Raw genomic sequence first — 144,179 nt, forward strand, 5'->3', positions numbered from 1 at the left:
ATAAAACATTAATAAGCAACACCTTAACATAAAGTGTTACCTTTGAAAAGGTGTTTAATATTTATTATGTTTTCATTAATTTATGTGATTGCTGCAATTCAGCAGGGACTTTGAGCTTTTAGTAGTGCAACACTAAATGGTTCTTTCTTATCTGGACAAAGTAAATAAGTCAAATGTTCTATTGTAGCAGCTACTGAGATTTACGTTGTTATTAACCTCATTTGAAAAATAAAAAAATCTACTGAATTTCAAGTATTGATTAATTTCACTGCTCTGCCAGGATCTTTCCCGGATCGATTTCTAGCCAATGCTAATGTAAAAATAGCAAGAGACTGGCTAGCTGTTATTAAATCTGGAACCAGTATCTTTGCGAGACATTAAAAGACACCTGTAAGAATGTTTAGTACATAACCTTTACATCTGTTGGGAACAAAAATCAGTGAAGAAAAGTTGTGAAATGGCTCCAGGTTTTCTTTGAAGGTAAACAATAATTTATTTTTATTTTCACAATAACCACATATTTACCTGACTACATGATCTGTTCTACTACACATTATTGAAAAATATCCACCTACACTTGACTGGGACTAATACAGTTTCAATTTACAGTTGTAATGTACAATATGTCATGGGGGACGCTATTAGAAAAAGTGTATGAAACAGTTTATACTCTTAGAAGAGAACACTTCAAGTACCATTTTGCTGAATGTTTGTATATAGGACAGTATGCAAAGTATTGTTTTGGCATTATATTTAAAAACATAGGACTGTATTTATAAAGGTTTTTTGCATCATGGAGTTTTTAACTTATCTGTGGTACATAAACCTGTCTTGTTTCAGCAGTGGCCACTGTAAGAAACTGAGAATAAATAATAAAGAGCAATATGGAGGTTTATTATAGAACAGCTTGCTTCATTAGCATATATAACGTGAGGTCAAATTGAGGTATATACCGTGTAGGCATGCATGCATCTCTCTGTCATTTTTGAAAGTTGGAATTTGGGGTTTAAGGGATTGGTTGCTACTTTGTCAATGAGGGCTTGGATATCATCCTCAGTTATAGATATAATCCTCTGTTGGATTGCTATATTGTGCAAAACACAGCAAGCCACACATATTTTGAACACATTTTCAAGGGGATGTTGTTGTACACCTCCAGATCTGTCCAAACACCTGAAACGCATTTTAAGAGTCATCCAAATGTCGCAACATATTTCAGGGTTTAAATATTGTTGACAGGAATCTTGGCCACACAAGCCCTCATTATTAGCTGCTGGGAGAGAATAGCCGACTCATTCAGTCATGTAAGCCTAAAATACAAATAATAATAAAAAACAAACAAAAACAAAGAAAAAAACCTCTGATCTGGAAGTAACAAACAACAATAGTTAAAAGTAATAAACCACAAAACATCCCTGGTGTTACACCACCATGGAGGAAGCGTAAATTATTTGGCTAGATATGAAGAAGATATGAAAAGATTTATACATCCAACACAAGACACGAGCAAGGGCTGTGTAAAGATGGAACCTCAGGAATTATAATAGGAGAGAAAAGCTTTGTAACTTAGAAAAGAGGACAAGCTTTCTCCTTGGCTCGCGAAACACCACCTTCGCTGAGGTGAGACCGAACCGACTGGTCTCTAAGGTTGGAAAGCAAGCAATATTTCCCCAAGGGAAATTTAGAGTAGGCAGAGAACTGGAAAACAAAATAGTTAGTGAGGATAGATTTGGCCGGGGGTCTCCTCTGGCGGAGGATGAGGCCAGCGCTTGGGCCTCTAAGGTTGGGAAGTGAGCTTCACTTGACTCCAGAGGGAGACTGTTGTAGAGGTAGAGCAGTATAGTTGAGAAGGAAGGGAGGATAGAAGAAATGAAGAAGTAAGACAGAGAATAAGGGTGTGACTTGGCGGTTTAAATTAGGAGATTGACGATATTTTGGGGGGACTGAATGGGGGAAGAGCACTAGCTCCTGTCCCCTGAACCACACCCAAGATTAATTGAAGAATTGACGAACACGAAAGTATAACTGTTGCTGACTGAGCATACACAATGACAAAGACAATACGAAACAGTAAACATAATTTATACATCTCCTAAATGAAACATGTAAGTACCACGAAAAAAGATATTTACAAACAAAAACTTTTATACATACAGCCCATACAATACAAAGGAACCTCCTTTGAATTGATTACAAAATATAAAGAAACAATGAGTTATATTACATACAATCCAGCAGGAAACTGTTGCAGAATATTTATACATATGGATGTTTAAAGATTGACAAAATTATGTGTTTTTTTTATTTCAGTATTTCAAACAAACCCCACAACTGAATTCAAATTTTAATTTATTGAGGCATATAATATGCATAAACATGATAGGCTGAGACACTATTGCCCGACCAGTGGATAGACGTTTTTAAATATTAAGGTCCTAAGGCAAATATAAGGAAATGTAATCGTCTAGAAGATTTATTTAGCGTTACTGATTAGTTAAGATTAACTTTCCTGAACTAGCCTCAAACTTCCATTAAATTATATTATCTCTTGTGCTTGGCTTATTGTTATAGCTTTGTTTTAAAGCTCATTTGTTCAATTGTTTACATATTTATATTTGAATATATCGTTGATCCTAAATTGGTCCAGAACTAACTAATAATCCTGTTTGGAGCTGCCTCGAATTATCTAGTGGATATAGTGGTGATATACTGTAAAGCTCCACCTTTAAACTGAGGCAGTCACGTTACATTATTTTAAGAACAGTGATATCATGTTATATTTTATAAGTAGAAAATGGAATGAAAACTAAACCAAAAACAAAACAAAACTAAGTTTTAAATATAGAAATAAGGAAAGAAATTAAGCAGAAGGAAAAAGAAACATGCAAATGAAGTTAAAAAAATTGTTTACAAAAAGTATTCAGGTTACAAACTGTGAAAAACTTTTTAAAAAATGCCACATTGAACGAGGCAATTAAATTCTACCGAATTTGGTAGTGTCCATATTATACAGTGGTAACAGACAAGGCATTGTGTACTTGTGGGTCCTCGGGAGACTTGGCCCCATGGGTCATCAGTTCTTGGATTGTCATCCAATTGTCCAAGATTTTCTTATTCCGTTTTTTCATCATCTTTTTGTGGCTCAGTTCAATAATGTTTATTTCCTTTTTCCCTTCGCTGCCACTTTGAGGGCTTTCCTTGAGGCAGTCCAGTCTGCTGCGCATCATGAACTCCCGTCGTCTCCTCTGCTCTTTGGCCCTCATCAAGTGCTGCTTCCTCTCCTCCTTGCTCCAGTACCTTCCCATCTTCATCTCACTCATTGTGTCGTCATCTGTCGTCATTCCGCTGCGCTCCTCTTTGATCTTCAAGGCACGCTCTTTAAGAATTTTGTCCCTCACTGGCCTCTTTGTGATGTATCTTGTCCCGTCACTACGGACTTTGACCTTCCACTCCATTTTAGGCTCTGCAAACTTCTGAAAGTCTTTGCACATGCTCACAATGCTAAGTTGGCTCTGGGCGTACTCCACTGCTGACTTCTGCTGGATGAGATGCATGTAGCTCTGGTAGTGCCTGGCATGAGTGGGTATATTGGTATGCCTGTACTGGGAACTGTGGCATGGTGAAAGATACGGGATCTGTGGAACACTGGACCTCTCATGCTCAGTAAGTTTATTGCTTTCAGGTGCATTATCCCACTGCTCTGCTGAATTGTCCGGACTTTTAGTTTTAGCCAGACATGCCTCTTTGATGTCTTGTCTGGCAGTCATTTGGTGTGCTGCAATGGTACTCCTCAGATTCTTCTTGTTCGTAATGTTGATCATTCGCTGCAAGGAGTTATCCGATGAGCGGCCCACTGTCAGTGGCGTACTGCGACAGCTCTCTGCCGTGTTGTACGCACTGGAGCTGTCCTTGTCCGATTTTTCTGGATGCTCTATGATATCTGCTAGCTTAGCTCTCTGCAAGTCATCACTGGTGTTATAATCTCGATAGCCTTCCTCTTCGATTGACCAGACATCAGCATATTGATCCCTTGCATTCTGACGCTTGTGAGCCTGCATGATATTCTGGCACTCCAGCTCAATGTTACGAAGCTCTTCGTTGAGCAGCTGTAGCTCCCGTTCTACCCCATTTGGTTCCTTGAGGCTGCATTCAATGGTACTGCTGCGGCTGTAGTAAAGGTCATACTCGCCGCTGTTTCTTATCTTACATTTGAGCTCCAGCAGCTGGCGGAACCTCTCGCAGTCCTCGTCCTGGGCTGCAGTGCAGTCCAAGTCGATGTATTCACCAGACACAAAGATCTCGTTACACGGCATCTCATTGCTCACCAGTGTGTCCTGACTCTGGCCCAGCTCTCGTTTGTCCTGCAGCGAAACTTGCTTTTGGCTGTCCCCCAGGTTCTCCTGCTCAGAGCTCTCATCATTGCGCACACTGTCATCGGTGCGGCCCACCCCGCTGTCCTTCTCCTGGGTGTTGGATGAGGTGGTGGCTGTGTCTGTCGTTCCACCATCTTCCTCACTTTTCTTTGGCTGTGAAAAAGGAAATTGAAATATGTTAGAAATTATATTTACCCCCAGACTACTTTTGGCCTTCAAACAACAGTTGGTTCAAAAAGGAGGTAAAACATGAATACATGCATCCTGGAACATTTATTTTCTCCACTAAATGTATTTTTTTTCTGTTTCATGAGTTTGTGAAGGGGTACGGCTACAAATAGCATGTTTAAACAGCATATCTTGTGCAATTAGATTAGGGGGCATAGGTGGAGCTTCAAGCAGGGTATATTATCCATACATAATCCACATTAATTTAAGTGAAATACATCCATATTTGTTCAATGCTACTTCCTAATGTTTGACAAGATGGTATTGTAACTAATTAATGACAAAAAAGAGGCCACTGTCTAATATTCTACTACTGTTCAATTCAGTCACATTTTGAGCTTGTCTGAACATCCTTATATTGGATTCAATATCAGCGTTTCATATAAATGAGGTCATATTACTGATTTATTTCATTTGTTGTAGTGGTGATGTGGTTTCCTCAGGCTTTATCATTCTGCATTGGGTTACCATTTTTACATAATTTAGATGAGAAAGCAAAACATGACAACCCATCAATATTTCACATTGAGGGGGGTATCAAGTTTTTAATGGTAACTTGCAACTAAACATATTACTACCTATTACTGTATATGTCAAAACAACCTTGCTCAGAATAAGGTATGCAATTACATTTTCTCTTGAAGTTAAATACAGTTTACAGTTTCAAGCAACTGATATGTCAGACATGTCAACCCCAAAGTGTTCATACCAATGAGACCCCTGCTGAAAAACCTTGGGATTGTTGAAAAATCTTAACCTAGACCACTAAATTTTGATGGGGGTTGGGGTCAAGATTTTTGCACATGGCACATGGCTGTGCCACTGACCTCGACTTAAGGGCTATGCACACCGGAAGCGAAGCAAAGACACGAATTTAGCATTAAAAAAACAAACAAACCAAAAAAAAAAACACAGCTGTCGCTAGTCATGAAAAAAAAAAAAAAAACACTGTCTGTCTTTGTCTCCTTTTGTGGAGATAGAATAAAATAAATAAAACAAAGAAAGTCTGGATACACCACACACAAAAAAATGACATTTAACAGTGAACATAATCTACACATATTTCTTTGTAAATACCGAGAAAATTTGTTTAATATACTTTTTTTTCTATTGATTTTCAGTTTAATAAAATCTTCAGATAGTGTGTGAATGTGAATTATTATTGGTCAACATTATTAAAACAAAGAAGAGTCATTTTACAGAAAAAAAAGAAAACAAGTGTGTGGTGCTCCCCATGAACAAAATTAAGGTGAAATAAAGAGATACCATATGGCATCTTTCTTTTTATTGTTTTTATAACCGCTGACACTGGCATCATAAAGAACATTTTATTTTGTCAACTTTAATAATTAAATTCTCCTTGATGTCCATTTCTCTGTTATTTCTGTGGTAATTTCTGTGTGAACGAGACAGTGACAGTCTGACAGCCTCTCCTTCGACTCTGCCTGAGTAATGAAGTGTTGTGCACAGAAACATAGAAGGCTCACGCAGACAAACCGTCAGTTTGAGTCAACAAGGCAATTCTATTTTTGGAGTAAGAGGGGAGTTTGCATAGCAGCTACAGGACTATAGAATGGTAATGTACACCTCTTCATGGTGATCCCCCCCCCCCAAAAAAAGAGTTAATACACTTGGACAGTTGTATTGGATTTACCGCTATATCATGTATAAAAGGTTTCGCAGTCTCGCAAACAATAATAAACTATTGCACAATCATGAGAATCCACTGCACGTCCGTCAGACTCTCAAAACTGAAAAAACGTGAGTTTCACAGATAAACCTTGAGACTTGACATCCATGCAGAAATGTGTACATATTTAAATAAAATAATAGCTAACAGTGGCATCAATGGCAAAGGGATTTAGTCCAGCCAACCCTAACTGTTAATAATTCTTTGAATATTTGATTAGAATATTAGAGAAACATTTTACAAAATAATTGCATACTTACAAATTTGTCAGTTCTAGCCCATTACCTTCATCTAATTTAAACTGTCACAACAGCATGCAGGCATCTGCCAGCCAATAGGAGTACAGAATTACGTAATGTTCAAAATTGATAAGCATCATTAACACATCTGTACGGAGTGAAAAGCTGCTTTTCATGGATCGGGAGCTGGGCTACTAGTCATGAGTTATGTTTGTGAGCTGCTTGGATGATCCAGAGAATGTATAACTGTAACCGGTGGTGTTGTGAAGAGGCTGGTTCAAATTTGCTACTTTGGGAAGTCAAATGGTGTGGCAATGAGGAAAAAGTAAGAAAAAGATTAACAGTATTTGTTTTTCTTCTTGTTTTATTTGTCACCTGCTCCAGCTCGCTGGCTGTATACTGCATTGCTTCGTGGTGTTGTTCCTCCAACATCTCCATGTTCAGCTCTTCTAAGAATTCATTTCTCTCATCATCCAGCCAGCCTTCGTCCAGCTACAAAGAAACACAACACCATTTTTAAGAGTTGTATACTATGTATCCCTGAACTAGTAATTCCCTCCTCATGTTCTGCAATCAGAAAATATGAGGCCATGCAAGTACAACTTTCTATGTACAGTAACAAGTGTATTTTTGGTTAGAGAAGTTTAAATAGAGGAAAGTACTGTGGAAATGTTGGGTATTGCAATGACAATTCCAATTGCTAGATTTTCAATATTTTTAACTATCTGTGGATCACAAGCATTTTTAGATTAGTGAAAAGAAAACTATGCTTCCAAAAGTTAAACACAAAATATCGTTCTTGTTATACACCATATTGGATGAGCAAAACGCAAGTTAATAAGGACAGGGGAATTGGGTCAAGCAAGACAGCCTGCCTGCTCAAAAGTTATAATTTGCATTCTCAGATATTGTCTAACCCCACAAAGGGCCTGCTGCATTACTCTCTGCAAAGGACAAACACTGGTTCATTTGGTTGGTCTCATATCTCTAAAATGTTCTCGAATACTAAACTTTGAATACTTCTTCACACAAAAGCCAATCTTCTATCACCTGCTCTGACAGCAATCAAGGAACACAAAATATTGATTCTCACTCACAAGGCTCTCCACCTTAAACCAGCCCTATATATATGACAGGTATTATTTAATCATAAGCCCTGGCAGTACATACAGGTTGCCCTTTGTTTCTGCTCCACTGATGTCTTCCACAATGAAATCCTTATGGTCATGGGCACATTCTTCTGGGGTCTTTGTGTGGAGGCATTTTTCTACATTTTGCCACAATTTGCAATTCTGTTTTCAATCCTCTGTATCTTAACTGTAATACAGCTTTAAATCCTGCGAACAAGCCCTCATTCCTATTTGTAATCCCGTTTTAAATCTCGCAATCGGAGTATCCAATAGCAATGTTCATACATGCTGTAATGACTTATTTTAAAAAGTAATAATAAGTTATATATGCAGCATTAATTTACAGTGTTATAATGTATACAGTACTTGCTCTTTTGTAAGCATTTATATAACTCTAGTATGCCTTCATTTTAATGTTCAATGAATGCCTCTTGCTCTTTTAATGCTTCCTGAAGTCTATTTGCCCTCAGGATCTCCCCTTCACTCTTCAGAGGTCCTTTGGGAGACTAGATGCAGAGTATCCACATTCTTTTGATATTCAGCTTCTGGATCATACAGTGACAATGTCATTTAGAATATTCTACAGCCCTGTTAATTGCGGATTATTGGTATCCCCTGTATACAAGGTACAGTCCAGTGTATAATAGTTAGGTTAGGTGATAATAAAAAGCACAGAGTGCTTTTAAATTAAAGCTCACTCTTTTTGTCCTTAATAATTCCCTTTGGCCTAAGCCAGACATTACATCCACATTATAAAGGTGCCTGTTATTAAACTGTGTCAACCAGAAGACTATTCTAAATTTGACCCCTCAGTGCATTTAATGCAGCTAAATTACAGCAAAAACAGTGTTGAAGCCTGCAAATTGGTTTTCATAAGCAGTCCTATAGTCAGGATAACAGTGTACGATACTATAAATCAACTTCTATGTTTAATATGAAACTAAAAAAACATAAACAAAGAAAAAAGTAATTTCTAACCTGTATTTCTGGTCTGGCAACCAGCAGCACAATATTTCGGCAGTCTTCACTTGAGAGTAATGCCACTGCTTCCTCGCGATTCTGGACGTCATGACCATTTATCTTGGAAACAAATGGAAGGGAAGCGTTAGTCCCCCTTGCACGCATCAACACACAATAAAAAGGCAAATTTCAGCTTGTTTATGGTAAAATGCACGCACAATGGGAGTTGCACAAATGTGTTCATTCAGTCCCATTGGTGGTAAGTGCCTTCACTCAATTATGTGTTTACTGTAAGGGGTTACATTGATTGTTGAAGGATGGTGGACATCAGTGAAAGCAGTTATGTTCATAAATGTCCAACCTTCTTCCTAGCAACATACATCTAGCAACACAATTAACTGGCTGCTGACAGGTGACGTTCATCTTTTTCTGTTCAGAGTAATGGAAGTGTCACTCTGAGATAATAGTGCTGGTGGATGCTGGACCAGGAACCTTTCAGCTGAAATCGGTCATACTGCACACGTGGCATGAGCCAATTAGAGAGCTCTAGCATTATCTCTCACCAAACAGTGCTTACAGGGCAATGTTGATTGCTCTTTCATTTAATCACGTTGTGCTCTTTGTATGGTTTATAGTTCAAAGGGGCCAGAAAATTCCCATTTGGTGTAATCTGAGCTGTTGGGTGCCAGTCCTGAATAATTGCTCGTAAGTAATAATGCCAAGAAAGATTTCCTTCTGCCCAGGAGAGACATATGCACAAAATATGATACAAAGAAAAAAAGACTACTAAAAAACCCTCACGGCAACATTACTTGAATTTGTGTGTGAACAGCTGGAAGGTAGGCAGCTTTGCTTACTGGCACAAATCAACACGCCAATGATTTTTTATTAATTTTTAATTAGTGTAATTAAAGCAAATGCATTGTATGCAGTTTTGAGAAAGTAACACAAGACTCTGGTTTTGCTGTGATTAAAAAGTTAAAGTGTAATACCTGTAAAATTCGATCCCCTTCTTTGATACGACCATCTCTGGCAGCAATGCTGTTTGGCCCAACCTGTTTGTTAAGAAAATCAAATAAGTTTTAAAATACTGCGTACTGGGCATATGATACAACATACTGCACAATATATTGTGTTAAAAATTTAAAACATGAACTATTATCATAACTAGTATTTTTTTTGGTGAAGCCTTCCTTACAATATATACCAGTTGTATTATTACAGACAAAACATTCACGTTTGTATTTACACTGTTAAAAAAAATATTCTGCCATGAAATAAAACCTTAGTCTAACTTCAAACCCTACAATATGTATTGGAAAAAAGGTGTGTTTAAATTAGTCAAACCAAGATACTTTTGCAGTGTTCTGAGAAAAATATACAATTATCTATGATTTACAGTATACAGTTTGTGGTGGAAACTACTGTTGGAAGAAGATTAAGTAAATATTAGTTATTGCATCATAATTGAACGAAAGCCTAAATCATTATTGTCCATGTGCTTTACCTTCATTACAGGCTCCTTATGCAATAAGGAACATGTCTTCTTTGTTCTCTCACAGCTTATAGGCTTTGTGGCCAGTTCTGTTTTCATGGAATGTAACATGGATGGGTCTCAAGTGAAAATATGAGACACAGTAGTCTCTAACTGCTTTTACACATCTGGAATTTGTTAGGGATTTTTGGCTGTTAACAAAAGTATATGGGTCGATCCAATACTTTATCAGAGTCCCAAATGCTCAACTTTGACTAATGGTCCACTGGACTTGGGGGCAGCACTATCTTTCACCTTGCCCTTCATTGTTATCTTTAACCATTAATTTTGCTCTGTCACATCACCCGCTGCTATCCTTCTCATTAAAAGCGAAGTGATGTTTCTCATCTCATCAAGTTATTCAATTAGGTTACTTTGGAGACGAGTCGGTTTAAAGATGAAGGCTTCTTCTCTAACTACAGCTACAGAAGGATATAGTCATTTATTATTACACAATGAACATAGCAATGATGCCACAATGGACTAGTCACAGTCCACTTTTATGAATAAGGGACACTGTATCTACAGTTTAAGCATTATACAGGGCTTTGTTCTGGAAACCTGCTTCATGTACTTTTTGTATTACAATTCCAGCCTAATAACGGTGTAGCTACATTACTATCCCATTTGTGTACTCATAAAGGTAATAAAAATAAGCAACACCACAATGTAATCTCATACGCCCAAATCATGGAAAATACTGGAAACAATAACTACTTTAAAAATGCTAAAAGCTAAATGCACGAGCTTACAAGCCCTGTGCTGTCTAAAATATAGGCAGAATAATTCTGTTATGTCTATCTGTTTTTTTTTTTAATGTGTGCCGTACCACATAAAGGTGTGTTTATCATTCAGATTACATTTATCTCTGATTCTGCAAACAGGTTTTCTACAGTCCTTTTAATGCAAGAATTATGGTCAAAAAAATATATTTCTACTTACAATCTTAAACAGCAAATCAGATAACAGAAGTACTGGTTTAACTGAGTTTGCCTGTGGAGTGTGTAACGACTAATGGAAAATATTCTATTTTCCACTCTACAGGAGACAAGAATTGTGACACACAAAACTAATTAAAAACTACAATTAAAAAATAAAAGGGGGAAGAAATCACATTACAAACTTGGCTTATTGTTCATGCACGGTCAGTTCTGAAAAAAGGTACAAATATTTGCATAGAAACAATTTAACTGTAAAACTAATTGATGTTGTTTAAAACTATTTGGATACTTAGAATCACATTTGACTTATTTTTTTAATTTGTTTTGCTCAAAATAATAATTATTATTATTGTTATTTTCTACTTGCCCTTGTGCAGTGTTCTGTAATTAATACCCAATATTAAAGCATTTGCCTAAAATAATTGGGCAGTATAATTATATTGCTTGGGCAACTTAATTTTGTATGGTAATTCGAACTGTCAGCTTTGGCTCCCAGCCAGCCTTTGTCATTTCCCATGTTCCTTACCTCACTGACATAGATGATCATATCCTCTTCATCATCAGTCCTATAGCACAAGGTAAGTCCAAGCTTCTCCTTGCTGTTTACACGGCACAGTTCAACTTCCTAGAAAACAAAGCAAACTAGGGGTCTTTTTTCTTTCTTTTAGATTTTATTTTATTTTCTGGAAAGGGCTTGGCTTTGTCTCATAAATAAATGAAAGCAGGTGAATGGCACTTATCCTGTGTAACTTGGAAAGAACACAAGCTACTTTAACTCCATTTGCAATTCATTATCAGAATCACTTAGCAGACAGTGTGTTGTAGTTCTGATGCCATTCTCCCTATAGGCATTCCATAAACCTTTTGAATATTAATGGTATTTTTGAGAAATCTGTTACATACGGTAATATCCACTGATTGTTTCAGCCAATGGGTTTTGAGTACAAGTTCTCTAAAGAAAAGTTGCTATGCAAAATTTGTGCTAATTATTTAGTCCTGATGCGGTAGCATATGCAGTCTCCTTGCATTGGTGCAGTGTGTAACAGAGTGCTACTTCAACACCTCTCCATGTGCAGTGTTAGTGACACTTCCATATAGCCACCAACTGTGAGCAATTAGCAAATCAACCAGCATTTAGATTTTTGAAAGCTCTAACAAACCTGCAACCCCAGTTTTGACAACCTCTTGCTGTTGCACAGAATCAGATCAAAGTGCTGTAGACTGCACAGCTAATTGGTATCAGAAACGTTGGAATTCTTACATTCGCTCTCTTTTTCATAAAGCTTATGGAAACTGTTAACTGTTAGACTAGATGTATCCAGCAAACTCTGTATTTCATAAACCCAAAATGTATTTAAATTTTAGACAAAGGCATTGTGAGATAAACTTCTGCTTCAGTGTGCACCGCAGTCTCGATAGCACTCCAATGGCTGTTTTCTGAACATCCCTTTACCAAGAGTGACTGAAAGGGTAATTAAGTGAAGGTACTGCCCCTTAATGACTTCCATTATCTGGTACTGCATTTCTAAAAAAAAACAAAAAAAAAATAAAGGGGAGTACTCTTCATCCCTGACATGAAGTTTACTGTGTTTCTTTAGTTTCTGGAGGTTAGTTTTCTGATCTTAGTAATCATAGTTAAGTGGGTGAACTACATAAATTCCAGATGTCTTCTTAAAAACAGTCTATTAATGCCATGTTGGTCTCAGCCAGTGATCTGTAAAAGGTGATACATTTATCGTAACTGACTTGGTTTAAAAAAAAAAAAGAAAAAAAGAAGAAAATCCCATGCACCAAGTTAATGGAACAGATTATTATTTTAGCCAGAACACATTTCAGTTTAATACCCCTAGCTTGTACTGTATTAATAGGATACATGGCTTAAAAGCAATAATCCACCATGGCAGGCCTGCTTTACACACTCTTCCCACATGTAGGTTATATTAATGAACATTTTGAAGAGGATTAAAGTATTTGTCATAATCACTGCTTCCTAACATGTAACTAATACTTTTTTTTAGAGATATATAATATAATTTGCAGAAAAATGAGGCAGGCATCATGCCGTAGACATCTGTGATCACTGTTGCCTGCTGTTATTTTCTTTTCTTTAGGAAACTGTAATACTATTAATGCATCACTATTAAAAGTAAGTTAATATGCATGCAAGCCATGGAACCATGGATTCCTTCTACAGAAAATAAATGAGAAAAGACAAAACAATTTTTCTTAAAGTGGAAAATGAGCAAGCCAGGGGAATGATGCGTTTTCTGATTAAAAAGGACAAAATAATAATAATAATAATAATAATAATAATAATAATAATAATAATAATAATAATAATAATAATAATAATAACAACAACAACAACAACAACAACAACATAGCCACATCTTCCCTTTTCTATGTATATTTTCTGCTATGTACTTATTCTGTGATATGGGGGGAGGGGGCTTTTGTCCTCTGTTTATGTTCTGGGTAGGAACATGATTGGCTGTGGGTGCAAAGCAGTTCTGCTGATTGGGAATGAACAGCTATAGCTGGGGACTATCACAAGTGTTCGGCATGTTAGCATTTTTGGAGACAGATTAAAATAAAAATTCAGATCAGATAATGCTTCCAATACCAAACACCTGGTCTTCTTTACCCCAAGCTCATACTATTCATGTTCAGCTACGTTTGTGACATTGTTGCCACCTATCCAAACCTATGATCATAATCTGACAAATCATCTAACGCGTGTCTATGTGAGCTGTAACACTTATTGCAGCAAAAAAGTAGAAGTGAAATAAAATGGTCAGATTCATTATTAAATATATTTTAACAAGGTTGCTCTCTCAACCCCCACAACCATGCCCCCATGATTTTATATTACAGTAGATTGGATGGAGAATTGAAACGCAAACGATTGCTGATAGTGGACTATGCTGATTTCAGGCTGCAGGTCAGCAAGTGATACATTATTAACTTAGATTGATAAATTGTACAACTGGGTAAATTGGCTATGATATATCTAGGTGTGGCATTAATTGGATCCCCATTGTTTTGCAATCAATGTTATTCCTATAAGCATCAGCTACTTGTAATGTTATATTTTATAATGCAATATTTTGTACTGTGATAATTTGTAATAATTGTAAGTCACCTTGGATAAGGGCGTCTGCTAAGAAGAAGAAGAAGAAGAAGAAGAAGAAGAAGAAGAAGAAGAAGAAGAAGAATCATCAGCATCAGCAAACATCTTTGTGGCAAAAGTAGTGTTCTGAAAATGCAAACACTACTTGGCCTCATTTGGCGTCTATGCTAAGTACTCCTGTGATAGAGTAAGAACCCTTTTAAAAGTATACTGCATTATACCATGATAAGAAGACAGTAAACGTATCAGAAACAACAAGAACCACCCATCATTTAAGCAGCTGCACATTACAGAAACAATCTCTCCAATGTCTGTCTACTGCATGAATGTTTCTGGCCATGACGAGATCCTGTACTGGGGGAGGCAGGTGTGGGATTGAAGCATTAGATGAGGTTTAGGATTAGAGTATGCTGGCCTTTTTTTCCAGTGGGAAACAATAACACTTCAGAGATAAAACACTCACAGGCTTAATTGGTCTGTTTTTCAAGGGTGAGGTTTATCGTTCCTTTTTTTCCTAAAAAAGCACTCCTTTGGCATGGTAAAGGATGTTTAAAATTGGCAGGTAGCATACTGTTATACAGTAAGAGGCTGATGCACAATGAGATAGGGTGTGTGTTGTGGGATATCATCACTCCTCAAGTGTGTTGTGAGGTACGAGGCAAAACCTTGAACCAACCCACACATCCCACGACACCCCTATGGCGATTATACAATGGCTTTGAGGGAATTTTAAATGAAACTGACAGCTGACAAAAATAGGTTTAATGAGAACCATGGCAATTGCCCCAGACATGACATCGCATAGCCCACAGGGATTCTGAACTTTTTTGAACTCTCGCCCCACCATAGCTATTATTGGGGTTTTTAGACGATGATGCACCTGCACAACTTGTAATTAATTACTCTTGAGTATTAGAAGTTGATAAATTAGTAGGTACATCACTGTAGATCGTCACTAAAATAAGCAATTACAAGCACTGCAGAGTGTAATTATTTTCTCCAAGGTTTGTAATTAAAGTGGATCATGTTAATTGAAGTCTAAATTTATTTTAGAGGCCAAGTGACTGAGATTTTATAATGAACAGTCAGAACTAGTACATTTGTTTACACTCTTCCCATTGGGTAAAGGGACTTAATTGCTAACTTGTCTTATTTGAATGATTTTAATAAAAGTTAATACACTTCTGCTTATAATGTGTGTCAAACGTGATGAAGCTGTACTGGGATAGCCATAATAATTCCGTCTCAATGGAAAGCAAGCCTTTCATAAATCATAGTTTCTTGATTGGTAGGGTTGAAAGTACTAACTCTGTTCACATGGATATCATACCCATGACTGGTACATGATTGGCATTTACAATTTCTCGACTGAATTATACCGTTGATTTTGAATGGTTGGTTTTGTTTGGACGGACTAAACTGTTTTCAGTTATGGTGTGCGCAATGTTTTCAACTGTTTTTACTGTTTTTTTTTGGTTTTGTTTTTTTTTTTATTCTAGTTTGGGTACCCACATTTTGCAATCCTTCTTTTTTTTTTGTAATCCTTTTCTGTAATGTTTTCAGTTGACAACTGTATGCCATGAATACACCACACCTCACCTAACTAAATAGGGAAGTGCTTGATATTTAAATAAGTTACTATTACAAGTATTACACTGAGCTGAACAAGCTGTTTTAGCACCTTTTTTGCAGTTTATTTTCTTTCCTAACAAGAATATTCACAGACATAAACAAACAATTAAAGCTGAAATAGCATTTTATATCACATGACTTATGCAGACTTGTAAAGGATTCCTGTTGTCCTTGTGTGTGGCTGTGAGTTCCTGCAGCTGGGTCTCTGCTCCTGATGCGAGTGCAGCTCCTCCTGCTACTTAAATTGCACAGCAAACTCTTTATTTCAGGCAGGAGGTCTGCCTTTGGCAGTAAATTAATGACTATGATTGTGTGATTAGTGGCGATTACAGTTTAACGCGAGTGTGCATTTACTGCTGTCATAATAAGTCTGCCTTTCATTATCTCGGATTATTACTAGTCGTAAAGTGGACACTGCTAAAATGTGGTCCCACTGTAATCGAAGACCCCTCAGTATTTTTGATCTCATTAAATTAAATGATGTTACAGTAACCAGCTATAAAGATTTGAGATAATTTGTTTCCCCTGACATACCATATGATGTTTTATTGCAAATTGTGACATGTTGATATGCTCGGCGACAGCCCTGCTTGCTAAATATAGATGTATTTTTCCAAAGCAAACAGTTGATTTGCAATCAGACCCCACATAATAGTGTTATTTAAAGGAAAACTGTCATTAAAAAGGTCACATGTACTTTACGAAGGATTACAAATCAGTTTGAGCTCACAGGCATTTAACAATTTTGAACGTAACTATTGTTATAAGCCATTGGTACAGTGTTCAAAATAATGTTATAAAGCAGAACCAGTTGAAAGGCAGTTTGGCTGTGACTCACAATGTCCCTGTAGTGTCGCTTTACTTAAAAGTCGTTCTGAAGGTGAAACGCATATAAAACAGTCTAAAATATTTCTTCTAATTAAGATTTTACATGTTTTCACAGGTTGCTTTTCTGTAGGTTATCCTGTCGTTTGAAAATGAACAATTCCAAACACATTTTCCGTCAGAAAAAGGGAACGCAATGAAGAGAGACGTCTAACAGTGACATTCCATCATACGAGGAGCCACACTCTGCCTGTTCCTCAATGGCTTGGAAATGCAATGTATTAAAATGAAAGGACATAATGACATATGTAGACATGCCAAGCATCAAAAGCAACAATAAATTAGCCATCAGAGTCTAATTAACACATTGCAACTGAAATTAAATGCCATCAAGAGGATACAAGACCTGTCAATCCCCAACAAAATGTATTAGCCCTGTTTTTTACAATCATTTGGAATCACTAAATGAAGGTAACAAAATGCAAAGCACATATGCTTTTAAATGTTAGTTGAAATAAGTCAAGCCAAGTTGACAATCATTTTGACTAATATTGAATCCCTGATGCTGGCATTAGCCAAAAACACTTGTCTGCTTTTGATGTGAAGCACTGTACAGCCGGGTTAGGCAATGCCAGCACTTCAAGTCCAGGTCTTTGTTCCAATCATGCCCTTAGCTGTTAAATTTTACCAGTTAAACCTCTGACCAGATCCTAAAGCATAGTAATCGTACATATTAAACTGGCGATGGAACAGCACTCCAGGACCGGAGGTGGACACAGTGGAGGGGTAAATTCTTGGTAACGAAGACACATATTTTAGTAGATTTTATAGACTACGACAAATTTTTTACTTTCAACTATTTTGACTCACAATCTGTCAACTATTATATCAGAAGCTTTTCAGAAGTGTCAGAAGTTTTGATGATTTTTGTCTACTATTCATTGCTAAGCTAGGTTACCTAGTGTATTGGGCAATGGTAACAGACTAATAGTCAATTTGTCTGCTGTATTTATTATGTATTTTAAAGCTGCCCTCACAATCATGGGTTTTCTAGTGTGTTGGTTTGCAAACTACACCATGGGATGTCATATGTGTCAAGTGTTAAAAGAAACAGATTCCTGACAAACATTTAGACTACAAATCTATCTCAGTGTCTTTATTATCACTCAGTATTCTTAGTTTCTTTTAGTATTACTACATACAGTATACCATCATTGAGTGTTTGTTGTTATGGGTGAAATAAAGCAACACTGTTTGGGTCCTTTTCTTTTTGGTGAGCTGCCCTTTGCACTTAAGTGACATCTCACAGTGTAGCACATTAAACAGCTATGCAGAGTCCCAGTAAATTGTAGTAATTTGTGTGTGTTAGTAAATGTACAACCAATAAATAAAATATCATTCATAAAAAGCTGTCACAAGTCACCCTTATGGTGAGTCAGTAACAACAAGGTGAAATTTCAGGTTAACAGTGGTCACTACTATGGGGTGGCTCTTGGAAATGTTAAAAGTTATAACTAAGGAGAGAAAGCATGAATAAGAATAATAAAAAAAGATCACCTCATACTCAAACTCCTGTGTCCGGTCTGCATCAGCAGGCATGCTCGAGAGAAACTCGTTTCCTTCATAATATTCATGCTCCATTGGATGTAGTGAGTGACAGCTACACGAGGACAGAAAAACAAATTCAGAAGATAGGCTTTTTTTTCAAATAGGAGTATGATATGATCTGTGTTTATATGCAGAGGGATAATCAGCTATCAAAAAACCAAACACTGGAAATGAGAGAACTGTCAAGAATATGCAGTTGTTTAACACAGACAAACAATTGGTCATATTTTTCTAATTACATATTTTGTAATGTCATTTGTTTAGTTTAGTATTTATGTTTATTCTTTTATTGCTAGACAGACAGGTTGGTAACAGGAACAATCAAAAGTGACTATATATTTCTGGTTTCAGTTTTACAGCTGGCTTTAAACATACATTATATATAAAAAAATGTATTAAAGTCTTAGCTTCCAATTTCTGCTTTATATTATGCATGCTGTATATTGAAACATTTTTGGTATTACTCCAACATAAATTACATAGCATTCCAGCTTATATTTTGCCAGTTTTACCAGTAAGATAGGTGCATATTACCAAGAAATGTTCATTTTCACAACTCAACTGCCATCTAAATGCATTACAATTTGTCACTTTTGGGGCAGCCAGTCGTGAGAGTTTTAAAGTATTTTTAGAGCCATTAAGTTGTTGGTCTTTGGGTATTGAAATCAAATCAGAAATTCAAATGAACCTTTGACATAACTTTGCTAATAGATGACTCTTAGCTAATAGATGACACAAATTGATAATTCTGGCATTTAAGCAACTTATTTTCAAAAGTGTTTAACAGCAAAGTGCTAAAGAGATCGAGGGGTTTGTAAATGCTGCTTCCTGTTGCTTTGTTAGAACACTAACCATGAATCACCTACTGTAGTTAACTCTCCATTAAACTACATTAAAATGCAACCCTTTAATAATTACATTCCACTCCTAATTGCCATTTATGGTGTTGAACCAAATTACATAAAAAAATACATAGCCCTCTTCACTATTTCCTGAGGTCTCAATGGGTAGATTTTGTGTGGATTCTATGAATTGATGATGAGTGTTTCATTGCTGATAACACCAGAAACCCAATGGTTAAAACAGAAAAAAACGTCATTATTTAATACTCATCTTGAAACAAATGGGACCTATTCACAAAATATTTAGGACTGTTTTAAGAAATGTTTTTAAAGCCTATTTCAATCACTTTCAATCAAACTCAATCAAATTCAATCAATTTCATGATCCTTGTTGCAATACCTTTAAAGGTGCATCCAAAATAAACCCCAAACACAACTGTGTGCATGTGCTGTCTATCGCTATGCTGAATAACTTCAACAAGTAAATATGTGTGGGTGTGATTTGAAAACTACAACATTGAGAAAGAAGACAAAGAAGTAGCAGTAAGTTATGTATACTGTCATGCATTAAGCATATAAACAAGCAAACAGCATACCTGTCAGAGAGCAGGTAGGGGCAGATGTCAGGTACGGGAGGAGTTGTTGGCCTTAACTTGGAGATAGCCATAATGTGTTCAAACGTAATGTCCGTCTGAGTGCAAACATCCACCAGATGGATTTCCTGAGATGTCCCATGGTTCTTTGTGATGGGAGTTCGTCTTAAAACTTGAACTACAATTGGTTCCTTGGCACTGCGAAAGGCTTCTACTGCTTCCTCGTGCGTGGCCTTCAACAGATCCCTCCCATTGACCTGCAGAGTAAATACACAGATTGTTATACTGACGCTCTGATTATATTTTAATCACTTATTAATTCCTTTATTTCCTATATATTTATTTAAACAGGTACAGTGGACAAATGAAGACAAATTCTTATTTTACAGTGGTGACCTGGGCAACTGGGGAGGGGAAATTGAGACTTGTAGCATTTGTGTATATATTTCTTATAAAAAATGTTTTACAAGGAAATGATCCAAGCTATCTTGTTCCAAGAGTGTCTATTTAAAAATCACAGTTAGAATCACTGTTTAATTGTAAAACAGGACATTCAGTTCCAACTGAAATGATTTATGTAAGGTAATCCAGGAATCTGTCCAACTGAAGTACTATTACAGACATCTTAACTGTGGGGTTCAGTCAGCAGTAAAAAGGGAACCACTCTTTAAATGTGGGTATTAGCGTTTGGAAAACTGATTTATAGCAAAAGGCAATAGATCAACTAGGACCTGCAGAGAGACAGTTAATGTAATAACTGGCACGTATTTAAAAGCAGAAATCATAAAGAAAGTATGTGCCTCTTAAGATAATCCCATCTCATGTTTTATAACAAATTATCTTAACCCTTTCCTCTGAATCGATGGCTTCTGAATTCTGATATAACCAGGATCAATTCAAGCTCCTTTCAACTGTAAAAAAGGCTTGGAATGTGGCTTTTGATGTCTCCTTGCTGTTGTGTAGTACAGTGGCACTATCTATAAAGAGGAGTCTCTTTATTACTGCAATCCATAACAGTGTAAAAGCTATAATGGCTTTATTGCTATCTGAAGCACCTACTTCTTCTAGGCATTCAGAATCACCTTCCATTCCTTGACAGAAAAAAAAATGCAGCAAAAAGTGAAATACTATAGCATGACTCCAACATTATTTCAATTGCCAAAGTTTTTTTTTTTTTTTTTTTAGAAACATTTAGAGAATCCCAAACTATTTCCAGGGCTTGAGATATCTTTTTGTTGTTGTTTATAGAAATAAACCAATACTTCAGCTGTTTCAACAATATTAAGTCTCGCCATGATTAAAAACCCAACTAACACACAAAGTCATGCATTTGTTTAAAAGGCAATATAAAACTCATAGATGGTTCAGTATTGAACAGTCACTATTCCACAGGCATGTACAGCAGATTCCCACTGAAAACTACAGTAACAGAAACTCTTGTAACTCCTGTCATGGCACCTCAATAAGCTCATTTATTTCTTTCACAGATTTTACACTGATCACCAAAGCTGAGGCTCATTTAATTATTTTAGTGTGGTGTGCAAATATTATGTGTTTTTTTTTTATTTATTTTTTTTATGTTTTAGTATTTGCTGCAGCATTTGTGAAGCCCTGATATGTATGGTACAACCGACTGAGGTGCTTGGATTTGCCAACGGAATCAAAGGGCTTCTGAGGTGATCGAATTGAAATTGGCTTTGAATCATAGCTCATACAGAATATGCTCTGGCCCTGCTCCAAATACACATTACTAATTAATAACACAGTGGCTCACTCAGTTTGTTTAAATTCTATCACTTCATGATTTTCTAGTGTAAGTCAAACATTCTGAATTAAACTGCTGGATGTGTTAGAAGCCTAATATAATACTGTATTAATTTATATTGTGCTACTATTGATTACAATGCAGTGTTCACGGTATGTAATACTTTCCACGGTTCTTTTTAAGTTGTAAATGTTTGCAATCACTAACGGGATAAGAAAAGAACCAAAGACTGAATTGACTGAATGGTAGTTATCCATATAGCAGCAAAGAAATAAAGATGAAATTGACGGTTCATTAGGCTCTGTAATGTGAAAGAAATTAGAGGGACAAACTGACTTGAATGCAGATTTGTACATGTTACACTGCAGAAACAAAAAAAAGACAGTCTCCATTCTGGTGTGTGTTTAAATGAAGTGTAAGCAACACCAATCATGATGATGCATGTTGATTGCAGAAATTGTGGTCAGTTGCATTGGTTAGTCTGCTGTGTCTGTGTGTGTGTGTGTGTGTGTAATGATAAAATACAAAGCTGGTAATGATACTGTATGTCTTCTGGGCCAGGTGATCTGCTGGTTTGGAAAGCCATGTGTTTGAAAGTGTTCCACTCGTGAGAACGGTGCCCTTCCCGATGTTAAAAAGGACCCTCGGCTCTTTAGTTTCCAACCAGTGGACTCAGCAAGTAGTCAATGACAACATCTTAAAAATCCATTTATTAAATACACATAGCCACAACATGGGGTAAGCACAACAAATGAAAAAACTGATGTTTTAGCTTGGGATCATAGTGTATGTTTAAGCTTAGAGTAGGCTTTCTATCTTTCCTCTGGCAACTGCGACCTACTGAAAGCACAGCTGGCCTGACAGAACAAATAAACAATGTTATTATTTTAAATAAACTTTCCCTTGTCATCTTCTTTTAAAAGTTGTTTATGCAGCAACATCTTCAGTAAAGCTTTAATTTATTACAGGCTTGTGTTGTAATAATAAATATAGTATTATGCATGTAGTGTATTTCAAAAGAGTGAGAAACCAAGACAATGTAGAACCCTATTATATATACTTACCACATTAAAGCAATACAGAAAGTTTTGTTTTTTATAATATTCCCCTATATGTAAAACTGTAATTTGGTGGATATATACAGTATTTGTTAAAGTTATATAGTAATAGTCTGGGCAGGTGCTGATTTGCTGAGAATTTTTATAGGCTGCTAAAGAGAGCCCGGAACATACCTCTATGATGTCAATGAACAACACTGGATCCCGTATAACGCAACATCTTTCTTTATACATGAATGTGTGCGTGTTATTGAAAAGTGTTTCATTTTCTGGTAGGGCAATAGTGTGAGCCACAGAAATCCTTAACAAAATCAATATCTGTATATTCAGATAACATAACAGATCTGTAGAAAATAAAGAGATTATTATAATACAGTAATCACTTCAAGTGCATTAAATGTAAAATCCCCACAACGCTTAATTAGCTGATTTGCCTTTTCATAACAGATTGTTTTAGTTCAGTATCGCCTATAAATAAGGGAACGGAAGGCGCACATTTGTACATTGCATCATAGGATTCGAAGACAAAGGACTACAGCAGACAAATGAGCATGACAAGAGCTTCTGACAGACTGGGTGAAACAAAATGATGTAATTTCTACTAGCGGTCTCTCTGGTCGTATCTGACCTGTGTCAGTACAGTGCATATAATTGTTAATATGTCATACTGTTAAATTCAAGATTTTGCCTTAAGAAAAATTGGAAAGGAGTTGCTTTTCTAATGTAATGCGTACCAGATGGACTAATTCATTTACAGTAAACCACAGGATATTAAGTAAAGAATACAGCCTTTCATATGCAAGTTTCCATACCTGATGAAGCTTCTGGTTAATGACTGCACCATTAGATTTGCTGGCTAATTTGTGCCAGATGTCAACAGTGGAGCCTGTCCAAAAAAAAGGCAAGCAATAGACATTGCTTGGACCAAGTCCACAATAATCCAAATAATACAAAGGCTATATACTTCTTGCCATTTCTGAAATCAACATAGTGGATTAACGTCAATATGGGGGGGATACGTAAGCATGTGTAAGCAACATGAAAAACCACAACTTGGAAATTTATGATCAGAGAACTGGCTGCCTTCGATTAGGAAAAAAAAAAAACAAAAACAAAAAAAAAAACAAAAAAAAAAACAAGGGTTCTTTGCAACCCCAGACATTAAAATACAGAGCTTGTCTTGGTCACCAGTTCTTAACCACCCAATCCAAACAGCTTTTAATGGTTCCAGAAATGTCAATGGTTTTAAATCGATTCTGGGAAGCTATACAGAACATGTTTTTGTCCCCTGAACAGTAATAAAAGCTGCAGGTGTTTTTTTGTAAGCCTAAGCCATGAGTTGTGCTAAGAAACAATATACAACTACAGTATAGCACAGGTTAGATTCAGTTATTGACAAAGCACAAAAGGAACTGGTGTGACCAATGAACCAATGATGGATTTCCCACTTACTTTGTCTTGGGCACAGGACCCATTCACAATTGGATTGAAAATGTTCAATCAACCTAAAACATTCTGTACTCTTCCTAAAACTCTCCACACATCAACAATATGAATACAAACCGTTTACTAGCAGTACAAAACTGAATCTTTCCCAGAATGAAATGAATGACAAAGGTATATTTTACTTAATCTTCACCATAAACTATAGTTCTAATATTGTTATGTTACACTGTCCATCTCAGACATTATGATCAACACCAGTGATCAAGGTGACTAACCACTAATGACACCCTAAAGGCACCTTACAACCATGAACTATAGATGATGTTTGTGGATGCTTGAAGCTTAACAATGATGAATGGGCAATGGGTAATGTTCTTATTTAAAGAGATTCTAGAAAAAATCTTTATTCTAATAAGATAATATGAATTTCTGATTAGTGTTCCTGCCAGTACAGCACATTATTCACCCTTCATGATAGATTACAAAAATCCAGAAGAGGAGTTTACCCAAAGAGCAAACATTTTGACTAAGATACAATAAACAAACAAATGGTATGAGAGATGGTGTAGGATATTTTGAGGGGCACTTTTTAAACAGAGTACTGTGAACTATAATGACTACAAAAATTAGTACGGAAACAGGAATCTGCACCAGGAGATAAATTGAGGATAGCCAAATAATAAATAATAATAAAAAAAAAATATATATATATATTTTTTTTTTTTTGGTGAAACACTTTGAAAAAGCACATCAATTGCATCTATTATTGCACACTGATAGATATGTTATATAAAAGAATGTGTTAGATGGTGCAATTCATTTGTACCATGTAGAGTCAAACAATTGGTGAGCTTTGTTTTAAAATCCATTGTTCAATATCTAAACTGCTAAATACATGCAGCAGGCATTCTCAATTCATTATACAGCAACAGTAATTTTCAAAGCGAATCGCTGAACTACAACAATTCTTAGGCAATAACCAGTAAAATTAACTGCATCAAATAAACCACATGTTTTACAACAAAAAATATATAATTAAGCAAGGGTTTTTACATTCAGATGTATATAGTTTTTATATACGCCTACTCCCTCATTTCACCTAATTACATTAATTAACTTGTTGAAACAAAACTCAGGTTAGTGAAAGGATGTATGTCCAGAGACGAAGGACTGATCAAGGCATTAGAAATCACCCTTCAGCATATCAACTTCAGATGAGAAGTGTTGTCATTCATCTGTAAAATCCACATGAGCTTGATACTGTAGTTTGCACAGAAGCACAATTGCCCTGGAAAAGCACAACAACGTAAGTTGTTTTCAAATTCACTTTGTTTCAGAAATTCAAAGCCAAAAGATTCAGAAACCCTTGCTTATACTCACTCCTCAAGTGGGGAATGATTATAAAGACTGCTAACAATTCTGGGAAACATCTCAAGGATTGATATTTACTGATTTAAATAATGTACTTTTGATGTGTTCCCCATGCACCCATCAAGCTAAAACTGACCGTTTGATAAATGCCATTAGTACATTTCTATCATATAAACTCATTAAGTATTTGTACTTAACGCTTAATAGTATATAAGTGAAGTTAAAAGTTTTTCGTTAATCATTATATCATATCCACTAGTATTCATTAAACCAAATTGGTTCATGTTGTATCTAGTGCGTTTCAATCATCTTTCATAAACACCTTATTGTTTTGAAACCACAGGCCAATATCAATGTGAAATAGGCCTAAATGTCACATAGTAAACACTTATTTCAAAAGGGCTAGTAAATCCCTAATGACAATGTTCATTTTACCAGAATGGTAAAAGCTGGGACAATCCCAAAATGTGTCAGGCTAAAATACGACCGCCCATTCTGTCTTGGAAGGCAGTTATGAGTATATAAATCACTCAAGATACTCAAAGCCACGATCTGCACTAGTCCTGGTGCTTACTGCTCTTATCCAATGACTGGAACTGCAGTAAAAAGGCCAAACCACCAGGGAAATTTGACAATCCTCCACATTTCAACATGGACCAACTATCATCCAGCCTTTAACCCTCAACTGCATGAACCACACTGAACGTACTATTCACAAAACAATATGTATTCAGTCATTCCCAGTTTGAAGTATTGTGCTTTCTAGCACCCTATTATTCATACCATGCGTTACACCGTCAGCCGTTGTGAATATGAATCTTTCGCTCTATTAGGTGAAATCTTATAGTTTTGGATCATTTAATAATAAACATGATTTTATGCCGGGGCATAAAGGAGTGACCTCAAATATAAGCTTCATTTAAAAGAAAAGCATAATATAAAAAATCAGCAGACTATTAATATTATTGAGACAGTTTTATTCAATGCACATTTAGCTGATCAATATTAATTAAGCATCACTTGGACATCAGCAAAACACTTAAAATCACAGTGCATGTTTCACCTTTAAGGCATGTTTTAATTATAAATACAGATACTAGAGAAAAACCCTCCACAAAGTTCAAGCGTAGGCTTTACACTGCTAGTTATGTGCCAGAAAACCGCTTTATATCAAAGGTAAAACAAAGACTAATGATACAAGTTTTAGTTACTGTACATTACCAATGACCTGTCCCTGTTTAATAGGGCTGGCATTTTTTCTAAAAAGAGAAGCAGGTTGAAATCAGTAATGACAAAAGCTACTATTACCCTTAACTCAATAATGGAACAGGAACATTCTTTAACCTTTAGTTTTGGTCAAATCATTTATTTGCCACTGTAACCCTTATTCATTCAGTGAAATTGTATTCTCTTAGTTCAGGGTTTTCAATCAAATTACTAGCACTTTATAATTAGATGCCACTGATTATTTCAATGGACAATATAAACAGCTGTCAAATTATATTCTGTCTTCATTATCCTTTATGTTAACTGATCCACTGGCCAGATGGCACTGAGTCTGAAATAACATTACTGCTCAGGTCATCTTAATATGTCAGATGACTGGGGCCTCTGCAAACTCCAGCCCCATGTCTATTCTGTGCAAAACAGTGAAGTGAAGGACCCAGCAGGCAAAGCATCTGGAGCCATGCAACTCCAACACACTCAGAGTCACATGAATTTTGATGACTGTGCTTGAAGAGTCTGGCAAGAGCTTTGAAGCAGGATAAACCCCACACCCAATGTAGAATTGTTTGCAAAGTTAGTAAATGGATTAGGACCACTAAATACAACATTATTTCCATTTTCAATCGAGACACTCAATACATTTTTATTGATGTGACATGCATTGCATGTGTTTTCAATTAAAGGTTTGGCATATACTGTAGACCAGTATGGAACTTAAATTCAGTACTACTAGACTGTAGCTCTATTGAATGTAGTAAGGCAGGTCATAAAGCCGTACTCTATCCCTTTTACTCAGCTGATCCTTTATTCTTCAAACAACTAAAAACAACTATCTTTTCACAAGCAAACCAAGCTGTGCAGGCTTTTCCCCTGGTTGAAGTACATGGATGTGGTGGGGTGCTGGGGTCTGGAACAGCTTGTTGTTCTATACTTTTGCTGTCAATCTGGCATCTTTCATGAATTCAGCACAAATATAAAGAAATAAAATGAGATCCCAGTGCTGGAGGGAAATTCTTACTGTTCTGTTCAGCTGGTGACAAGCTAAAGTGAAATTTATGTCAGGATTATGCAGTCTAATTTAATGGAAAAGAAGCAAATGACACTGACTCCAACCCAAGACAGCTCTTCAGCATTGCATGGCCAGTTATTACTTTACACTAATTTAATGACAAGTATGTCCCTTTTGACAGGAGAATGTAGCAAGTTTTTTTTTTTTTTTTCTGGTCATAATGCTATTCACTGGGAGAATAAGGTACTCTCAATGTTTCAAACCGATTGCACCATTTAAATAAACCATTTAAATCTAAAGTACTTATCTTGAATAAAGAAAAAATGTTTTTATTCTGTTACTTCAATGGCAGTTCTGAAAAGATACATTGCTAAGATCAGTACTTTGTGTACAATATATCAATACTGTAAACTAATGACAAGTATTATTCAATGGAATGGCAACGGTAAGCATTGCAATTCCCTTACCTATGCAACATTCCACAATGTTGACAGTCTTTCTGCTTAATGATTTTAAAGCTTAATAGAGTCCAGCCAAGTAACTCTACAGTGTTTGAAAAATAACTAGGGGGTGTTGGCTGCTAGTCAATTGTGAAACGTATTGAAACAGCTGGTTAAATGTACAGCAATACCTGTATTTTTGAAAATCTATCATAAATGAGGCAGTTATTCTCATTTTAAAAACAAACACCTTTCTCCTATATTAACAACATTCAATGTTGCTAGGTAACAAGCCCAATAGTGATTATTGACAACCCCTAGGAATCAAAAATGATGACTCCTGGTATTACATCTGTTTTGTTTATTTTTTTGTCCTTCAAATGACTCCTGCAGTTTCTATGAGAAAAAGCTAAAAGTAGCATATTGTTCACGGTATGTCACTGCATGTCTACTCGCAGACTGTCAAATTGGCACGTGCTAGTTATGACATTACCTGGGACAATAGAAAGCTGTATAAGCATTCTGAGATTTGTTGATCAAATATAATAAGTACAAAGAGTGAGAGAACTGTCAGAGGCACCCCCTCTGGTTTCTATTTATCCTGCTTGTAAGAATTAATTGGGAGCTGCATGGCAAACTTTGGAGGGGTCCTCTGTGTGTGAAGCTCCTACTGATATCTGCACTGTTCAGAAACCATGGTCTCTGTTAAGCAAGCAGATGACCCTTTTGCTGACAGTCAGGGAAATAAAAGATTGTATTTTAAAGCACAATAGGCATCTAATCCTCAAATCCACCTACCGTTAGAGAGATCTTAAATGGAACAGTAGCCATATTTACTTGGGGATTGACAAAAAGTTTAAAAAATATTATTGTAGGCTCTTTAGCTGAGACAAAATACATTTTTGGCTCTCTGTCAAGATTGAAAAATGCTGGCTGTACAAGGGCATGATGGTAGTGACAGCGAACAGCTCTGGTCAATTTGTCGATGATTTGGAAAGATCTGCCAGGATTACTGAAAGGTGTGTACAGGCCCTAGCTGCGAAAGGACATAATACCTTAAATAAATGGCGAATGGCTAAAATGAAAATAGAAAAAAAAGTTGGTGAAGACAGAGGAATAAAAGTATTTAGAACAGAATAAAATTGAGCTTGGCATATTATTTTACTATCCCAGTATAAGATGAAAACAAGTATATGCATAAATTTGATTAAACCTTAATGATAAACTGTTGTTTTGCGGGTGGAGCAGATAAACTTTTTGCATTCCATTTTCTGGGGTACAGCAGCTGTTCAAAATACTGCAGAGGACATGCTCCAAGACAGTGTATCCATATACTCACATTGAAGAATGGTTTGCATAAGGAGTTTCTATATGTGCAAAATCACACGTTACTCTTATTAGTTGAACCCGCAATTTATGCATTTAATCCTCAATGTTACGGCTTGATTTCTCAAGGGTTGGAATACATTATACAAATCGATTACATCTCCAGAAATAAAGGAGAACACACACTTCAAGGTTTAAGAGGTGAAAGGCAAAAGCTTCGGGGGCACAAAACACTGAGCTGTATTAAAAAAAAAAACTGCAAAAAGAAAAAATGTACAGCAGGAAGCTTGTGGAAGAAAATCTATTGTGCTTTAATAGGCATATACCACAAAGAAGTAATGCGCTGTCTGGCACACTTTATTACAGTCTGTTAATGAATGGCTACTGATTGGGATATCCAATTAAAAATAACCCACAAATCTGTCACCGACGTGTTCTGACTGTATAGGCTTTGAAACACAAACCTCTTAATTACAATAAGGTCTAATTACATATCACAATAGTGTATTTTTGTAATTTTTCTAATAGCACCAATAGTCATTACATGGCAGTGTGGTTCATCAATGTTATCTGATGTTTAGAATCAAGATTCCATGCCACTAACCCACTCAGTGCCTGTCTGATCTTAGCAAGTCACACAACCCTGTGAGACATCCACAACCTCAGAAAATGGCTAAAAGCATCTCACATGTGCATTTTTCGTTAACAGTGTATCTCGTATTGCATTTTAATAAATATATATATATATATATATATATATATATATATATATATATATATATATATATATATATATATCATATATTTGACACTTTCAGGTTCCTCTACTTCCTAAGGACGTGAAGCGTGTAAGATCTTTATTGTTTCCGAAAGGGATTTCAATTTACTTGGATCGAGGAAAATCAGACAGCACATAGCACAATTCTCTCCAGATTAATCAAGTCACCATTCTACTAAAACAATCAGAACACCCTTTTTGTGTATACTACATTTAGTCAGACAGGATCGTCATACCACAAGCCTGTGATATGATAAATATAATACTGTTGCTTCACTTAACTCAATGCTCTTGAGCTCACATATAAAGGCTGGCACACTACACACTGGCAAAATTAAACCTTTTTTTGTCCACAAAACAACAACATTGTTTAAAAATCCTTAAACAACCAATAACCATAGCAACTCCAGGACAAGCATGTGTCAATACTGCCTGTAGACAACTTCACCTTATTCTACATACAGATCTTCAAACTAAAACCACAATGAAGCATTATTTATGGTGTGCCTGTTCATTTATTTCCATCCCTGCAAGTTCCTTCTGAGATTGGTGCAGCAATCTCAGCTATTCACAATTTAATTCCAAGTCAAATTTATGGGCAGATTGAATAATGGATGTTACCCTCCTGATGCTGGATACTATTGTCTGAAGTGTCCTCATGGAATCATTATATTTCATTCATCGTTAATCTGCAATTAAACAATCAGGGCAACGTAAAAGATAACTGCAAACATCCCCTATTGAATGTGTACCAGACAATATATCTTAATAAAGAAAAAGGGGATGGCAATTAGGACCCGATTCATCACTGGGTCCAGTTCAACAAAAAGTTACTTGGGGGGGGCGGGCGGGGGATCAGAATTTGGACAGAATGACATCTTTACGCTTATTTAGTTCTTTCCACCTGGCAGGTGGGCAATGGATGATGGGTTCAGAAATTGTGCCATGAAGGTATGGTTTATCTGATAAAACAGCCTTGCACTGCACAAAGAGCAACCTGCTGCGAATCTGCTTTCTCGCCAATTAGGAGCTCCATCTCCGGCTCCAGCAGATGCTTAATTGGAGAGCTATGCTGCCAGGCAGGCACTGGCACCGCAATTATTAACAGGTAGTTTGTGGCCATTAAGGTGCTTATGTCTGTTAATTTCCCTTCGAGCAGCACTGTCACGCACAAGTGGCACCTCACTGCTAAGGGCCAAATGGTCTGGCCAGAAGAATTGTCTATAACAGGCTTCATTTCTGCTGTTTCAGAATGTGATTAGATTAAGTCATAAGGTGCCAGTGCTTTTGGCAAGGAATTGGCTCTCTTGTGTGGTGTTGGAGCCATTTGGTCTAGTTCTAATATTACATACATAATTTGTAAGCAGGTGGGCATCTGCTTTAAATTCAACCCATATTTCATAATTAGACATTAGCCTTTTCCAAGACTGAAGAGTCTGTTCTTGTGTGTATGTTTTATCTAACAGTTCATCACGACGGCCCAGGCAAGAGCCCAACAATCAAGGACATCGGTGAAAACCAGAAAAATGAAAAATCGTATTCATTAACTACTATATGCATTTATATTTCAAGAAAGAGTTGTAACCTACATCGTCACAGTGAGGCAAATATACTGTGGTAAAAAAAAAACAGAATTTGAAAATAGGCTGGTGGAAGACATCATGAGAAAGCTTTGAACTGCAGTGTTCTGAAGACAAATTAAATTAATCATGAAAGCACGGACAATCAAATCATAAATGAAATAAAGTAGCACTGAAGTCAACTCATAGTGGTTCACAGCATATGCACACCAATATTACAACTGGAACACTTAAACACTGGTGCTACAACATACAACATGAGTGAAATATATATGTGTCTCTATATTCTGGTGAAGAAAGATAAACTATTAAGTTGTGAGAAACCAGACTTTTTTCAGAAAATAAAATTGGATGCATACAGAACAGATTAGCTGCTTTATAAGTGGTTCCAACAAATATAAAAGAGAACAATTGCACACATGAATGATGCAAAATCAAAAAATCAAAAAATAAATAAATAACAACAAAAAAAAAAAAAAACTGTAGTTGGAAAGGAAATCCCAGTATAAACAAACATGATCATGTGATTTTTAAAAATGATTCATACATGTACACGTGTACAGTGTAATATGGTGCTGGAAATGTTTAAAGAAAGAAGATAAATCACTTCATGGATAATATTTATGCAAGATGGATCGTTCTCACAAATTACCCTGACCATATTACAAGAAGGAGAAGGTACAGTAGTTTGTATTATTGGGTTACATTTCATATCTTGTCCTGAAAGCGATACATGTACGTAGACCATGAAGAACTTTATATTCAAATGCACTCAGCTATAGATACCGTATAAAACTAGGATTGTCCACAACAGTTTAATAGGACAGTAATAATTACTACATATAGAAAATAAAGGTTTGGGTTGCTTGCATGTGACGGAGACTACAGTAACTCCTTCCCTAAAGCCACTTTAACCTCTAGCAATGAATTGTTTTAGCTGGCAAGGAACACTGTAAAAGTAGACATTTCTCTTTAGTTTAGTTAGAACTATGTATCGATTAAAAATCAACTTAAAAATAACCTTATGGTTGAGAGTTGTGATACATATTATTACATAAAGAATATTAAAGTGTATTGGTTAAGCTTGTTTTAGTATTCCCTGAAGCGTATTGTTCCTTTAACCTCGAGTTTTGTATTGTAAATGCATTTTATAATGAGTTAAAAGGGTCAAAAAATGTGTAAACCTTACCTACCTCTCTCTCTCTCTCTCTCTCTCTCTCTCTCTCTCTCTCTCTACTTGGCTACATTGCAAATGCATCAGTAGCATTATAGTTTGATGGTCTGTATGTGTAATCTGTGATCCTAATGTTTCTTTGTTTCATCTGTGTACTAAAAACTGCATTAGAATACGAAAAAGGTTTTTAGTGCAACTATAGGTAAGACACACTAAACAGTTGTGAAATAAAAAACATTTTAAATCTCCAAGTAATCCCACAATCTGTACAGGATTTGGCAAACACAGAGCTCCAGCTGAGGTACTGTAACCAGGTCTACCTTTGCCCTTCACTGTCATTCTACCGCGAGCAGTGCTGTAATGCAAATGACTGCATTCACCCAGCCAGCTTTGTTGGTTATTCATTGTGTTCCTTATCATTTCTTTCCAAAGCCTTTCTGCATCTGCAACGAGCATGGAGGTGTGTCAACAGCAGCGTCAGACACTGTCAAATGCAGCCTTATCTGGAACAGCAGAGTGCATTGGGAATGACCTGCAGAGTCACACTGAGCCTGCCCCGTCTCCCCGGCCCTTTGTGATGCTGCTGGCTCTTGCTCTTTGTTCCCTTTAATGATCAGTCATTCGCTGGCAGTGCCCTGGGCACAAGACCTTCTCCCACATCTGGAGAGAGAGAGAGAGAGAGACAGAGCAACCTTCCCAAGGGCTTTGCGACTACCTTTCCTATCAGTGTGGAAAATGGGCACGGCAGCTGTAGTCTTCTTTTTAAATGTCACTGCTGAGCTTCAAGGCAGATGTCTAGGTGGCCCATACGACTAACTGTGGCAAATCAATTGCAAAGATAAGCAAAAGTTTAGATTTATTAGACAGGCTATCTGATTAATGCAGTTTTTTGTGGCACAGTGGATGAGTACTCTAGAGACCCAGGTTCAATGCACATGTCTGCTGTCCTACAAGAAGGGTTTGAACCCCACCCCTCAAAGTCTAGCAATATTTCCACTGATTTCCTTTGTGTAAAGCCAAATATAAAGGTCTTTACACCAAAGTGTAATTTCCATCTTTTAATGTTAGAGAACTAGAAACAAACAACTTTTATGAGCCCTTAAAATAAACATGCAATTAGCTGCCATTAACATCCAATATACAATTCTGAGCATCAAATAGACCAAATAACCCATCAAGAGCCAGTAAACACTCTATTACATAAAATAATACTGCCCAGTATTGCAGAAAAAAAATGTTTTGTTGTTTTTTCCATTTTATTTTAATGTCACAACAATGTCGAAAACTACTTCAGTTAAAAGAACATCTTAAATATAATACCGATCATAAAAAACAACCCCCCCACCCCCAACAATTAGCACACAGGCTCTAATGATCTTCAGAAGATAACCTTGAAATTTACAATCAATTCACTAGCAGCTAATGAAGTGGAACTAAGATCACGCACACACTATTGCCGATCTGTAAGATAGACATTAGCACTTTGCCCATCTCAGCTGTGCACAGAAGAAAAGGGTGATTTTTCAACACAAGTAGTCAATTTTAATTGCACAAGAACCCCTTTTTTAAATAATGATGATTTAATGAGCATTCACTCTGCCTTCCTGAATACAGCTAATCGGCTGAGTTGCACAAAGCTACAGAAAAAGAGTCTCGCATATAATTTCAGCAGAATTAGTCACCCATTTTTATTCACAAGGGTGCATGTAGATTGTCAAGATGCATCAAGCTGTTACTAAGAACTTCACAGTGAATGTGTTACAATGCATTGATTATCGGAAGAGTAGTGCTGATAATTTCCTGACGGACTGTTGTAAAATATATTAAATTGGTTATTCCTAGTAAAAGTTTTTAAGAAATAATAATTACCTGAAATTAGTGATTGTCAGTGGCATACTTGATCGTTTACTTGTAGTGTCACAGTGCAGCAGTCAAAAAGGGTTGCCTTCCTTTTACATTTTGCTCCCTATGCAACTTCCTCATGCAAATGTCTAACAGTAAAAGGAAGGGACCATACTGAAACTGCAGCACCCAACACAAGCTGGTAAGCTTGCAAGGACTGTATACAGTGAGCTAATTTGATGAAAAGTGAAGTTAAAATTGAAACAAACATGCAAACGTTGTTTTTAAAGGATTATGTTTTAATATAAAAGGCTATAGCCCTTAAGCATCTAAAAGGATTAACAGGATACACACACACGCACACACACACACACACACACACACACACACACACACACACACACACACACACACACACACACACACACACACACAGTCATTATTCTTTGTTGGCGTTGTGGTGAGAATTTGTCACCGTATGAAAGCCCTGTATCAATAGTATTTGTGGCTCATGCAGTGGCTGTTGGCTAACCTACTTTATTAACTGGCAGACAATCATAACAGTAGAACTAACAGTAAAAAGGGAGGCACTCTCTAATATTAAAAAGGAGGATTGAATACTGTAGAAAAATTCATTTTGAACAGCTCCCACGGGCAAGTCATAGGGGCAAAGGGGATTGTCTTTGCAGCAGAAAAGGTCAGCAATACATTTCTTGGGACAGAAAATTGTAGAACTAGAAAAGGTCAATTCATCAACTACCTCCTAAATCCTCAACTTCCAACCTGCTAAAGATGTAATATAGCCGATAAGAGCTATAGATCTCAGTACAATCACTATTCACACTTATTGCCTTTTCAGAGAAATGCGGCTTCCTTGTTATGTGTGAAATCAACCAGAAAAGCCAAGGGACATTATTATTATTATTATTATTATTATTATTATTATTATTATTATTATTATTATTGGTTGGGTCTGGTACTGCAGTGTCTAAATCAACTTAATATAGTTCATGCAACCTAATATGGGGAAAATGAAATCAGCATTTCAGTTAAAAATATCAGCAGTATTTTCTTGGGCTAGAAAACTGTAACTGTGGAAAAAGATTGAGTCATCAAATACCCCTTACATCCTATACCTCTAGACTGACTCATATGAAACTGACTAGCTGTAAAGGTGTAGAGTAAATGCAGAGATTAAACCTCAACACCCACTCCTATTTATTGTCAGTACATTACAATGCAGCACTGTGAAAGAGTGTGACCCTGATTAAAAAAGAAACAAAGTACTTTTTGAGCAGAATCATCATAATGCAAGAGACTGAGCAATATGCACTCAGATATACAGTACACAGTAAATTTGCTATCATCCTCCAGTCTCAGAAATAGGTCCACAGCCTATGTTATATTTCAGCGTAATCCTGCTGGTGGACACAAAATCAATCAAACAACACATTTTTCTTTTTCTTTGTTCTTTCCTATCCATTTTAATGGGTGAAGAACATCATTCACAAAAATGTAATGGGACAAGAAGATGGATGAGTACATTTGTAACTAACAGTCATGAGATAGAAAAGCTTCTGATGAGGTGACACAGCCAGCTGAAGGTTCAACAACAAAGATTGGGCAATATGACATTCTGAGATGCACAAGAATATGTACAAATGGTTCTAAACAAGTTAATAACCCCAGTAACACTGCAGTGCCATCATTTGATTTTTTCCACAAAGCAATATAAGGATACTGATTGGGTCAAAATCACTAAAAAGAAAAGGCAGCATTGTCCCAAGGCAATATTTATCCTAAAAGTCAACTGTTACAAATAACATATTTACTTCAGAGAATCAATGACTCCCCCCCAATCAGTCAATTACGTCAGTCTTACAATATTTTGGGTAAATTGTGCTGTTTTTTTTTTTCTTCAAACAGACAGAACCAGCCACACAGACAGCACATTACAGTACTTCTGCTTGTCAGTGTTGATGATAAAGGGAATTATTTGAAGCTGACAGTCTGCCCCAAAATGGGACTGTCAACAATACACTGCTGGTTATGTCAAGAGTTTACAGTGATGTTAAGACATGGCACAGTTCAGGAATTCGTTTAATAAACTCTGCACCCATTTGGGATACAATGTACTTTATAGTAGGAGGAAGATTAGATTTATATAGATTATACACATTAAAAACACAAGCTGGAAACTGTCCATACGTCTAAAGCTAATGGAAGTACCAAAACACACAAGTTCTACATCTTTGACAACACAGAGGCATTGTTAGGGCACGTTCTCCAAAGTTAAGAAATGTCATTGAGTAAATCACACTATAACCGGTTAGAAACATTTACACAGAATTATTAAGACTTACTTTATATTCCTTGTCCTACTATTTAATACTTCCAAGGGGGGGGGGGGGGGGGACACGACCACTGAGTGTGTTGTTATTCAAGTTTTAGAGCCAATTTAATATGCTTAAGGGTCCAACACTAATACTCAATGGCTTGCCACTAAGAATTTATTTCTACCATGAGAATACTACTACACCTTCCTCCTTGGAGAATTGACACATATCTGACATTTGACCCACCATTGTGTAAAACAAAAAAAGGCACATTTCTGTCCTGAATAACTACTTGTCCAAACAATATCACCAAAGTTATAAATCCTTCACTGGGTACAGAGGTCAGGCATGCAGGAATTGTGTCAAAATTGATCCTCAGTGTGAAAAAAAAAGAAACCTACATACTGTTTGGATGACCATGTCATGTTTTTTTTCTTCTGGTGTACCGCTACACTGACTATCATTCTGTGTGACTTGAGCCGGTCGCTAATTTACATGAAATTCAGCACATGCAATCCTAATAATACTCTAATCTGGGAATTACAAGACCATAACATTGAAAAAAAAAGAGAGTGGTAAATAGAGTGCTAATGTTTGAGCAGGCTCCTTTCATTTCATTATATCAGATCCAGCCACTCACGCTTACAAATACAACTTAGAAATGCAAACAGGGAGGTTCCCGTCTTCTGATAGCAGCTTCTTCTAACTGCTTTGTACGATACTGTAGTGCTGCCCCTGATCAAACATGTACATTGTCACTGGCACTTCCAGGCTAGGGTGTACATAAACCTGTGAGAGAAACCACTCGTTCTCAGGCTGCTCCTTATGTCAGAAGTCACATTGTTGTTTTCTCTTGATACTGTACCTTATCTCTGCCTTTACCCTAAAAAATAATGGGATGTAGTGTTGGATGCTGATGCTACATTACTTCACTGGAACATTTGAAAGATTCTGTCAGGGATTAAAAACGTTATCTGGCAAATTCCAGGAGTAGAAAGTGTAAGCAGCAGCTATTTCACAAGCTTCTTAACTCTACAACCATAACATACTGTAGAAACGCACTTAATAATAATGCTTCAGAATCTAGAGCAGTAGGTTTCCTCTAATGAATAAGAGAACCAAGAAAATTGTGCATGCAGTTTTTTCTTTGTTTAATAAGCCCCCTATTACCACTTGTCCAACAGCATTTGACGCTAGAGCTAGAGCAAATTAAGGTGCAGTTTGGGCTTTTGAATGTTGTGTTAAGTTGTTATACAGTACCTAATACATTATTTTATAATTTAATCACATGAATATAAAAGGCAATGAACACTTTTATATGTTAAAATCACTACAAAGTGGACCTGGAGACCGGCTATGCAGAAGTGCTCCAACAGTGCCCTGAGTAATGAGAGTGATCATTGGACAGGTATCTGTTAATTTCATATAATTTCACTCTAAGCATCTTCTTAGTTTACAGTCGATAAAATTACTCAAAAAAAGCATTGCCACTGGAGATAATTAACAATGTTAATCTTCTTTTTCCTCTCTGTGGCGATAAAAGAGACACTTTACATTTAATTAATGCACAGAATCATTTTATAAAATAGCTAATGAGCCTGTGATCACATTACCATGAAAATGTTCATTAACGCAGCTTTGGGAAGACGCCGTTTCATGTGTAGTGAATCTACTTGGTAATTAGCCCGCTGTGAAATGAATCGTGTTTGAGGAACTCTAAAGGACGCAAGGGGCACTTAGCTTTTGCTGTGCCAGCAGACCACCAGCAATGGACAAAGTGTTTTGATCATGAATACTGTCATAGAATGTATTCACAGCGTACAATTTCCAATATAGGCATACTGCTGTTGCATTCAGAATACTGTTTCCCAACTTGAAAACTAAGTAGTAGAGAAACACAAGCAACTACACTGTTTTGTTTCCCATCACAAAACACCACTTTACCCTGCTTAATGTGAAACAATGAATGATACAAATCATATCTATGTTTTCATTCTTATTAACAAACAAGTCTGTGATCTGTGAAGAAGCCAAAGGAAGAACACTATGAAGCTTTGAATCACCTATGTCAGTATAATAATACCACACTCTTTGGAGGTTTACAACACTATTTTCATAAAATACACTAATAAATACAAAAAAAGTTTAAAATAAACAATAACTTGAAGAAAGCACTCAGGGACTGAAACCAGCGAACAAGACACTGCACTAACCACAAAAGCAATTTCATCCAGCAAACAATGTTTGAGAAGTGTGAAGCCCCGGGAAACTCCACAAGTCAGCTAAAACTATTTGGACATCTACTGACCTGTGAAACAGCCATTATCTTGTTCTTTTAAAAAAAAAAACTAAAAATCCTAAGAGGCAGCTAAACATTGTCAACAATTTCACCAAGAGCACACTTACCTGAGCTATTTCATAGAGCAGTTTGTAGTGTTCTTCTTTTTTCTGTAAAGAGCACAGATTGCAGCCCATTATAGTGAACGGAGAACAGCAAGGCTTCTGATTTCCCCTGCAACTGATAGGCAATTGAACCGACAGGGAATCACCCTCCAGACTTGACTACTGTTTCTCATCAGTCACTCTGGCACAGGACACACACAGACACACCAGTGTTAGCTGGCCCAGTGTACAGCAGCACGCTCCTCTTTTTCCTCTCGGTATCACACACAGTTTTGACTCAGTTCATGGTAACACTCCCCTTGTCTCAGCTTGAATGCACATGACTACACAGATTCCAACTCATGAATAATAATAAGGGGCTCATTGATTATTCATGACACAGGGTGTTAGCAGGGAGGGGTATCATAGCTCCCTCTGATACCAGCTCAGTATTCACTAATTAAGGATCCTTCCACTGCTAAACAATGCACACTCCTTTGTGTTAGTGACACCTTTGCTTTTATTGCGGAGTACTGATATTGAACTGCCATTTCAAATAATAACTGGGTAAAATTCACAGCTTATCCATGCTATGTTTTTTGGAAAGGGGAAATTATTCCATATTAGAAACAGGGTCTGTGCAGAGGCAGTGAAATGGGATTTCATCACACATAAAGCTGGTTTGATTGCCATCTTTTGAGGATTACAGCAACTGAAAAATGTAGAAAGCTCAAATTTGTATTAACAAAATAAGCACATGCCAAATAAAGTTAGGCTTTTTGAAATGCAGGGAAGTGACTGTAAACCAATTAAATGAAAAATGTATAATTTAATGGAATCAAGCTAAATATATATATATATATATATATATATATATATATATATATATATATATAGGAGAGAGAGAGAGAGAGAGAGAGAGAGAGAGAGAGAGAGAGAGAGAGAGAGAGAGAGAGAGAGAGAGAGAAAATGTGTTGGTCTTTTGTATAATTAATTTTATTGTTTTAATCTCAAATTAAAAAAGGGGGAATTAAAAATTCAAATATTAGGGGGAAAAAAGAAAATGCAACCCGCTTTTCACAGTGGATGTTTGTTTTTGTCTTTTGTCAGCCAATTTTGATGTGCTAACAAATCTATTTTTCAGGACTTAGGCCAATAGCGTCTCTCAAGGCATAGTTTTTATAATTTGTTGAGTGGAACTTTACTATATTCTTCGTTTATGATAATAGGAAGTGAAGCTAACGAGTACTCTTTTAACAAACTGGCTTTCCGTATATAGCACAGGGAGTTGTGAGTAAATCGACAGTCATCAGCTGGCTATCAGCCCTCTCCCCTGGGATACAATAATCTGATTTTCTGGGCCTTAATTTTACTTAACAGGCTGGAGTAGAGCCAAGTCAATACGTACATGAAACAGAATAATTACCATTAATACTGAATGTTATTAAAGATCGCTAAACTCTGGCTTTCAAGTTGCGTAGTAATACCAGGTCCTTGTAATGAAGTGCCACTTTCAACTTACAGAAAGTGAATATTTGGCAAGAGCACTGTGGCAAAGGCCATACTGGAGATATAATTGCATTTACAATTATTTATTTAAGAACTACTTAATTTTTAAAATATTATTATGATTATTAGTAGGTGGAAAATACACACACACACACACACACACACACACACACACACACACACACACACACACACACACACAAACCACTGCTCCCCCACCTGCTACACATTGCTAAAAGAAAATTAATTGTATCTAATCTACCACTTCGCCCTATAATGGACTTGTAACAGCAAACACTGCACTGCCACTGCTATTGTAGTATAGACTCTGTCCCTATAAGAAAGTTTTCACATTTTTAGCAGGGCTTCTGGTACTGTGCAGGTTCCTTATCCCAATACTATAATACAATTAATGTGAAGTAGAATCTTTAACCTGGCCATGTAAAACAACCTTCAGCAAACCTATTTATAAGTTTAATTCTAGAATATTTACCATACCTGCACCAGGTCCTGCCCACTTCAGAAATAGTGCTATAGTTCATGTTATTTACTGAACATGATAAAATCAGTCTTGGTCACAATTAACGTCAAATTAATCTGTAAGTTTTTCAAAACACGACTAACCATTCACTAAATGACAGCATCAGAAAACATATGAAAATACGCTTTCTAAAGTAATTAAAAACATACAATTCAATACACCTAATGTACAATGTATTCTAATTGTAACAGACATATCTTTGCAGAATATTATTTAGATGGTGGGGTACAGGAAGCTGACAATTCAATGTAACAACCAGATGCTGTCCTTGTTCAGTCTGATGAAACAAGAATTCATAAGTTTGGGTTGGTGTTTTCCTTAGATATTTGACCATTTATCCCATTGGATCCCAACTGGACCGAGATGTAATGATTGGGCAGGCCAAGAGTGGTTTGTGAAGTCCTTACTGTGGTCTCGAACTAGTCCCTGAGCCGTGGATAGGAACATCACCATTTTGTTAGTTACCCTCTGTGGGACAGATATAACGCTGGTTCCTTAAAATTCAGGTATGACTGTAAGTAGCCTGGCCTGATAACCGGATCAGAATATAATTGGGTGCCACATCACCCTATAACACTGGATGAATGGTCTAACCAACACCTCTGGGGGCATTCCAAGTTATTGATTGTCTCCTTGGTGTTTTACATTATACATGGGGAGATGTCCCTACAACTTATTTTATGCTTATTATGGGTTAACAGTGCATACAAAAGCAGAAAAATGGTTATTCCATTATATTTACATTCAAATTATTTGAAACATTTCTAATGTTCATTAGTTATCTCTTTTGTAAAGGCAGTGGTACATAGGCTTTAGGATAACTAACGGGTTTTATCGAGTTAATGAAGATATATTCCCCTCTCCCTAACTCCCTTGTGGCATTGACATGTTGGGATTAATTTGACCTTCCTGACAGGATACAGGCAGTATTAAACTTTTGCTTCAAATTAAACACAATCCCCATGGTCCAATGTGGACAGTCATTTTAAAAGGAAGATCATTTCTACAGCTATTACTATATAGTGTAAATATTAAAGAAATACATGTAGTGCTCAGTCAGTGGAACTTATTAAAATGATACTTGAATTCATGGCTGCATGGTTGTGCATCTTTGCTGTCCTAGTTTGCCCAATTTGTTTCTCTCCCAAACAAGAACAGTGATTCTGAAGTAATTCATCAAGAGGCTACCCTTTGCCTGTTTGAACTGGACAGGTCTTTCCTTATGCTTCTGCATTTACTTAATGGGCAAAGGGAGCAAGGCCATGGGAACGTGATTTATTTTATGCTGAAGGGGCCATTCCAGGATTTCTGAATTCAATTTCTACAAAAATGATATTTGGACGCACCTACACCTGCACTGCTAATCTTGGTTCACTGGAGTGTGAAATTCAAAAATAGAACAAAGCATAAAATGATGATGCCTTTAAAACAACAAAAACATGTTTTTTTTTTTTTTTTCTGAAGGGCAAACTTGATCGGGAAATACAGAAATGACCGAGCAGAAACTGAATCAAGAAAGTTTTTTTTAAAAACATATTTGTATTTGAAGAAACAATTTCATAATTTCTAGAATGACACTGACACATTACAGCAGGCGGTATACAAATCCTTTTCAATTAGTGTTTATCACAGGTGTGTGGGGTACTGTGTCTGACCCTTTATGTCTACCTTATAATATTTTTGCATTATCTCTGATTGAAGTTAGAGAGGTTTTCGATTTGCAAGATTATGACATAGAATGTAAAAAAATAAATAAATAAATAAACCAATAAACCTCCCTTGGTAAAATGTAATTTCTGAGTTATTAATAAAAAGCAGTCAGATTTATACAATTATATATATAAAAAAAATGTAGAGTAAAACAATTACATGATTGAATTAAATTTGAACTACACAGACAGATTCTGATTCTGCAATGTTTCCCAGTTATCTGCATATACCAAACTGAAGTATAAAATATAAGCAAAAAACTAAAAAGTTTATTCAGCAGAATTAAATTGCCAGTGTAAATATAGCTAGAGCTAATTGGCGTTGCACCTTGGTTAGTATTCCTTTAAATAATAACCCAATCCAAGTGTGACTGATACCTGATGTTTAGTGTAAGTTAATACTGTAGGTCGTGCATCTCATTGTTTGAGATCTCTGTTGAAGAAACTGACAGACAATGTGTTATTTTTTTATAACAAAAACAGATCTTGAACTCAGAACAGCTGTTAATTTGATTATTTTTTATTTATAATTGTGCTGTATGTTCTATGCACGGGGCTAACTGTACACAACTAGAAACAAAAACTTCTGAGGCATTAATTGAGGCCAATTTCACAAACCACTTTTAGAAAGAACCAGTCCATTAAACCCAGTTTTACTGTACAGTAGAAAATAAAAGTGAAAGAAAACAGTTATCTTCAATTTCTGCAAAATCTATGCAGCTCTGTCTTGAAGCATTGTTTTGTGAAACAGGGAGATAGAGGCTGCTACAGTAAGTGCCTAAAAGTGCTTTGTGACACAGGCCTCTACTTGCTTGTTAATAGTTATGTTACAGTAAGTGTAGTTGGAAAAATAAAAACTGTTAAGGCTGTGGTAAAGCGAAGGTGGTCCAAGATTAGTGCTAAATGAAGGGTCTATAAATCCAATGTGTGTTTTTTTTTTAACTTCACTTATACTAATGTTACTTGTAAGGTCTAGTTTTTGCTGCAATATAGTTTTAAAATAAAAGTGTGTTGGAAAAAATATATTGAGGATCTGCAGCAACAGCTGTAATATATGTTGTTTTCACTGATGATTTCTCCTGTCTGATATCTGACAAGAGGCCACCTGAGTTACCTTGGTGCAGGAAGTACCTTGTTTGTTCTGCTTTTCCTGCATAGACATTCAACAAAAACAGAGAGTTTGAGAGTTTTTTTTTATCATTATAATATTCATTTTTTGAATATTATTATTACAAAATGTAAAAACAACAACAACACGCATAAAACAAATAAGATTACATTGTATGTGTTGAATTCGCATGGAATCAAACACAAGAGTGAATTTGTAATCCCAGACAGGGCAATGCATACATACAACATTGTGCCCCGCAAACCACAATGACCACTGTTTTCTTGCTTGAGGCAATACCAGTTCTATGCCTCATTGAATCAACCTCCACCAATGCAACAGTCTGACCCCAACACAACCCCAAGCAGCAGATAATCCCGCTGGCTGGTTATGCAGTTTACAAAGCAGCGCTGACACGGCTCTCCCTCTGTTATTCTCTCTATGCACAACAGGGGCGCCACATTGAAACAGCACTGGCAATTTAATCCCATTACCTTGATTTAATATTTATCTAGGCTATCAAATGTTTTACATAACAGAAAACAAAAGAAAGAAAAAACGAGAGTATGTACAGTGCACTCTGACATCATGTTTATTGTATTAAATGAATTGCAGGATTGGGTATTTAGATTGAAGGAGCTCATTCTTTATTGCATTCCTTTTTTCCTGTCCTTAAGGTGAGAATGTCAATTGCCAGTGGAAAGTAATTGAATACTCTCATTAACCACATCTCTCATTACAGTTCACCCCAACTTTACTAAACATAAATATTAAGAATATCAGTACATTTTAAATAACTTTAATATGCAAGCATATTGCAGAAGGATTATAGGCACCTTGTTTAAAATGGAAAGCTACATGAGGTACCAAGCTCAGCTTATATTATATCCCCTCTTGTAGTATCAAAACCACAAAAATTAAATTAATAGTAACTTGAAACCTGAACTGTACAGTATATCCTCAAAGGTGGCTTTTCACCTCACTTTGGTTGACACAGCAAGCCTAATACAAATGTTATGTGTAGCAACTGCATTAGCTATAATACTTCTTACATTTGGATTTCCCCCCACATGGTATACTAGTTAATTAAATATGGGGAAACAAATCCCTTTCCATAAGCTGCTTCACTAGAATTATAAAAGGTGCTGAATCATGAAAATCCATCACTTCTCATAGGCCACAATATAAAACAACAGGTTTAAGCTGTCGCCCCTTCTTCATCAGTGCAGTAAGACAGCAGGAGCTAGCGCTACAGAGGACTCATGCTACAATATTCAAACAGCATTCAGATTTGTTTTTGTTTTGTCAAATCTACTAAAAGGTACAGTAATTTTGAACACAACATTTTGAAGCCGAATATTAAATGCTGGATTATTTCAAGCATCATGCATTTTTTCAATTAATAATATGACAACTACATTTAAATACATTTTCATCATTTAGAAAACCCTGTCACGCAAGAAAAGGTTACTATGTGTATCCATACATTATCAAAATCTGCTAAACAGGGTCCCCGAGTGGCTCACCTGGTAGAAGCGCAGCTGCGTGGTGTGCAGAGTGAGTCATACAGCGCAGGTTCGAGTGCTGGCTGTGTGAAGTAGGCCGGTCTTCGCTGGGGAGCATTGGCTCTGGCGCTCCCGTGGGTTAGGGAGGTAAAATCGGCAGGGACTGTAACCCTGCTGGGCAGGAACCCAGTGAGAGCAGACACCTGCAGGGCTGGCCTTTGTCCTCCAGAGGTCGGTAGCTCACCGACATCCACTATCGAGTTCCTGAGTGAAAAAGGAAGCTGGCTTGGGCGTGGGATCGGAGGACGCCCACTGAATCTTAGGGTCTCCTGAGCCATGTGGGGAATTGCTGCAGTGAGGGCAAAAGCAATTGGGCATTCCAAATTGGGAGAAAATCAGGGGAGAAAAACATATTGATACATAATAAATAAAATAAATAAATAAATAATAATAATAAAAAAAATCTGCTAAACAGTAAACAGTCTCCAAAACCTCCAGTCAACTTGTGAAGTTCTTCATTTAAAAACTAATGTGTTTGGTTGTTTATCCAATTGAATTGATTACAATGCTTTTCCGGGATCAAATTCCATGTTTTGGAACCAAAGCGTATATCTAGTGGAAAACCAGACAGATCCTGGGAAGTGTAAAACTAATTCTGAAACTAGTTGTTTCCAGCCTCATCTCAAAACTATATTTTTACATACTAGTACATTATTCAAATAAACAGTAATAATAATAATAATAATAATAATAATAATAATAATAATAATAATAATAATAATAATAATAATAATAATAATAATAATAATAATGAGTACTCCAATCTATGGAGGCATCACATTTCAAAGGAGTTTAAAAATATTGTTTAAGATGGTTCTACGTGATATGCATTCATTTCCCACAGAACATGGAATGCATTATAAAGCATTCTCTGTTTTGGATCCATCCATATCCACAGTAAAATCTCAGTTTGCAACTAATTAACCTTGTTTTGGTTACCTTACGTAAAATGGGGGGGGGGCGTTTGGTTGCGATGTCAGCTATCTAAGAGATGCACCAGCCTGTTTAAGGCCAACCCTACCCAATATCCCGCCACACTACAGACTGGAGCCTATAACAGTTTTGTTATTGTACAGTTACATAAAAAGATTACAGCACACCGAGCCACAAGCCTAGCACTGAATAGTGCCATCTAACCTGAAACCCTCAACCAGCAATTCTCTGATGTGTCGGATGAACTCAGGAGGCCTAAATAAAGCATCACCGTCAAAACTCTATTCTGAGGTGCCCCTCTTTTGTTCAAACTTCCTGGAGGAAATTAGCATAGCAAATCCCAGCTTTATTTTTCTTCAAAAGTATTAAAAAGGATCCTTAATCTGAGATCTGATCACAAAAAAAGACAAGGAAGAGAACATGTGGACTTGCAAGGGGAGATTTGTCACACATCACAGAGTTTTGCGATTTGATCTCTCTTTTTTTAGATGTTTGTCTGCTGGGTTCTTGGTTACAGTTGGAAGCATTTCCTTCTCAGCTGCTCAATGGCACCTTCACTTTTAGTAGATAATGCAGCTTCCATTGTTTCTTCCTAACACCCACTATGGTTTCACTGGGCCCCTGCTAACGCACACATTAAAATGTTTCTGCTGCAGAACTACGGTATGCCTGATGTTAATCAATACAATTTCATTCATTACGGAAAAGTGGGACTCACTAATGTGAAACATGATTCTTAAAATACACTCCAACTTGTTTTCATGAAATACAAGTATTTGCACTGCTTGGAATAAAAAAATATACATAAAAAATGACAGTGGTTTCCACTGAAAAAGGAAAAGAAGAAATGTGTGCAATTAGGTTGCACACCAGTGATGTTAAATTATTTGCTTAAAAGGTAATGTGCATTAGTGAAAAATACTAAATTGGCTCACATCATTTACGCCTAGTTTCCTATATTGCAAGCTATAGTAATATACAGAAGTTAAACCTTTAATGAGGCACCTATGTCAGCGTGTTGATAACCTTTTATCTCCTCAGTTATACAGACAAGAAAGCCAGGCATGTTTTAACTGTAATATTTGATTTCCTTCCACCATGATTTTGGTCAGCTTGGTTTCTTGAATGGGTTTTCATGTTCTTTCATGTTTAATGCAGGCACTGGGCTTTCTGATATTGGAGTATCGCAGGTGATACGAAAATCCTTACAAAATAATCCGATCACGAGGGACTGAATCTGTCAGCATTCATATTGTCAAAACAAACGGCAGTCAGCTTGACATATGCAGCATAAACTTTACATGATAGACCACCTCCATTCCATACACTGTAACTTGATGCTAAGGTTGCTATGGAGAGCATCCTGCTTCAGCAGGAGTGCAGAGATGTATAGAAAATGGCTCCTCGGGAAATGTAGGGCCTGAAAAAACATTATAATACCACTACTGTCACTTAAACAGCATTTCAGGACGTAAGGCAACTCATAAAAATCCTCAAATAAAGCTTTGACAGAAACTTTCTACTGTGGGACTGTCAATACAGGGCTGTTGTTGTGCCAAGGTGTCAGACTCTCACTTTCTGGTACGAGAGCTGTGTGGGCTGTATGTTGTATTGATGGGTACAAGGAGAGACAGACAGCGAGTGACACACGTTTAACTGATTTTAGTCTGTTATCCTGCTGCTGGCAGAGTGGCAGTCAATAAGTCAATACCCTCCAGATTGTAAGTCAGTTTTGTTACATCTTACAACTTAAAACAGATCTATAGGACAATCTGTACAGATGGCAACACACTGTGGTCCCCTAAAAGTAAAAAAAAAAAAAAAAAAAAAGTGTTTATGTAATGTGTGCAGATACAAGCATAAAGCTGTTCTACTAAAAATACCCAACAACTTACTGAAAATCGAAGCCTCCTCAAACTCCTCCAAGTAGTAACTACTGTATGGTACGTAGTAAGAACCTGTTAACCCTTATTACGACTTCAAACACAAGGTGGCAATTATAAGGTAGTGTACTTATACAAATGCCTAGTCAGGGCTTCATGTTCAGTTAGTACTTCTTTATAACTAATGTAAGTATTGACAACTTGTAAATAAGTATTTCACAAAAAAAGCATTTGAAAACATCAAGAATAAATCATTAAATCACCAGAAGAATGCAACCAAAATTAAATTAAGAAAATTGAATCACTCAGTGCTTTCAAGTTAAACACTGAAACAATATTGCTTGTTTGAGAAGGAGTACACGCCCATGACACTGTATCCAGTTTTACCTTAGGTTAGAGGGCAAAAGGGGTCAAATGTCCCTTCTGTTTCATACGTTAATGTATCACCTTACAGACCTTTGATAACTTGTCCCCCTCAAACCCCCTTTTTGAAGCCTATTGCAAAGTGGATGACTCAGGGACATGGCTAAGTATATATATAAAAAAAATGTTATGGTTTAGTTAGGTACCAGTATAATGTTTAAAACAAGTCACAATAAAAAAAAAATAAAAAAAAAATCCTCCAGCGGTAGCCTAATAACAAGCATTACTTTGTTTTCCAAATAACTCCTGAAAAACGATTTGCGTTTTATTGAACAATGTTTAAAATATAACTAATGCTACCGCGCAATACTTTATGACCTGACATCAAGAATATGCCGTAAAAGCGTCTTAATTTTTTTATTTACGTGGGCCCTTATGAAGCTGAGAAGTTACAAAAAACAAACGGTATGTTTACAATCATAAAATTAACATTGCTGTCTCAGTTACTACACAATCTCTCTTAAAATATCTTTCTTTTGATCGTTACAGCTGTACATATAATGCATATTATTCTGCAAATTGCCAACATTGTGTCTGCCCTTCTCAGAGGACAGTCATTGATTTTCTAGTTATTATGAACATGAAATTATTGAATGACAAATGATAGAGTGTTAGGTTCTACAAGCATTTTCCCAAATGGGTTATCTAGCCTAAGTTGTCATAGCAACCATGCTGTTTGACAGAGCTTATGACAAAGAACTCTTTGCCCAGATTCGGCAGCAAAATAGCTCGCCTCTGCTCGCAGTGCATCCATGTAAATAACATAAAAAACATTGTGCTGGCTCTACAGAAAAGAAAATGTGTTTATTCAAATTGAAGTCTACTAAACCAGTACTGATGCAAGGATGACAAAGACCTGGATTTGTGTGTCAATGTTTTGCAATCTGTACCCTATACACATGTATGCAATAAGGTTGGGGAAAAGTGAGTATTGCATTTCATTGCTTTCTAGTTTGTTCAAAAAAAGGTACCTGTCCAAGCATTTTAGCATACTGTAAAAGTGAAATAGGATACTGGCAAATATGACATCAAAGCATTTGTTTGTGTCAATTATATTTTCTGCTGCAAAATTCAACCATCGTTTTTCATCAAAACCGTTACAAACCAACTAAAAATTAAATTGTCTTATGAACTTGAGTGAGAAAGGCAAGTATTATAGGTATAGCAGAGCTCTGTAATGTGACCAAATCAGTGATAGCCAATGGGGAGAGATTTTGATAGTTAAGTATCTGTAATTTCAACATGGCTTCTACGGAACAAGCCAAAAATACAAGAAATGGAGAGGTTGATAACAGAGCAAAACGCTTAAAAATAAAAGGAAACTTGAGATAGGGGCCTATTAACTGCCATGGATACAGGACATTTTACTTTAAATTAGAAGCTATGTTGATGACATCATTTTGTTCTTAAAGTTCAATATCCTGGTCATCGATATTTAAAATTGAATCTCGGGTCAGAAGTTTATTACCAACAAGTAATGATGTGGTATTTGTACAGGAAAATACATATAACACTTCCACAAATCCTTTCTAATATAATAAGATCCGGTACGAGGTCACTAAAGGCCTAGGTGCTTACCACAATATGTCTTTTGTCCAGTCAAATAAACAGCCATATCAACCAATACATTGCTAATCAAATGTTCCAATAAGCAGTCTTCAAAAGCTAAACTCAACGCACCTGATCACAGCAAACTAGGTCACCCTGTGTTCCAACCCTATGGCCATCGATAAACAATAAAAATCAAATATCCTAAGTGTGAATTTCACTCAGACCACCTTTAATGCCGTTCCATTCCAGGGTATTAGGTCACTGCAGGTCAATATATTTTCTAAGATGCCTTTCCCTGCCATGGAAGGCCATACTGTACTATTTTCCAAGACAATGTTAATTCACAGAAGATAAATTAATAGCCCTGACAGTGGCCCATGGGGAATGGAGGTTCCGCATCACAGCGCTCAACTGATTAAACCAAAGGGGAACAACATTCACAAATCAACCTTTGATACTCAGTTACAGGTAACAGTATCTGCAAGTGACACTGCAACGCGATGCTCCCTATGGAATCTCCAGTGACTGGCGACTTCACATAGGTATGACACAAACCTGCACTCCCCGGACTGTGTGACTCACCCTGCACACCACGTGGCTGTGCTTTTACCAGGTGAGCCACTCAGTGATTCCACAAGGTCTTTCTTCTCTGCAACTCACTTTGCTCAGAGAGGCATGAATAATTATGAGGTATTACCACTCTCACTTACATTTTGATTTGAAAGAAAAAAACATCAAAAGATTTTATGGATGTGACTAGAATGAGAGAAATACTTCTTCCCTTCAACTCAACAAAGCTCTATAAATATCTCCCAGATATTAAAATAGAAGTTTGGGGACTTGGGTTTAGCTGCACACTGGCTAGCATCTGAAATGCAAATCACATTTAAGATTTTATTGGTGATTATTCCATATGTTTTTACTGTTTTTGTGAAGAAAGTGTGTGTTTTTCGGTGAAGGGGATCCCAAATCAAATACATGAAAGTAAAGGAAATAAACACAACTGGGTGGCATTAGAAACACAGAAGTCCTTTTAAATCCACCACTCACTTATTCCATGAAACATCTGCCTCTTATAATATATTCAGCTACTTTATAGATATACTATGCATCTTCATATAGATAGATTGTTTCACTTATTTTTTAAACTGAAGATAACATTCTTGTAGTTCCTACTTTCATAAAATGGAAACATTGAGTTTCTGGTATAGGGTTTTTAATGAACATTTCAGTGCAGCGGATCACATTAGGTGAACAGGGCTTTTGTAGTAATCCTCTGAAGCCCTTGAAAAAACTAGGGTGTAAACATTGAAACATGGTTTTGACTAAAAAAAAAAAAAAACTGTGCTTGCAGCAAAGTGATCTCATAGTGACCCACAGTCAGTCAGGCCATTCTTTAGCTGTTCCAGACTGTGCACAACTCACAAAACAAAACTAAACAAAACTAAAACTAAACATTTCAAAATGGTTTTGATAACAGAGATGGCATTATATGTGTGTAAATGTTTCTTTTTATTTCGATCTTCTGTGATCAGCATGAATGCCAGGGTATTATTTTGTTGAGGCAGTTTATTTTCAAGAGACCTAGAACACTTCCAATATGGTCAAAATTATAGCAGAATTATGAGCAGTTAAAAACCATAAAAGTTACATTTTTGTAGTTCCAGTGTTCTTGCTCTAAGTCAGTGCAATGCACCAAAAAAAGACGACTGATCACATCACATCTGAATTCCTCTAAAATGTAACGGCGCCTGACAAGCGTAAAGAGGTAGATTGCTTTATGGGTTTTACAGCAGTAACGACCAAACACAAATCCACCTTTTATAGTCACTTAATTACTCCTAATTACCATTATCGAGCACAATAAAAACACTCCACTTATAGCTCTGCAGCACGTTCTATAAAAAAAATACAAAAATAAAACCTGACAAAGCCATCCTCCAGTGTCTTTCTATGTCACCTGTTGTGATCCATGCATTTATTTAATAGGGTCACTTTGCTAATCACACAGAGCACTTTCCAAAGGCACGTTTTCCACATGATTGAATGCTGTCAATCTGGGATGAAAAGAAAAAAAAAGTCATTAAATGTGAGTGGTGTTAATTTAGACCAAGCAGTATGGGAAACTGGGCTAAATGATTAAACAAGAAAGATAATAAACACAATACACGGTGTAGTTCGGAATTTTCTGTTTTGAGTTTACTCAACATTTATTCAATATCGTGGCCTTGTGGTTACAATTCATCAAGCTTAGCAAATGTTTCTAATGTTAAATTAAATTACAAACAGAAGGCGGCCCTGAGGGAAGGTGTTTAACAATTCCTACCTGAGCAACAAATGCAACCAATACAGGCGTCCCCTCATAAATACAGATATTGATGTATTAAACGACAGCAAGTTGTCGTTTATGCTGTCACTGCAGACTGTGTTATTGAGCCTTTGGAAGCTGCTACTGGCAGCTGATTCCTGTATTGTCAAAATGTTTCTTTTGTGTTACTGGACTAACGTCATGGTCAGCTGAATAAAACAAACTATATATTCAATGAGGATCCAAAAATCCCCTCAAAGCTAATCCTGGTTCCTGATTATCATCCCAGTAGGAGATCAGGGTAAATGGTTGTTCACCCATCTAGAACAATTCTAGCCTGAGAAGAGAAAGGCTATTAGGCTTGTGAAATTATACCTGTGCAAGGGTTCCACCTGCATGGGGAATGGTGTGTCTTGCCTGTTTATAGAGAAATCCCTTCTGACAGCTTTTCATTCGTCAAGCACATCTCATCATGATTTATATTCTAGTATGCCCTTCATACATTCTAAACATTTCCAACATCACAGACTGACTGGCATGTGTCCCTACAACAACTCCTACCTACTGGACCTCAAAAAAGTTCAGCTTTTGATTTTAACCCCCATCCCCATACTTGAAAGCAATTAATATATGGTATGAACTACAAAGACATAATGGTTTTGTGATACCAAACCACATTATTTGTATCTTTTTGCACACTCATATTGCATGCATATGGTTCACTGCTCCTCCTGACTACTAAACACAACATTTTAGCAGTATAATGATATATTTATTTAACACTTTCCAAACCTAATGATGCATATCATAAAAGGGAAACTCTACATTTTGTAACCCCTGTTTTGTAAGCAGCACTCCAGAGTTCCAGTACACAAAGGGCTGGATTCATGCACTTCTCCAAACTTGACTCCTTGCTTCTAAATACTATGTATTTCACTAACATCCTAATGGCAATTTTTTCTTTTTTCCCGTGGCGTTTGATCAGCTGTAATTAATTGGCATTACCATAATATCACACTTTTTTTTTTTACCATGATAGTGGAACTCCTACCTTTCGCCTTCAAATAAATTGACACATGTAATACTTACAGTACAGCAAAAAAAAAGGAAATTTGTTGAAAGTCAGACCAAGACAAAACTGCCCAGACAGGGCACTAATTGTAAACTATACCACATAATTACTTTGTCTCTAAAGTTTACATATTAAAAAATAATTATGAGTTTCTTAATAAATTAAAATGCATCCGGACCAAGACAAAACTGCCAAGATAATAGTTTTTTATACATAGACAAGTAATCGTGTGGTATAGTTTTCAAGACGTTTCACATTGTTTTAGTGTTCTGTCCAGTTTTATCTTGGCCCGGCTTTCAAGCACTCCTGTTCATTGGCTTCTCTCTTGTTTGACCGGGAGCTGCACACTCTGGTGGATTTGACATTTGTACGGCTGGTCCCGGATAGGGACCCAATGCCATCAGGGCCAGAGTACAGAGTTTGCCTGGGAGCACATTGCAAAGGCCTCAGCGAGACAAAAGAGGGGTAATACCTTTGCTGCAAAGACTCTCAAGCAATGGAAAGGGTGGTGCCCAAAGTTCTCCAGCTCCTGGGAGGACCCCTACGAGGTGCGCCACCGCATCACTGATGTGGGGCACTGTTTGGATTTCTCAAAGATAGATTTAGGGACAAATATTCTTAAACCCATACAGTGTATGTCACTACTGCAGTAAGAATAACAGGCAAGCCATGCTGTCTACAACAAGGTTATACAATTCTACTCAATCAATGCTCAGGATGCACAACAGAAATCAAAAGGGTTTTTACTTCCAGTTTTAAAAGGCAATTTAGATTCAGGTTATAAAAGGTATGTTAAAAGTTTGTCGATGTGTGGCCTCCTGTGTTTTAGTGCTCTTCAGGGTGCATTACTGGGGAATGAACCAAATGAACCAGAATTGCCTCTGCTGAGTCAGTACTTCACTGCTTACTTAACTTCACTCTTAGCAATCTTTGTCTACCCTTGGCCTCACAAATCAAAGTCGGATGACCTGTCAGCTGCACAGACCCCCTCCTTAGTCCAGTGCTATGGAGGAGGAACAGTTAAAACACAAAATGAAAGTGCAGGGAAGTTGTAAAAACAATAACTCCATTAAGCTCTGACATTTCTGGTGTTATATATGCTGGCTGAGGGCCCGACCGCCAACTCCTGACTTTTAAGCATGATAGCTTTCACCCAGAAAGGTTATCCTTTTGTCCGATTTTGAGCAGACTTGGTATTTAAGAGGTGAAAAGTTGTTGTCTTTAACAAGGGGGGTCACCATTTTTGCCCTACAATGCACTGGTACACAACAGTTTTTTTTTTTCTTTTAATGTACTGGTACCTTCTTTAGTTACAAAGCTATCACCTTAAAGAGAGTATTTACATAAATAATACTGTATTAATTCTGCGTAAAATTATCTTAGGACAACATGAACAGGGCGCACTATCAGTTGTATAAATTATGGATAAATTGCTGAGACAGAAGCTTTCTGGAGACGCTGTCTCCTCCCTGTGCATTTATATTTACCATTAAATTTTGATTTACTGTGATGGTCTGTTGAAGGAACACAGATACACTGCACTCCTTAACCACTATGGGTATAAAGCCACATTGAGCATTCATTGTTCCACTTCCATGTTTACAAATTGTTCCCGGCCATTGCAAAGTTTACAGAACCCCCCCCCCCCCCCCCCCCAAAAAAAAAAAAACGACTTTACTTTTTCGTATGATTGTGTTTTAAAAACATGTATTGTATGCTTTTTTTAAACAAATACACCTTTTTATATATATATATATATATATATATATATATATATATATATATATATATATATATATATATATATATATATATATATACACACAGTATATGCTGGAATCCATGTAGCATACTGTTAAGATGATGTCTAAGACCAAGATTATTAAAATAAGTGAAATGAAATATTATTAAAAAAGAGTGAAGCTCTTCTGCAGTATGTTGGAAACAACATGAAAGAAGGGTTAAAAGGAGTACCTTTTTTTTCACTTGTTTAATATCCCATGATATGTGTTCTTAATCATCATTCAATATTGTTTCTTCACTCATGGATATTTTAATAGGACCTTTAAATGTTTGCTAAAAATGTTTCAGTTAAACTCCACAACTTAATCACACATTGTGTTTTTTTCTTACCCAGCTCAATGTTATTATTGGTTCTTCTATCATTCAGTGCTCTGTGCCATTTACAGTGTGATAGATCCATGAATATTATTCAGTGCGTCCACTGTCACAGTTTAGAGAATCATCACCAGATGATTAGTCCGAAAACAGACCCTCCCACTAGTCCAGTGTTATTACAGGAATGTATTGGTTTTGTAATATTTATGTGGTGAATATACTTAACAAGTTGAGGGCTCATAATGACCAAATAAATGACAGTGAAATAAACCTCCAGCCCATTAAGGCCCTGCAGCCACATGTCACTTACTGGAACATTTTTCAGTACCTGCTGCATACTGTTACATATTTTATATGCTGGTATTTGGATATCCACTTATATCTACAATTAGCTTTGGACCTTATGAAATCATTTGAGATTAAGTTTGCAATTTAATTCCCTAAACTGTTTTGTTTGTTGTCATGCAAATATCTTTTGCCCCAGGAAAGTAGCGCATTTTGTGTGAAAATGTATTCTAGTATGCATGTGAAAATGTATTCTAGTATGCATTTAGCTAAGGTTGTCAATAAGCCAACAAACAGAAACTCTAGCGGTTAATGAAAGTGGTGGAGTCAGCATTTTATCAACTTATTAAACCCAATGCTATTCCATTCAATCTACTGGTTACCAGTAAAATGTGTCCAAACCAGAAATGAGGGGCATGTCATAATAGATCAAATGGGTTGTAAATAAAATGTTCACTGGAAAAAACACCTATAATAAACTTTATTGAAAGACAGCAGTACGGCAACCATAGCTAAGCATGTGGTTTCTATTATTGACAGGGCCAGGGGTTAAAACAATGTGTCAGTGAAAAGGTTTATTGTAGAAGACATACTTGGGTACTAAACATTATGACAAAACCTCAAAGTGTACTTTCTCTACACAACAGAAACTAAATGTCACAAGCAGCCATACTAGGTCAGAGGTCAATGGCACAGCCACCAACACATTTAGCATGTAGAACACATCTAATCACTACTTCAAATGGTTTCTGAGATTTGAGGCTTTAACACTGTGGCAGCAGCAGTTTTGTAGTTTTTAGGATTGAACTTGACTGTGAGACTCACAGAATACATGTCTACCAAGTATGAAGCCTCCAAGTGTTAGGTCTTAATCCTCCGAAAGCAAAAAGTCACCTGACCCCAGTATGGCAGCTATATTAGGTCACAGGTTAACACTGGAAATATGAATAATTGTATTGTTTAAATATATACATATATATATATATATCTATAGATATATATATAATATAATATATATATATATATATATATATATATATATATATAAAATTTTTCAAAATTTTATGTTCTCACACTCTAATATTACATTTACTGTACTGTACTACAGTGTTTCTACTTGCCATTGAATTTATTAAGTTTCTTTTGGTATTTCTAAATTCATCACTATTTATTTATGGGTGAACTTGTATCCATAAACAAATACAAACCATGTACAGTAAATTAAAATGTACTGATTTTTTTTTTTTTTTTGGATAAAATGTCATCATTGTGGTACTGAAAACACGTGGAAACGTGTATAAAGTTGAATAAAAACTTAAATATAAACACTACAATAAATATTGTTTGAAAAGTAAAGGTTTCAACATTTACAGCCAATAACCAATTCATTTAGGGACTTTATTTTAAGTTAATTATTCATTTTAGAATTGTAATAGTTATTTTTTTCTCCTTTCAGAAAAAAAAGTGTAAATGAGCAATTGCTAACGTAGAACTAGTAGATTAATAGAATTAGTCTACTAATCTTAGATATAGTTAATAAACAATTTTAAAATGCAACACATTTACAACACAATGACTCCTTTCTCAGTGTAGGTTTTTCATCTTGAAAGGGTTTAAAAACAACAGATCTAATCTCTATCAGCGTTTCACATTTATAATTATACGGTACAATTGTTTTATCTGCTCTTCCAACCAGATTTTTTTTTGCAAAGCTCGGGAAGGAAGAAACATGTTATACAGAATAGAAATATTATTGTACATTCCTAACCACTGTGAAACTTAAATCTTGTTTTAAAATAGGTCATCCAATTACACCTTAAAAATGTAATTTGTTCATCACCCGGTACACAATACAGTTTCAAGAAAATTATCAGGAGTCACTCTGCTGCATCAGATCTCAACTTTATATTTAGATGCAGTCATATATTACTTCTGATAATGTGATGTCATGAGTAGATTGAAATTTTTCACTGTCCTTTATAAAGATAAATTGTTCTGTCAATAGCAAATGGCTGGGCAGTATTAATGCTCGGCAAAGTATAGGACTTCTCATTCCAAGCAAAAATTGTATTTAATACCTTTCACAGAATCTATGACCGTAGCTGTTCCCATTATCCATTTAACTACCTTTAAAAGGAGGATTTATTTCTGAAAATTAGGCCCTGTATAACAAGATAGTATCATGGGTCATAAACTTTTAGTCAATACAAGGCAGGACACTGCAGTTAAAAGAAGAAATACCTTGCTCTCATTTACTACTCAAGCAATAGCATTATCAGGCAATGGTGAGAGCAGCTGCTTCAAACAGAACTTTATCATGGCCCTCTTCCATCTACACTGCACAATGTCCCACAGTAGCAATTTGCTCATTGGCCTATTACTTTCAATAGGCATGGCAGTAATTGGCTATTTCACACTTGTAAGGGTTGAACTGGCAGAGGGTAAAGGCCAGGCAACAAGCCTGTCAGAGTCTGGCAATACGGTCATTCATCAACTATTATCAACCTCCGTGAGAGCCACTGAATCTCTGCGCAGCCAGTTTGACAAGCCCCCAGTACAATTTTTGTGTAATCTATTAAAATGTAGGATGTATTTTTTTCATGCGACACACACACACAAATGCGGCTGTGGGGGTGCCCAACCTGTTTGTTCCCTGCCAATCGGAAGAAAGAAGAAAAGCAGGTTTGTGTATTCTCTTGGGGTGTTCACGACTTTTGTTGAATTTCTGTGGACACCAGCTGTCTTTCACACATGAGGTTTTTGTTAGGCATGAAAACCCCAGATACTTACAAAAGATGGATTAAAATTAAAACAGACATTTACTTATCTTTTTTTGGAAGGGGGTTGGCATACTAGTTGGCAGCCTACATCATCTTCTTATTTATTAGGGCTTTGTTCACTTGGAAACGCAACACACAACAGAGAAGCTAAAGCTGCTTTTTTTGTTCTTTCAAATAAACACACATTTTATTTTTTTTATCCGAGTTGTTGCAACACAACTAGTCAGTGTAAAATGTTTTAAAATGCTCAAAATAAAATGATTCTCCAGTTTGTTAAATTTTATATTTTATTGATTAAACAAAGCAGGTGACAACGTTGTTTTATAGCACATAACATAAATTGATTTTGATTGCTAATACCTATAGTACTCCAGGAATATTCCAAATCCAATCTACAATACATCATATAAACTCTACAAAGAATAGAAATGCCAGTATTACTGTGCTATGACTGTACAATTCTGCATTCAAGTTTGGCTAAACATTTTGGCACAAAACCTTCCGTTACTTGAATGGAAAATGGATGACGCCCATCTTTTTGTTTAAAAATGTTCCATGATTTCCTCGCAGCACAGTCATGGCTATTTCATCTTGCTGACCTATTTGGTTCGGTTGATGTGTTAAGCAAGGCAGCCAATTATCACATAAATAAGTGGCCTCAGGGCATAACAGCTGAAACAGTGTAACAGATGTTTAATCTCAGAACCATGACAAAATCTTGTACGGCACTGTTAAACTGTATGGGCAGTCTGATAAAAAAAAAAAAAACAACAAAAAACCCCCCAACAGAATCGGAACAAAACACAGGAGTGGCCAAAAACGAATCCTTTGCAGTTGACTTCAGGGTTATTCACAGCAGTTGAATAAATAAAGTGAAACTGAAGTCTATCTAATAGTAATACATCACAGGCCAATATGTCAAGCTCCAAGTGTGTAGGCCCGGTCACCCTTCCCTCTCCATCATTCATGCACAGCCCTTGTTGTCAATAAGGGATAATTACTTCAGAGAAGACGGGGGATCTATAGGGTTGTAGGGTACTTTTTTCTGTTGCTAGAACCTATAATTTTCTATATATGCCATGTATAATTATAATTTCAGAAATATAATGTCTGTATCGTCAAACATATTCTCAAAACCAACTAACACTTTCAAACACTTACAATAGAAATACCCACACAAAATATGGCTCTATGCGTAACTGGTCATAACATACCATATACTTGGAAGACTACAATCTAAAATGATTTCAGGTTGCAGTGGGGTTTCACATTTTATTTCCGACACAAGACATCCAGAAATAAATGTTAATGCTACCAATGTATAGGTTCCAAGTGTGTCTATTACCATGATAAAGATATAACCTAATGGGCCAGTGCAATACTTGTGTTCCTAAGATGGCAAAGAAGTGTGAAGGACACTTCCATCTAGTACCCAGATTTACATATATTCATGATCCAGAAAGTCTCAGTTCAGCAACTGTCATAACAGCAATCCTTTTCTATTAGAATGCTCCACAGCTGTTTTCTCTATCAACAGTACCTACTGCCTTTTCTTTTTTATTCCCAAGAGAAGTGTGCCTGAGGAAGCACACCATCATCCCTTGGACTGTCCAAAGAGACCCATGGACAAAGCTTTAGCTTATCTGCTACAGTGTAGCGCTCTGCAAAACTAACCGTGTTCATTGGTTACATTTCTATTGGGTATGAAAGCAAGTATCCGAAGATAAAAGGACAGAAGCAGAACAAAGGCGAAGAGATGGATTTAACAACGGTCATCATAAGAGAAGCATATTAACCTGATAATGATTCACTGGCTGTGATTGGATTGTAAAAGATTTTACTTGAAAGTGATTCACGTAACTGGCACAACAGACGCCCTCTTGCGTAATAAACCTAGAATATACAATTGCTATGAGGTGAGGAGATAGGCAACACAACAGTTTTTTTTTTTTTTTTTTTTTTTTTTCCACTTTCAAATCAGTGGAAAAATTGGAAATCAGCTTTACCCTGTTCTTATACAGTTTATTTTGGGTGGAGAAGTGCTGTTGTTCACCACAAAATATATTTAGAATTGCATTTCAAATATGCTGTTAAACTATGTGGTCAGCGGACTCAGCGGGTTTGCTTGTAACACAAGCTCACACGCGCCTATGCGTCTCTTCAAACACAACAGTAATGTACACGAAGTTGAATAATACCATAGTGACAACATTGTGAATTGGAATCCATTCACTTGCATTGATTTTGCTCTTTTGGCTAAACAGTTGTTTTGAATTCACTGTAGTGTTAAAAAAAACAAACAAACAAAAAAAAAAACATGTGGGATTTGTTGGAATGATATGGTGCTATACACATTTACAGTACTGTAATTTATATTGCATTTTGCCTTTGTTCATTAGTCCAGCACCACACAGTCCCTATAATTGCCTCGTGCAACTCTCTGAGATGCTTAGAGGATAGGTGCTATATAAATAGCAAGGTTTTATTAAATTGTATGCAGTGAAGTGTTTTCTTTTTTTTTTTTTACTCTGTGATGTTTAAACTCTTGTCCCATATCATCAACATTTGACATCATACATTAGGATACATTACAGCAATTCTATAATGTATGACTGTTTACTGTATGACTGTATACGTTTTTATTAACTATACAAAGCAAGCGACAAAACAGGTTTTTAACACCTTTTTGCTACTGGTAGCCACAAATAACTACTACAAGGTGGATATTCTTGTCTTGTACAGTAAGAACAAGAAACGGTATTGAGACCAGAAGTACAGTGTAATGCATTGAAAAGTTTCCATTCACAAAACACTTAATAATGGCTAGATCTGAACTGTAGTTGACTGTATTCTTAAATGAAATAACCATGGCACTTAAACACTAAGAGAAAGGGGGTTGTCATGAACTGGGTTTTGCTCAAGCAGTAGATTATAAAATATCAGAGTAATCCACATGGGACGGACATAAATCTTACTGTAGACTATTTAACTATTCTATTGTTTGTCAATTAACTGTTTCAAGATCGGTCCATTGACCCAGAGGCTGTCCTTTATGGCCAGGGTTCAATTTAAAAAAGGCTGTTGAGTACTTTTTTTTTTTTAAGTTCTTTAGCCCCTCCCTCTCTATAACTATAAACTGTGTGGCTTTATTAAAGTTAGCCATAAATAAAGGTGACCATATTATATATTTGCTTGGATAATTCTAAATTGTGTTGGACAAAACAAAAAAAACAAAAAAAAATCCCATAATTTCCATGATGTACAGCAACACACAAATTGTACAAACAGCTATTTGAATATAAGATTGACAAAGGATATTAATTTGCACAAAAGCTGAAAAGTGAATAAAGCATCAGTGAGTTCATCCAGCAGTTTAAAGCAGACTACTGAGTTTTAGAAAGTAAATACTGACAGCATTCAGTAATTAGATATGATACTGCTGAGTTAATCCAGCCTAATGTAAGTAAGCACTGCACTTCACTGAACAGATATTAAATGACAAAGTAGCACTATTCAATTAGAACCTTACATTATATTTGAAAAAAAAAAATACAGAGAAAAATAACTAAAAAATGTATTTAAAATAACGTTTTGTTAACTTTCCATTCTACAGGATGCACACACTAGATGGAAAATCCCTCAGCCTTCAAAAATATTGTAGATGTCTGCTGACAAGCAGTGTGTGTCACAGGATATAATGTTAATGGATAAATGATCAAAACACTGAATGATTGAAATTGAAGGACTCTTGTGTTTTTTTGTGATTTGCCATATGGTTGTGGAGCCCACAATCCTCTCTCTCGATGGGAGGATTAAGCTGGAGATATAATTCGTACTGCAGCCCTCACAGCTGGTTCTAATAATGCCTACGAATGGCTTCATCTATCTGGGTGTCACAAAATAGCTGGTGCGATGAGAATCATCTCCAAATGCAATTAAAATTGACATCATCTGTTAGGAAGGTGAGAAGGTGCCTGACATCAAAGAGTGTCTGGGTTTATTGTGGCTGTGGTTTAACCCTTTCAACCCTTTACAAATCAAAAAAAGATTTTTCCTCCACGGCAGTGTAGTTTTTCACTTTATCTGATGTAGGATTTGGACATAATATCCAGAACCCCCCCCCCCCAAGTTCTGTTTCTGTGAATTTAGGTTTAACAAAGACAGGATTAAAATCACAACATGCAAACCAATCATTTTAAAATGAGTGCTGACAATGCTTTAAAAGATCATCTTAATAGCTTTAGTGCATTACTGATGGCCCCTTTTTTGCTGTGCTCTTGGTTCTTCAATTGTTATTCTATATTAACACAAGTTATGCAGATATTTTTTTGCAGTTACACTATAAATCAAAAAAATGAATAAGTACAACACCACAGATAAACTGCTGTATCCTTTGTTGTAGGTCACTAGTCCATCGGAGTTGTCATAAAATATCTGTACAGTATATCCTTGGTTTGCTCCTTTTTAAATCAGTTTTAATTTTGAAAAATAAATAAATACATAATATAAATTGGCATCATGCAAGACAGTCGGTACACGATAATTCATCATTATTCAAACGTACTATGCGGTTCTAGTCAGCATACTCTTATTTTGTCTGATATTCCTAAAGTTAAGTGGTATCCTGGCGCTACGTGGTCACTTGATCATCTTCAGACTGACACAGCTGGATACCAGTCCCTTACAATGATGGAGCATACCGATCAGCATACTTGCATCTTTGCTAATGTCGTCAACTCTAGCTGCATAGCATAGCACTCCATGTAACCCCTAGTAAAAAATTTTTCCCCTGCAATAGTTTAATGTAGGAAAAGGCAGCATTTATTTGTATTTGATATTTTACCTGTTTATAAGACATCCTTTGTATGTCGGGAATACATGTTACAAGCTATTCTTTATTCTATAACAATGAAATCAATGGAAATGGGTAAATGTATTAGGCAAGTTAATTATATAAGGACAGTTATTTATTTATACACATACCACAATACACATGTATTTACACAGCATGGCCTTTGATGGTAAATAGTTAATTAGCAGTGTGCTAAAAATACTAAGAAAGACTGATAAGTAACTAGATGCAAGCAAACATTAAAGCAGCAGGAATGGAAGGAAAGTGATGAATCTGAGGTCCTGACCCCTAGTGCCCTAATTCAGACCCAGTGACCTTGCCCTGATATTTCCATACACTACAATGGGTGGCTCGATAGTGGATACATAAGCAAATCTTGTGTTATTATATGCAAACAACCCAGGAACAGCAACGAGGCATGATCACTTTAATTATAAATGTAACAGCTGTTTAAATAACATTCAAGGATATTAGGAAGGTGACTTCCTCCATATTTGTAATTAAAAAGTTAAGCCTAATTTACTCCTCTCAGAAAAAAAATACTGCATACCAATCTGATCTACCTACAATAAATTTTTATACTAGTTACAGTACAAATATCTGGGACTAAGATGACACCAATCTGATCACAGCCACACAACCCATACAGAATACAGGTTTAGTTAAATCACAAGTTACTACCTATTGGCTTCAAATCATTTCTTCTATTTTTAAAGCCCCATCTATCAAAATAAACCTTCATCTTCCACCTGTGGCATTGTTGGCTATCACCAAAGCTTCCCAGTCGGTGAGCCTAATTGGGATACTGATAAATCGGGATTTCTGCTTAAACAGGATACAACTCTGGGAGACGGCATCATTGGGACGTCACTTTGTTTAAATGGGATACAGTATTTTTAAATGATGAACGGAGATCGCTTTTCAGAGCAAGACAGGTCGCGTAGCACAGTGCAGTGAGTGCGTGATTACGCTGTGACTTGCGTAAATTGGGTAAACCACGTTGAACTGTTGAAGGAATGTGGTTTCTCGGGCTGCTGTTGCAGAGAAAAGTTGGCATTTCATCATCGCAGGTACCTTGTGATAAGATGCAATTTCATTATTTTTCATTTCATGCAGAAATAAAAAACAGCGATTCATTTTGTTTAGGAATAAAAAAACAAACAAGCACTGTCTTGTATTTTAAATGATATATTTATCATTTAATCATAATGTGATGTGAGTGAGCTCATTCTTTTTCTTTTCCTTAAGAAACAAAAAAGTTTGACTAAGGTCGTCTCAACTGCCTCTCGTTTAATTGGGACAGCCGGTTATTCAGAATATTTTTCCTTCCCGATAAAGCGGCGCCGACTGTAACTATGATGGTAATTACTTTATAACATACAGAAGAACTACAAACAAAGTACATATTTAGGTATGTGTTACTAGCTTGCTGGAATAGGTAAATAGTGTTTGGATACCTAGACTGATGTGGAAGGTTAAAGATCATATCACAATTCAGGCATAACTAGGTTTTGGATGTTAAGGGATGACAGTGGTCATGTCATGTCAAGTCACATCTATGTGTTATCAGGCCATATCCTGGCCTATGATCCTGTATGGGCACACAAAAACATTTTATTATTCTTTTTATTTTCCCCAGACCAATTTGATAGTAAAATGATTCAAGAGCAGCATTCCCTCTAAACTTTTTAGATACTGAGAAACTTGCCATTTTTACTGAGAAAGGGTAAATTATCAGTGAGGAACCTTAGGCCATGCATTAACCCCTTTAACATGTTTTTGTTGCATTATACAATTTTGAAACAATATTCCAACACAAGTAACTCAACAATTTTAAATTAAATTTAAACAAGACATTTATTGTGGCTGTGCTTCTGATTTTGAAAAATCCTTTAATCATATGCAGCCCTGTCGGTTGTTATCATAGATACAGACTGCATGCTTAACTGGTGGCTTGCATAAAATTGCATTATTCTACAGCATAAAACACTGGCGTCTGCACTGTCTTCAATTGTAACCATCTTTAGGGCTAGTAATTGTTCCATTCTTGGGAATACCAAATTCCGTTTTTCAAAAATGGCAAATTCCATTTGTTCCCACTTTATATCAACATATTAATAATTAAATTTGCATTTTTTTGCAATAATTTGCATTTGAACATAAATATAATGTTGCTAGTTAAAATAAGTACATTGTATAAATGTTACCACAATTCTTTTTTTTTTTTTAATCAGACTCTTGTTGCTGTAATAGATAGTAATGCACCTGAAGACTCTTCAAACCTGTGATAATGTTTATAGACATCACTTGGCTCATTGCTGCCATTAAAATAAGCAGGAAAATCTAATTTTATTACAACAATGTCCAGCACTATTATGAGAGAATCATATTTACAGTCTTCCACTGACACTGTAGTTCACGCTACAAATAAATGTGCTTTGAAAAGACCTGTTTAGCTTATTGCTGGCATTTACAGTAACAATAAAAAATACGAAACAATTTAGTAACCTATATACACTACTCCACACATTAAGTTTAGCATTTTACTGGCATTATAATAATAATCAGGATAAAATATGAAACACTGATAAAGGCGTGTTGACTCACTCATTGCTCTAAAACAGGTTCACTGCTGTGTATTACCCGATTGTAATTTAAATATCGCCCCTTTTAATGTAAACTCATAATTAATCCTCTCTATTGTTTCTTTCCTAATTCTGCAGTGTTATTTGCAAGATTTAAAAAGAAGCATGCCTCCAGACAGAATGTCTTTATGAAACCAGCGGTGTGTAGTGAATACATCCTTTACACAGTAAAGTGATCAATTTCCTTTAAGGATTGTAGAACTAGAAAAATAGTTTTGAGTTCATTTCTTTGTTGTCAGAAAACAATTAAATTAAGAAATGGCTATGGTTTAAAATTGATAATTATATCTTCATTAAAGGCAGGTAGTGTGGAAAGAAATAAACTAAACAATAATGAAATACAATTAAGTTAGCTTACTTATGTCGGGAAAGCGCCGCCTTGAGCACAGTAACTTAGCCTAGGTCTTAGTTTTTCAGCAAAGAAGAATGCAATGCTTTGCCATGGTTGCCGTCTTACTTGCTTTCTTATTCTTTACGTGTTTACAACTGGCATTCAAAGGCACTGGAACTAGGTGTGCTGGGGGTGTGATAGCACCCCCTTGGCTTTGCATGGCTTCCATCCTATACATGGGTTACAGTTTTGTTTAATGCCACTGCTGGCATTATGTTAATAGTATTGACGATCACGCGAATTACAGCAAAACTAAGAATACTATCGCATCATCCTCATATTGATAATTTGATTTCTTTTAGCTCTGTCTTACTGAAACATTTTTTCTTCATTGGTGCAGCCAACATGTTGAGTTTCAGCACAAGGAGTGAAGTCACATGATGAATAAACTTGCAAAAAAAATAAAATAATAATGGACATGTTATGTCTTCTTCAATTACTATACACTTAAATGCGTATTTTCGACTAATGTACTGATTACATTTTTTACCAGTTTAAAAACACTTTTCTGTAATGGTCTGTAATGGTCTGTAATGGAAATAAAACAACACCCGTCAGTGTGAGTATTGTGATTTTTATTTATGTTTACCAGAGTACTTCTACTTCTACATAATGCAGGAATATTGTGCTTCACTGATTTTAGTGTTCAATTATACATTGAATTAAAAACTATAAAGTTCATGATCAGTACCTTCTATAGAGGCAGAAATGCCAAATGCCTTGCCCACCCTATACCAGTAGACAGTAGATTCGCTGGTGCCCGAGCGAGCTCAGCAGTAATGTGACGTGCATTTTACAGAGGGAAATCAGAGAATCAGCTGCAAGACAGACACAAATATGCATATGTTAATGCATTGTAATAAGTATACGCTGAGAGGCTGGAGTCTCGATTGAGGTTGATATTTATGATAACTTGCGGAAGTTAGTAAACTGAGTGCGAAGGTTGTTGCCAGTTACTGTGAAAAAATGCGTGCATTTGAGCCTTTTAGGGAATGCTGGTCAACAGTGGTTAAAATAATATCACCATAAAAAAAGGAGGAAGTAAAAAATTAAGTTGGGGGCGGGGCAATAAAAAGATCATTTGTCAATGAAGTGTGCTGATCTATGACTATAGCCCTGTGATACACGGTTTGGTCTCATCGACTCTACTGTATTCTGTCCCTTTCTTTAACAAGAGCCCTGCTCTTAATGACTCAATTCATTCCAAATGAAGGCTATTAGCAGTATTAACCAACCCGGGTGGCTATGCTAGGCTCATGGAGTGGGGGTGGAACATGAATCTGTAAAGACTTATTTGTCTAATGTGCAGGAACAAAGGAAAGGGGGTCCGCGCTTTGCATCAATACCACATCAATCAAAGACTAACAGTCCTGGTGGATCTAAAGGGAATATTCCATGCCCAGCCCTATAGTCTGCACAGACAGCTGGTTAGAATAACACAAATGGACCTTCAATTCTATGAAACTTCTATCAATTTTGATGATTTGATGCCAACAATATCTGTTTTTTGTAATGTCAGGAACTAATCATTACAAACACAAGTCACGCTCAATGGCCATTTTTATCTGCTGTCCCCGAAGTTTTATGGAGGCCGACAATGAAATTCATAAACGAGACGAACATGCAAATTGGAAGGGGGATTAGTAATCCCTGAGAGTGGAATACAAAAATAAAAAGTATCAATCTTTGATGATTTGATGACAATTTTTTTTTTTTTAAGTCAGGATCATTACAAACACAAGTCACGTCAATGGCTTTATTCTGCTGGAAGTTTTTGGAGGCGAAAGAAATTCATTAAACAGATTTGCAGGGGGGATTAGTAATCCCTTTGTACAGAAATCTAATTGAAAGTGCATGCATTTCATTTTTTACATACAAATGTGATTTGTTCTGTTGCTTATGAATAGTGTGTATGGTGCCATTTATGTAAAAAGATTTAAATCCTAATACAGTGTATGACGTTTTCCAGAATTGTATAATGTGAATACGCTCTTCAGAAACATATTGTTCAAAGTGAATTTGTTTGCCAACCTATGCATGTATGTGTGTAAGCAGACTATGTGTAGCAGGCAGTTAATAAATTCTGTATACCACACCTGCAATGATTCCCTGTGCTATAAATTAGTTTACATTTAAACAGTGCAATGTCTGAAGAACTGAATGAGTATATTTCTAAAACGCTCATTATAAAAAAATTCAATTGGTAAAAGATATTTGTTATGCCTTTACAAACATGTCCTTAAGATCCTTTCTTTCATGTCAAGGACAGGTTCTAACAATATACCCTGCACGTTTATATAGAAAGGTCTAGGACTTGATTAAATAAAGAGATAAGCAGGGATATATCCATTGGTCTGCCTGGTAGTAGGCTAGGAGACAGTGTTCAGTGTGGATTGTTAGGACTTCACATGAGTGTGGATTGTTAGCACCTCAGTCTTTTCAATAGGCACATCAAAACAAAAAACAAACAAACAAACAAAAAAAAAAATTAAGCCATTTCTGTTAGAAACACACACATGTCTCTCTGGTGAAAATTCATTTTCTCATTAAAACTTGCCTTCTTTTTTAACAGTCTGTTGCAAATCAGGATTAAACTTCTAAATCATTATGATCAATAGTTTATCTGTTAGATTTTTCGGCCTTTAGGAACAGCCTGTCGCTTTTCCAGTTATCTCGGGAGAACAAGGCTAAAGCCATTCATTAAAGCAGTAGTGTGAGTGAAGGGATGATTGGCGCTGGATGCTGGGTAATGTGGCGATAAGGCCCTGAGTTCTGGCAGAGGGTGCTACGTGGCACTGACCTGTATTGTTTCAGCCATCACTTCTGGCAGTGGATTGATCTCCAGATAAATAAATTGACTGTGCTGTGGGTTTTAAACCGTAAACAGCACAGCCAAGGAAAAAAAACCAAAAAAAAAAAAAAAACCACTGTCTCTGTATTTATTGGTTCATAAATCAATAGAACTTTTCTTTTTTAAAAAGGTCTTTCCATTCCGGGGAACGAATATCTATCACTTACACCTGGAGTCAGTGTTAGACCAAGGTCAGCACAGACGTCTGAGTCACTTGGGAAACATCTTTAATGTCAAGGATGCAATACAGGTAAAACATTATCCTCCCTATCCTGAAAACATTGCAAAAACCAAAGGAAAATTAAGACTTGCAATAAATTCACTGCTCCTTCCTGCAAATAATTGTTTCTTGCTAGTTTTATACTGTTGTATACAGTTGCTTAATTGCTCTCCTACTGTACCCTTGCACTTGCTTCAGAAAAGACCCCTGGCTAATATTAACATTCATTAGGACAATATCTGTCACTCAAACACACAAATCATACAGTGCATATGTCGGTACATTGTGCAACATAAGTCTGTTTAATACATATACCTTATTAGTAAATATGCAATACTGTACAGCTATTTTATTTATCTTTGGAATGTACTGTGATATATCCCTATTTATTGGACCCTGTATAACACCTGATCAATAAGCTAACTGATTATACTGTATACATACATACACACATACACTACATATATATGTGTAGCATGTCAGCATGGCTAATTAAAAGTTTTAAAGGTGTTCTACATTAACAAACCACACTCCACCCTTGTTACAGGGCTGTCTCCTATAGTACTTTCTCTGAGTAACTTCAATTACTTTTGCAGAATAAAGGCTGCTTCTTTTTCACGCAAATGCTGTTGAGTAATAAATTGGATTATTTTTAACATGATACAGGGGAGATGCAGTTTACATTAAAGAAACATATTACTGAAATTATTTTACAAGAGGCTCAAGAATGTTTTGCTGAAGCTGCAATACACCATGCCTTAGCTTTGACCATTTGTTTTTGCATTCCTTTTTCTACTGCTTTCCAATGCCTTTTTCAAAATTCCAGTTTTATCAAGCTGGTGTAGATACCCAATAGGACCAATATTTACAGTTTAGAGACATGCTTTTGCACTGGTTTACAAATAGTAAGGGCATTATCAAAAGCAACCCCAGTCATGACAAACAGAAATGTTAAAAACAACCTTGATAATCTTTCTATATTTTAAAAACTTCAGTTCTGTTTTGTGGGACACATGTTTTGTCAAGGGGTTGAGATTTTCCAAGTGTGCTGTGTATGCATACTCAACATATGCTTTCTTATCCCCTTAAATAATCACACAAACTGCAAACCTCTGCCGATTCTGTCTGTAAACGACTTCCAACAGACTAATCCCATTAAAATGTCTCATCTTTGATTTCAATTGACTTCCAAATATCTAGAGGGCCAAGGTCAGGCGTAGGTTGCCTGCTTTGTGTATTATGTTCCCCTTAGGTACTGTACCCTGTAGTGCTAATATTACTCCTAAGCTTAACCTAATTAGTTAAAGTCACAATGTCAATGTCACACCAGATGATGCCAGATATAAGCTGCCCATAGCCTGGGGATTGTGGGATGAAGGATGGAATTATACTATATACAGTCACTTGGATCTATAATATACCAATCAGGTTTGCATTCTTTGAAAAATCTCAGGAACTGTGCCTATTTTTTGTTCTTTGAAAATTATTCAGAAAAGAATATCCCTCTGATATTCACATGTATTGGGATTCCAAACCCTGTTGTGCTGTGATAACATCACAAAGTACAGTTTGGATAAACAAACATAATAAAGGGACGCATTGACAACATAGGGACAGAAGCATCATGCTGAGCAATGAATATATCTGACTTTCTTATTAGAAACCAAGCTCTTAAAAAAGGAAAAGATCAAGTAACTTATAATAGCTATAAATAGATGACATTTCTACTGTAGTGAGACTTTCATCTTCCCTATAAAAAATATAGCCTAGAGATAAATGTGAAAAATCGCCTTCTGATAAAACATGTTGAATTGATTAGCTGTAAAATTTCTACTCTTTTTGCAGATATAACATTTTTACAACCACAATGGAAAAAGAGTCCCTGACTCAGTTCCTGGCGAATGAAAGATAAAAATCAATCAAGTTAATTTTTAACAAATTTGTCTTGTACAGACTACTATTAAGTATTATTGATTATGGGCACATTGATTACATGGAATTTGATGCAATTACACTCTGCACAGATTACCACATGCTCTCACGAAAGTGTTTTAAAATATAATCATCCACTGCATTCTGTTATACTTGATTTGAATCTGTTCTTCTATGCAGCTTAGAAGCCATGTTATAGCTCACCTTTATCAGAGACAACACTCTCTCAGACTTATAATTATATGGACAGAAGTTATCCGGCATTCAAACTTCAAATGCTTATTAGAGCCTTGTTTAAAGAAGCATATGGGTACTTACAAGCATTGAAAACTGCATACTGTACCAAACTGAGCTTGCAGACCTCCCAGTGTGCAGACACAGTTTCCAGAGCCTCGGGTCACATGTCATTCAGCAGCAGAAATCATGTAATTGAGGATGAACACGCCGTTGTATCTGTTACCAATCCCCAGTGAATTTTACCATAGCCTAAAGGTACAGTCAATACACTAATATGTGAAATAACCCATTAGTGGACCAACGAATTATATATATATATATATATATATATATATATATATATATATATATATATATATATATATATGTAATGTAGATCGTAAATGTACCACTGAATATTAATTAAACTAAACTAGTTATTTAGATAGTATATGCTGATTTTAATAATAACAAATACAAGAACCTTAAACTGTATTTAAAGGGACAGTTGTACCTTATTTAGATGTTTGATTAGGATACACATTATATACAAGGTCTGCATCACAAGTTACAACCTAAATGACTACCAACCTGTTTTCATTGCAACAACTAAAACCAAATATTTTATATTGGGATTGTCTGACTTTATAAACATGTACAGTTTATGCTTAATTGACACATTTACAATAAAGTATATATAAAACAGTATGACTTCATCTGACTAAGTATTATTCTTTGCTCTACCCTTCTGCTTTTAACATACCAGAGGAGCGTGTTTTACGCGTGGGGCAGAGGATGTTAAATTAAACTGCTCAAACAAACCGTTTCAGCTCCAATTACCAGGTCAGCACAGTTTGCAAAAGAGTTTTATTATGTTACAGTGAACCTCTCCCTGTCTGCCTCAGGTACATATGGAAGATTTTCTTTCACAATGAAAACCAGGTTTCTCACTGGCAGACACTTTTCTAACTAAGGGCTGCAGTTTTAATTCTGACAGCAGACATGGGATAACCATAACCCCTTTAGCCATGGTATTCTGGATAACCATTACAGTAATAAAATATTTGTTTTGTTTTTGTAACATATTAAGCCATTTCAATTCCTAATGCACACCCACTACGGTATGTTATGTATTTTACTTTCTCTTTTTATTTTTTTGTACGACAGGTGCAAGTACTGCACAGTATCAGAAATAATCATTAAAAAAATTACAGTTGGATTGCAAGAAATTTATAAATTAAGTCTAATTTCTCATAGGGCAGAACCTAATAACATTAAGTACATTCAACGTCATTGTGAAGGATGCCAATTAATGCTAACAGGGATGTTAACAACAATATCCAGATCATTGCCATGGTTGGCACCAGAACAGTATTTGTTAAAAGCCTTGGTTACCCATACCCCCACCCCCCGAATGCCTAGTTTCAAGATACAGTAATTAAATGCAGCAGCATATCATCACCACAATGGCCACCCTCAATACAAAATATCCATTATCTCAATCCATGCATTTTTACACTGTATAATTATATTAGTACAGTATAATATCACATTGTTCCTGGAGCTGCAACACAGTTGTACAAGACTGGTGTATTCATTTCCTCCATGTAACAGATTACCACAAGTGCAAACAATGAAAGACAGCATGACTAGTAATGCAGAGCTAGTTTCTGAAAGAAGGTCTATTCAAGTTTGTTCAAGTTCCCTGCTGTAACACATCAGGAAGGTTTAAACACAAGATTGATTGTTCTGACAGCAACATACATTCATTGATGTCCAAGACAAATGGGTTAAAACAGCAAAATGAAAAACAATAATTAAAAAATATATAAGTTATTGATATACAGTATACCAGTATTGGAGAACACAATGTCCATCTACTGTCTTTTGAGGTTCTCATGAAAAATGTATTTATAGAAAATAACACGTAAGGAAGATACACATTTTTGAGATGGAATTAGCTTTCATTTACAAGATTTTCCATGAAAAATAGATGACTATTTTAATATTCTGAGCTGAGAAGATGCAAGCAAGCAAGGCATGCTCTAAGCTATCGCTTACCTTATGAAGAAAAGTATTCACAGGTTGAATACATGCAAATTATTTTAATGAGCAAGCTGTTTCACAAGAACAGTGGCAATGTACCCTAAAATGTGAAAAAAAAGCAATACAAGTCAACTATGGGTGGGTCATCTATTGACTATTAACCACACTCAAACCTTGGCATCACAGATAAGATGCATTATCCCATCTTCAAAAATAAAATGGAACCGTTTACTATCAATGCAGAATGACTGGGTGGGATATTTGTTCTTCATTTTACTCCCCAAATGAATGCTGTACAAGCCTTGTCAATTCCCACTGCAGAAAAACATTGGTAGCAAATGGATAACATTAGGGGAGCCACTGCAATAGTGAGACGTCTTCTTAATAAAAAAAAAAAAAAAAAAAAATCTTCTGCCTATTTTTGGATAGAAGACACATTTTGAATATTAAGATATACAGATATTTAGAATGCTATGCATATACAGACACATCATTTATGTTATAGTCCTACCTATGTACTATGAGGAGCTGTTGATGTAATTAGTTTCAATTTGTGTTAATATTTGCACTCTGTGCATACAATGTGATACACTGAGCAGTTTTATGCCCTTCCTTTTCATTACAATATGGCCTATATATTTTTAGGCAGTGTGTTCCAGTGGTTAAAGTCCAGGGCTTGTAACCAGAAGGTCACAAGTTCAAATCCCACCTCTGACACTGACTGACTGTAAGCAAGTCATTTAACTTCCTTGTGCTCCATCCTGTGGATGAGATGTTAAATCAATGTCCTATTGTAAGTGACTCTGCACATAATGCACAGTTTACAGCCTACCTCTGTAAAGTGCTTTGTGATGGTAGTCCACTATGAAAGGCACTATATAAAAATAAGCATATTATATTTTATTATATTAAAGTATAGACAAATAGAGTGTTTAATTAACCACAGTTCTATTTGCAAATTAGCTACATTTACATTATTTGTTATTGAAAAATGGGCAATTGGTGCATATCTTGACATTTTACTTAAATCAAACTTAAATAAACATGTGGGATGAATGTGTTTTTCCTTTGAAAATGAATAGGCCCAATGTGTGATGGTTAGATTAAGAGTGACAAAAGTGTGTTGGCATTACTATCCCCACATTCTTAACTGATTTTTTGGTGATAAATATCAATAATATGCTTTCAACAAATTCAAGTTTACGTTGCCATTGTATTTATTGATCTTAGGAGTCCTGCAGTTTGAGAAATGTACAAAGAAGAAGACAGGACTGCTGATGAGTACAAGTCCATCTTTTCTTTTTAAAAAAAATAAATAAATAAAAAAATCACGATCAATCGAAAAAAGAGGGATCTGGCTGACTGAAATATTCAAAATTGTTAATGGGGTGACCAACATCTAGACACTGAAAATACAATTATTTTGTATACATTAGTCCAAGATTAATATTAACGACATCCTGTGAAATCAGATGATAGATCTTATTCCACCTTTTTTTAATTAACCACGATTAAATGATTTGGCGAATATTACCAGTGATTTGGTTTATACTAACACAATAAAATTTGTTAAGGATTTGGTGACAGAGATTCCTGTTCCACACAAAGACAAGTCATAATAATCTGACATATATCTGTCATTTGATGAGACAAAATAAATAGATACTCTTGTTAGCTCCCACAAAAGGTCCACCACTTCAGTAAAGGAGTGCTGATGAATATATGGCTATGAAGAGGCCTGGGATTCCATTAATAAAATGGAGCCCAAACCACGTCTTTCAGTATTTCACAATGACCAGCCTGGGGCTGGTCTTCATGAAGATCTGAAATCCAGACACTATCATTCATCATCTTTGTCAAGCTGTGGCATAAAATGGCATAAATGATAAGACCACAAACCCAAGAATAAGAGTGATCCATCCATTTCTGACAAGTTTATTATCTTTTGGTGAATACTGTATCAGCTAAACCATATCCAATGAAAGAAAGATTTTTAACAGTCACATAGGCATAGGCGAAGCATAGGTGTATAGATTTTTTTATTTAATTACATTAACACGTTACATGCATTTTATATAAAGACCACGTGTTACATTTTTGTCATTTTGTTAACTGGTATTGTGCACATGTATTCTGCTGATAGTGTTACAGTTGCAGAGCGCACTGCAAGTTAATCAGGGGTTTAAATGATTTCATCAAATAGCGCCAGACAGCAGGCCAAAAAATATTAAGAAGAAATCGCTTTTTGCTTGACAATTCCAAAGGTGCACCAACGTATCACTGGTTTTCTAGACCTCTGCTCATCTGTAAGAAACTGTTACAATTCCATCCAGCTGCATTACAACATATTTTAATATTAATGAGGACAACAGCTGTTATGACTAAATAAATAACAATACAAAAGCCCACATTCATTACTCTTGGCACCACTATTACTGCAGTAACATAGCAACCAGATGTTCAGCTCTATTTACTGTATCCCCTACTGGGGATAGATATGCCCACCATGGGACATAGAGGAGGCAGGTGTATGTCTGAGTGTCACACAGAGTTTTGCATGTACAGAGCAACCAGCAAAATTGTGTAAAAACTGTTTGTCTTACACTAGTAATTAAATACATCAATACATTTAGAGAGAACCATGTCTGTGTCAAGCTTTTTACCATGCTACTGTCATGTATTATGCGCTTTCCACTGTATTTAAATGTACTATTTCATGTTTTTTTTTTTTTACTGTATATCATGTATTATGCATTTCTCTATTTGAAGTATTATGGATTTTCTTGTTGTAGATTGTAAAGCGCTTTGTGATGGTTGTCCACTATGAAAAGCTCTACATAAAATAAAGACTGATTGATTAACTGTGCATACAGTGGACAGCTCTAATTTAATTGACAGGAGAGAAATAATACAAGGTGTGTGCCAATTATTAAGACAATAACTGTATTTGTGCAGGTGAATCTTCAAAAGTCCCATGATCTCAACATGGAAGCCATATTAAGTCACAGGTAAATGTAATAATGGTCAGTGACAATGGTCAATGACATTTAGCATGTAGTATTTATTCAGCCTTGCAAAAATGAAGTCACTCAAATGCTTTTTGTGATAAAGGCAGCAGCTTTGTAAAACAAATCAAAGGTTTATTTTTTTCTTATACGGCACACAATATCAATCTTGACCAACAGAATCACAGAATACAGTGTACCGAGTATTATAAGAAGTTAGTAGTCGTAGTAGTAGGTGCAGAGGAAGGTTGGAAAACTCCCCTCACAGGTATGCCTACATACACTTAAGACACAGTCACACAAAATATTAGAGATTGCTTTCTAAAAAAGTCCCCCCCTATAAATGACTGATACAACTTACATATTACCAGATTATTTCGGCTTCACAATAGTCGTATTTTCAAATAAAAGCAATCCCCTTAGGATACATTACTACTAAAGAGACATGGTCCTGTATATTAATGATTTATGGAAGTTCAATTAAATGTAACATTTATGTATGTCTGTTAAGTTAGAACACTAGAAACACAATGATATGCAAAGAGTAATGACCTGATTGCAGTGTTAAAAAATACCCTCAGGCCACATTCTCATAACATTCTTTTATTTGCTTGAAACATTACTCACATTTACAAGTTTGCTCCAGCACATAAATTATTTGGCTTCAATATGCTTCAAGACAGTAGACAGTTTTTTCTATCTACTTCAGAATAATAGTACTGTTTCATCACTACTGTTGTGTAATTATTCCACAAATTGTTCATGTCTGGATGTTACAAAATCACCAGTAAAAATAATTATTCAAATCTCGGTGCTGTTGGGGTTTGTCCTGAACTACTGCATATATATCTAACACAGACACACCTACTTTGAAGCACTTGTTAAAGTCTATATTTTTTTACCTTTCTCTTGAAATACTGTTGTGTGTTTCACTCATAACTATTGTGTATTCACCATTTCAATATACAGTCAAGAGAACATCCCTCGGTAAGCAAGCCACGTGTTCTTTAAGACGGAGTTGACCACAAGACACAATATGAAATTAATAAATAAATAAATATGTATTATTTGTCATGACACACGTGCATCAACATATGCAATGAATAGAATAAGAAAGTAAAAAAAAAACAATAGGCAAGTGTATGTTAATAAAACTATAATAATAAACAGACACAACTAACGTTAATAAACTGTCAAACTAAATTAACACAGTGCCCCTACATGTGTTAAACAATGCAGCAGCTGCTCTAGATTAATTATGAATACCTCTACATGAGCAATATTGAAGACATGCACAACATTATTTAACAGAATGTTGGTAGCAACTCCCCAGTAAGGAAAATACCAAATTGCTCAGTGACTTGTGTCTGGTTCAGGTTTTTTTTTTTTCAGCTTGAACAATTTCCAACTTTGTGCAGCAAGAGAAACAGTGGTGCATTTTGACGTTTGTTTACATGTCAAATCAGAATACAGAATGAGGTAATGATATGATGGCAGTTCTGGAAAGATTGAATAAACCAATCACTCTGCCTCAAGACACTCTCGCCATGACGAGTCACATTTGAAAAGATTGAATAAACCATTTGAATTTAAGTTTGGTGGTGAGGAGTTATCAGGTTACAAAACAGTACTGTGAACGAATCACTAGTGGTGCCAAAAAGGTGTTCTTTTAAGTGAAGTTTAGCAACTGTGTTTGCCATTCATCAAGTGAAGACAGTAGCTACAGGCTACACACATGCTTAATGACTTATTTTATAGTCCCAGTTCATTACACTTACTCTGACAAAAAGATGGGCATTGCACAATTTGATGGATGCTGAAGGAACTGAAGGAATCTTTTGCACTACACAAAATATTAGCTGTCTTTATAATTCTCAAGTCTGTATTATGATTTACAGCACTGAAATCCACAGCCCTGAAATTCTATATTGGCTATGTAATCAGGCTGGAAACCAAGCAACCCAACAACACACATCACATTAACTTCTATTCACAGGCATAAGTGAAGTATGGAGATATGGAGAAAGAACAATACACTCTTTACATTTGCACCGCAATAGCCTGATTTGCATTCTTTAATAGGCGCTGCAAAAAGATGTCAAGAATGATCAAAAAAATGTGGCGACCAGGATAACAATAAAGAAGGTTTATGTGACAGCCTGTACTTGTCTTTGGAACAAAGGAGTACACAACCAACAAGTAAAAAGCAATTAAAAAGGGACCATTAAATGTTATATTAAAAGGTGCTTTACACAGTACACCACCTTTGCCACGAAACCCCATTTTCAGATCGACGTATGTTTTAATGTTCAAATAAAGAAAATAAATTCAAAAGATAGATCATTTGGTTCACTAAAAAGGCTTTTTTCTTTTCCTGGCCCATCCATTTTGGAGACTGCTTTTGTTTCCAGTAATTGACAATTGTTCTGAGTTATGGCAATAATGTTGCTATTTATAAGCAAATGCAGTCTCATGGGGAGAAACAGCCATTCACAGCCATGCAAATCAGTTCATTTTTATAATATGGTTGAATAATTGCACTCTTATAAATGAAGGCTGTTTGCCCACAATAGGCAATAACACCATATTTTTGGAAATATGAGTCTAAGCTCTCTCCATATGAACCTCAAAAAGCTCTCAAGTGAAAATGCATATAAAAATAAGGGCCTGTTTCCTACTTCCCTCTCCAAATAATTTTGATCTGCTACTGTATACCTTTGATGGGTCAATGCTTGCGATGACAGCATTTCAAACATCTTCATGTCAATCCAGCAGCTTCCTGTCACTTATAGTGAAAAGAAAATTCCTACAAATGTAATTCTGTAGCGAGAATTGATTGATATAATGTGTTTTTATCCTCTCTCGATCTTATATCTATCCTGGAAGGAAATACAATGACTTTCCTTCTAATCAATCTAGACCCAACTGTTTTACCAGTTTTACCAGTTTTACCAATTGTTTTCATGAGAAAGAACTAAATAGAAGAATATATGAAATATGACTTTATTGTACTGGAAAGTTGCAGACTTATTAGATATGGGATTTTGATTTATTTGTTTAACCTTGATAAGCACAATCATTTTAGAGACTGAATGGTGCATAAACGAATAAATAAAATAAATCCTTTCAGAAAGTAAGAGCTGTATAGTTACTATAATTGTGTACTCTCTGCCATTCACTTTCATTGGGATTCCAGATCCCAATAAATACACAAAACAGTATTGTTCAGATAAAAATGGCACAGCGGTTTCCACTGACAGAATAGTGACAGCAGCCTGTCGCCAAGATAAATAATTCTCTCTCAACTTTGCCTTGGATTTTATCAACTCGGAAGACTGTGATCTCATGGTACACTCAAGTGTATTTTTTCTTAAATATCAAATAATCATGTACTTGTCATTCTCAATAACTTCGCCAAAGACATTCCTAATGGCAAGAAGATATTTGAAAGATTTTATATAGAATAATTCATGAACTTTAGCTTCATCCTAACATGTACTTCTGACAGAGAAATAATGCATCTTGGTTATAAATCTCCCTCCCGACCTGTGAGGGCGCTATGTAAAGAGAACAGAGTGCCCCGGGAAGGATGGTCTGACATTTCCAAGGGAAAGGTGGAATCGGCCATCTAGAAAGGGGGGCGGAGCTACGGTACACCAAATCATCGCCCCAGAAGGGAATCAATGTGGCAATCACGGATTGGAGGAGAAATGGTTGTACTCGTTAACCGAGGGGGCGTGACTGACGGTACAAAAGGGATGTGGCTAGGTGTTCTGTTCCTTTGTTATGATCAAGAGCGAACCGCTAAAGATTAACTGTAACCTTATCGCAAGTGTTTTATTTGTTTGTTGTGTCTAATTATACTTGTTTGTTCTTGTTATACGGCTAACACAACCCAGAGCTGTTGCTTATGGACAGCACGAAACCCAGACAACACTGTACAACTGTACACGATTAAATAATATTTTACCACTTGCACTTTAGCGCTCACTCTGGACTTGTGATCGTGTGTGTGTGTCTTTGTGTGTGTTATACTGTGTTTATTCTTTTCGAGACTGTAACCAGTTGTTTTGAAACAGTGCAATACACATTGCTGTATATTGCCTGTGATTATTCCTTGCGGTCGTCTGCCTGGGATTATACAAATAAACGTTTTATGTTTGGCTTGTGAACTTTGTTGTCTGTCTTCTGTTTCATAATCACATTACCTCTAAACATACTACAGTACTGTATAGACACAATAGGCAGCCAGAAAAGGAATGCCTTCTAGGTAGTTTTACCCCATCAGAGATGCAACCACCTGAGTAACCCAGTCACAAAGCTATCTTGCCTTCAAACCAGCAAGATCAAAACCTGTAAACTCAATGAAATTTCACCATATTCCACAGGGGGGATTAAACTACAGGAAATAGGTTCAAAGCGCAACAGCCTTATGGCATTTAGCAACTACAGTACACCAGCATTGAGTATTTCCTGGGAGGCTCAATCCCAACACATTTTATTAAATACACATTTCAATTAAATTGACTTTTTCCATGACTTTTTGTCACACCATGGAGATGGAAGGGTTCAGTCACTCCACAAAGGGCCACATGCGGCAATCCTTCAGGTCCCTGAAACTCATTTCTGATTGATCCCCCTGATAGCAGTTCATTTTAAAAATGCCAGGTTTTACCTCAGATACACAGTAATCATGTAATTCAAAAGGTCAAGTGATATACTTTAGTTTCTTGTAATCTCATAAACCTGGAGAGCAATGGAGTATTTATAAGAAAGTGATGATTCACCAGCTTCATTGTGATTGCTACAATAACTGTCAAAATATGTCCTGAACACCAAAACTACAGTTTTGTATGTGGATTTTGAAACAAAACGATATGATTATACTGTAATTGATCATAAATACAGTACTTACAATATATTATAAGTACTTCTAGTTGCTAGCCAAGGCTATCCAAGTGAATTACAATTAATGTAGGAATTACATAAAATAATAAAAAACAATATACGAGTAATTGGAATTAAAACCATTTGAAATGACTGTAAACATTGTAATCTAGAGGGATATTATTGTAAACATTGTAATCTATATTTTGATATTTTCACACAGGTAAGTTTGAATTCTAAGACTACATTTACATTTAATGAACTTTTTTGCACCAATTCCTGTTCAAAATGTCAACCATCCAATAGGAAAAAGTTTGCCATTTCTGACCAGTCAGCCAAGCATTCCTGGCAAGGTTATTCAACGACTTAAACATTGATCCCAAGCAATTATTACAGAAAGGTTTACCATAGGGTTACATTAGTGCCTATTGATTTGCATGGAATACAGAGTAGATCTGAACTCAATACATTGTGTAATAAACTATGGTAGGCATTAGGAAGCCTTCTGTATGGTCAGGTCTGAATTATTTAATAATGTCAGAAATTGGTCTCTGAAACAGTAATTAAAAGAAAATTCTATGTACTCAGACAATGTTGCTGGCTGTACAGAAACGCTAATTTACTGTACTGAACGATGTGGTCTTCACCTGATTGTTCACTTATAATGATTCCATATTGTACAGCCAGCATTAGCATTCTGAAGAGGAGAATAACTGTAAAGATAAAATATAAAAGCCATCTATAAATAATTACATTCAAATGTCTGTTAATGACTAGAAACTACTGACTGCTGTCATTCAGGAGTTTTAATAAAATACAATATAGACAGCAAAACTGGAAGGGGTGAAGGAAGTCCACAATGAACTGGAGTTTATATAGGTATCATTATGACATTCACCCTCTGTTTCTGGCATATCTCAAATGAATCCTTTAGCTCATTACAGAACCAACAGATGTCCTTTTCAAATGGGCTCCTAGTGGCCTCTTTTATTATTTCAACTCACTGGTGCTTCAGAGGTCACTAACTGTCAGTCATTCAAAATTTGATGGATAATAATAATAATAATAATAATAATAATAATAATAATAATAATAATAATAACATCATATATCTTTATTTTTATATAGCACCTTTCATAGTGGACCACCTTCACAAAGCGCTTAACAGAGGTAGGCTGTGAACTGTGCATTATATGGCATTGATGGCGCACAAGGAGGTTAAGTGACTTGCTCAGGGTCACACAGTGAGTCAGTCAGTGGCAGTGGCAGAGGTGGGATTTGAACCAGTGAACTTCTGGTTACAAGCCCTGGACTTTAACCACTGGTTGTCATTAAAGAAATCCTGCAGTTGCTACTACTGTCGCTCACAGTGCAGTATAGCACCCGCAGGTAAAGCCACGTGAAAGCAGCTACTATATCAATTTACCATTGAAAGTGTTTGTGAATACCAACAGACTACTAAGCACTTGCCACACATAGAGTGCTTTGATCTCAGGACAATGTATCTTAATGAGTTACTTCTCTGCTCACCTAAACAGTATACTGTACTGCAGTCTTCCTATGATTTCTGTTGACAGCCTCATTTATTACCTTCAGCGTGAAAGCTCTGAATATAAAGAAGGGGATGTTTGGGAAATGAAAGGGGACAGGGGATTTTTGGAATCCCATTAATTTTCATTGGATTTTCTCCATGAAAGCATCAAGGCAAATTAAAGGGAACTGTAGTAATGTTTTATTCTCATATCCTCTCAATCAAAAACACAATTCTTTAACGAGCAATTAAACATTTTTCTTTTTTGTCATTCATTTTGCTACCACTGCACTTAATCTGATTTTCTCATTTAAAAATGACCTGCAAAATGTCATTTTATCGCATGGGATTTTACTGGGAAAGATTGTACATGTGTATATTTTCCGTTATGTTGTGTGTTTAATGTTGGTGTATAGTCATTGGTACACGGGATATAAACGGGTCTGTGTAACACGAGTGTTTAAAATGTATATTTGCATTTAGGCACGAGGATTGCACAGCACGTCACATGCAAGTAAAAAATAATAATATGTGAGCACTGGGAATTGCACTTTATTAATTCACGTGCAGTTGTACTGAGACTCCAATTGAATGATTGATTAGCAGTCGAGTCTTGGTACAACTGCATAAAAACAGCATGTTTTCACCCACTCGCGGTTGGGTGTTTGGTGAGTGGAGAACGGGAGAGAGAGGAGAAATTATTTACAATTGCTATTGCGTGCTGGTGGGACCAGCAAGATATTTGTTAAGTATAGTCCGTTTTTGTTTGTCTCTTTTATTTTGGCATAGAGTGCGTGTCCTGTTTCTGTTTGTTTGTTAAACCCTTTTATTTTCAATAAACCGGCGCAAGCAAGTGCCATCATCATTTCACATTCATCTGTCCTGTCTGTGTATTTCATTCCTTTTCCTGGTTCTGACGCCGCCCACTTCGGCCGTCTCTGTGACACATGTACAGAACAAAACCATTTAGATGGGCAAGCTTCAGTACAACATTACTAAATTATAACTAACAAAAAAGGCAGTCATGAAATTAATACATTGTACACCCCCAACCCAGAGATATAAAAAACCCTTTTTGTGGTCACAGTGACATGTTTAAAAACTTTAAGGTAAATTGACACTAACATAGAGGAAGGAAGCTATAGCATGACAACATACAATATTGACAGATTTATAGATTTAAAATTTAGCTGGAAGAACTTCCAACTGGAGGGTATAATACAAAAAAAAAAACAACAAAACTTCCTAAAAAGTCACTTTACCCACAGTGTTAATAAAACAACTTTCATAATGGTGGACAGATTTAAACCCAGACAAGGATCAGCAAAGGCTTCTGGCACCACTGTGCACTGGTGAGTGAAGAGCTGTGCATGAAGGAAAAGGAAAGGGGAATCTATAGAACTGAACCTGAACTGAACTTTCCCCTATTGTCAAAGAATACCAAGTTTGAAACCAAAAATAAATTGTACTGAAAAAGACAGCAAATAGTACACATGTATTTATAGTCCTGTTGGTATCATGCAACATTAAGCATTTACTAGGCGATTTGCCTTATTTTAACAACATAGACTTCTTAGTATGATTATTAAGGTAACTAAATCCTGAAACAGGGTCTCTAGTTGGGCTAACAAACGTGTTGACAGAATAGTAATTCGCTTGCATACCTGACAGGATACCAGCTGTTTTGTGGCACAGCAGAGCTCTGAGCTAAAGGTACATGGAGTCTGGTGTAAATGTTGAATTTAGAGCGCTCTTCCTTCTTTTATTTTTTAAGTTCCACAACTCCATGAATTATTGAAAGCCAGGGAAACATTAAAACATACAGACAACATTGAGGCCAGCAGCAAATGTAGCATGAATACTAAATATTGCTCACTGAGGATGTGCTCGGAGACAGAGAGTGATAAAAAAAAAAAAAGATTGTTAAAAGCCTAGATTGTCTCTTTAGACAAGATCAAGTGCACACCATATATAAGAACATAAGAAAGTTTACAAACGAGAGGAGGCCATTCGGCCCATCTTGCTCGTTTGGTTGTTAGTAGCTTATTGATCCCAAAATCTCATCAAGCAGCTTCTTGAAGGATCCCAGGGTGTCAGCTTCAACAACATTACTGGGGAGTTGATTCCAGACCCTCACAATTCTCTGTGTAAAAAAGTGTCTCCTATTTTCTGTTCTGAATGCCCCTTTTTCTAAACTCCATTTGTGACCCCTGGTCCTTGTTTCTTTTTTCAGGCTGAAAAAGTCCCTTGCGTCGACACTGTCAATACCTTTTAGAATTTTGAATGCTTGAATTAGGTCGCCACGTAGTCTTCTTTGTTCAAGACTGAACAGATTCAATTCTTTTAGCCTGTCTGCATATGACATGCCTTTTAAGCCCGGAATAATTCTGGTCGCTCTTCTTTGCACTCTTTCTAGAGCAGCAATATCTTTTTTATAGCGAGGTGACCAGAACTGCACACAATATTCAAGATGAGGTCTTACAAGTGCATTGTACAGTTTTAACATTACTTCCCTTGATTTAAATTCAACACTTTTCACAATGTATCCGAGTATCTTGTTAGCCTTTTTTATAGCTTCCCCACATTGCCTAGATGAAGACATTTCTGAGTCAACAAAAACTCCTAGGTCTTTTTCATAGATTCCTTCTCCAATTTCAATATCTCCCATATGATATTTATAATGTACATTTTTATTTCCTGCGTGCAGTACCTTACACTTTTCTCTATTAAATGTCATTTGCCATGTATCTGCCCAGTTCTGAATCTTGTCTAGATCATTTTGAATGACCTTTGCTGTATATATACTGGGGGCATGCATAGTAAAGCGAGTATATTTCACATTATTTGAAAAAAATATATATTAATAACCTCTTTTAGCACTACAGAAAAATAGACACCAGCACCCGAGATAAATCATTTTTTGAATCTTTCACAATATACCACATCATATACGGCCTGCATAATGCATAGAAGTGGGTCATTTGTTTAGAAGTGTTGCACAAATTCCTAACATGCATATTAAAGGGATATTAAAATGCCAGATACCAACTACTGGAATTCCTTTTAAATTAGAATTGTATACGGTTTTCCTATTTAGTTTGTGGATATTTCCTTCAGACAGTGACCAATAAATCATAAGCAAGTAAGTTCATTCTACATTTACATTTCAAGCCTTTTGCGGCAAAGAAAGCAGTAAACTATTCACATAAAGACATTTCTATATTTCACTATACTGACCAAATCATGGTGCCAGGATTTGTCTGTCTATTAATTCTTTGTAATTACGGATACGGATTTTCAGCTTAACACTTTCTCCTCAGCTTCCTTTTTTTTTTGTAAATGGCTAATAATGTGCTATACAAATGACACCCTTGATATCAGCACAGTAATATATAAAATAAGCTATACCTCCCTGTTACAAGTCAGTTTCTGTCCTGAAGGCAAGATGGTCATTAGCAGGTGTCGCTATATCCAAAACTGAGAAAATTGCAGAACAAAAGTTTCACAAAGATATTGTTATGATCTTTATGGGACATTCTTTATAGAAATCCCTGAAGATTTCCACCTCTAACATTATTTTAGTGGTTAAAGCGCAGGTAGCTTCAAATGTCGATGTATTTATTTGTTCACCTTTCCTGGTCCTGTTACGGTCTTCGCAATCGTTATTTTCTGGGTTCTGATGCCCGTTATATATATATATATATATATATATATATATATATACATATAAATTAAATAAAAACAGTAGTAGGTCTCCAATTTTTACCCCAGTTTTTTCATACCAGGTTAAGTATGCCCCAATTATTGGTATCCTCTGCTCAACCGAGCGTTGGGGGGGCGGTTGCCACTTCGCCTCCGACCGGTCGTGCGCAGAGTGATTGTGCACGAGGACGGTGACGCGTCTCCCTAAAACGTGCGACGCCAGTGGGTCATTTTCACGCTGCGGAGTGGTCTGGAGTCACCGGCCTCACTGTGCCGCTAGACCTTCGAGGTGGGGCTCCACTGCAGAACCACAGGCGCCCTATCGGCCACAGGGGTCGCTGCTGCGCAGTGAGCCATGGATTCCCCTGCCGACCTAAGCCCTCCTAACCCGTGCAGCGCTCGGCCAATTGTGCGCTGCCCCCTAGGAACTCCTGATCATGGTCGGGAGCCCCATAGAGTATATTTTTATTCTATATCTGACTTTGCCTGACTTTGAACTTGCTTTGAGCTTTTCTGGAGAAGTCTAACTGCTTATAACTGAAAGACTTCCTCATTGCATTCAAACTATGTGATAATGTGAACTTTCACCTTTGCTAGCAAACCTATTCTACATACAGTATATAGTGAGGGTGAGACCAGCCAACACAGTCAGTTCAGTCCTCGGCAGTTAGAAACTCCCAGCCAGGTACAGGCACAGAAAAATGATTACTCAATATCAGATCAGCAGAACTCAGTAGCACTCAGCATAATTTCAAGCATCACAAGAGAGCAATGGGAAGTGAATCATAGACATTTAAGCTTCTTACTCTTTAATCATTAGTTTTTGGTCACACATCCCTCAAGAACAATTTATACACCTTGCAGACAAATAACAAAGGCCATGCAGCATATCGATAGTGTTATGCAATGTATTATTTTTTCTCCAACTCTTGGTATCTCTCACGGGCACAGAAACATGTTTAGTCCCATTGCTCCCTGTGACAGAAATACAATGAGTTCTGGTGATAAATCTCCATCCTGACCTGTGAGGGCGCTAAAGAACGGGAGGAGAAGTATCTGGAAGGGCTGGCCTGACAGTTCGTTTCCGGGACCGGGAAGTCGGTCAGCCTGGAAAGAAGCGAGACTCTGTTGTAAGACCGTATTGACCTGAAAGGTAAACGAGGGGCAGCTGCAAGTAATAAGGCAGCGGCAACCGTTTACCTAGATGTCATGCGGGAGTACATATAGGGTAACGCTGATCTTTTCCTTCGTTTGGGTTAACGTTTGGAGAGAGAAGGATCATGAGAGGAGCTCTCGTTGTGAAAGAGAAATTACGTGTTGTGTCTTGCTGAGTTTGTCTGTGTAATTGTCTGTGTTTTTCACCACCAGACATAAAACACCACTCTGGAGCTGTCACCAAGGGTCAGCACTGTCCGGAGCACCACTGCACACCACACTACCTGTGTTTGCACTGACCACCATCACGACTGCACTCACCCAGGACTGGTGACCGTTTGTTTTGTTCGGGACTGTGCCCTGTTTTGTTATCCCTGTGTATTGCCATGGATTTATTTCTTTTACGGTCACCAGACCTGGAATAGAAATAAAACACTTTTCACTGGATTACTGTTGTTTGCCTATCACCCCTGCACCGCATCACTGCTACACCTGTTCCCCTTACCAGCCACTTTGCCACACTCCCCACTTGAGAGCTGAGAGGTTCCCCCTGCAATATTGCAGCATTAATAAACTAATTCCTGTGGCCCTGAGCAAGGGGTTAGGGAGAAGATGACCTGAGAATGACTAGATAATATTATATGACATGGCCCCTACCTGTACATAACAACCGCTCCTGCCTGTTAGCAACAGGAAATAAATTGGCCATTACCGAGACATTTCATTGAAACCTTTGTAAAGTTGGCATTTTTACTGACAATTTATGAAGAGCTATTGTTATCCTCATGTTTAAAAATGAAAACTGATGATTATATAAAAACACTCAAGATGTCACAGACCTTTTTGTACAACTGGCTTTGATGTATAAACAAAGTCATATTTTTTTTTTTTTTTTTTAATAGCAAATCGCATCTAAATCTGCCAACCCTGGCCATAAAACAACAGGAGGCCTTGTATGACCGATACCTGAGAAATATTGCCACTTGTTATCTAAGCATGTCTCCTGCACTAAACATTGCCCTGGAGAAGCAGGATCAGTCTAAACACTTCAGGAACCATTCAAAGCCTTATGGCACCAGACTCAACCAGACCTCAGGAGAAAGGTAGCAGGAGTCCCTGCCAAACTAAAATGATTTATTATCACGAACCAGAACTAATGCATTCTGCTTTACAACCCTCCTGGTAGTCCAGGGGAGCAACTGCATTTATTGCCTACACATGCTGCCCTATGTAGGGAGCTCTGTTTTATTCATAAGGCTACCTTTTTGTCATTATGTCACTGCTAAATTATGGAAAATACATATTTAATTTACATTTATAGCATGTTTCTGTGTATATCCCTATACATCAATGACACACAAGGATATTTGCAGAAATAACTGGCAGTGAATAATACATCAACAACTAGGGTGGCATGAAAAAATATGTGATATGTATTTAATAAACATGCGCTTTTATAACTTGATGTTGAACTGAAGATGATTGAGATAACAAAGAGATAACAGATCCCATGAAAAGGTATTTGAATGACACAATTTGAGACTTTTTGGGGGAGAAATTTTTGCATCAGCAGGTATAGGTAATGTACCGTCAACGGTGGATCTTTTAATAAGACTGTCAAATTAATATTACCATGTGAATGATAACACTATGTAACACAATTTTTGTTCCTGGGTAGTGTTATTTCCTAATTGCTTATGCCTCAAAAGTATAGAACATGGCTATTATTCCCCACAAACTTTGCTTTTGTGACCAGGACAGGTAAATTTCAAAATATCACTATTTCCAAAGAGAAAATGGGTGCTTTTGTGTCTTTTCGTTCACATAAAGTCAGAAAAAAACAACATATGAATCCAAATTAACATGTATTTATACTAAAGTAATACAAAAATGACAACAAAAGATTTAGAAGCGAGTAGTTTTTTGAGATTTATGAATATACTGTAAATTTACAGTATAATCGTAAATCTCGAAAAACTCCAACACATCACATTTCAACACCGGTAATTATCACTCAATAATAATCACCGTTTATTACAAGACTAACGCAGACAGGCTACACCATGAATGCTTCAAGCATCTTAGCTTTTTGGAATGACATACCATGTCTATTCTTGTTTCATAGGCAAATGTGTGTGTGTGTGTTCTTTTACACTCCTTTCCTTTATTAAAGCAAAACCCTTGTGGCAATTAACTAATCAGAAATGTCCAACTATCATGTGCATTGTGCCATCTGCTGGTCGTAAAGAAACATCATATTTGTTTAACAAAGACAATAGAAATCAAGATTCCACTTGTTCTGTGCCAATGTAAATATTCCTATTGCAACCAAGCACTGCTTCTGAATTATTCCATGCATAGTGGTTGATCCAGCGGAGTGCTCATGTACAGTAACATGTGTAGAAGGTCTGTATAAAAACATCCACTCACTCAAATTAGCCGACACATTCTGACAAAACTTGTGGAAACAGGATACACAAACAGGCTGACACTATTCTTAAAACATATGTGTGAACCTGTGATGTGTAGCCCAGATGGCCATCATTACAAACTGTTGACAGGAGCACAGAGCTACTGTATCAGTATATTTAATACAAATATTGCAGAGCATTCACTACATGTAGGTGGCAATTACTAATAAGGGTGTCACTATAAGGAACATTTATTTTAATTGGCTGCATGTTAACTTTTAATTGACCAGTTTATCAATTATATTATTTCAAATGAATTTGAAGGATTAGTGGTGGGTTCCATAAAAGCAGTGCATGGCAAAAGCAATTTTAAAAATGGTTCCATCACACATTTTTTCCAGCAGCCCATCTGTCAATGTCTTTCATTTTCCTGTTGCTAATTTTCTTGTAGAGAATGATATTCCAATTTACTTTTTTAATTTTTTAAATTTTAAAATGAACAGTTCATTTCCAGGTGGTCCTAAGCTTCACCAGACTATACTGTACAGTTGCAGTTAGGTGGCATGGTATTTTTAATGGTCCCTTTAATTAACACAATCTTAAATATTGGAATTTGATGTATTTTGTCATTTTCGTGCATTGTGTGATTTGCCTTGACTAGCTGGACAAAAGAAATGCATTTTATATTCAGGAGGAAGAGGGGAAAGAAAATTACTCTGTTTGTATAGTCAAAGTCAAACCCAGGGGCACAAACAATTTACAGAATAAAACTAGCAAGAAAGCAATCAGAACAAAAATGAATATCCCTTCATTTCTTGCAAGCTGTATCAACAACAACACATCTTAATTGGATTGTTGAATGTATGCACAGACATTTCACGTTAATATTAATAATACTTATAACAGAACTACTGACATGTCATGTGACCGTACCAATTAATTTGTGCTCACCTATGGTCGGTGCAGTAGAATTTCTTCCATTCGCACGCCCATCAAAAACTGCTGTATGACAGTGAAAGGCTTCTGCTCTCACCATATTTATTATTTATTATAACATGTATTGCAACAAGGGACACAGGGTGTGTAAGAACATGTTGTTTCAATGATTGACCTGGGAGCGGAGCCTACACAGAAAAAGGACCTGACACAGTCATAGCATGCAGTTTCAGGCAGAGATTATACTGTAATTCTAAAGTTACAATTGAGAACAATACAAGCTTCTCACAAACCACTTAAAGAATTATGGGTAGGCCTACCTTGTTTTAGAACATGAGACATTTTGGGTTCTATTTATAAAAGCTGTTTACTCAAGGGCACCATTTTCAAAATGCCTTGTGAAAGGATAACACACCACTAGGTAGAGTCCTTAAGTTAACCTCCAAAGTTGATGGCGGTGCGTGCACATACTGTAGCCGTCAACATATTTGATGGGTATGAGCATGTGACAGTGCCAGTGCCTCTTGGCATCAAACAGTTTCTGTTCTGGTTTAAAGACATACAATATATATTAGACAGTTTTAGATGCCACAAAATCTTGAGGATAAATTATATTTGTGACACAACAGAATATACTTCTTCTAGTCTGTACGATGAAATAGCTTTTCTTGGAGTGCAATTGAAACAGCAATGCTTTTGATACATTATTGGCAGTTCTATATATATGAATTGTTGAGATATTGTAAAGGGAATCATTTCTGATGGACATTATTTATATTTAAAGATTGAAAAAAAAAAAAAAAACAATTCAGTGTGTGTTTTCCCCAACTAAGAGCTGATGAAAGACTAACTATCTTCTCAGCAGCAATGAACTGGAATCTGCTGTATGCTGTCCTTACCCAGGGTCTGCGTAGTTCCACAGCTCCTGCCTTCCAGCTACATATAGGTTCTGTCACCTTGGTGTTCATGCTCATTAATCACGAGCATGAACGTGAGCGCAGTTTTGGTTCGCAGGCGAGTGTATACCCATGTGATAAATCTCCCTTGATTGACAGCTTGAGTCAGAATCCATAAGGATGTGGAAAAAAAACAGATGCTTAATTCGTACGAAGCAGAGGGAATCACAGGGCCAGGGAACAGAGTTCAACTAATGTGATATAAACATGAGGCTCTACTTGAACAACCACATGATTTTATTTAATATACCCAATATATACACACACACACACACACACACACACACACACACACACACACACACACACACACACACACACACACACACACACACACACACACACACACACACAATATAGTGAGAGTAACAACTAAAACTAAAGTGAAAACACTGTTCTATGTACTGCATTATTACACATATGTACTGGGCTGGGCTTTGAAACAGGCTTCAGGATGCCATTAAGGCTACTGGGTCAATGCCATGCACCCGTGATTGCTGTTATTTTCTTTGTTTTAGATAACTAGGTTAGTCAATCACATTTAGAGGGTTGTTGATATCAATTAGTGAGAGCTGAACCGTAACAGGTTCAGCTTTTCTCTGAAGGTCCGGAGTCTAGTCTTTTTGATGAGGGCAAAAGCTATTGCCATCAACAACGATTCTACAGTGACTTTGCTCCAAATTGTTATGTGATATATTCCAAGGATAACAAAGGACACAGAAATTGAATGCAAAAACGATGTAAATATCCCTTTTTACTGCAGTATGTCAAACTCGTCTCTAAAGCACTCAAAAGAAAAACAGTTTTACAATGCCAAAGTGATACATTTGAGCAGCAAGTACTGTAAATACAGTCCATGTCAAAGCACTATACACTTAATGCTACTACCATGTAAAACAGTGTCAAATCGACTCAGATATACTAGGGAACCTGTTGTGAATTTCAGATATAAAACTTGTGGCCCTTTAATAGAAAGCATTGTTCCCGCTGTGCCTGGTTTAAAACCCTCTGCCACTGACTGGATGCTCCTTGACTGAACTAGCATTGTTTCAACTGTGTGCTTACTGTATCAAGTAAAGTGTTGTGCTTTGAAGAGATTTAGCAGTAAGGGTACAGTTGATTTTAATAGCTCACAACAATACAATACATAGGAATAAACTGTTTCTCTTCCTTGTGCTCCCTTTATTAATTCACCTTGTGATAATTCACACATTTGGTTAATTCCAATTTACCGTAGGTCTTTCTGAAAGTAGATTGTACATGTACTGTGCGTCACTAATTCACTCAGTACTTCACCATGTAATGCATCTTATCTCCAAATAGAGCGGTGTAGCCATACACTGCTGACACTATGTATATTTTAATACAAAATCAAGATTCCCCAGAACAGTACGTTTTGTTACTGCTACGACATCAAGCAAACTTCTGCCACGGTTTTACCCTAAACTTTCCACTGCTTTAGTAAAAAGTAACAAATGGCCCAGGGCGAAACTACAAGAAGTTAAATGGTTTTGTACCACATATGATAATGTATCACAAATGAAAAGAATAGGGCATGCTAAAGTCAAATGGCATGTTCTGCAGTGAACGTTTATTCATGGCTGTCAGTCAGCCAGACAAGAGTCATTTATCAGAGACAGGTAACTGACAGACATGACCGTGCTGCACCTCTAACAGTGACTGGCTAGATACAATGAACGCTTAGAACAGAGAATGCAAACAGTGAGTCAGTATAATGTTGTCATTAAGCTAGTATATTGACTTGGAGAGTAAGGTAATGAAAACTTGTATGTCTTCACTCCCTCTCTGAAAACACACAGCAAAACTCACACCCACTGGCACTGTGAAAAGCTATATATATATATATATATATATATATATATATATATATATATATATATATATATATATATATATATATATATATATAGCTTTTGTTTAGAAATCACTTTTACGTCTAGCAGTCGCATTGTTGTCTGCTTAGTGGCCCCTGCCCATCAATCGTGGCTCTAATGCGAGGAATTGATTTCCTCTGAGAACAGGCTTTTAGGGACCATTCCTGAGATACTATTTTAAAGCAGAATGTCTGCTAAGTGAGACCGATGCTGAAATCCATCCAGATCTTATACCTGACAGATCTTAGACATCTTAATGACAACGGAGCAAGATTAGCAAAGTAACATTTTTCAGCTCTGCAGTATAATCTGACTATTCTAGAGGGAGTCCAAAAAAAAAAAAAAAAATAAAAAAAAGAGAAGCTGAGTGTTTCAAGGCAATATTCATAGCAGGCCTACAGCAATGGCATTTGACAGCACAGCAGGGTATTAGGATACAACAATGCTCGACAGCTACACCTGGTGGAGAAGCAGTGCTGGTCTGAACTACCTGTGTTTGTGTTTGGCTTTACCATATAAGAGTGTACCATAGTAAAAACATAGCGAAGTGTAATAAAGCATAGCAAAGCATAGGAAAGCACTACCCAGGAATGTTTGGAAATCATATTAAAAACATGGCAAACCATGATACACTGGTTAATGCAAAGTGCAGATTTATGGCGGTAAACGAAAAGCACCAATATCAAATATCAACCGTATATAGGATATTGAATCGTCAGGATATGTACACACCCCCCCCCCCCCCCCCCCCCCCCCCCCCAACCCCCCCCACCCCCCCCATTAAGACTAAGGATTCCTAGTGATCACGGAGAAAATCTCTTATAAAACAAGGATGGCCATCATTGCATGATCAATATCTACGACTCCCCAGCTTTCTCAGCACAGAGTTGCACTTTTAGCTAAGCACCACTGCAAATACTGTTAACTGTACAGCCTGATAATTGGCCCTGGTTCCAAGCACAAGCCAAAGCCAATCAAGATGTTATTTGCTTTCATGCAGTGCTGCAACTGCTGTTGATGACACAGCCTTGTAAATGAGACGCTATACCCGAGTGCACAGGGTGATCTGCAACATGTTGTATTGAATAAGCTATTCTCACTTGCAGAGACTAATGCTCACAGACAAACCACCCCATTTTAATTACAAAAATTCTTCTCTTCACCCTGAGAGAGGCTATTGGCCTTGACCTTGTAGACGCAAACTGCATTTCAATGGCTTGTGACTACGTTACTAGAATTCAGAAACAACACCTGTGTTTTAAAACCAAAGCAAAACTAAATCTGTCCATTTTCATTAATATAACTTAACATGTGTTCATCGTTTGATTCCATATTTCTGAATATTAATGTTATTTTAATGACACTTCATAATCAGCAAATTCTGATGCAGTTTGAATTTCAGGACCACCCCAAATTGTGTCTTTTTATAGTGATATAACCAAAAGATATTCAGAAAGAGCAAAGTGTAAATACAGGGAACAATTGTAGAAATAATAAGTACAATTACAAAAAGGCTAAGCCCTAAGGGAGCAATAAGAAAAATATATGTTAAAACAATCAAAGACAACTCCCCATCTCCTACCTTTAGAAATGTAATAATGTATAAATTCAAACCTGGCAGCTCTTTTAAGCATGCGTGTCTTAATCCACAACTTTAACAAACAATATCAGTCAAGGTCAGACAAGACAGCCTTTTAAAATACATTTAAAAAGTCATGTTGTCAAAAAAAAAAAAATAAATAAAAATGTCAACTTGAACTAGTTTAATTGAGTTTCACTTTAAATATATAATTAATAAAAACAAATACATTGAAATAATTAAACATCTGCTGAACAAATGCAGAAAATTAGGCAAACAAAAAAAGTTTAATTAAACGTTAACAAATTCTCAGCCTTCTATATGAAGAGGTAAAACAAACAGTTTTACTGCCCTCTAGTGGACACTTAACATAAATACCTGAATATGTGGATGCCCTAATGTGTTCCTAATGTGTTTTTTATTTGCTTGAAAATACAAATTAATAAACTATTTGACAACTTACTGTGTATAAGATCTGATTTTAGATCTGATACAGCCTAATCTAAAACCCCATTCACCGTCCTACAGAAATCGACTTTGAATATGAACATCAACTAAGATCCTTGAAGAGCATCCTTGTAATGACTTAAACCTGCTGCAAGAAATCAAACATACAGTATATAATGTAGATCACAGCATACACATGACTATTAAAATTAGATTTTATTTAGCTTTGAAGGGTTCATAATTTAGCTCATGATTTTGCCACGAGCCTCTAATCTCAATATGGTACACCATTACTGGTTATGTGTCTTCTATTTTAACTTTCTGTGTTTAATAGGTCACAGTGCTCTACTCCCCATGTAGCTGCAAATGCTGACAACTACTGGAACTGCAGAAAAAGATGCACGGTAACTTATCAACTTGAGTTGCCAAAAGCAGTATAATACAGTAAAATGCTGAATACTTTGCGTGAACCTCTGTTTTAAGCATTTGGACCAAATAGATTGAAGTAAACTACTACGCACTTCAGAAAAACTGTCTAATACCAACAGACAAAGGCTGACAGATCTGTAAAGTCAGCAAGGTTCTTAGTGATTTACCTTCACTAAACTTTAAAGATAGCTTACATTCAGGGGGGCTCATTAAGGGTTAACAGGTATGTTAAACTCACTAAGCCCTGTACATTTACAGCACCGGGGGAATCGCTGGTTGTGATTTGTGGTTGAGCACTGACTGGTCACTTTCAGAAAAAGCCAAAGGGCTTATAATTCTAAAAAATGACATGGATGAGTGTAAGTGGTAATCCCACATTACTCAGCAATTCTGAGCATATCTCTTCTGACTGGATCAGTCAAACACATCCATAAAACCTAACCAAAAAAACGTGTTTCAGCACATGCATCTGTACTAAAGAATACAAAAAATATTCATTGGTAACAATTCACCTTTACTATGTCACTGGACTCAAACTAAGACAATGTCAATGCGTGGTTTAATACTGCTATAGTTAAATTAAAGTCATTAGCTTCAGAGTACATTAATGAATGTATTCATTTATTTATGTATGTTTTACTGTCCTATGTTGGCAATCATTCAGAGAGGTTCTTATTGCAGTTCTCAATATTGTGTTGTTTCTGGTCTTTTAATTTGACACAGAATTCAGAAGCTACTCTTTGGCTCTCGTTGCCTGTCATAGATATATGTAAAGTAGGCTAGATCAGTGTTTTCATATTAGTAAGTGCCAACTCCATCTAAAGCTCTGCTTTTTATTGCCAGAGAAAACAAAGTGGTAGATCACTAGATCATGCTGGCTCTTTATCGTATAAGCACACTGTGGCTGATCTAGCCTGTGTTGCTATGGTAGGCAACTTGAACTGAAGAGCACCTCTTACACTCAGGTGAAAGCACCTTAAGGCTCTAGACTGGAAAAACAATGCTGTTACATTAATAATAACATATGAGTAGAAAATACAGCTAGAATAAAATAAAATACAATATATACTTTGCATCTTGGGGAAGATCAACCCTTTTGTTTGGAGAACCAGTAAGTACTTCCACACATATGAGAACAATTTAATGTAACATTAAAAGTGTAACTATGACCTTTTAAAATGTCACCAGCTACCCTCATCATTTAGAAATGTATCAGATTTGATCATTCCCTATTAAAACATGAAAATAATTATCCTCATCATCACCACTCCCACCATCAGGCGACACTACTCTGAAAGAGTTTTCCAGCCGGCTGTTACACCCATCCCAGTAGCGCAGCTCGGAAGAGGCTAGGAGCCCCCCCAGCATCCCCCCTCCCAAAAGACGAGGCTGCCAAACCATGAAAGAAAAATAATAATGATTAACGCACCCCACAGTGGCACATGCCACCTACCCCCCAAATTACTGAAGGATTAATGCAAATGAAAGTTGAGACACGGCCCATCCCCATGAGCATGACTGTGCTGGGGGAAAGAGCCCAGCCTCTCCAGCCTGACCACGCACCCTGCAAAACTAAATACGAACCGGTAAGGAAAAAAACCCTACTCACTTTTTTTTCCTCCAGGCTCTAAGCGTTTGACTCCCGTTTCCTAGCGCTTGACTGAGTGTCCGAAACAACACTTGTTGATGACATGTTGGTTAGAGACAATATCAGACATCTTGTGTGGGTAAAACAAGGGGAAAATAAAAGACACCAGTGTTGCTATTATATTAAAATACCAAAAAGTGGCAGTTTGCTGTCCATTTTTATATGACACTTGATCTTAGGCTTACAGACAAAGCTTTAGCAGGGTACCTTTTTTCATTATGTATGGAGACGATTTACAGCTTACACTGATTGTTGGTAATGTTCAGTTCACAAAATAATGTGCTTTATCAGATAAGCAAAAGTTGATTACATACCACTGAAAGAGACATTCCCCTTTAAATAAATAACGATACCTGTGAAATACAGTAAATACTTAAAGTATAGTACACAACACAAAAAATATACAATGTGGCCTTAATCTGATGAAAAGAGGGTGCTTCTTTTATGATTATAGATGCTCAACATCTTATTAATAATGTATTACATGCTTCCAGAGCAAACTACCATAGTGTGATGTTGTTAATAAGTCTGTACAACAGCCAAAGGAAAGGGGCTCTGCTTTAGAGCAAGTTAAAAGCAAAGCTCAGGGATAATCATAAAGCATATACAGTGCACATGAGTTCCATATTGTGAACCTGACTAAATATCCCTTCCTGTTCATGCTATCCAGTGGATGTTGGTACATAAATCTGCTCTGTGCTTAACCCTGACATGAGATAAATCACCACCCCGACAGCTGTATAATGGCATTTTAATGAAAGCTACTTAGGTTTCAAACAATTCTCTTACAATATCAATAATTTACATATACAGAGTAACCTGGAAATCCCTTTTACTGTTTATATGTACCCTTTTCCCTAGGAATGAAGGCTGTATTCCAGATGTTAGTATTTTGTTTAATTATTCCATATGAAATATGATATAGTTCGCTCAAAGTTGTCAAAAACTACAAGGTGCAATTATTAACATAAACAACCCCAACTTTTTTCCTGCTATCGTAGCATACAGATTAATTGTGGTAGTGAAGCAGCTTCAAACTGTCTCAAAGCTGTCGTGTCTCCTTAAGAAAGGAGCAAATGCAGTGTTAAGAAATGCGGATTAGAGGATTTCTATTTTTCATCTCTCTCTCTCTCTCTCTCCCCCACTGTATTCACTGCAGAATTATTTGGATAATAACTGTGTACTCTAAGCAGTATTTAATCAAACTGACAAGGTTATTGCTGTGAACTTTTTGAACCCCCACATCACAACTAACCTCCACTTCTTGAGATTCTTTTATGCAGATGCCAAAGTAAATATTTTTCATTTGTGTTTTTATTTTTTTCAGGTCCCGATGATAAATTCACTTCAGGCACCAGATTTACAAATCATTTTTTCGTCTCTTCACACAACTACAGTTAGACCTGATCAATGCAAATCAGGCCATGACATCTAAAGCTGTAGTGTCCCTAAAAGAAACATTCAGTGTTTTAAGTGGGGAAATCAGTGCTTTCACACACAGCAGACTTGCACAATTGTTCACAGGGTTATTCAAAGTCAAAAGTTATTATAGAAAAGCATTTCTGTGCTGGGCACTGGGAGGAACATGTTCACTAAGACCTCAATGTGACATATTGCCAGGCTATATCAGACTCCAGATGTTTTGATGCGTCTACAGTGCAATCTGCCAACTGCCTGAATGATAGCTCTACACGTCACAGTGGTGTAACAACCAGTCAGGTCCTATCAGAGCAGCTCCACAACGAATCATAGGAGTTGTTTCCTGTTTAACACCCACAACCTATAACAACAGGCCTCTATGTTTAGCATTTGCAACAGTGCCTAGTGTGTCAATACTGCCAGCTAAAACACATGATGACTATCGATATAGCCTGACCCTGATTGTCAAAATCCTCACAGATTCAGACAAAACTCTCACCAGCTGGACACTTAAAATGAAAAACCCTTTCATACGCAGACATCGGAGGGGGGCAAATGGATGACGTGCTGTTTCTTATACAAACCGGCCCTATGGTGGATATGGATCATTTAACCATTAAATGGTGCAAATTCATCTGCACGGTGGTCACTTCAGGGAGGCAAGCCTCCCTTTCATGCTGTAACACTAGTATAATGTTAGTTGATACTCATGTACACTATTGATTTACTATACATTGCATTTGTCTCATAAATAAGTGACTAGTTTAGTAATTGAAACTGGACAGGGATATTTTACTAAAATTACTGAAATCAGTAACTTTGCTTCACAGCATTATATATGTAATTCCGTCATTAAAATTAAGATTTGTTAGTAAAATTAAATAAATAAATACAATTTAAAATTAACTGTGTTCAGCACCCTTCATTTTAAGGAATTTAGCTGTAGGGTAGTTTCAGACCCACTGATCTCACCTCTGTATTCAGGTGTACGTATTCCAGAGATCCTGTGGGGCATGGCAGCCAGTAAAACACACATCATAGCAATGGTTGTATATTGTAGCCCATGTACCTTTTATTAATGGTTTTCAAAATGTTTGCATCCAGCTCAATTCATGCTGCCCTCCACATCCTGATGCTTCGACTGTATTGAAAAACATACTGTGGTAACAGAAAATGACGAACTGCACTGAAAAAGTGAGCTTGATCTCAGTACACCATGAGAAATGATCTTTGCACAAGAATAAAAGTTGAGTGTATTCCCCAGGTGATTTATGAATATGATACCATGATGCCTGAAAAAAAAACAAAAAAAATATATATAAAAACAATCCGGATCATAATGTTTCATACGATATTGCTGCAATACGGACACCACGGAATACAGCAAAGGCAAAGTAAGGCGTTTCAAAAATCCACTTCATGTGGAATGTTCACACAGAGCAGAGCCCCACACTCTAGCAATATAAAAATATCTGAAACACATGTACTAATTGTGGTGGTATTTTTACTGAATGTGCATAGTTTTACAATGGTTCGGAACATAAAAACAGCACACATCATCCCAATTGCTGCTTTGCCTTCTGCTTGTTGCAAGCTAATAGCTCCTGCCTCGTCAGCTGTTGAATTGCACCGCCCTGCTGCTGCCAGCTACATCTCACCAGAGCAGATTGTTTCATTGCTTGGCTGGGCTGCACGGAATTATTTTTTACTGAGATTGTCCCTGCTTGGTTTGATGTGCCACATCGTCCAGCTGTGTTCATTTGGACTATCCTCACAGTGGCCCTTTAGAGCCGTGGACATGGTAGTGTTGGCATTCAGAATTACTATGCTTTTTAGACCAAGTCTTGAACAGTCATATGCTCTGCAACTTGACTGTTTTCCTACTGACTAAAATTAACTCTGGAATGAAACAGTTTCTTAAGAGTTGTTTTGTATTGTATTTAAAAAAGGAGTCTGTCTGTTTAACCTTATAACCTTTTCCTCTTGTGGTCTGGGCAGGTTCAGTTACACAGACCAGTGGACAGCTTCAAAGCTGTGAGCCTGAAAGTAGCAGTTGATCCTCCTTTCCCCCCTTGGCAAGTCCACTCCAATTACACTCATATTTACTGACTGCTCTGGTCACTCACAACTCACTTTTTCCAGCTCTCTTTGAAGAGAGAGACAGCACGGCGCCATCTGTCATAGGTTAAGTAACTTTTTCTTTTTCAGTATGTGTAATGGGCTAGAAAAAGTAACCTCATTTACCTGTATGAGTTTTCAAAGGATTCTATTTAAGTAAAAATATTTGATAGCCCATTCACAAGACTATTGTGAATATTCTATCACACCATTAATGCTAATATAACTCTTGTATACACAGCAGTCTTTTAGACCTTCCTAAAATACATATCTGTTCCAGCAAAGTAAAAAGACAAAAAAAGAAATAGGAAAAAAAAATTATCATATTTTTCTGTGTATGCCACTTGTTAGCGCAATTGTTCCCAAGTTTACATTTGAGTGTGTAAACAGTGCGCAGTACAACACAGACCACTGAACATTTCTTTAGGGTCATGTTAACACTTTACTTTACAGCCATCGTGTAGTTACTGTGCATGGATCTCAGGCTTAATTGACCTTTTACAGACACCCCTGTGCATTGAAATGAGTTCTACTGAGCTCTCTGATTAGTTGCAACCCTTTGTTATGGAATCTGCTTCTAGGGCTAGGGGAGCATTTTGCAGTATGCGAACTAAACTTTACAGCACATCCTTCTTTCAAAATCATTTAAATGCACTTTTAAGAGTATGAGGCATTAGTCCATTTCTCTCAATTATCTACCCTTTTCAGCAATTATTACATTATTTATCACCTCTATGTTGGCACAGTGGCAGTAATTAGAATTTACTTGAATCAAAAAATGTACGGGGACATGCAAAAAGTCCTCCACCTGCCAAATATCCCTCCAAGACAAACAACTACAACCAGAAACTGAACACATTCTTCTTATATTTGATCTGCCAAGTCAATTTCAGGGTAAAAATAATCAATACAGGTAAATAAGAACATCATGTTTCTTAAACTGCAACAGCTGCATTTTCAACAAACCACGATGTGCGATTACAGCCTGGTATTTGATGCATTGCCTTTAAAGCCCCTAGATTGAACATATGTATTACATCTATAACCCTTTTATAACAGCTCTGCAGAAGCCTATAGTCTGTCTGTCTAGCTTTGTCTTCTGCCTTCTGAAACTGAAGGCTTCTCAACATCAAGAGTCGCTTATGAATGCATTTCACTGATTAGTTCCTTTAAGAAGAACCTGGGATATATCTTATCTTTGCCCATTTGCACATTAAGATTAAAAGGAGGCTAGTTAATAACTTGGCTCCATGCTTCATTACTGCTGCTGTCAAAACCATTGTTTCCTCTCACAACAACTGCATTCAAAATCATTTAAAACTACTAAATGCATATTATTGCCTCTGCAGGCGGACAAGATGTAATTATCATCTGGAAAGCTCTTGTGACAACATAACAGTGATACGGAACAGAAGTTTACTAAAATCGTACAGGCAGAACCTACTACACCAATCAAAATATAACCTTTGAAATCTGCAGTCTAAAGCAGAACATAATGTTGCGCTAGTGTTTTCACACTGGTACCAGTGCATTACCAACTTTTGAGCCCCTCATACAAGTGCAATCAATATTACCAAACTGTGCCAACAGTGGCACCAATGTGAAACTAACTGCTTGGTTTTGTTTTTCATCAAACTCAATTTAAGCCATTAACAAGAACACTTTAACCGTTAACTGTAGCTCACCTTTTTGCCGATTGCCATGGGAATGGTATACAAAGGGTTAAAAGAGCTTTTTTGTGCCTGTCATTCAGGATATTTCGATCAGTCAAGGTTAAAAAAAAAAACAAAACAAAAAAACCCACCAAAAGTACCTGTGGCATTTAGTTAGTCATGAATTTGAAGGACAAAAAAACACTTCATATTTGAAAGAACCGTAGTCAGAATACCAATTAGAAAAATCAGCCCCTGGGAAATGTACTGTATTAGCTAACCTTTTATTCCTTCACCTTATCGGCTTATGCAAATTATATGAAAAAAAAAACTTCCAAATTACATTTTGCATATAACAGTACACCGACGAGAAAATATGATAATTGCAATAACTTGTCTGAAACCACATTGTAGCTAATTGTATAAAATCCCCACAAAACAAGGATGACATTTTCTGTCAGTTTGAATATATAACTCCTGAGACCTCTCAAGTTCTTGCACTGTTTGATACTCCTGAAGAATTTTCGAAGCATGTGGCTTATGAAGCTTCTAAAAGATTACGATTCTTTGAACACATAGCTTTTAGAAAATAAGCAAAAACAAAACCAAGTTAAAAAACGTAGTACCTTTCTAAGGTTACGACTGTCTTTAGTAGACTGCTTTGGGATGGTAATTGCCCTGAAGCAAGTTATTGTGTGGTGTGTGAAAATGGGAGTTCATTGACTGTTAATGCACAAGCTGCCAGTATAAACAAAGAAGTGACATCACACAAGCTACTGGTGCATGCTGCCAAATTGTCTATCAACACCTGTTGAGCTCTAATGGGATTCAAATAGACAAAAAAAAAACAAAAAAAAAACACAAGAGCAAGATGGTGAATTATTCCAAAAATGCTTCACAGAATTTTTGATTCTGAGACACTAACATTGGAATTGAAGACCATTCATTTTCACTTCAGATTCTATATACTGCTTACCATTGTTGTTATTTTTGCATTGTAATGTCTGTTTAACATTAAATGAAGAAATTACATTTCACTGAGAAATATACCTCGAGTCCACAGCAGTCAACTACACACACTGTAAATTAACTGCTAAAAAGCTAAAACCAGGTGGAGCTTGTTTTTGTTGCTGTTCACCGAATGTGATCCACGTGTCCCGCTACAGAAGGAATTTTCGACAACACGTGATAGGGCACCATGTACTTCAAGACATCAAACCGTTTAATTGAAACCATGCAGTTAAATTAAACATATATACACACAATTGACCATATTAAACATTTAGCTCTCAAGGGACTGTTGAGGATTAACACTGAGAAGAAAATGTAACCTTGCAGCACTATTTGTAAAACTAGCCCAGGTCTGGGAGCTAAAGCATTTAGAAGAAATCACAGAACCATGGAGATTAACTCTCCCGCTAAGGTTAGCAGAGTCCTCCTTCAGTTCACATGGTCCAGATCAAACAGAAATTGAGGATACACTATGAATGTTCATGGAGTATTCTGTAGGATGTACCAGGTCTCCATAAAAGCTTCCGGAATGAGAATAACAGAACACAGTGTTATTTATTTATTTATTTATTAAACAAAGTTCTTAGGAGTAAAACAGCTTAGTTTCAATAAAATGTGAGGTGATGGAAGGGCTTCATTATAAACTGCTTTCTCAGACCTGACCTGCCATGTTTGAAGGGACGGCATATGATTCTATCTGTACCCAATAAGGCAGGACCTTTTCAAAGTGGTAATAATTTGAACATGAATCAGAGCATTTTGCATTGAAATGTATGCCAAACCCACCCATAATCCTCATTCCTAATTACTGATGCAGGGAGCTTTAGTGCCGTTGCTGCTGGTATATGACCTTATTCTTGTTATAGACCCTCAACAGTTTTGACCCAAAGTCTTTCTGACACACTTCATATAAAACAAACGTATGCTGTTAGGCATTAAAGGACTGCAAACATATTTTGTGTCAAACATTGACTGTATGTGTTTGTGTGTTACTTAGCAAGTGCCACCCAACCAGGACTGAAGATCATGACCCCCATAAAGGGCATTCGCTCAATTAAAGGCTGCTGTGCTAATGGATTCACAGTTTGTTATAGCTGAATTAACCAGTTCAACATCTCTGTGCAGTCTCAATCCCAATACAGAATATGTGTCACTGCCATGATACAGCATAAAGAAAGAACCTGTACTTCAAGTAAGGTGGTTTCATTTGTACTTTAGGAAACAATCTAATAAAAAAAATTAAAAAAACCTTTAAAAAAACTACATGTGATGGCACTGGGATTTAAAAGTTACATGCATTAGAACATCCCTAGAGTTGTCTTCAAAAGCAAAAACTCTTAATTGAACTGATAATTTGCTTAATTACACCTTTTTACTTGTTTTCAGCTCTTAAACAGTTACAGATTTCAAGTTAGCTATAACAATTTATAACTTCAACTGCAGCTGTTTAAGAGCTGAAAACAAATACAAATGTGCAAGTTAACCCTGTTCAAATACATAAAAGGTGCAAAATAACTGGGATGCCAAATGGTTTTTACTACATAACTCAACATTGAATTTGTGAGAAAAGAAGAGGGACATCCTGAGGATTTATAATAAATAGTACACCACCCACTTGATATATTGCGGGTGTCAGGGTCCAAAATAAATCTGCTATACATTAAGGGCCACGATATAGCGACACCCATAGAAAAACAAATAGGCTATGAGACAAATACTGTACAACCACTCCCTCGTTTTATTGGTAAAAACTGCTTCAGAGATTTTTAATTGGCTTTGTGTTATTGTGCAAAGCGTGTGTTTATGATAACAGTACGATATTAATGCTTTGTTTTTAATTGTTTTGTATATTGTTGTTTGTGATGTGTAGTACGAAATAAAACGAACAGTAATTCTAAGTGCCTATGTATATTGCAGTCATGCGCAGTTAGACAGTAAAAATGGGAAGCCAACTCCAGGACTGCGATATGGTTAAAATTTAGCATTTCAATAAATAGTTTTCTTTAATATTTTGAATGCAAACTTCTTGATTTTGTATACTCACAGTAACATGTGTTTGTCATTGATCTAAAAAAAGGACTCATTGCCTATCATTATATCATGTAAATAGCATCCTTTATATCAAGTAAACTCCTGACAATGTGGGTTTGTGTTTAGCTATTATATAGCTTTTGGAGGTAAACACTGCATTGCTAAATACTGTTTTGCATGCTTCTGTTTACTTGTTTTACTCCTGCTCCTCCAGTAGGCGCTTTATAGAAATTGGAAGCTTGGGTTAGATGCTTGTAATTAATGACACCATTAATTTCGGAGTGTACTTTACAACCATGTTTAGGAACTGGAAAACATTCCCTGTGAAACCACAAACAAAAGGCATGTTGGTCATGTTTGCATTTAAAGACATGTCACATCCTATTGAGTCTCTGATTGCTACCACACATAATTACCTGTTTAATGAAAAGGGAGACTGGGAAGATCTAAGGGTATTGGGCACCCAGTCTGGGACTTTGACAGTGGCTAAGTATTTCTTGCCTTGAGGCAAGAGGCCAACGCACTGCATTCATACAACACACGTTAGCTGTCTACTTCTCTTTATGAAGCTGCCTCATTCTACAAAGAAAGAATATAAAAACCCCAAATGCTGATGAATGACCTACTCAGTTCATGATGTGAAAGTACAAGCAAGCTTAGAGTGGTTATGTGAAGCACTGTCAGTGCCCCTCGCATGGGATGTTCTGTTAATCATTGCAACCAGTCACAGGTGTCGGCTTCAGAAGCTATTCTCCACACAATTAGCAATGTTAAGAAGCCCCAGAAGTGTGATTTTGCTTATTTTTTCTTAGTGTCCATCATGATAGTCACTTATTGTATTAGAAATGAACAAAGTCCTCCTGTTAGTAGCTGGGCTAGTGCCTGTGTTGTACAACATGGCTACCATTAGGACCTCTCTCATTCCAAAAGTTAGCACTGTACTTGTTATAAGAAGATAAGAAAATGTACAAACAAGGCCATTCAGCTGCCAGTGATGGGTCTATTACAACACTGAGGTGTTTCTCTCGGTGAGCCTGTTCCATTAATCTTAATTTCTGCCTAGTACTGTACAGTATGTGGCCTAAAGATTTTTGGATGTCCTGGGTGGCTGAAAGTGTGTTGGCCACTTCCAAAAGTTGTGTCATCAGCAAATTTGATTAAGATTGCTACTTATCCCTCAATCTGTCATTGATGTAGACATGAAACAACAGGGGTCGAAGTACGGCGCCGTCAGCACCCAGGTTCATGTTACAAGCTGTCCTTTTACCCAATAACCAGTGAAGCACCTATGAACTCTAAGACAATTATGGTACAAACTAAAGTTTATATTAAATTATCTTTTTTTAATATGATCCCCCCTCAAATCATGAAACACATTATGCATGACATAATGAAGTACAGTACAGTATAAGAGTTTCCCTTGAAGATAGTCGGCATCTGAGCAGAAAAATTAATAAACTGAGTAGTTAAAACCTCAAAACCGTTAAATCCATTATAAACACTTCACTTTGTGGTATCCTCTGCAGTTTGTGATTCCAAATAATTGGTGAAACATCGCTTCAGTGAGGACCTTTCAGGTTTAAATGGGTCCCTATGGCACCAACCTACCCATGATAGCAGTAGTGAGACCTGCTAAAGAAATCATACAGTGACAAATTACCTAAGTTACTTTAGTCAAACACAGCTAACCCATGAAGAAATGTGCTTGTATCAGATGCCAATACACCAAGTGCCTTATTCCAATATGTGTTCCATATAATGCTTGCAGTATTTATATGGTATTAGAAATAACCAGCAGTTCAAATTAACTGTCTTCCTGCCTGCATAAAATAACATGTTGTTTATATTTTATATCAGAACTGGCATGCTTATTTTGTTGTATGCCCTTAATATAAACTGATGTTTAAACTTTATTATACTGTATTTATCTAAAAATATCACACCCCTAATTTCAAGACCAAGAAACAAACAAACAACAAAAAAGACCCAGAACTAAAATCTGTATTATTAGGGTGAAAATAGTGTCACGAAGACGGCTGTAGTGGGTGACGTCAGACCAGAACCAGGAACCAATAAATAAACAACAGAGAGGTGGAGTTTGGTGAAGCTGATCGATTCGTTTCGCTCAACATTTAATAATGAAACAAACAGAAAATAAAAGGTTGTAAGACAAACAAAACACAGGACATGGTACTTTCGCCAAAATAAAGAGACAAACAAAACAGACTACACAGACAAACACTGTGAGATGATATTTTAACTAACTATTCTTATTATTGTTACCTCCGTCTCCAATCCCGTTCTCCACTCACCGAACACACAACCCTGAGTGAGTGAAAACATGCTGCTTTTATGCAGCTGTACCGAGACTCGATTGCTAATCAATCATTCAACTGGAGTCTCGGTACAACTGCATGTGAATTAATAAAGTGCAATTCCCCGTGGTCACATATTATTACATTTTACCTGTACGTGAAGTGCTGTGCAATCCTCGTGCCTAAATACAAACATAGATTTTAAACAACTCGTGCTCTACAGACCCATTTATATCCCGTGTACCAATGACTATACACTAACATTAACACACAACACGCAATATACAACACAATACACACAGGGGCGGGTCAACATTGCCACAATAGTTGTTCCAAAGTTTTGATTCACTTCAAATTTATAAAACAACCCGATAAGACTTGCTCGAGACCATCTGAAGACAAATCACAAGATTCTCTTAATGGCTGCCCACAAAGCTGCTTGAACTACGTAGGTCTCACATACTTCCATGTTAAAAATGTATAGTAATGTAGGTTACAGAAAGCTCTGTTTGCTTGCCTTGCTTTCAGTCATAGCGTATCCTATGTCAATTGTCCAGACCACTTCAACAACTCGTGTCCTGTTATTAACCAACCACTTATGCATCCATTGTGACATTATTGTCACATCATACCCCATACACTGCTGAGGAGCTGACACATTGCCTCAGTTAAAGTATGACATGTAAAGAGAGCTTTTGTTAACCTACTATGGTACCAGATCAAAAAGCACATTTGCTTCAGCATGTTTCTTCCAAAACTGCATATGTGAGATCTGCTTAGTGAATTTTGCATGCAAGGTAAGATTTATAGGATATGTTTTGTAGTTTTTCCACAAAAGAGGAAAGCCAAATATCCAATGACCATCCTTGTGAGTGTAATAAGTAAAGTACTCAGTGAACTGTGCGAACCACCCAGTGGGATCCAAATTGCAGGATTAAAATGAATGCAAGATTAAATCCAAAATAAAATCTGATATAAAATATTCACTCTTTAGCATTATTTAATTTATTTTAACACACTGGGCCACCTAGCTCCTCCTTTTTGAATAAGAGAGAAAAACAACTTTGCTACTTATCATGAAACAACAACAGTCTGCATTATAATAAGTGCTTTTTAAATATAGTCATTGTGGCAATGTCATGCCCCTAATTGTCACATTTTAACATGGTATTTCCTTTAAAAATTGTTACCAATTTATATTTAAGACTTGTAAAGCAATAACGACAAATACCAGAGTTGGTGAGAGTAAACAAAAGGTCCCATTTTTTCTTCCTACCTGCTTTCCAGCGATTACATTATCTAATCAAAAACAGCTGGCCGCACAGAACTGAACCAGACGTTCTCCTTCAAAATGAGGGTGACTACACAGACCCCTCAAAGCAGGAGAGCAAAGCATTGTCTTCCAGATGGTGTTATGCTACATTTCAGTTTGGGACTGAGCCTAAACCACCATTTGCATGGGGCCTTGCAGTTTAAGACTGCTCTGTGAGATGCAAGCTACTTTTATTTGGCAGAACTAGTTAGCTGCGAGTGCTTTTGTTTGGCTGCTGTAAACTCGATTCCTCTTACAAGCCATTGTTCTGTAGGTACAAGGAGTTAATGACCTTTAGCCTCCTTGGGGATGAAAATGTATCAAAGCTGTGTCAGTGTTAAGTTATTCCAGAATGTGTGGTTTATTCACCTCCAGATATATAAGTGCCCAAACTGTAGCCATACATATCTGTCTGACACTATAGTATGCTGCCTTTCTTTGTGTGTTTTAGTTTGCTTTTTTCTTTGTTTTTTACTTATATTGTACAAGTGTGTATGTGTGCTATTATATATGGCCACCACGAGTATTGAAAGTATTGTAAAAAAAAATAATCTTAAATGCTTCTGAATTTTAACTGAAAATGTCCTGTTACATGAGGAAATTAATGCCTTTGTTCAAAGTCGAAATTTACCTGTTCGCTCTTGTTGTCCATGCTCTTTAAGCTTGATATCTGCTATTAGGTGCTGTGTTGTTGCTACTATTTCATGTATTATGCTACTATCATGTATTATGCATTTTTCACAGTATTTCAAGTATTGTGCATCTTTTATTTTTAACTGTATCATGTATTATGCAGTTTTTTACTGTATATCAAGTACTATGCATTTCTCTGTATTTAAAGTATTATGGATTTTTTTTGTTACTGCATCTTGTACATTGTTTTGTGATGGTAGTCCACTATGAAAGGCGCTATATAAAATAATTGATTAAACAACTGAAACAAACAGACCAAATCATTTAATGATGTGATTACAAGCCAGCTGTGAAACAGCTGTGCCTGGAGATTCCATTGTCACAGTGTAGCAAGACATTGCTCACGCCAGCTGAATTAAATTCCCCCCCCCCTTTTTTTAAAGAAATAAAAATACAAAAAAAAGGGTTGGAGTTCACGAAGGGTATACGACTTCATTAACCATGAGCACACCTCTCCTTTAAAACTAATGCCAGACTATTGATTTGCTTGACCTTGATTACACATCAAATATGCTAATGTATTACTTCCTCCATAATGAGCTATAACAGCTCAAACTGGAAGTCTTCTAACAGTGTGTCTGTGTGTGTGTGTGGGTGTGTGTGGGTGTGTGTGTGTGTGTGTGTGTGTGTGTGTGTGTGTGTGTGTGTGTGTGTGTGTATATTTGACACACAGTTGCAGATGTCATGCAAATTGCTGGTTTTCAAGACCCCTCTTACCTCCACAATCCTGTCGTGAACTTGCAGTCCATCTGCTCTGTCTGCTGGGCCATTTTTCAAGATTTTTGAAACATAAATTCCTTCTGCAGTAGAATCTTCCTGATTCTTCATAGTGATGGGTTCCCGAGCAAATGAAGAATGAAACAGCGTCAGTAAACAGTGACAGAAAGCTTTTGCTTCACATTAAACAGAGCGCCGGGAGGTACGCAACTGAACTGATTATGGAAGTGATTTAGCATGAAACACACCGCTGTCACAGTTTGAGGATTGCTTAATGATGATTAAATCACTGTTGGTTTTCAGGTGTGCCAATCGGTACACAAACTGTTCCCCAGTGTCTCACTCAAATGCAGGTTTGCTCAACCAGAAGCAAACTTTAAAAAACAATAATAATAATCCAGTCCTTAACTTAATCCCCACTCCACTGTCCCTATCCCTTAGCCTCTCCCCTTTGGGATTATTTCAATTGCTGCAGTTGTTTATGTAGTGTGTGCTTGTTTTTAAACTTTTCTTTATTTAAGATACAACACAGCTGGAGTCCCTTAACATTTTATCTTCAATGATAATGACAAAAATGTATCTGGTCCCAGTGTTCTTGTGTAGCAAGAGCCCTTCTCTGCTGTACAGAACATAGGATGCCAGCTATACTTGCTGTAAGCAGCACACACACACACACACACACACACACACACACACACACACACACTGAAACAAGTTTGTCCTGACCTGAACCACAATTAAAACAATATCAAACAGGGCAACTGCATTCCGTGAAAGAGCAAGGGTTAACAGTGCAATAGTATTGCAAAACTGTACATTAATTTAAGTCTCCAGACTATTACCGTATATATTGTTTCAGCTGCAATACTTATTTTTGAGGTATGTTTTAATAATGTATAATGACTAGACTAATGTATATCTCCGAATACAAAATACAAAAATATTTTACCTGGCACGGTCTTCCCCCAATGATATTGAATCCCAGACTGTCACTTTCTCTATGAAGAACCACATTAAGCGTTTTATGTTCTCCTCCCTAGAAAAACAAATACAGTTGGTGGATCATAATTTGTGCACAAACAGGTTTTATTAACCAGCTAGTCGAGTTAAAACAAAATACACTATGCAATAAAAAGGTAAATAATACCGTTTCGATGTTTCTGTTTACGCTAGGTGTGTTTGTAGCGAAGTGTTTATAACTGAGACACGTGTTTGTTTGTTTGTATTATTTCATTTGTTGTTTCTCATTAAGAGCCCCTGTTATAATCATCACCGCCACGAGCAAGCTTTAACCCTGTTGTGGCCGTAGAATGATCTTAGTAAACATCTGAAAATTGACCCTTGGTGTGTTTGACATTGGTAGCTATCATTTCAATATATTTCAGCAGGTCATACAGTACACATTGTTACATTTTCCCCATTAAAAAAATAAATAATAATACGAACTTGCAACTTGTGCAACATCCTCTGTAATAAGGTAACACCCCTTTTATTAGTGTTTTGTATTGTTATAACGTATTAGTAGCAGTCGCAGTAGTAGCAGTGTACAATATTCACTTACAGTATTTCATATACCAATACAAGCACTTAAAACCCTCCATGAAAATACAAGTGAGAAAAAGTGTAAAAGATCTTGCCCCCACCACCTACAGTGTATCACCCTATATTTATTTATTTAATTATTTGTTTATTTTCTTACCTTGCAGCGGCTTGCAACATATTTAGTAATGTTGTTGATGTGGATCATATACTGGTTAAATTTCTTCTGGTACCTCAGTGCAGTGAGTTGCACTTCATTTTGAAGTGCTGATACCTGAGCCAGCAACGATTTTTCTCGTTTGCTCCATTTGATAGCCTGCTTCTTCGTGTCTTGCTCCAAACTGGACGTTTTTACCTGTAGCGCCCCATTCTGGGCTCTCAGTGCCCGGAGACAGCAGTGATTTCCTTGGATCGCATCCTTGTGGAGCAGTACCAATCCGCACCGTTTCTGACAGATTCCTACGGGTCTGTAATCGCAGCTCTCCCTCATATGAGAGTCCATGTCTTTTAAATCGAGCACCTCATGGCATCCCTTATTCCTGCACTGGGCTGGACTGTAGTCACACATTTCTATATGATCTCTCAATTCCTGCAGTTTGACTGTCTTTGCACAACCCCTGGAATGGTACTCGCATCTGATGTCCAGCTTCAGGATGAGATTTTTCAGTGGAAAAACCTGGTGAAGTTCCTTCGCAGAGATGGACTGGCAATGCAGCGGGCAAAGTCTCTGCTGTACCGCCCAGGGTAGCAAACAGCCAGCACAGAAAACGTGTCCGCACGGGGTGGACAGCGGCTCCTCCAGAACTTTAGTGCACAGCTTGCATTTTAAGTCAGGGTCCACGGCTTCTGCAAACCGATCCAAGTCAAACCCCATGATTTAAAAAAAGAAGAAAAAACACACACACACACACACACACACACACACACACACACACACACACACATATATATATATATATATATATATATATATATATATATATATATATATATATATATATATATATATATATATATTTCCAGTCAATAATTACTGAATTTTTTCAAAATCCCGATCCCCGCGTATCTGTACGATATGTTACCTCAGTCATTGGCTATACTGACTTCAAGTTTTTTGCTATGAAGTTTTAAGCAGCCTCCGCCTACCGTATTGTCACTAAACTAAGCGCCTTTTTCTCAAAGTAAAACACATATCCTGTATGTAGACAAATTTATATTTAAAATTATAGTAATGTAAATATATATTTGTCTTGAAATACTTGGGATAAGCCAGAATGTTATATAATTAAAAACACCCCCGTATCCTTTTGTCCAGGTTTACATACGAAGAATTTTTTTTTTTTTGATCATTACGTAAAAACTATTTTACGTTATTATTACATTATTAATAATAATATTAATATTATAAAATATTATTAGTATTATTTATAATTAATATTAGTTACGTAGTGTTGACATCACACTGTAATGTGAGATTTTTTTTAATAAGTCACTGAATCTGGTCGCAAAATATGAAGAACCCGTCTGTCAAAGCCTGATGGTGTGAGTGCTTGTTTTTCTAAATTATAAAAAAGATTGTCCTTGTATTCTCAAGGAGCTTTAAAGCACTCCTCAGTATAGTGCCACAAACCCACGTGGTTTTGGTTCTTTTGTTTTGTTGTTGTTGTCATTGACATTGCTTTAACTGAACAATAAATGATCAACATTTTTAATATTGAACAATATTTTATTTAAGTTTTTTAAAAGGTTTTATGAGGAGTTTGATATTTTAATCTTGATTTTAGAAGAATCAGCTACATGTACATGCGTCCTTTAAATACTGTAAATCAGTTCATGGGTATTAGTGTTGAGTAGTCAGTAGAATGGTATGCAGACTCTTAGCATAGCTGTACTTATATTGTACTTTTTAAATCATTTTAGACCATTACTGTATATATGCAGATGCCTCAAAGGTTCATTTAAGATAACCTCTTATTTTCTATTCTTTTTATTGACTTGTCCAGTCACACATGTATGCAGAAAACACAGTCCTGTGTATTACTGTTCTACATTGTCTTGCTATGATTAATATAGCAGACTGGAAAGACCCACGTTTATCTTTGATTTAATGTGATTTAACTCTAAAGTAAAGTATGGTTTTAAATCTATAAACTGAGAAAAACGCATGAGTATTAATTTATTTTAATGGTTCCATGGCATTTCCCAGTTTACGAAAGAGGGGTCATTACCAGAAAGATGGGGATACACTTGGGGCTCCCAACTAATGAAAGACCAAAAAATGAATAAATAAATAAAACAAATACAAAGATGCATTTTAAAAATATAACAATGCAATTAATAGCCTAAATCCTTAGCTAAATACAGTAAGAAACTTCAATGTACAATATCAAGATTAAATGGTAAAAATGTCAGAACTGCAGTATTGCTTAGTGTAGTTTCCTGTGGGTCAGGGTCCAATTGCAGGCTGTGGCACTCTATTTGGTGGGCTGCAGAGTCATCGTCAACCCAGTTAAAATGTCTTCTGCAAAAATATAGGGAATTACTGATACTCATAACAAAACACCTGTAAAGGCTAAAGTAAAATGAGTGTGGATACAGTGTTAATGTTTTACTTTTTTTAAATGTTTTTTAAATGGTTTTTTTTTTTTTTTTTTTTGATAAAGGTATTGGGTAAAAAAGTATGCTCTTAGTCTTTGTCTGGAAGATGACCAGATGACACTCCCCTCTCAATTACTTTTCTACATGCATGAAAGCTAAGCTACACAAACTTTCCAACCCATTTCAAAGTCTTTGTTCAGATCACTTAAACTGAGGTAGTGTCCAACAAAGGAACCCAGCATCTGTTGAGCAAAGCCTCCATGGGTAATGGCTCTCCAGTGTCATTGGTCTATCAACAGCAATGTTGTCTTGTATCTTTCAGATTCTATATTTATTTATTGTTAAATATGGCATCTGTGCTTGCGTACGTTGAGTGTATTTCTTGAAAGACAATTCCTTGTTGGTAAGTGGACTCATTAGTTTATGTGACTTAAACAAAATCCCTTCCAAAAAAAGAAAAATTAGCCCTCTTCCAATTTTGACGCTCTCATGCCAAAGTCTATAATGCAACTCTAAAAAAAAAATGAGTATGAACAAAAAAGGACATCTTTTTGTTGCAACTGTTTGTTAAAGTGGTCCAAATGAGAATGTGCAATGCAGGCGCTGTGTATAGGTACAATATGTGTTGCCATTTATTTGAATCTTATTCAATAATATATGAACAAGAAAAGGTCAGATAGGTCAATAGGTCCCGCCCACATTCTGGTGGTTATCGTGAAAGATGCCATACCAAACTCCTGGAATTGTTAGCCCACCTACAATAAAAATAATAAGGCTTATCCTGCAGTATCCTATTTAATCAACAAAGGTCTCTTCGTGTGCCTCCACTGTCATCAATGGAACATTTAGAACACAGCCAACACAGTTCTAAAACATTCTCCACAGCCTGGACTCTCGTCCAATTGTCTGTCAACTGAGGACTGGGACTCTGTAATATTTCCCAGAAAGATTTAAGTTGTTATTTGTGTAGCTAGCCAGTCTTTACGGACCGAAAACAGTCAAATGAATTTAGATTTTTTTTTAGATGGTTCTAGATTTTTTCAAAGTTTTTTTTTTTTAAATAATTGTGAACAAGTTTTGTTCAACTGACGACCTTGCATCAGATTTTATATTAATATTCAGAATGGTAGAAACTAATCGTTTGTGGCTAAAATACATTAAAACGATGTGCCTGCAAGATACTAGATTTCCACTGTTCTGCATTAAGCCACCTGGAGTTTTATATTTAACAATAGAAAATACCATATTTACAAGAACAGTATACATTTATGTTTTTTTTTAACAACTTGCTTGTTCTTGAATTGTCCTACAAACCCCATCTACTGGAAAAAGGAAGTGTCATTTTGCTATACTGTACAGTTAATACAGTTTACAGTCATATTTATATGTGACATTTTGTCAGATAAGTATTTCTTTGAATTCTGTCTTTGAAGACAACTAACTACTGTGGGAAATGTACATGGAAGCCGTCTGGTAAAGCATTTTAAACTAACATTTTCCTATTAGTATTTACTGCACGTCTCAAAAAACCACATAATTTAAAAGTGGGAGCAGCCAATACAAGCAATCACACAAACTCTCTTACTGTGGTAGTGGATTCCGAGACAGCCTTTTACCTCCAGTTTAAGAACTGAATATGAAGGAAAAATGCTTGGAAGCTTTACTGCTTTCTACTATTATTCAAATTACAATTAAACAATGAGTTATTGCACTTGCGTTGCCATAGTGGTCAGGAAGGAGCTTTTATGTCATGATGTGGTTCATCTTCACTAAAATGTATTTGTTGGCAGCTTCGAAAGAATGATGGCAAATACCCCTCTTTTGTGTACAGTATCAATGGGAGTATTATTCTATCAAGTACACTGAAAAGATATAAAGTTGCCATGGAGTCATACCTCATAATATTACCTAGCTGCTCATATGCAATTTGGAATTGTTGATACACTGCACAGTGGGTCAGATTTATATCCAAAATACAATTTGCACCATTTTTTTGTGAAAGGAAAATATGTCTTCTACATCTGTTAGCTACTAACAACAACTTAACCCCACTTTTCAGCTGTTCCATGTTGTTTGGTTATCATAATTATGAGAGCAACTTAAGGACCATATTAAGACCTATTACTGCATTTAAAACATTGAATAAACTGTTGTTTAAAAATACACTAAACTTTTTGTTTTTGTTGTTGAAAAGTACTGATTTATGTGATGGTTTTGTGTTTCTCTCTATTGATTTTTTTTTATTTCATCTATTATTCTCCGAAATCTCATCGAAAGCTGTTGTAACTCTTAATTTTTAATGAATGACAAGTCAGTCTATTATGTTTTGATGGACTGGGTACATATATCTTAAAGAAGCTAGTCCATAACTTATAACAATGCTTTATTATGTATTATTATTGTTATTGTTAAAGGTTTTTTTGTTTGTTTGTTTTGTTTTCTTCCCAAAACTTTAAACTGCTGCTGCTGCTTGGAGGCTGTGTGCCTGATCAGGTTCTGACTTGGCAGGTAACAAGCTGGATACATTGCCTGCCAGATGCTGAAAAAATGTTGCTGCTGCGTCCTTGCAATTGGCGCCGTGATGCATTTTTCAACAAACCCTTTCGAAATCTTGTTCTTGGGAACCTGTGAAGCGATTGATCTGAAACTTGGCATATATCATCAACATCCAAACCCGCATCAAGTTTGCATCAATGTCAAAATGGTTGCCACAAATCTTATCGAAACGCGCCCCTAACAACAAACTGCTGCTGTTTGAAAACCGTTTGTCCAACAAACTCCAAACTTGGTAGTTATCGTCCCAGTAACAATGGGATACAAATATGTGAAAATGGTGATGTTTTATAAAACAAGATGGATGCCATTTATACGTTTACATTTGAAATTTAAACCTGCGTCAGTTGACAAACGATTTACTTGACTAACTCGAAACTTCACAAGCATCAACCTTGACACTGTAGCAATGCAACTGACTTTTAAGAAACTTGCGTTAAACAAGATGGCTGCCTGATGCATTTTTGAAAAAAAAAAAAAAACTTTCAAAATCTAGACAGGTACTGATACTGGGGCTTGGGCGCCGGAAAACTGCCTGGCAGTTCTAGTTATTATTATTATTATTATTATTATTATTATTATTATTATTATTATTATTATTATTATTAGTAGTAGTAGTAGTCGTAGTAGGGCTACAACATTATAACAACTGTTGCTTTTACTAGCATATGTGTAGACTAGACACTATCTTTCTTATTTTGTTCATATTTATTTTTTATGCTTGACTGTGGTTAGGACCACAGGTCTTGAAAAGGCATCTCTATAAATAATAAGCAATCTTTAAATATTTAAGATATCTTTAAATATTTAACAATATCTCAAAATCATTTAAATATATCTAAAATACATTTAGAGATATCGTAGAATGATTTCCAGATATCTTTAAATGGAGCTTTAAATTAGATATCTATCTTTAAATAATTTTAATTGTACCGTGTATTCAGGTCAAGTACAGAAACTGAGAAGGGGTTACTTCGAAGGAAGAAAAAAAGAACATATGGCCACATGTCTCCTTAGCGGGTGCCATCTGTTTTCTGTTTACTTGTTGTGTGATGGGGAAAATCAATTATGTCATCTCTTTGGCAAGGCTGGAACCTTTCGTTTCCAAGCCAAATATATCCCATTAACTAGACTCATATCTTCCAGTACAGTATCTGCAGCTATTACCTTACCCAAACAATATAATTGTCTCCACACTGCCTTTGTATTTCCTTGAAAATTCATAGGAACTATCTAACTGTGTATTTATATAAACCTACTTTGCGAAAAAGGCAACAAACAGAAGACGTGACTATTTTGTCAACCTTTTCTGTTTTATGCATTAATTTCAAAAGTAATAAGAACCAAGTTTGAATCTTACTCATTTATACCATATTGTATCATCTGTTCAACTGTAGTGAGAATGTTGAAAATAGAGGATTGGTCTGCTAACCTGCTATCTTATCCTGGAGGTACAAAGTCTCTCATAATCCTTGTATGTCACTTAGTTTACCTGTGTAACAATGACTTTCATGACTTACTTTGTTTGTGAGCTACAGAGCATGAAGGACAGACAAAAGGGCAATAAGTACATTTTTGTAGTCTAACCTTCACTTTGCATGAATGCACAAAAATATTCTACTTTATTATATAGAACTTACAAACATGTCTTTCTAAACTCTAGTAGTGGAAAAAGCTATTTGTGTGCAATCTCTTTGATCTACAGTAGCTTCTATAAAAAGTAAAGGCCAGTTTCATAAAGCTTTTCTACGGGGTGGTAGTTAGCATTCTACAGGATGGTAGTATGCATTCTATAGGATGCTAGTTAGCATTCTACAGGATGCTAGTTAGCAAAGCACTACTTAAAGACAGAACATTATTATTTTGCAGAAATCAGCTCTGCTAATTTCTGCAGAATGAAACTGGAGTAGAAATACCAACAGTAGAAGAGGTTTGTGAAAATTGCTCCTGGTGTCATATTAGTGGTTCAAGCTTATGTAACGGGTGTAGTAAAGTTCTTAAACCTCACATTTTCACATTTCTGGAAGACTTTCTTAGTGCCATAAAAGTGGCTATTGATCTTTATTTTGAGAGGGAGAGGACAACTGTGCAGCAGTTAGGATGACCAAAAATGACATCCTTGCCTTCTGCCAAGACATACCAGCACAAGTGGTCTACTGGGAAACACATTATAGCAACGAAGAAATGTAAGCTTATACTAATGGACCAACTCCAAAAATTATGTTAAAAAAAACTGCCTTTCATCTGATACAGTAGGATCCTCAAGTGTCTTATTGTCTAATCTAGCATGACAGATTTCAAGGATTCAAACAGAAGGGATCGGTTTTCATTTCTGTTATGCTTCCTTCGCTTGTTATAACAGTGGTTTAGGAAATATATACTGGTGACATCCCAAAGCATCTGGAAGAAATATAAATTTGCTGGCAGGTGTGCGATTACTATTATAGTTACTTTAGAGGAGGATGGACTTTGAATGTCAAGACAAGTCCATCTTAAATTAACAAGCAACACAACATAATAAAATACAGAAAAGCTGGCATTTATAACCATCACACATGACTTTAAAATCAAGATTAAAGGTATCTTCGGTTTATTGTAGTTGCCTAGCTGCTAACACATGCAGTAAACATGACAGCAAGATCAGCTACTGGCTGCCAGAAGTCAAGTGAAAAAGTTTGATATATTTATACTAACACAAGCTTCTCATACTTTACACATGGGTTAAAATAATTGGGTTATAACACATCTCAGGTCACAAATAAAATTAAGTAGTCATCTCAACTTTACAGTAAAATGACTCCCCTCAAATAGACTAGATGAATGCCTTTAAAAAATATATATTCAGTAGTCAGCAGAAAGTATGTTTTTTTTTCTTGGAAAACAACAAGAAATAAAAATAGGTGTTAGACTGTAGGTATGCATTGAGCAGGAGAAACCTTGATGATACAACAGGAAGAAAATGAAGATTCACACATCAAAGAATCTACCCATGCAAAACAAGAAATGAAAGTTCCAGATACCAAATAGTATTCTGTTACATCAAAAGCTGCCTGGTCATCTTTTATGGGACCTTGTTAAATCCATGGTATTATTGTGCAAGATTCTGCACCCTGAGGCATACATACTGTAGTGTCATAATAGAGAAAAGCTATTATAACAGGCCCACAACCAGGACAGCCTTCAAATTAAGTGGCCCACCTCATAGGATACCTGTAAATAAATAAGATATTTCATTTATCAACACTGCATTAGGAAGACTGTATACTGTCAACCAGAATGCATGGCTGTTATTAGGCTGGAGGCAGTCTTACAGGATATGAGTGCTTCATAAGGTACAGTACCATTCTTCTCAGTTTTAACCATTTATGTGCTACATTGTACTAAGCCAAATGTAATGTCTCTGTGGTGTAATACTAAACAAATGTTGAGAAGCATTTCCTGTTGAGCATCAGGCAGCAGTTAAAATTTTGTGATTTACAACTTGATAAGCAACATCTGGTACAGTACTTTGAAATCTAGCCACATAATTGAGGTTAGATGACATACCCTACAGTACACATCAGTCCTTTGATTGATAAAACCATGTAAATAAAAATAATCTATTGCTATTTGGCTTGTGGGAACAGACACTTTCTAATCTTAATATGCTGTTAACTATTTTAGTAGGAGGATAATGCCCCAACGGAGAGACAGAGTTTAAAAATGAACTGGAATCAACGTGATGCTGATTGTTTTGTTTTGCTGTGTACTAGGCTTGGTCCTTTCTGTTCACACACGTCTAACTAACTGATTTCACAGATCCCACAAAACTAGGCTGGCATTTACTAATTACGACTGGATGCATGTAGCACACAATCGTGTGATTGTGAGAATGGAAATCCAAACATTACCAACATGTGATGAACAAAGTTATTTTTCCTCTCATATCATTTTGTTGTAAGTTTAATAAATACTATGATAAAAGTACTGTGTGGCTATAGTGTAGTTAATATATGTTTATTTTGAAGCGGTTACTAAAAGTGTTTATTTTATCAGCTTGCGCAGTTACCGTATTTCATGCCGAGAAAAACAAAACCTACTGCCATTTACATTCTACTGTATAAGTTATTGCCATGTGGCAGATTTATTTCTTAATATTTTGACATTTTTCAGATGATACTTTCAAAAGCACAATAAAATATGCAAAAAAACCCTTTGAATCGACCCCATGATGTTTTATAACTATGTCTTCCCTTTGATAGTCAGAGGTTTAATGTCGTACCTTAAAATAGGCCAAACCATAGATTTACTTTGATATTTTACTCACTAGGAAAGAATGGCATTGGACCCAACTGGAAACTAATTTAATGTCAATCATATGTAGCTTTACTGGTTGGAAAAGTTTACAATCTCCTGAAAGCTGTAGAACAAATGTAAAGGGTGATTTTTTATTTTTTATTAATGTATTTGACATAGTAATGTAGCATACCAGTTTGGTAATGATTACCATAAGCACAACAAATACTTTTCAACTGGTATTGCTTTGTGTTAAAAGTTATGAATGGTCTTGCCACTGACTGCTAAAACCAAACATGAGTTATGGTTTATGTCCCTAAAATCTTTCTAGTTTAACGTTCACAAACATCAGCACACAGCTTGGTACAAGGTTATTTGCCTATCAACTTTCTTGGAATTAGTTTCCTGTAAACTTGAATTTTGGATTTCAAATTATTTTAAATAAATTATTAGAGATACTTTTGTCACTGAACATTTACTGTTATCAATAATGCTTTAGTGTGAGTGGTCCTGTGTTCACGCCCGCCCTCCGTCTGTGTGTGGATTGTCTTGCACTGTGTGATGCGCCTGCCTGCGGGAACCGAGATCGCTGCAATATATATTCCAATGTGTTTAGCTGTTGCTGATTTTATCTGTCTTACTTACCTGTGTTTTTCATGTCAAGAAACCCTTGTAAATGAGATTTTGGTCTCATTAAACAGCCTCATGTCTGGAACATTGAGGGACATATTTCTAAAATATTGGGGGATCTTATTTGTTTACAGGCCAATTATGACTTCTTAATGTTCCATAGAATGTACAAATGTTGGAAGAAATTATAGAACATGTCCCCTGGTGAAGTCATGAACGGGTGGTTTTTGTAATCAAAAACAAACAGATGACAAAATGCAGGACAACTGGTATATGTGGTCTAGAGTTTATGAATTTCACATTTGAATCAGTTCAGTTGAATAAATTGGCTGCTCTCTTCACACAAAACTGTGGTTGATTTCCTTCAGATTAACCTGATTAACGATATCCTGTTTTTGTCTCTGGTGCACTAAAAATGTTATATCCTCTCTGCCTTTGTTTTGAAGGCATCATTGGTTGTATGTCCTAAACTAATGGAGCCCAGATGTTCAAAGGAGGGGTTTAACCCTTAAACTGAAACCCAATATGCCACCCAGGTGCAAGAAAAGCAGAGCAATAATTACATATTGTTCTACATTGCATTTGCAGGTGGTTGAGATTTTCGCATTAGATAATACTAGATTAAATTGATGTTACTGTTTACACAACATTTACTGCACTATTGTCACTGCTTCAAAGTCATATTATATTTCATTCAAGCGCTTAATGTTTTTTTTTTTTTTACTTTTATAAATGACTTATGGTGTGCATGACAAAACAACATGGCAGCTACTGCTTAGAGATGCAATGACAGATGGTTTAGTAACTAGCATGAAATGAACTCACCTGAACTACTTCAGTGCGTTTCTGTCAATTTGGGAGTCACAGAAGCTTTTACATTGTGTAGGGTCCAGCAAGAGGGTGATGTCATGCAGATAGGGATTTTCTTTTTCTTTTCTTTTAAATATTTTGGCAAATGACTTACTCATGAAAGGTGAGGTGCAGATGGCCCTGGAGGTTCAAACTATCCATCAGTCTCTCCACCCATTAAAACACAACACAGTGCGGGCTGGGCTTCCATACTAGTGCCTTGAAGCTACGTTGTGTGGGTCATTATTAAAAAGGTTGTCTATGGAAACATGTGAGGTATACCCTTTTCTGACCACCCACACAGAACATTAATTCTGTAGGACCTTTAAGTTTATAGTGTGGAAAAGTAGAAAAACATTCCACTGTAAAACTATTATATGGAAATTAAATCAAGAAGACAAACACTTCTATTGGTATCTTCTTCAGTGTTGGTGATTTTACTTTAGAATTCTGCTTAGGTGTTTTGAATTTATGGATAATATTTTTGTTTTATAGCAAAAGTCATTTTATACACACAGGTTTTTACTTTCACACAAGAAGGACACTTCTTTAAGGAGGTCAACAGTCAATGAGAAGCTACCAGTCCCCGAGGGACCAGCCATGCTAGTACCTAATCTATTTTATCCACCCGAAAAACAAAAAGATGGCATAGTCAGCCCTTCACTTGTATTAACTATTACTGTTTCTCCTGTCCTTCTGTTATATTTTCGAAATTGGTTTTCCATCCACCACTAAAAAACAAAATAGGAAATAAAACACATCAAAAAGACTTTCTAAATACCTTGTGGGTCATTTTACATAAGAACATAAGAACATAAGAAAGTTTACAAACGAGAGGAGGCCATTCGGCCCATCTTGCTCGTTTGGTTGTTAGCAGCTTATTGATCCCAAAATCTCATCAAGCAGCTTCTTGAAGGATCCCAGGGTGTCAGCTTCAACAACATTACTGGGGAGTTGATTCCAGACCCTCACGATTCTCTGTGTAAAAAAATGCCTCCTATTTTCTGTTCTGAATGCCCCTTTGTCTATCTCCACTTGTGACCCCTGGTCCTTGTTTCTTTTTTCAGGTCGAAAAAGTCCCTTTGGTTGACATTGTCAATACTTTTTACAATTTTGAATGCTTGAATTAGCTTTTAAAGTGTTACGATCCATGAAATAAACCATTCAGGCTATTTTATCTACCTTTTTTCAGTTCATTACAAACACTATTGGGTAGGGGGGAACACCAAACAGTCGACCGGTCGACCAATCGAATAGTAGTGACAGTCGACTTCAGAAACCCGTGTCAAATGACTGTGAAGTAAATGCAAAGAGCATTTGCGGTTGCAACCCATTGCATATAAATAACATTAATAAATTATTTTTAAAAATTCCAAGTTTTAAAAACAGCATAGTGTTACAAAACAGTACCAGACATTATCAAATACATATTTTTTTTATTAAATTTTTTTCAAAGTGGTGACGAGTTGACCTATGTGATTATTTTTACCTCAACTATTTGACTGTCAAATTAGTAGTCATTACCCTTAATATTTCTAAAGAATGTCAAGATATGAGATCTGTAATGACACATGGTTTAAAAGCCAGCCTATAGCGATCTATCCACTTCAGTGTGTTTCTCCAGATTTGTACTTCATTAAAAGTTATTAAATTATGTAAGCTCTTGCAATTGTGTGATTTTATGCAAATAGAGAATTTCTAAATGGAAAATGTTTGGCTTATATAGTATTTTCCAATAGACAACTTGTGCTCATAGACCGTTGTAACTGCCCTTTTGCTACCAATGTCGAATGCATTGCTTTGAAGGAGACTTAAATTGAATTGGCACTAAAATCATTTGGTAAAGAAATTGCTATTGCTGGAAGAGTCACACAAAACCAGTAAGTATTTAAAAAAGATGGCTATACAAAAATTTTTTTCACAAAATGCATCATCGCGGACTGATACTAACAAAAGGTTCTCAAGAAATTCTGAGCAGAATACTTTTGAGGTTCCTTGGTCCAAAATAAATGATACACTTTAAATGAAAGCCCACTCTACTATTGATTAAGATAGAGTGCTCTTGGATTAGAGAACCTATTTATTTTGTAGAAAAGCACATGGATTATAATAGTATTTATTTTTGGCCTATATACTGTGTTTGGTTGTCTACAATTCTAGATCCACTATTATTTACAAACTTGTTAAATGCAGCTCATCAATACTTTTCAAAATCAGCTTCAAGTTTAAACTTGTTTCTGCAAAACGAACCAGTACTAAAGTTTTGTTTTATGATTTTTAATGGTATTCTACTTTACATATAGGGACGACAAAGTCAAGAAATCCCAAACTGTATCTTTGAAGGAGACTTAAATTGAACAAAACTTGTTTGTGTTTCACCAACCTAAAATACACTGCATGGTTATCCATCTTAGCATGGAATGGTAGCAATATATTTTAAAATGTTAATAAATCCATTAAAACACACTTAAAAAGGATTATAGTAGTCTCCCAAGTCATTCAGGGCATTAGCTGTGGTAAGCGAAGAATGTCCTAAAAGAGATATAAGGATCTTGAGTGGTAAAACATATCATCTTGTTACCTGTGTGAATGTCTCAGGTTTGATCATAAATCCTCTTCTTTAAAGTTTAAGAAGGAAACTGAGAACTATAAAGATAATCAGACTGAAATATTCAATCTTAAATGTCAAATTACATATAGATGTACATGTGAAATTCAGATCTGGCATATCAAATACATATCATGTATGCCAAAAGGTGTTGTTTTTTCTCAAATAGACTATTGATTAACACACACTGACAAATCTTTCAAACCAAGTGGAAACACATTCCTTTGAAATGTCGACATATTTCAAGTTTACAGGTATGATATTTCAGCAAAATTACGACATTAATTGTAAAAATGACCCATTTGCAACAGGCAGAGGCTGGGTGCAAACCTGCCAATAATATCTGTAACAGCAATGCATCACGCAACACTGCTGATAGTACATGCCACTGGAGGCCTTGCTAATTGGCTACAGCAAAGCAGGGATAATCTGAATCACAGCTCCCATGAAATAGAATGCACATCTTGAAATGTACATGGAGTCTGTTACTGTGTGGGGACCACCACTAAATATAGTTGAGTGTGCTGCACATGCTTAGACCACATTTTCATGATTTAGCTAACATGGTCCATATCATTTACTACATTACGATCTATTTATTTTCTTTTACTAAATACCATATTTGAATATGGCACAATGCACAGAAAACAACACAACTGTCTATATAAATTTTAATTGAGAAGACTGGCTTTATGTAAGCAGATAATACATAGGTTAGGCTTATTTACAATATTTCTGACACAGAGGGTTTCATTCAAACATGTATGTTTTTATACCAGTAAAGGTAGTTTAGAGTTACCTGATCAGTATGTGAGTTGAATTATTTTTCATATGTAATTATGTTTAAATTAAAATTTACCTTCTGTTTCCATTTCATGCACAATAAAATGTACCAATTTGCTCCGAATATCATAGATTTTGCAGTTAAAGGCATTCATGCATTTGGCAATTTGGCCGATAATTTGTTTTATTGTTATGTAGAAAAGAAAATGCACTTTTTGGTGGTTTGATGTTAGGTACTCACAATGCAGAAGTCTATATTTGTGTACCATACTGATGTGTTTCAAACATAACATTTCTGGGATACTATACATCTCTATTTTCAATAAACAATTCTGTGATCAGTCATAAAAAAATGATTATATCAAACCAAAAAAACAACATTTTAAGTCACAGACATAAAACTCATAAACAACTTGTTTCCATAATATTTTAAAAATACAAAAATCATATATTACTGTAATAATAACAACAAAATGTATATTTAAGCAGTATTGTACCTATTTTGCTTTTTGACAGTTAATACCAATATGCTTGCTGCTTTTAATTCTTTTTTTTTTTTTCCTGAAATTCTAAAAGATAAAAACTACCTCTACCAAGCTTGTCAGGGTGTGCCACTAAAACATCGTTCAAAGTTAGTATTTTTTGAAGCATCAGACATTGCACTATTTGAGCCAGCTGTTTCAGAACCACTTCATATAATCAACACTCACACTCAGACTGGAATATCAACCATTTAAACAAGAAAAAGTACATTCTTTACACAGCACCAGCAGGTAATACTGATTTCCCCAACGATACAGTCAAAACAAAAGTATATATTTTTTTGTATCATACCTGTTTACCAACTTTCAGTCCAGTCAATTTGTTATACACAGTATTATGATTCTCAACTACATTGTCATCACCATACATTTAAAATGGATATTATAACATTTTTTTTTGTCAGTGAGTTACTGTATACATGTTAATATTTCCTATTCATTGCTTTATGTTTCCATCTTTGTATTATTCTTGTTTTTCATTTACTATTGCTTTCAATCAGTAAAGGCCAAGACAGCTCATAACTATGCTACAGATTGAAAGTGTTTCTCCACATTCAATATTATTTTGCCAGACACAGGAGAATTGTTTTAATACCAGACTTTTCTTTATAATAACTTGATATGGTAGCACTATACAAAACATTATTGTAGTCTGCTATTATATATTTTTTAGATTTGGTCTTAGATAAAAAACAGACATTTTGTCAAGATAGTATCACAAGATTCTTAGCACACAACTTATGATTCCAGTTGATCTTGCAACATTGAAAGAATGATATCATGGTAGAATAAAGATAATTCCAAAAGCACCAGCAGAAGAGTTCAAATCACAAAGTGACTTGCTATTAAGCTTCTTGTGATGTTAAAAAATACCTTTTTTTTTTTTTTATGGATATCCAATTATGAAGTTTAAAAAATGCAAAAAGCCAATTGCTAGATGTACAGATAGCGATGGGCTGTGCATACGTAGGCTATAGCAAGCAAAGCTAAGCTGTGCCATGAAACATTTAAGTTTGTTACTATATACAACATGTAAATGAAATTTGTATTGGTTTTGACTGTATCTATATTGGGGGTGCTTTATTTATGTAGAAAGGAACAACAGCCATTAATACAATTTGCAGAACACAAACATATAAGACAGACTCAATTACTCTTACACATACCACTTACACCCAAATGCTCTATTAAATAAATTGGACATTTGTTCTTGAAGGTAAATCCCCTACTGTGGGGATTTAACAGCCTTAGCTATTGTATTTATATCACTGGCATCTTGTACCTTGAGACCAAATCATGCAACTGTAAAAGTGTAAATGTTTCTAGAAGGCATATTGAACAAGTTAGAAGTTAGAATTCTCTTTCAAATATATTTTTTTATAGGTACTTAATATGGGATTTTCTGGCTGTCTTTGTCCTTTACCATTTCCACTTATATATTCCAAAGAGCTTTGTATTTGGCTTTAAGATGATATCAGGGATTCTGAAAAGATCCAATGTCCTCACAGGCTTGAACCTTTCGGAGTCCACTTCACTAGAGTGAAGAAAAATAATGAAGCGACATTCACAGCTCCAGGCAACAAATAGCAACCAGGACCAAAAACAGCAAACTGGTGACACTGGCAGACTGTACACTGACGGCTCCTCCGAGTTCACCTACAATTTGAAACAAAAACAGACAATCAATACTTGTTATGTGTCGTTAGCCAATGCTCGCTTTTCTGGAGCAATACACTTTGCTCTTGACAACCTGTTTTTTTTTTTTTTAACCTGAAAGCAGTTCTTAAATATCTTTACCAAAAAGTCCCCAAAGCTGTCTCTTTTCTATTCTCAATACATAAACAGTTGTCATTTTCAATGGATCATTTGTGCGGTTGCCGTTCCTGTAGAATTTTGTCAACAAACTTCATGAGCCTCGTTAACAAATGTTATTAGAATTGTATTTTAGAAATATATGGCTCTTTCATCCAAAGTATGTTAATGGGGTTTATGACGTTTGATAAACATGGCAGAATTTGGTTCATGAAGTGAAAGGATAGGCACGGACCAGCCACGGCCCTGCAGAACATACATACGGATTGCATTGTACCCTCTTGACTGCATATATTTTCAGGGCCCATGAAATCAAGCTGTCAAGAGCGTTCAGGCTGAATGATAATGGATATAACGGTGCTTCCTTCAGCAAGTGAGATCAATTACAAGATGGTATAGCTGTCTTTGTAAAAAGGTAATGTATCCAACAAAAAACAGGGCAAAGGAATGAACACATGGAGGTAGTTAAGTCATGGACTGTGGAGGCTTGCCGTTATTTATAAATTACCGATGCTTTAAAAATGTCAATGGGTGGTGCTAGCACACCGGCTTCCCTGGTGACTTTCCTTCAGTATATGCTAGCTCTCACAATGATAACTGAAGTTTGGTATGTTTCCTTTTCACATTGTTTTATTTCCACACTACGCTAATGTACTTATACATTTGTCAAACCTTCATTTAAAATAAGAGATATTGTTTGAGGCTGGATACAGACAAAGCATTGAGCTCTGGAATGCAAAATAAACAGCACTACACACTGTACATAATAGTTGTGTTTAGTGTTACAATGAACTAAATGGGTAAGAAAACAAGCATTTTAATACCAAATAACCTGCACTCTGTCATGGTTGACTTCAAACACACCAGACCCATCTGCTGAAGTTAACCCAGAACTCTACTTCACAATAGAAAATGCATGAGACACAAACTTGTTCATGAATGTGTTCATACGTTAAGGATTTAAAAAAAAAAAAAAAAAAAAAGTGGCAATATTCGAAACATCAGTCACTTAGCGTTTCCATCTGTCTGGAGATGACAATTTGGGTTCCTAAGAAAGAATTCAATACTAGATTATTACATACAAATTGCCTGTTGGAAAACATGAACTGAGGCAAACTGCTGTCCGGTTGCAGTTGTCATCTGGTGATGTATGGAAGATTCTGAAAAGCATAAATTAAACTGGTGAAAATAAGGGCTTGAGGAAAGTGGTTGTCAAATGCATCCCTTTAAGATGTTGTATGTTTTTTAAATAATGTTTATGTATTCAACTACAGCAGATTCTTTCCTGTGGAATGGTAGGAAAATAACATAAAAGCATATCCTACTTTTTCTCATGTTTACATTTTTGTTTTGCCTCTCCTACAGTGATGCTTGTAGCTGATCTTCATAAGAAGGAGGAAGTAGGGTATCTGGTGTTCCTCATGTCTTTCACCTCTGGATGTCTGGGTTTGTATCTGGCACAGTTTAAACTACCTTTCAGAGATGTATGCAAACAAGTCAACAAGGACCTTGTGAAGTAAAGGTGCAGAATGGAAAACTAAGGCTACAGAGGATACACCATAAAGGCTCTCAGTCTACAGCAGTTATTCCACGAATGAGGATAGCTGAAAAACCCAAGCTGAGTGGGTTCTTTATGGGTATCCTGAATAGTGAAATAACACAACATTATGAACTGTAATTATGTATTACATGTATATTTCAAGTTCTGTGGAAAATGAATGTTTAAACCTACATTAAAACAACTGAATTCTGATAATTACTTTTATTAGGTCAAGCGCCGCACTTGTTTAGGAACAATAAACAGTATGCTTTGGCCAGTCATTCTGTTGTTGGATTTGAAGGAATGCAAACTAGATTCCAATATACAGTGGATGCTGTAGAAAAAAATATTCAGTCATGACCATCATGTATGAAAAAGTTGATTCTACTGTAGATCTCTCAATGCTTGCTGTATAAAGGCAAATATCCAGCATGAAGCAAATAGAAAATAGAGCTTAATAAAGCTACTTCTTAAACAAATATGATCATAGATAAATTACTTCTATGCTCTGCTCGCTAATAAAATGCATGAATTGTTGTCACAGTTTCCACAACCAAGTTGCTGCCAAACTAATTACAGCAGACAAATTAAGTAGAAAGCTATAATTTAGTGGGAATATGAATTTTCTTTGACTATGAATCAGGGACAACAAAACTTGCGCTAGAGCCCTTTTCCTTTTACTTTATTCATTTAAAAAATGAGTTAAGTTGAAAAACAATTCATACAACAGGAGAAATCATTTGTTATACACCTACACAAAAAGTGGTCTTTTACCGTACTCCCTAAGAGCTCTTTTTTGCTGCAGAGTGAACCAGGTGAAGTTGAAAGATTAATATCTGCTCATACTCGACAACTGTCAGGTTACCATCAAATCTCAACAAAGTAATAAACACATTATCTTACTGTTGCTAAGAGCTGAAAACAAGTAAAAATGTCTAATTAAGCAAATTAGTAGTTCAATTAAGAGTACTGTTAAGTAATTGAGAGCTCTGCTGGAATGAAAATCAGGACCGAGTTTGAGAACCCCTGAATTAAACAAATCTATGTGCATTGGTCCAGTTAAAACACAGGCTTTGCCATTAAAGTTCCATCATACCCACCTCAGGAATAAACACTAATGCTGGTCGAGTGGAAATAATCATTTGGTAACAAGACGCTGCTGCTTGAGTGAGTGAGTGAGTGAGTGAGTGAGTGAGTGAGTGACTGACTGACTGACTGACAACATTATGTTGATTTTATGAATTAGAACATAACTTGGAAAGTAATTTCACTTAAATGTAAAGGTATTTCCTTAATTGAAAGATGAACAAATTAAAGCAATTACCCGTGATTTTGACTTGAGCCACTGCTCCGTCTCCTCCTTCACTATGTGCACGAACTTCAACAATATACTCGCCATCTTTTGGAATTGGTACATCTATATAGTGTTTACCGGTTGAATACAACGTTCCTCCTGGCTTTCCTTCTTGTCTGTACAGCACCTAAAGAACCATTAAAACAATATTATGCTGAAATACATGTCTAAATAATATAATAACACAAATAAAATCAGAAAATTGACATTTCTGGTGAAAGTGTATACTTTTTTTATTAACAAAGTCAATGGCATCATCAGTTCTGTCATGATTTAGCAGAAACTGAACTATGCATTTTATTTTAGAAAGCTATCCATTAAGGCAATGGGCTAAAAAATAGACTTTATTTGCATTAAAAAATTAAAAAAATCATATCCTCTCTCACCATACATGTCAATAGATGTCAATTTAAAAGTATTCACACATGACCTGGCATTGATAAATGCATCCTGACACTGTCACTTATAGAAATGTAAAAAAAAAGTAAATCACTGTTACAGGAAGCATCTCATTAATCAAAAAGATATAGCTGTCTATATAACATTCTAAAATTTCACTTATATATTTTTCCATCAAAAAGATGCCAACGTTGGCTTGAGTGTGAAGTATAGTAAACAACTGAAAAGAGATTTGATTAAATAGACAGTATCATTTGATGTTATCCTTTGTAAAAGTGATGTTTCATCTCTATATCTTAACAGAAAAAAATGCACAATTTTCTCCCTTATAAAACACACTGCAGCAGAATCATTGAAATATGGAGATGTCTAACCTTGTATCCAACCACTCTGGATTCATTAGCCAAAGGTTCAACATGCTCCCAGACGATGCTCACTCGGGAACCGACAATATATTTACTGACTATTTTTGGAGGGCGGCTAGGAGCTAGAAAATAACAAGATTATTTGGGAAATTACATAGCATTTGCATGCCTAATTCACTTAAATGCATTGCTGAACCTAATCACCATACTAAAAGGTTAACAAAGAAAACACAATAACAACAATTAAATTGCATTTAAACAGAACAATAGATTTTACTAGTACTTTCTTAGAATTAGCAGTTTTTGCAATAACTTAATTAAGAGCTATTCCATTTCCACACTGTATTTAAAACAGATCTTCTGCAAGTACAGAAACCCACTCTACTTACTGTACTGCAATCTCCATACTGTACAGTGAAATGCAAGAAATTGCTTAATGAATTTGAAGAATTAACCTACGTGCTTTCTTTGTGTAGATATCACAGAGCTCACTGGGAGGCCCATATCCAGCAGAGTTAAAGGCTCGGACCTCTATGTGGTAATGTGCATCTGGAAGTGTATTTTCCAGTCTGGTTGAATTAGTGTGACTGGATACTTGTACTCGATGTGCAGCTTCTTCTTTGTCTTGTGTCCTCCAGTATCGAACCTGATGAAGAACGAAAAGTGCTATGTTATGTTAATGACAGGAAAAACAAAAAAACTGGCAAGTAATTGGATAGAAAACAGTCATAATCCTTTATAACCTGCCAGAAGCTGGATATAATATCTCTACATACAGTAGTACTTGCTTACTTTTGTGCTCACTAGTCTAGAGAATTTTGCCAACATAAATGATCTGGTGCTTTACTGTACTGTATTTGTAGCAACACTGGATTATAACATAAACCTTTTAGAAACAATTTAGATGACTAGACATACATATTTATGAAGAAAAGACAGCATGGGAGAGAGAGAGAGAGAGAGAGAGAGAGAGAGAGAGAGAGAGAGAGAGAGAGAGAGAGAGAGAGAGAGAGAGAGAGAGAGAGACAACACATCTGTTTACGTATGATTATGTTTTGTTTAGTTCAGTCCGTCATACTTATTATGATGAAGATGAATGCAGTTGCTCAAAAGAACCTGTTGAATGTTTTCACTTAGCTTTTGTAGACAACTTATTTTCCGGTTTTTTTTTTATAAATGTCTGTCGACTCATAGACTGAATTTGTGTCTCAAGATAATTTCCAGATATCAGGAGATCTTTTTGATTTGTTGCAGTTGGCTGTGTTTGGAAGACATGCTTTACTACCATCTTGACTTTATCATACAAATATCTGAACAGTATGTGCAAAACACTTTATGGACCTTAAAGACGTTTTAAATTATCTATTTAACTAGTTCATTACATGCTATATTTATATAATGTCTACCTATCTGCCAGTCTAAATTTATGATCCCTTAAATAAAAAGGTTAAAACTACCCATAAAACAAGCACAGCACCACTGTACCATAACAGTGACTGTATTCTACAATACATGTTCAAAATCCACTGTGTTGCTAGCCTGGTAAAGGTGTACTGTAAAGCTGCTAGAGTTTAGGTAACACATGTGTGCTGTTTCCTTATGTGGAAAGTTTTACATCTATTATTTCCAAATATTTGTTCTCTTGTAGATAGTCTGTACATGCATGATATGAGGTTTGGAACGGATCTTTTTACTAACATCCTGTCTGTGCTGGTAAGTATGCCTCATATGTCTTGACATTTGAGGATCAACTGCCAGAATGTAAGAACAATATATTTGATTTACAGCAAGAACATGGCTCAAAATATAGTAAAAGTGGACAAACTCTTGTTGGGGAGAATAAAACATCTCAGAGTGGCCACAGACAAATGTGCCTTTGAAAAACGATTGCTATTTTTTTAAATTGCATCATTCCTGACTGACAATCAGCATCATCATACATTTAGACCATGTACCTGATGGAAAAATGATTCTATGTAATTTATAGCATCTAGACTACTGGCAATTGACCTTTTTGGCAATTCTTAATACAACAGAATGGCATTTTCCTCATAAAAGATGCAAACATACCTCATACCCCTCTATTGTGTGCTGGACAACAGGCACCCAAGAGACCTGGGCTTCAGAGGATGACAAGCTCCGAGCTGTTACACCTGTTGGTGCTTCAGTAGGAGCTGAAATACATACCATGCAGTGTGCTAGCATCAGTAGAATTGTCTCAATCAACTCAATCAAAAATAATAAAGGTGCTATTACTGACTACGTCAGTAGATAAATGCACATGCTCTTTTTAATGTATCCTGTTGTGAAACAGTTTCTTTTTTATATATACATACACACACATATACAGCATGTCTTATTGTACAGTAACACTGTTGAAAGTAATTACAACATTGCTTTTATTTTTGCACCAGGCAATGTTCAGACTGTGGAAAAAGTCGACATACTGTATAATACTGAACCCTTTATCTATTTAAGGGGGGCTATTGCCTCACTTAGTAAAATGACTACATACAATAAACAATACAATGAAATTAGGTCCTTTGAAAATCATTTTTATACAATTTAGGACATCAGCATAAGGATCTGCCATGGGTTAGATCATTAAAATTGAAGCCCTGAATTTATGTAATAGTATTAGTTCATTCCTTGTACTATAGATCTATTAATTATCATGTACAGTAGTACTTCTGCTTTTATTCATCATTGTCACAGATTAATACTGGCATCTAATTTACTCTGTTACTTTATTCAATAAAAGTTGTTGGTGAAAGATCTAATTTCTCTTGCTAGTGTGAGCTGTATATATATATATATATATATATATATATATATATATATATATATATATATATATATATATATATATATATATATATATATATATTAAAACAAGTTACAACACACTGCTACTACTGTCTCTGTTCCAGATAACTTTCACCTGATATTTAATCTTCCAACTGGGCATCGAGTCAACTATGCATCAGAACAATCAGAGTTCTGTAAAAATACTTTGTTTCCAAGGGAACATATGGAACAAAAATGATTTAAATCCTTAGCATCTTGCTGCAATAGCTTCTTGACTGCCTTTCAGTAGCTGGTAATAACTCAGCTAACTACTTAACATTGCTGTCTGCATTGTCACTTGATGGTTTCCAAACCAAACAATGAACACTGATTCAAATAATAAGAAAATATGACAGTAAACTTATTATGTTTCATAAAACTGAATGTTAATTGAAAGGCATGTTTAGGAAACATGTAAAAGCTGAAAGCATAAATACAGGCACCCTTTAATAACATATTAAACTGTCTGTCACAGTTAATGGAAGGTAACCAAATTAGGAAAAAAAAAAAATCAGACTTTCTGTTCTTTTCCTGACTTTTTAAAACACATTCCAATCCCATGTTGAAATTTCTTTAAACAGTGGTTTACTATAGGTACTTTTCTTTTAAAAGTGTCTTACAGGATACTAGACTAAAATATTTTCTCATGTGATTTATTGTTGTTTATTTATTTTTGACATTCTCTGTGGTATAAATGTTATAAATGACTTCCCCACTGCTACACTAACCCAAGCAGCACACAATTCCAGGAGCAATTCCATGTGCACAACTAAAGTCCTGTTCACACTTGTATCGGTACGATACTAGTACAGTTTGTTTCGGTACAGAATATACCGGTACAAAACCACTTTCTGACCTAACTCACTTTTCAATACCGGTACAGTACAGATACAGTTGTGATATACCTGTCCACATTCATGTGTGTTCAAATCAACAGTGTTCGGGTTCTGAACTCATTTCCATGACGACCGCTGTCACATCTGTTAGAAATGGATCTGCTGTTATGTAATACAGCATGTTTTGCCGTCCTGTCCATGTACAGTTTTTTTTGTTTTGGTGTTGTTTTATTGTAGCCATGGTAAAGGTAAGGTACTGCTCGCTGTAAAATGTAATGCTGTTTAAAGTATTTAAACTGTAAAGCAAGATGTGCACGTGCTTCAGAATATTGACTGTATCGATACCGTATCGGTTTACCTGTCCACACTTAAGCTGTTCCGGGTCGTATCGAAACAGTACTGGAGCGAAACCTGCTCTTTTATGAGTTTCGTACCAATACAGTTGTATCAGTATGACAGTGATAAGAACTCCAATGTGGGCAGATGTTTCGGTACGGTTCCGCAACGATACCGCTATAAAAATGCTAGTGTGAACAGGGCATAAGAGACTGCTAAGAAGAGCACAGGGAAAGCAGTGTTCAGCACTGCACCCGAGAGGCTTCAAACAAGGAAGTACTATGAATGATTTAATTTAAAGGAGCAATAACCGCTACTTAAAAGTTCTAACATACAGGTCTCCTTTTATTAATTTACATGATTTTTTTGTTGTTGCATTTTTTAATTGTAATTCAGTATATGCCAATGTTATGCTATAGTATAGATAAATGCAATGCTAGTGACTTTGAACTATAAATACCAGATAGCACCAACACATTTTTCACTATAGCGTTCGTTGTCTTTGAGATAGACATATTCCAGATTGAAGTACACTAAAATAGAAAAATAACTGAAAGATTGTTAACAGAATTAAATGGGGGTTGGTGATAACATTTCTAGTGGTAATACAGGGGTTGAATAGTACTCCTATAACAATATATTTCTATATCTTACAATTCTACTTACCGTCTTGGGCTGAATAAACAACCGCTGTTAGACTGAAGGGACCCTCTCCCTTGTTGTTGTAAGCTTTGACTTTGACTTGGAATTCAGTGGACGGGGTGATAGATGCATCTTTGTGTACATAACGCCTGGCTTCTGGAGAAGCCACTGTAACCTTCCTCCATTCCTTATCACCGTGTGGCTTAAAGGCCACTATGTAGCCAAAATTACCACCAAAGTAGTACTCTCTTGACACCGGCTATGAAGAGAAAAGAAAAATGTTAATAAACAGTAAACTCATAAATCTTCAAACTGCATACAATGTAACAGAAACATTCATTGGTTTGACTCCAACTGCATGAAGGACATCATATGCAAAACACAAAGAGCATCTGGTATTAATAACATCTCAATACCGGTCTCATCTGCCCTACAGCAATGCAAACACAATGCACACTGTCAACCCATCAGGCATGTAAACGTATCATTATATTTACTGTGACAAGTCACCCAATGCCACGCATATTTGTCAAATAGTACATACTTAGCTAATAATAAAAAAAAAAAAATTGAAAAAATTGAAAAAATTGAAAAAAGTTGAATTTATCACAAATGTTTCTCTCATATGTTTTAGTGCAGCTGGCTAAAACAGAAATCCCAACGAATGCCTCATCTGGCACTAAACTAGCATATGAGCAGTGTGTCTCTTGAATTAGTATTTCTTGCTCAGAAAACGGTTTGATCTTTATTTTTAGACGTCTCTTATTGTATGTTTCTACTTGTCTTTGAACACCATTGACATTGTATTCAGTAGATACATTCCTGTAAATAATACATTAGCTTTAGTGAAAAAAGATACTGTTTAACACGTGTCCGTACTGATAAAATAACTTTACAAGTCACTCAGACAGTTGTGAGCAATCGCAGAAAATAGAAGCACGTCAGCTGCATTTCAGTCAATTGTCCATAAATATATATATATATATGTAGACGTCAAACAGTTGCAGATAACACATATGAGGCAGCCTGCATTTGACAGTCCATAACTTCTATAAACCCATACATAGACAACAAAGCATGGGCTTTTCTTTTTTTAACAGTCTCTGTGCAATATCAGAACCTACCGTCCATGTAATTGTTAGCTCTCGGTTGCTTCCCCCACCCCCTCCAATATCAGATGGAGCCACAGTGGGAGCTAAAAGAGAAAGGAACAGAAAGAGTCTTAATGATGCGCTTAGTTTGCTGAGACCCGATTCTTTCTTTACTAACAAAGCCAAATATCACATATGGCTCATATAGTATAACAGTGACCTTTGACTGCTGCATGGGTCCACGGAACTGCCAAGACTAATACTTAACTGTTACCAGAGGAAAGATGCCAATGAAGTACAGATATCACCAACATCTTTGTGTCTCTGAAACAACGGGAATAACATGGCAAAAACAATGCCTCCTGCTTTAGCCCTATAATTTTACAAATTCACACTTTTATCAGATAACTTTTTTTTTTTTAATAAACAAAAATATTTAATGATGAAATCTACAAATACAAAAATGAATAAATACATAAAACAATATAAAAACGGTCGTACCTGCTTCCAGAGTCTTAATTTGTCTCGACGGCATGCTAGGCTCTCCTGTCCCTAATGTATTTGTTGCTATTACACGGAATTCATACTCCATCCAGGGAATTAAATCAATTACATTTGCTGCCTCCATATTGCCTTCGATGTTTGAAGGAGCTGAATAGTGGTACAACATACACAGTTAGAGGTACAAAGCAAACACAAAACACATGTAATTAGATAACATACCTGTTATCTAATCACACACAGTATATATATACTATAATATATATCTGATATATAATATGTATATTATGTATAGTTATCATAATATATATATACGGTACAATATCTATATATATATATCTATATATATATATATATATATATATATATATATATATATATATATATATATATATATCTAAATACCAAGTTCATATTGTAATTTTGGTAACTTGTATTCATTGTGAAGTCATTCTAGAGAATGTCTTATGTAAGTAATACTATGTTGCATGCAGTACTAGTGGATAATATCTTAAGACACAGAATCAGATATATCAGAACTGAAACCCTGAATGTCTAATGCCTTGTTTGTTGTAACATCGTTTAGTGTAATATTGACTGTGCAATTGTTTTCATGTATTGCCTGCTTAATTGTTTATGTTAATATTCTGCATTATTCACTTGTTTTTCTGAATGTACTATTAGATTGAATGCATGTTTAATAAATTCCCTAATTTTAAATAGAGTCCTGCTACATCATTTGTCCGTGTAACAACCTCAATTTATGAACTTTAAATGAAATACAGTGTGGTCTATTTTAGTTTGTTGTACCGTGTTGATCTGCTGTCGTTTTCAGAGGGTGATATTGAGACCAAGTTTATACAATATAATTAATACGGTTTTTATTTTAAGATTTATAACTGCTACAATATCATCCACAAAGCCATGAAATTACAGTATTGTAGTTATAAAAAACAAATACTAATTTAACAATAAATAAAACAGTCGCAGTACATTAACAATGCAGAACAGACAGTAACACATTCTAGAGTTCTGCTTCTTCTGTTTTGTATCACAGTTCTAACTCACATGTTTTGACAGTTTTCCAGTCCTCCCACAGCATACTCCTGGCCTGGATGGTGTATAGGGAAATAGGGCTGTGATTGTCAGTTCCACGGCTCCATGTCAATTTCACTGAGGAATCTCTGATCTCTTCCACTCGAACACCACCTGGAGGTCCTGGTGGTCCTGCAGAGATTATATAATACGATGGCAAAATATCCACACACACACACAATGAGATAAAACACCATTTGACTCTTTGGTTCATGACAGCATAGTGTAACATAGGCTATATTTACTACGAAATTAGAGGTAGCATACTTTAACTTTAGTGTTATTAATCCTGAAAAAGATCCCATGACCCTGTCCTTTTGTTATTTTGACAAGGGTTCACAACAAACTTTTAAGTGCCGTGCTAATGGCTGTCATTTTACAGAAACATTCCAATTTTACTTCCCTAATTGTGACCATCATGGGTATTGCTTGATTTCAGTGATTTATCAGCCAAAGTCTGGAGGTATGTTGTCAACTTGTATATTACATTGTAATGTATATGTATACACAATGTAACTGTTCTGACATTATTCAGAGATTTTTGTTTTAAATGCACATTAAACAACCATGGGGAAGCCCTGCTGTAGCTCTGTGCCCTGTCTCAGGCTGGCTTCTATTCTTTGATACTGAGTTGGGTCTTGCATTATTTGTTTTGATGTAGTGCGACAAGCATTTCTTAGCACAAGGTTTGCACAGGATTACAGAAGATAATGAGGTATATTTCTGTCTTAATACGGTGACAGTTTTTTAAATTGTCCCTTGAATTTGACACATTTTCACCTAACATCTAGAAAACTAGTACAATTTAGGTATGATGACATCATACAGCTAGAAAAAGAATGTTTCATTCTGGGTGGCAAAAGTCATTTTAAATATAGCCACAGACTTTACCACCACAGGCACATTCTGAATGACAATACTGAAAATACAGAATTTGAAGGAACTACATTAAAAATGAACACTACAGATTCATTTCTGAAAGACACATTCATTTAGGGAGAGATTATTGAAAATAATAGCCTTATCCATCATTAACTAGTCAGTAAATGTAAAATAGATTGTACTTTGTATGTCACTGTTACCTGTAGCAACAAGCAGGTTAAGAAACTCATTTCTCAACTCAAGTCATTTCAAGATATCAGCAACATGAAATATAACAAAATAAGTATGACATGTTTAAAAAACATTTAGAAATACCAATTTCACAGTTTTTAGAAATACCAATTTCAAAGTTTTTAATCCTTACATGTCAGGATTACTGCTAGCTAGTATCTATATATATTGCCCCTTCCCTTAAAGCAATACACATCCTTAATAACCCTGGGTCATGCTCGTGGTTGACTGCAGATCTAGTTTTCTGAATACTTACAGACCACTTTCTGGTAATCATCTGGGATAATGATTCAGAACATGCCTTGTCAAGCAACAGACCTCACCTGAAGGGTTTATTGAGAGAGAATGCCAGTTCAATGGAATGCACTGCCAGAGCCCAAAGAGGGAAACAGGAACGTTGTTAATATAGCAAATCTGAGGCCTACGTGCTATTTCACAGATTTACTTTAAAAAATTGCTTGCTTTTGGTCACCATTTTGAATGCTAGTGATTCAATCAAGTTAAATGTTTTTGAATCATCATAAGATTATTCACATGCTTCTGCTTTTGTTGGAAATCACAAAGCTTTTAGGCCTCAAGCCAACACACTCCACTGCATACTGCCTGACTGTGAAAGTAAAATTCAGGGCAAAGGTGGCAGAACAAATCATTTTCCCGGCAATCTGGCTCCAACTGCATCTCCAGTGTTGTTGGTTACTGCAGGCAAAACAAGTCAGATGCTTCCCAACCCTGTACAGTAAAGTGCTGTGTGTAATACTGCATTCTAGAGGGCCTCTACCATTGTCGGGATGACAAAGAGCATTGATTCATGTTTTGCCGTTTTTGCACCATCTAAAATTAGTTTTTGTGTAAAAATACACATTGTGAGCTCTTGTCAAAGAAATGTGGGAAACAGCACTCTTTTTGTGAAATACAAGATCATATACACGCTAGGAATTTCTGCCATTGTGTGGTTGCACAATGTTGTTCATAACTTTCACACTTAATTAAGCTCAGCAACTTACTTAAATTGCACATATACCCATTTTCTTGAGTACAGAAATTGGTAAGAATCAAAGAATAACTTCAGGAGGAGGAAACAGCTCCTCATTAATCCCACAGGTACAGTACTCCCATCCTAAATACTGATAAATACTTTTGTTTTTCCTTACTTTGTGTATCTGGGTTATTTTCTTTGCCATGTTTTATCAAAACAATGTATTTCTAGTCACAATGTTTGTCATTGAATGTTATTGAAGGTTTTAAGATATTTAAATAGCACTGTCTGGAACTACTTCTATAGGATTTAAGGTTGCATTTTTAAGGCAAGTCTGCATGTGTAAATACATCCTGAATAATGAGAGATTTGTAGAAGACTGCTTAGCCTGCTAAGGCTGCCCTTCGAATTGGAGATATTTTGGGGCAAGTTCAGCATGGAAAAGGTGGTTTTGGTCTCAGTTCAGCTCCGCCTACATGGCACAAGGCAACCCCAGCTCAACAGAGGAAGCTGGTAGTCAATGAAGTGCAAAAGCAGGAGGAGAGGATCAGGTATGTAAAGGCCATTTCCCGGGAGAAGCAGGGAGAATGGATGAAATGGGAGAGTGTGGAACAACACAAAATCGTCTGGCAAGACCTATGGACAATGG

General features: G+C 36.2%; 2 protein-coding genes across 9 annotated transcripts in view; both read right to left on the reverse strand.

Annotated features, from left to right (window-relative positions):
• Nucleotides 1-2,907: 2,907 nt before the first annotated feature.
• LOC121318132 (PDZ domain-containing RING finger protein 4-like) lies at nt 2,908-114,675 on the reverse strand. 2 transcript variants are annotated; one of them, XM_041254457.1, is made up of 10 exons: nt 113,946-114,675; nt 113,196-113,282; nt 112,247-112,351; nt 19,729-19,982; nt 18,240-18,342; nt 11,622-11,720; nt 9,613-9,675; nt 8,639-8,740; nt 6,906-7,022; nt 2,908-4,526 (listed from the first exon to the last, which is right to left on the reverse strand). In XM_041254457.1, the coding sequence occupies exons 1-10, from the start codon at nt 114,657-114,659 to the stop codon at nt 3,006-3,008; spliced, it is 3,165 nt and encodes a 1,054-aa protein (XP_041110391.1). In that variant the 5' UTR covers nt 114,660-114,675; the 3' UTR covers nt 2,908-3,005. The 2 variants fall into 2 exon arrangements, with proteins under 2 accessions (XP_041110391.1, XP_041110393.1); XM_041254459.1 differs by lacking the exons at nt 112,247-112,351; nt 113,196-113,282; nt 113,946-114,675 and adding an exon at nt 39,484-39,723 and having other exon boundaries at nt 2,911-4,526.
• A 13,280-nt stretch (nt 114,676-127,955) lies between these two features.
• Nucleotides 127,956-144,179, reverse strand: part of LOC121318133 (contactin-1-like) — a 96,218-nt gene continuing 79,994 nt past the window's right edge. For all 7 annotated transcript variants that reach the window (XM_041254462.1, XM_041254464.1, XM_041254461.1 and 4 more), the window contains 9 exons: nt 141,415-141,573; nt 140,347-140,496; nt 139,879-139,949; nt 138,779-139,013; nt 136,164-136,267; nt 134,553-134,739; nt 134,103-134,215; nt 133,300-133,456; nt 127,956-130,279 (listed from right to left, as the gene is read on the reverse strand). In XM_041254462.1, the coding sequence (XP_041110396.1) occupies nt 130,188-130,279; nt 133,300-133,456; nt 134,103-134,215; nt 134,553-134,739; nt 136,164-136,267; nt 138,779-139,013; nt 139,879-139,949; nt 140,347-140,496; nt 141,415-141,573 (1,268 nt within the window). In that variant the 3' untranslated portion in view covers nt 127,956-130,187. The remainder of the gene's footprint in view (nt 130,280-133,299; nt 133,457-134,102; nt 134,216-134,552; nt 134,740-136,163; nt 136,268-138,778; nt 139,014-139,878; nt 139,950-140,346; nt 140,497-141,414; nt 141,574-144,179) is intronic.

Source organism: Polyodon spathula, chromosome 7 (assembly GCF_017654505.1).
Source record: "Polyodon spathula isolate WHYD16114869_AA chromosome 7, ASM1765450v1, whole genome shotgun sequence".
Taxonomy (NCBI): Eukaryota; Metazoa; Chordata; class Actinopteri; order Acipenseriformes; family Polyodontidae; genus Polyodon; species Polyodon spathula.

What these genes read in the sequence shown, in the direction of transcription:
- LOC121318132 (XM_041254457.1), bottom strand. Translation starts at nt 114,659, where the DNA reads ATGGGGTTTGACTTGGATCGGTTTGCAGAAGCCGTGGACCCTGACTTA. An exon ending in CACAGGAGTTTGAGTATGAG is followed by an intron (nt 11,721 to 18,239) that starts GTGATCTTTTTT and finishes TTTGTTTTCTAG; the next exon opens with GAAGTTGAACTGTGCCGTGT. An exon ending in CAGCCAGCGAGCTGGAGCAG is followed by an intron (nt 4,527 to 6,905) that starts GTGACAAATAAA and finishes CCTTTTTCACAG; the next exon opens with CCAAAGAAAAGTGAGGAAGA.